At 36.7% G+C, this 144,179-nt stretch overlaps 11 protein-coding genes across 16 annotated transcripts; 5 read left to right on the top strand and 6 right to left on the bottom strand.

Annotated features, from left to right (window-relative positions):
• The first annotated feature begins 39,852 nt into the window (after positions 1–39,852).
• LOC109073494 (soluble guanylate cyclase 88E-like) lies at positions 39,853–50,265 on the top strand. Its single transcript, XM_042741171.1, has 17 exons — positions 39,853–40,081; positions 40,623–40,800; positions 40,888–41,020; positions 41,683–41,857; positions 42,245–42,336; positions 42,440–42,697; positions 42,856–42,997; positions 43,271–43,396; positions 43,587–43,707; positions 44,409–44,538; positions 44,774–44,920; positions 45,113–45,259; positions 46,197–46,353; positions 46,476–46,585; positions 46,759–46,848; positions 47,731–47,849; positions 48,292–50,265. The coding sequence occupies exons 2-17, from the start codon at positions 40,673–40,675 to the stop codon at positions 48,653–48,655; spliced, it is 2,439 nt and encodes an 812-aa protein (XP_042597105.1). The 5' UTR covers positions 39,853–40,081; positions 40,623–40,672; the 3' UTR covers positions 48,656–50,265.
• A 3,498-nt stretch (positions 50,266–53,763) lies between these two features.
• On the top strand, positions 53,764–61,421 carry tnfaip8l2b (tumor necrosis factor, alpha-induced protein 8-like 2b). Its single transcript, XM_019119696.2, has 3 exons — positions 53,764–53,958; positions 59,505–59,824; positions 60,552–61,421. The coding sequence occupies exons 2-3, from the start codon at positions 59,507–59,509 to the stop codon at positions 60,792–60,794; spliced, it is 561 nt and encodes a 186-aa protein (XP_018975241.2). The 5' UTR covers positions 53,764–53,958; positions 59,505–59,506; the 3' UTR covers positions 60,795–61,421.
• A 333-nt stretch (positions 61,422–61,754) lies between these two features.
• Positions 61,755–66,169, bottom strand: lysmd1 (LysM, putative peptidoglycan-binding, domain containing 1). Of its 2 annotated transcripts, none has more exons than XM_019119306.2 (4): positions 66,022–66,169; positions 65,409–65,653; positions 64,991–65,295; positions 61,755–62,970 (listed from the first exon to the last, which is right to left on the bottom strand). In XM_019119306.2, the coding sequence occupies exons 2-4, from the start codon at positions 65,586–65,588 to the stop codon at positions 62,823–62,825; spliced, it is 633 nt and encodes a 210-aa protein (XP_018974851.1). In that variant the 5' UTR covers positions 65,589–65,653; positions 66,022–66,169; the 3' UTR covers positions 61,755–62,822. The 2 variants fall into 2 exon arrangements, with proteins under 2 accessions (XP_018974851.1, XP_018974852.1); XM_019119307.2 differs by having other exon boundaries at positions 66,035–66,140.
• A 192-nt stretch (positions 66,170–66,361) lies between these two features.
• Positions 66,362–68,740, top strand: scnm1 (sodium channel modifier 1). Its single transcript, XM_042741170.1, has 8 exons — positions 66,362–66,532; positions 66,620–66,690; positions 66,789–66,877; positions 66,962–67,056; positions 67,465–67,565; positions 67,713–67,837; positions 67,931–68,054; positions 68,325–68,740. The coding sequence occupies exons 1-8, from the start codon at positions 66,482–66,484 to the stop codon at positions 68,434–68,436; spliced, it is 768 nt and encodes a 255-aa protein (XP_042597104.1). The 5' UTR covers positions 66,362–66,481; the 3' UTR covers positions 68,437–68,740.
• Positions 68,741–70,180: 1,440 nt separating this feature from the next.
• On the bottom strand, positions 70,181–79,569 carry LOC109105985 (tropomodulin-4-like). 2 transcript variants are annotated; one of them, XM_019119294.2, is made up of 10 exons: positions 79,448–79,569; positions 75,800–75,962; positions 74,417–74,573; positions 74,052–74,174; positions 72,134–72,226; positions 71,851–71,981; positions 71,526–71,633; positions 70,912–71,055; positions 70,676–70,820; positions 70,181–70,535 (listed from the first exon to the last, which is right to left on the bottom strand). In XM_019119294.2, the coding sequence occupies exons 2-10, from the start codon at positions 75,905–75,907 to the stop codon at positions 70,513–70,515; spliced, it is 1,032 nt and encodes a 343-aa protein (XP_018974839.1). In that variant the 5' UTR covers positions 75,908–75,962; positions 79,448–79,569; the 3' UTR covers positions 70,181–70,512. The 2 variants fall into 2 exon arrangements, with proteins under 2 accessions (XP_018974839.1, XP_018974840.1); XM_019119295.2 differs by lacking the exon at positions 79,448–79,569 and adding an exon at positions 77,751–77,782.
• Positions 79,570–79,980: 411 nt separating this feature from the next.
• On the bottom strand, positions 79,981–87,016 carry vps72b (vacuolar protein sorting 72 homolog b). Its single transcript, XM_019119290.2, has 6 exons — positions 86,418–87,016; positions 85,065–85,217; positions 84,422–84,545; positions 81,601–81,777; positions 81,373–81,517; positions 79,981–80,736 (listed from the first exon to the last, which is right to left on the bottom strand). The coding sequence occupies exons 1-6, from the start codon at positions 86,532–86,534 to the stop codon at positions 80,295–80,297; spliced, it is 1,158 nt and encodes a 385-aa protein (XP_018974835.1). The 5' UTR covers positions 86,535–87,016; the 3' UTR covers positions 79,981–80,294.
• A 13,702-nt stretch (positions 87,017–100,718) lies between these two features.
• On the bottom strand, positions 100,719–103,114 carry LOC109105991 (induced myeloid leukemia cell differentiation protein Mcl-1 homolog). Its single transcript, XM_019119302.2, has 3 exons — positions 102,614–103,114; positions 102,144–102,394; positions 100,719–102,037 (listed from the first exon to the last, which is right to left on the bottom strand). Exons 1-3 carry the CDS (start codon positions 102,987–102,989, stop codon positions 101,921–101,923), a joined length of 744 nt encoding a protein of 247 aa, XP_018974847.1. The 5' UTR covers positions 102,990–103,114; the 3' UTR covers positions 100,719–101,920.
• Positions 103,115–103,796: 682 nt separating this feature from the next.
• On the bottom strand, positions 103,797–109,357 carry LOC109106005 (alpha-endosulfine-like). The gene is made up of 3 exons (XM_019119321.2): positions 109,181–109,357; positions 106,660–106,782; positions 103,797–106,529 (listed from the first exon to the last, which is right to left on the bottom strand). The coding sequence occupies exons 1-3, from the start codon at positions 109,235–109,237 to the stop codon at positions 106,356–106,358; spliced, it is 354 nt and encodes a 117-aa protein (XP_018974866.1). The 5' UTR covers positions 109,238–109,357; the 3' UTR covers positions 103,797–106,355.
• Positions 109,358–110,131: 774 nt separating this feature from the next.
• LOC109056409 (HORMA domain-containing protein 1-like) lies at positions 110,132–118,833 on the top strand. Of its 4 annotated transcripts, none has more exons than XM_042741164.1 (17): positions 110,132–110,197; positions 110,440–110,490; positions 110,657–110,801; positions 110,876–110,936; positions 111,021–111,057; positions 111,207–111,227; positions 111,344–111,370; positions 111,499–111,566; positions 111,733–111,884; positions 112,367–112,524; positions 112,623–112,712; positions 112,819–112,870; positions 112,982–113,052; positions 113,156–113,236; positions 113,490–113,552; positions 116,183–116,219; positions 117,839–118,833. In XM_042741164.1, the coding sequence occupies exons 2-17, from the start codon at positions 110,458–110,460 to the stop codon at positions 118,057–118,059; spliced, it is 1,317 nt and encodes a 438-aa protein (XP_042597098.1). In that variant the 5' UTR covers positions 110,132–110,197; positions 110,440–110,457; the 3' UTR covers positions 118,060–118,833. The 4 variants fall into 4 exon arrangements, with proteins under 4 accessions (XP_042597098.1, XP_042597096.1, XP_042597099.1 ...); XM_042741162.1 differs by having other exon boundaries at positions 110,153–110,305; XM_042741163.1 differs by having other exon boundaries at positions 110,157–110,305; positions 110,453–110,490.
• Positions 118,834–129,267: 10,434 nt separating this feature from the next.
• Positions 129,268–138,387, top strand: LOC109056408 (hepatocyte nuclear factor 6-like). Its single transcript, XM_042741161.1, has 3 exons — positions 129,268–130,126; positions 130,388–131,667; positions 135,066–138,387. Exons 2-3 carry the CDS (start codon positions 130,623–130,625, stop codon positions 135,374–135,376), a joined length of 1,356 nt encoding a protein of 451 aa, XP_042597095.1. The 5' UTR covers positions 129,268–130,126; positions 130,388–130,622; the 3' UTR covers positions 135,377–138,387.
• Positions 138,300–141,984, bottom strand: LOC109051923 (cathepsin S-like). The gene is made up of 8 exons (XM_019069406.2): positions 141,695–141,984; positions 140,789–140,914; positions 140,432–140,554; positions 139,901–140,053; positions 139,432–139,656; positions 139,065–139,230; positions 138,833–138,935; positions 138,300–138,680 (listed from the first exon to the last, which is right to left on the bottom strand). Exons 2-8 carry the CDS (start codon positions 140,909–140,911, stop codon positions 138,581–138,583), a joined length of 993 nt encoding a protein of 330 aa, XP_018924951.1. The 5' UTR covers positions 140,912–140,914; positions 141,695–141,984; the 3' UTR covers positions 138,300–138,580.
• Between the last annotated feature and the right edge of the window lie 2,195 nt (positions 141,985–144,179).

Genomic DNA, 144,179 nt, shown 5'->3' with positions numbered 1-144,179 from the left:
ACTACAGACAGTTACACCACTGAGTTTAATAAGAGAATCAATATTCAGGAGAGTGGTTGTGTGGATTCAGGAGGTGAGTGTTTTTAATTGATTTGCAATGACCACAGATAGACTTCGGGGAACAGAATCTGCTAGACGGCCAAAAACTCACCCCGAGTTCTTCATCCCGGCCCGCATTAATCTCTAAGAAGAGAGTAATGGAGTGATCATTTAATATGAGTCCCGACAGCCTCTCTGTCTCCAGTGCCAAATTGCCTCTCTCTCGGCTTTATTGTGTCGATGAAAAATGACTGGTAAACATGTTTGTTCAAAAACATTAACCTTAATGCAAAACAATGCATTTGGCAGCAATTTGGACAGGAGTACTAAAGTGTCATGAGTTTAATACAAACACTTGTCTATTTGCCAGTGCTGCGAGTGCTCATAAGTCCTTGTTTTTATTTTTTTATTTATCGTTCTTGTGAGAAAGAGTGCCATTTTCCTCATATTAATCCAAGTGCCTACCTCTAGCTGACGGAATGGCAATCTATCACCACCCTCCTCCGCTACCGTGTCCTCTCCCTTGACTTTGAGAAAGCACTCCATCATGTTTGTTTGTGTCTTGACAGACAAATCCACATTGTTTAACCAAACCTGGAAGTTGCATGGTTCCTTTCCCAACTCCTGAATAATGCAGATGCAATAAGGTATGCATGTGATAATTGCTACTCTCAATCTTAGCATATGGAGTACTGAAGTATCAAAATAATTTGAAAAGAGGGTGTGCGGCTCCCTAACTCTTTATATTGAACGAGAGGCAATTATCCCCCCTGTGCATCAACCCAAAAGAGAAATCAACGGAAAAGAACTGTACTAATGATTTACAACACAAGCAGTAATGATGTACAGACACAGAAATGTTATCTGCCACCTTGATTCATGTCAGCATCTCCAAGATCAATAAATTCCAGCCTTAATTATCATTTCTATTATTATTTCTCAGAAGTTGCGTTATCGTCAGGCCGGCTCCAGACGCCACTAATCTACACTGTAAAAAATGAATTGTTAAACTTGATGCATTCATATTTTTTGGTTCTCTCAACTATTAATCCTAAATAACACTGCTTTGTTTCAGTCTGAATTAGTTTGTTACTAAATGAAAAATGCCTCATTCAGCCAATAAATGCAACAAGGCTACTAGATTAGATTAGATTCAACTTTATTGTCATTGCACATGTAAGGTACAAGGCAACGAAATGCAGTTAACATCTAACCAGAGGTGCAATAAGCAGTAAGTACAGAATATACAGTGTCTACTAGATTTCTTATTTAGCAAATTTTCAATTAGTAATGCAATAAGCTATCATTTTAGTAACCATACTGTAATTGTCTGACAAGTAGTTTTTATGACACTTAATATATCAAGTGAACTATTTTATCTTTTGTCTGAAGGCACAATCACCTTACAAAGCAAAGATATCTGGAAAATTATTTTGAAAGGTTTCAACACTTCATAGCGACAGTAAACAAATGCAAAAAGAGGAGATCTCAACATCACAACACAACAAATAACTAACAATAAGGACAAAACAACAACAAAAGTTCAGTCAAATTTGTTTCACTAGTTGGGACAAAATTTGGGTGATTCTGTTGATCTAACATGGGTTTTTATGTACTTTCCAGTTATTTACATTTCTTTGTATCTGTGCCTCAAAAGGTGCCATAAACTGGAAAATATGTTGTGTTTTTTGGAGAGAATGCACTCATTAATTAATTAATTAATTAATTAATTAATTATTAAAAAATGTGTAATTTATTTTCTTGGAGCTTCTTTATACAGTATATATCTCTCCACGGGTCGTCCCGCTGTCTGCCCATGAAGAATGTAAAATAAATGTAATATTATAAAGACACAATCTCAAAATTACCAAAATGGTCATCTATAAAAGCTAAAAATAAATATCAATATCTTGAAAATATCCGAAAGCTTGATCCAGAACATATTAAATAGCTACATACTATTAAGCCACATACCTTTTTAACCACTAATATAGTTTTTTTCCCAAAATTGTATCCACTTTTAAAACATAAGAGAAAAAAATATATATCTAATTCAATTATTATCTTTTTATTATCATTATTATTATTCAAAGTGGTAATAATAATTTAATAGAATTTTTTAATTGTGAAAATTGTTTTGCTAATTTTTCACAGACCCCCTAACACCCCATCCACAGCTTCCCACTTTGAAAATATCTGAGCTAGATAATGCAGTAGATTATTATTATCATTTTAATGCATATATACTGCATAGTGGGGTATTATTTGCCATAAGCTGTGATGGACTGATAGGCTATAATGTCTGGGTTGTTTTTGTCCATCCCTGACTACACCTGACTGTTCTCCACCAGCAGCACAGTGGCGCCAGACTCCAACCCTGTAAAACGTGACTCCATGCATCTCCCCCTCTCTGCCCTTCAGTGATTCCGAATGGGATAATGCACTGTAAATGTCATAAATGTTTAGGCGGGAGACAGAGCTGCACTGGGGTTAGTCTGTCTGGGTGGAGGTGGATCGAGCTCTGTAGGGGAAACATATCTCCATTGGATATTAGATGACATTTATTGCAATGCACCTGCCGTCATGGGAACAGTCAATCAGTTGCGAAGCACTCCTCTTTCCTAAGCTGTTTACTTGTAGCCACAGACACAAATCAATTCAGTGTTCAAACATGCACACAGACTCAGAGACAAACTCATAATGTGAGATGGAAGGTTGGTGTATCTCAGTATGGAAAGTAATGTACTCGCAAGGCGTCTCAATATGTAATCTCATTGCGTTAGTGTATAAGGCGCTCTTCAAGATAGTAGCTTTGCCAAGTCAGTTTTAAAAAGCACAAGCTAGCTAAGCAAACAATTTGTTAGTTTAAAGTGATAGTTCACCCAAAAATGATAATTCTGTCATAATTTACTCATTCTCAAGTTGTTCCAAATCTGTATCAGTTTCTTTCTTCTGCTCAATGCAAAAGAAGATATTTTAAAGTAAGAAGGTAACTAAACAGTTGCTGGTCCCCATTCACTTTCACAGTATGTAAATACTATGGTATTGGTATACAGTATATGGTAATTGGGACCAGAAAATGTTTGGTTACCAACATTATACAAAACATCTTCTTTTTAGGTTCAGCAGAAGAAAAGAAGCTGGGTGAGTAAATGATGACAGAATTTTCATTTTTGAGTAAACTATCCCTTTAACTACCAACTAAAATATTTAGCATTCATATTTATTTGGTTTAATTATATGTGTTTTTTTTTTTTTTTTTTTTTTTTTATTAGACTGAACAATTTCCTGTTTCCCTTGGCCTCGTCCACCCTCTTGGATCAATCATTTTCACTGAACAACTTGCAGTGTTTTATGGGATTGCTTTATCTGGACAATATATACAATATCTTAAATTCTGGCCAAGATGAATCATCATAGACAGCAGGGTAACTGTGATACTCAATTTAAGACCAAAAGCACAAGCCTACATTCTATGTTAACAGCTCGCTAGGTTTTGAAACACATAAGTGTCTCATTATTTTTTCCCAAAATCATCCTCATACTGTCTCAGACCCTGATCATATAGTCTTTAATGCATTTTGCTATTCTGGTCTGATATCAAAGTGGCTTACCAAAAAACAAGGATTTTTCCTTAGCCCTGGGCTATGGAAAAAAATATGTAAAATTGATATCCTGATAGTTCCTGAATTTCAGACTATATTTATTCTATCAGGCTCTTTATAATGGCATTTTAAAGATGGTGAGTGCCCACATTAATCCTGTCTACACTGTATAACTTTAGAAGTAATTGGTCCAGTTAAAGGCAGATTAACATTTTGCATTAATCTCTTCACTCCAACTATATTTTGGTAATATATGCTGCATTTATAATGCACACTTACTTAAAGATATGTATATTTAATTCTTAAAACGTCCCAAGTTCACTTTTCAAAATGGCATATTTTACTTTGACCTTCTTTTAATGAGTGAGGAAAAATTGAAAGCTCTGTGTCAATGCATGTTTAACAGGACTGGGCTCTCATTTTGTTCTATTTAGATGTGATTTTACAGACTTGATTAATCTGACCTTAAAGCAGTAGTGAACTTGTCAGATCCATAGCCTTGTGAACAGCGGTCAGATTCATCTCCCTCCTCTCCCAAACTTTCATGTCTCTTCTCCTACTGTCCTGTAAAAGTGAAAAACCAAATAATACAAACACATTCATATAAAACAAACCCAAAAAGCTGAATACTGTGGTGAAAAGTCTGTTTACTTGACTTGAATTTAAATAGTAATGTTAATAATAAAACATTTAAAGTGTATGGACAATCACTAATATATATATATATATATATATATATATATATATGTGTGTGTGTGTGTGTGTGTGTGTGTGTGTGTGTGTGTGTGTGTACCGTGCCGTGAAAAGGTTTTTGCCTCCTTCCTGTTTTTTTATTTTTTTGCATATTTGTCGCACTTAAAAAATTCAGATCATCAAACAAATTTTAATATTACACAAAGACAATGCAAGTAAATACAAAATGCAGTTTTTAAATGATAATTTCATTTATGAAGGGAGAAGAGCTGTCAAAACCTACCAGGCCCTACGTGAAAAATTAATTGTTAAATGTTGAAAGAACTGTGATTAACCACATTATTTTAGAAAGCTGATTTAAATTTCAATAGCCAAAACCCAGGCCTGATTACTGCCAGACCTGTTGAATCAAGACATAGAACCTGTCTGATAAAGTGAAGCATGCTTAAAGAGCAACACATCATGCTGTGATCTAAAGAAATTCACAAACAGATGAGAAACAAAATAGTTGACATGTATCAGTCTGGAAAGGGTTATAAAGCCATTTCTAAGGCTTTGGGACTCCAGTGAACCATGGTCAGAGCCATTATCCACAAATGGAGAGAATTTGGAACAGTGGAGAACCTTCCCAGGAGTGGCCGGCTTACCAAAATTACTCCAAGAGCACAACAACGACTCATCCAGGAGGTCATGAAAGAACCCAGACCAACATCTAAAGAACTACAGGCCTCACATGATTCAACAATAAGTAGGAGACTGGGCTAAAACTGCATCCATGGGAGAGTTCCAAGGCAAAATCAATTGCTGACCAAAAAGAACACAAAGGCTTGTCTCACATTTGCCAAAAAATATCTTGATTATCCCCAAGACTTTTGGGCAAATATTCTGTGGACTGATACAACAAAAGTTGAACTTTTTGTCCCATTACATCTGGTGTAAAACCAACACAGCATTTCATAAAAAGAACATCATACCAACAGTCAAACATGGTGCTGGTAGTGTGATGGTCTGGGGCTGCTTTGCGGCTTCAGGACCTGGACGACTCGCCATAATTGATGGAACCATGAATTCTGCACTCTACCAGAAAATCCTGAAAGAGAATGTCCGGCCTTCAGTTTGTGACCTCAAGTTCAAGCACACTTGGGTTATGCAGCAGGATGATCAATGATCCCAAACACAGCAGCAAGTCCAACTCTGAATGGCTCAAGAAAAGCTAAATTAAGGTTTTGGAGTAGCCAAATCAAAGTCCGGACTTAAATCCGATTGAGATGCTGTGGCATGACTTTAAACTGTGGCTGAATTAAAACAATTCTACAAAGAAGAGTGGGCCAAAATTCCTCCACAGCGATGTGAAAGACTCATTGCCAGTTATCACTAACGCTTGACTGCAGTTGTTGCTGCAAAGGGTTGAACAACCAGTTATTAGATTTAGGGGGCAAATACTTTTTCACATAGGGCTAGGCAGGTTTGGACAGCTTTTTGCCCTTAATAAATGAAATCATTATTTCAAAACTGCATTTTGTATTTACTCGGGTTATCTTTGTGTAATATTAAACCTTTTTTGATGATCAGAATCTTTTAAGTGTGACAAATATGCAAAAGAATAAAAAAAAAAACAGGAAGGGGGCAAAAACCTTTTCACACCACTGTATATATATATATATATTGAAGTGACGATTCTACAAAAAATGTCAGAAAATCAGGTCACTAAATTATCAGTAATACGCATCATATTTCTGGGATAAACATATAATTTTGAATTCTGGAAGTCTCTGACCCATTTATTTAATTGGTTTAATTGGTTTAATCTGTGCAAAGCAACTCAACCCACACAATTTGAGAGCTGAATCTCCCATTTCAGTTCCTCAGGTCAATCTATGAGTTTCTTTTATATTTTATGATCACATGAAATCTTTGCTATGACAAAAAGTTACATTCAACCCATTGTGTATGTACAGTATATACACACACATATACAAAATATAAAAATGATAGACATATAATTAAATACATATAAATATAATAATTACACAAACACCACTCCTGCTCAAACTGACTTGATCTGCTCTCTTATGGCACATTCATTATTATGAATGCACAGTTATAAATCCTGTGCAAGCCTGCCATCGACCCCCTGCAGACTCTCTGGTGTAAAGCCTTAATGTTGTAACATCAACTTGAAGAAGCCTGCAGCTCAGAATAGCCCCTGCATCTCGCATTCTCCCAAATTTACAGTGTTTATCTGACAGCCAGTCATCCTGGGAGGCAAACAAAAATAGAGCCACAAGGCTGAAATGGCTTATGAAACAGAGAAACAGTGGGTTGTTATTTATGACGGAGTATCACCATGTTGCCATGCAGCCCCTGCATTCTGTGAAGAGGCCTGATCTGTTCTCTCTTCATGCTGATAAAGAGTGATTAATGAAAGAGAAAGAGTCCGCATGCGGCAGTGTGTCACTGTCCTGTCATGATCGACCAAACACCCCCTCCATCAGACAGTCTGAGTCTGCCACATAATGCTACTGTATTAATGAACAATTCAAATTCAAACAATTCTTATCGTGAATAATAATAGTAGTTGACACATAATGTCTCCATAACTTTTTTTTGTAATCAACATCAAGGTTTTGAGATGTAAATGGAGAATGATTTCCCATTGGGAAGAATGCTTTAGCGCTGTAGTTTACACTCTCAATGGAGATAACATAAAACTGATCAATTTATACAAAATGCTACTAAAATTATACACCCTTATTAAACACCCTTTTCTTTTTTTAACTAATTATTCTGAAATGACAGCACAAATAAAACATAACTTTAACATGTCACATTTTCACATTCATTTTTACTGCGAACAATGCACTGTCACTTTAATTCAGGGCGTGCAGCACAGCAAAAAAAAAAAAAAAAAAAGACTCAGTGTGTAAACGATCGCTGCACTGCTGCGGACTCGCTGCTCCTGGAACACACTGATGGACCGCAACTGCGTGCAGTGTGAACGCTCTAATCCGTTAACGTGTGCGTAAATTTTAAAAATTAGCGCATTCAGGCTAACATTTTTTTTTTACCTAACATGTGTTCCCTGGGAATCAAACCCACAACCTTTTGTGCTGCTAACATAATGCTTTACAACTGAGCCACATCTTATCATGCTGATGTATGTCCAAGTGTTTGTTTTTCTTAACAAGTTGGCTTTTAACTAGTTATCTGACGCTATAAAAACGGGGTGTTGTATCATGAAATGAGCTTGCGATTGGGTCTGCAGGAGTTCAGGCAGGACTTTGAAACCGCGGCTCCACCTCAAGACACTGTGCAGACTCTGGCTTCAAATGACGTCATTTTCACAAGATGACAGCGGCCATACTGAGAATAACTGTGTCTCATTTAGAAGGCTACGCCTCAGGGGGTGGAGACAGGTATGTTTAGGTATATGTAAGGTGGGAGGAGTTGGATCTGAATCCAACCACGCCCCCTGGATCTTATGTTCTGCAATGAGGACCATCTCCGGGAGGTCGCATTCGAAGGTTGCATACGACATCGAGGCGGTCTCATTTCAGAAAAGCAAGTAGGACACTCCGAATGTGACCTTCGAATGCAACCTTCTTTCACAGGAATTCGGAGGATCCATGAGGTGCATCCTTAACATGAAAAATGCCAGGGCCGGCAGATGTACAAACAAGCGCAGATGTGGTGTTTACAACTAACCTTAAATCGCCTCCGGTAAAAACTGATAAATTTTGTTCTTAATATCCTCCTCTAACAGATGTCTGCTGTACATACGCTGAAGCTCCTCAAACATTGAACAAAATAAAACAAGTAAAAGCATGTTTTTTTTCTAATCACTTTCCAAATTTAGAAACAATTTTCCTTCAAGTAGTGTGAGAGCGCAATGTTGCTCTAAATGTGTTGGCATAGCAATGTAATACTTCCTGTTTCCTTTTCTGCCCGTCCTACAAAGGCCGTCTCGTTTAATTCTAGGTTAAGGACACTTCGTATACGCATCCTACAGAGGATTCGACCTCCGGAGGGCGCAGCCTTCTTAAAGACACACAGTTAATGTTTTCGCTTCATTTTTCTCGAGTGGATGGATGTGTAGACGCGTCGTCCATCTTTTTTTTCAGTCTATGGTTTGTACCGTCAGAACCTCATCTGAACCAAGGTTTGCCAGCCATATCAAATGCCCGCTCTCCAAACTAACTTGTGAGGGAGGTCCTCATTCGTTTCCCTTACAACGTGCAGAAAAATTGCAGTAATCTTGTTTTGTCCCCAATTTTAATTGTTCATAAGTTCATTTTTTTTAATTCCTGCCATTCTAAATCCATACAGTTTTTCGTTGTGCTCTGTCTCGCGCTCTCTTTGAAAGGTCTTTAATGTAAGTTAGCACTGAGCTGAAATAATGCATGCCAAACTGTATGTTCTCCAGATTAATTCAGCTCAGTATCACATGGGAGAATATTTAGTATAATATTTATATGGAAAATATTGTGTAACCACGTGTATCAAGAGTGTTGTGAAACTAACACAGGAATACATTTAACTAGAAAATACGACGCTTTAACCCATATTTGTTCTCTTAGACAACATACGTGATTGTACATATTAAACCAATAAATACAAATATTTACTTAGCAAATGTGTTCGTATGAGAACATTTTCAAGCTTTGTGGAGTAGCTAATAATGTGATATCGTTATTCAACACATTTTTTAAGTTGAGGGGGCAAATTGCTAATTTTGTGAACTTACAAACTAGTTGAGACAGTAAAAAATTTAAATATTAAGTTGAATGAACAAATTCATAAACTGCAAGTTGAGTCAACTTTTAGAAATTTAATCGAAACAACTAAACTGTGAAATATTTTTTACAGTATAGCGTTAGCTGAATTAGACTGTTACAAATGATGTCCTTAAACATGACATTTTGCTTCCCTTGTGACCCCTGGGAGCAAATATAGAGTAAATATTTGATCAGAACAGACAGCTATGAGTTTGTCTAAAAGTGAGACCTGCAGTAACAGCATCTCTAAATTTAAAAACTGCAACTTCTCAGCGACGAAACAAGTCTTAAAGCTGCTCCTCAAGCAAGTTTTTCATGCATTTTTAATACAGCTAAACAAAAACGGCTGAAAATACCTTCGAAAAATGCAGTCCTCAATCCCAGCATGCCCTAGTCCATCTATTTGTAAACCTGCTGAGGTGTAAATCACTCAGTGTATGGTTTATGTCAGGGCCATAATATGGAACTGCAGTTTCTCAATTCCTCATTCCAGATTGACATCTTCATGTTTAATGAATAAGGTATTATGTGATCTTATAAATAACTCATAACCATAACGTTAACATTCACCCCAGTCCCACTGGTACGTATGGATCGGACGTTCAGTTTTGTGCAAATGTTGACTCACAGAGGTTCTTTATGGGGTGAGAAATGTTGCTTTGTTGATTCTGAGTTCTGCTGGAAGAATGCCTGGAATTTCTCTCCGCGGTGGCCTGCTTCCTCTCCTCCATTCAGGAAGAGGCTGGCAGACATGCGAGCTCGACACTTCAGAGAAATTCTTTCATTTGGAGGCAGTTTGTAGCTGGCAGTTGGGCTGTCAGTTGGGGATCGGTGGCCTTGCTGAACGGATTTGCAGGCGAAAAGGAGGGACAATGTTTCCTGGCTTCTGCTGTGGCCTGTCAGACTGTTATCAATGCAATTGAGCAATGGACTGCAGGGAAACGGGCCTGAATAACCCAGGAGGTGCCGAGATGAGCCATGGGGGAGGGACGGGGGTCTGCAGGTGATCATACCAGGCTGTGTTTTGTTGACTTTCTGGCTGTCAGCCACTGTAATGAAGTTAAATGAGCAAAACATGCCCGCAGAGAAAGAGAGAGAGGGAAAGGATGATCACTAGGACCGAACAAAAAGGAAGTGGACAACAGAAGCGAGATGGAGGCGAATGCAGTCAATCAATATTCTCTCTCCGGCCTCTCTGTGCGCTTTTGCGTGTCAATTTTGTGAAAAGAAAAGTCACCTTAGATGCTTAATGGGATATTTTAACAATAGAGATTCGCAGTGCAGGCAAAGACTCCCTTTTGTTGTGCATTTATGTGACTTCAACCAGAAAATGTAGTCATCCATTAGAAGAAAGGTTGTAGAAGCCATTAAAACAATTGCTTTCGACAATTACCTTAACATAAAAACCAGACTGTACGCTTTTTTAAACTCGCAATTTTGAGCGTCGGATTATTGGATAACTGCAGACTCCTTCAACATTTTAAAAGCAGCCCACAATGGGGAAAAAAAAAGTAAAAATGAATCAAAATGGCATTAAATTAACATCTATTTTAAGGTTTCATTATTTAGCGATTCAAGACAGAACGTTTCAAAGCTGAAGAGCTTTGACCAAATGGATGTGAAGTGATCTTGAGACACTTTAATTGTGACATGTGGGTTGTGAATACATACTCATTTGTGGCAAACCTGAACAGAGAGCATTCAATTATTGTCCATCACATGTCTGCAGTTGGTGTGAATGAATCAACTCCTCATAACAGAAAACAACCTTAACTTTGTGACCACCGCAAAAGTCTTTCTTTGATCATTTCGGTCCCAGGGGTTACTGGCCAATTATCGATGTCAATATAAAGTACAAACAGCTCCATGGTACAAGCACACATCTACACCTTTCTCTGGCTCTTTCTTGGTGGTAAGTGAAATTGACAGCTGCAAGAAGGAGGCGGCAGGAGGCTATAGGTTTTTTGCGATCTGATTGGCATTATTCCTCCCTCTCTCTTGCTCTGTCTGCATCACTCACACCTCAACTTTGCTCCTCTGTCAGTTCTGCCTTAGATTCATGAGACATCTTGGAACAGCTCGTTTCGTTTTGATGAATCCAGATTTCATGCTTCCAGGGGAAAACAAGCCTTTCATTAAGATTTCCTGAAGCCCTATGAAGTTCACATATCAAAAATATTAGAGAAACTGGACATGAATCTAAAACTGAAATCTGTGTAGATACTATATTTAATTTCTAAATGTACAGTCTGTTCAAAGGGTTGTACCTGGGACTAGTTCTCAGTGTCCAAAACAAAAATTATTTTTAAAATTAGTCCTGAATGAAAATATTGTTATTCTTTACTCACCCCCATGTCGTTCCAAACCTGTATGAGTTATGAAGATATTTTGAAGAATGCTGGTAATCAAACATTTGATGGTCCCCATTGACTTCCATAGTATCTCTTTCCCTACTATAAAAGTCAATAGAAACCAACATCTGTTTGGTTATTCAAAATTCTTTGCATATATTTTTTTTGTGTTCAACATAAGACAGAAACTTATACAGGTTCGGAACGACATGAGGGTGAGTAAACGATGACAAAATTTTCATTTTTGGGTTAACTATTCCTTTAAGACAGTACAAAATATTAAAAAGAATGTACACGTGTCTCACACAGGAAAAAAAAATTATATATAAAATTGATAAATAATAAATTTTAAAAAGAAAAGAAAAAAGGAAAAAAGATTCTCAACTTTTAAATGTATGTATGTTTATGATGCAAAAGAACAGAAAATGCAAATAAAAAGCAATGTTTTTTTCTTATTGATTTATTCTACAAATGAGACTGAGACTTCTAATGTGTTTAGAAAAAACATGTTCTGAAAAAAAAAAATGGTATGTTGAGTGAGATCACAATTAAACTGAAATCACCATACCTGCCAAAAAAAAAAAAGTTTTATAATCATACTTTTGTTTTTCAAGTTCATTATTCACCTCTTTTTAATTAGATGCCTTGCTTGACTACCCTTATTGATTTTGGTGCCATTAACATCTTTTTGACTATGGACATCATTAAACATGAGTGCAAAGTTTTTTATGATAATTTGTCCATACTGGCTAATTCACTTAATGAATGCTGTGGCCGTGATTGAAAACAAGGCTGAATTAGCATACAGTAATTAAATGCCACGCCCCTTTCTGTGTTTCACAGACTGGGGTGATGAACTCTGAAGGACAGCTGAAGTATGACTGACAAGTTGAGATGAAAGAACCCACATCCACATCCTGACATGACCCCCCATGGCGGAGAGAAGCGAGTGTGTGCTTACACTCAAAGGTTGAATGTAGCCAGCGGTCTCCCTGGTCCTGCAGTCTTAATAATGTTATTGTATGGTTACCTTTCAAAGAGATTCCTCTTCCTCTCTCTCTCTCTCTCTCTCCATCTCCATCTCCATCTTTTGTTGGCAGGAGTAAGTGTTCTCCTCATGGGTCTCTTTGATGCTGGACCCCTTTTGGCAGATGGATTCATCCTGCCTGGCATGATCGCTGCCATATCTTATCCCTCTCTTTCCATCCTAGTATTTTTTCAGATGAGAGGGTTTTTGGCGACGGAAGGGGTGAAGAGCAGAGGGAGTGTGAAGTAGCTTCACCCTCCCTTTAATGAGGCTTGGAGAAAAAAAATAGGATTCTCGAATCAGATTCCTTCCTCCTGTGTGATGAGAATGAGGCCTGCCCTGGCCGATAACGAAACAAAAAAATGAAGCTGTTCACTGTGGAAGAGGAGCTACGAGCTCAGGTGGAGATGAGATGAAGAGTTCTGAAATAGCACAGGCTTGATCATGCACCCTAGAACAAATACAGCCCTCTTTCTGACTCACGTCTACCTTCTGTCTCGATGCAAACTTTTTCTTCTTTCACTCTTTTCAGACTCTTTAACCTGTATTTCATACCGCTTTGCTTTAAGTCTTTAAATGGAAATGTAATATATTATATATAACTTTTTATACAACACTTCTTTTTGGTCCTCGATTCTGACTGGTTGAGATGTCTTCCCACCCTTGAGATATTAACCCAGTATTAACCCAGTATCACACAACATTTCACTGTTTGTATCACTTCACTTGTGGTATTTCTCACAGTGAGTGTCATGGCAGATGATATCATTTTAAAAAATAATCTTGTTTTTGTGTCACGGAATGTAGTTTTAAGAGTTTTTGAGGTGGGAATGCACTTGTTTAGACTTCAAATATTCGTTTTATTATTAAAGATAACATCTATTTGAAAATTTGATTTCAGCTCCAGGGCGTCAGTGGCTTTTCAGCACTCATAAACCCACTGAGAGCAGCCTCACCTTGGCCAGTTCTTCTGGAATTTGCCACTGACTCTGATGTCTCTATTGTGGTTAAACATGAGATATAATTCCTTTTGGATATATCTAACGGGCAGTCTTTGGTCTTATTAATCTATTATTTGTTCCAGAGCAAATAGTATTGGCTGAGAGCGAAGTCTCATAAAATAATATTTTATATAACTTTAATGTTGTATATCAGAGCGCTGGCATTGTATATTGCATTTATACAACAGTTCGACAGCACAAGTGTAAATAAATAAGAAACAACCACGGAGTGTCTTAAAAAATATTCTGAATGCAGAACTACTTCTTTCCACCACAGTTTCAAATACTGATCTAGAAAGGTACTTACAAAGTAAGGTTGTCAATTGAACATGTTAATTTGCTACTTCCATTTGGTAGTCCACCCAAAATTCTGTGATCATTTACTCACCAAGTCATGTTGGTAAATAAACAGTTTGGGTCCCACATGGACATCGAAGGGAACCAAAACTATTTGTTACCAGCATTATTCATAATATCCCTATCCCTTTAAATTTTACATTTCCACTAGCAAAGCACAGTTCCTCCCACTCAAAGTATTCTATAGGCCAATCACTCTGGATTTCTGACTATCCTCTCCAACTACTATTTTGCACCGTTCATATACTACATTCTGATATTGCATATGCCAATGCATCTGCAACACAGTTTGTTCTCCATTTTATGCTATTAAAATGTTTACACAGTATTAATGCCTGGTACAGTAAACTGGATGTTAATGTTTAGACAGTCAACATGATATATAACTAAATATACTAAATTACCACTAAATGTAATTCTGTGAAGTGTCTGAAAGCCACCAGTGCACAGATTTAAACATTGTGACAAGAGAGGCAAACATTTCTAATAAAACACAGCAGAATTCTGCTTAGAGTTACACACTCTGTCCGCACAGTTGAGTTTCAGCTTATAAACCATCAGAGTATTTTCTACGGGTGGTAAACATCTGTTCTCTCAAAGCAAAAAGGTGCTTTGAGGGGAACAATCTATGATTTACTGTCCATTCCAGGCAATTAGGCATCAGAGAGAATAAAGAGGGATTCTCATTAGCTACATGAGCTGCAGCAGAAGCGATTAAAGACTGCGTGGAGCTCTCTATAACCTCTTCATTATTGTACAATACGTGCTTTTCACTTCATCAGCCTTACCAAACATTAAGTGAATATTTTAAGACAAAAGCGCAGTGCAAATCCTGTCAAAAAAATGCTCAACACAGACCCTGTTAGACGCTTTGGTGCTAACAGTGGTTTAAAGCAAATACAGTGGTTGTTTGAACTGTGTGCTAAACATGCCTAAATATCCGTGAGTGCTGTTTGCCTCCTCTAATTAAATGCAAGCAAACACAGGTGCACAGGGGTAGACAGGGAGTCCTCACAACATTAGCCTTGGGTCAAATATCACTGAAGTTCAAAGAATCATAAGTATGTCTGAAGAAAATGCAGACTGAAGCAGACGAAACCCTGACAGATAAACCAAAACTAACAACATACAGCAAATGTACTTCCCAAAAATGGTGCATAATAAAACACCTAAATGTAGAATATGATCGTTTATATAAAATATTAACCTCATTTACTGCAATATAAAATAATTCAAGGAAAACCTTACAACATAATTAGTACTGGGTAAAAAAATATATAACTTTTTCTGATTACTCTCAATTTAAATAAACTAGATACTGATTCTTAAAAACCAAATATCAATGGCAGTCACTCACAAACATTTATTTTATTTTTATCTCATAAAATTGTATATATATACACACACGCCAATAATATATACCAATCTGAAATTATCCAATAAAACAACAACCATTAAACCAAATAAGCCATCATAATATTGACAACCATTTTTATGCTATAAGTGAGTACCCAAATATTCAGCACTAATTGCAGGTCTACATATTTGACTTATCAAATTTGAGTGAATAATGGCAAGCTTATAATAACACTGTGTCTGAAATGTTTATTTATTTAAATCTATTAGCCAGCCTTGTTGTTAACATTGGCTCCAACCTTGGTGAACATTGTCAGTTTATGACATTTCATCAATGGCTAATGGAATTTTGTCGGTGTGTGTGTCTTTGCAATGCATTATCAATGATCACATGACAAAATAAAAATGTAAAAATTCAAAGGATACACATTAGGTTGAAATTGCAAGAGGGTTTAGGTCTGGACACTTCAGTTACTGTCTACACCTGTCTGAGCTCTACTCAAAAAAGACATGTGATGTTTTGTTATTGAAACCAAAGTTATTATTGAAGGTTCACCAGGGGACTTTATTCATCTCAAACACAAAATGAAATGTTAAAAAAGGTCATGTTTTTTTCACAGTGAAAGGTTCTGCACATCTAAGCTGTCAGAGGAAATCAGTTCCTCAATAATGCAGCATCCTGAGTCCCTCTCTTTTTGTCACTTCACAGAAGGGTATTTCTCTATGTGGCAAGCAGATAGAGAGGCAGAGAAATAGAAAAAGCAAATTAATACAGAGAAAGGGACAATAAGAAACAGCAAGCATGTACTCTAACTCTGATCATTTTAGTGTATTCCACCTCTTGGCAGTGACACAACATACAACCCTTGATTCAAGACTAGCAAACTCGCACCCTAATTTAAACTTTCCCCGCAGAGAGAGAGAAAATGCAGGTGTCAGACAGGCAGTGAAAAAGGGCAAAGCCAATTATTATGTTGTCCTTGTAGTGTACCAAAGTAGCACAGAGACGGCAAGAATTGATTTGGTTGAGGTTTGAGGTTAACAGTCTGATATGCCTGGCCCTTATCGTATGCCTCATCAGTGACAGAATAAATAGTGAACTCACACTGAAGTCACAAAAACCACTTACTTTTAATTCATTATTTTAATATATTTTCAATGGAGAAAATAAAAAAAATATATATTTACCATAAATGGGATTGGGACGTCTAGATTTATTCATTTAGCAGGAACTTTTAGTCAAAAGCACTTCCGAACAATTCAAGCAGAATTGAGGTAGAAAATTATTAAAGTCAATTTTCAATTACATGAAAAAGTGCCTGACAAAAGCCAGACTGAACCCTGGGTCCCCAAAAAGTTCTTTATGTCACAAATGTGTGCTACCCACTATGCTCAAGTCTCTGAATACTGGTTCTTTTGACAAGTTCAACTCACTAACAGTTTAAGCCTAAATAAAGAAGAAGAATGTTCAATTCAGTGTCTCATTTCAAAGCTTGCGCCCTCTATAGGCTGCATTTGTTGAGGTTCTCATTTTGGAAAAGTAGGCCCAAAAATTATAAATCTGACTGTTAATCCTTGTGAGGTGTAAATTACCGTATTTTCTGTTACTTAAGAATGCAATGGTTACTTTTCTTGAGGCACAGCTAGCATATAACATATACAACAATGAGCTTTACTAAAATATGGAGTACAATGCAAAAAAAATTGCTTTTTTTTTCAAGCAAAGTAAGTATGCATTACCAGCACATTGGCCTACTACCAAATCATACAAATTATGACTGCTTGCTCTGAAGCTGTAAACATGTATACTTTACATAAATAAACCACTTCTGAAAATAAATCTTCAAACAATATGATCTTCTGGTTGGCTATAGAGTTATAGCCCAATAAACCTCTATTATTCATTTTTTCAATTGAAATAACTATCTGGCAACATGTGAAATCATGACGGCGATGGACTCTAGCTAATGGAATGTTGCTCGCTATTGATGGCAAGTCAAAATTTCTGTCCTCAGGTGCTTACAGTTAGTGCTCCATATTGATCTCGTTCATCTTTAAGATTCAGAGGAGCAGCTGGGCTAACAGCAGCATGGTGACAGGTGTGTACTGAAAGGTCAGTGAGGAATCTCCTACCTGAGGGAAGCAGGAAAGGTTGGTGCTCCATCAAATATTAATCTCAGTACTGCTTTCCCATCAGATTCAACCCCAACAAACAAATAGAGCAGCTTTCGATTACGAATCCAATCACAATGGGAAAAAAAGAGGACTCCAAGATGGATTTAAAAGTCCTTGATGGTGCTTTCGATTTGATGGTCAACTGGGGTTTGAAGAGTCGCTTTTGTGACAGCAAAATGGTTTAGAAGTTCAAAGCAGTGTTATATATGTGTGTGTGTGTGTGTGTGTGTTGTCAATGATAACATGAAACAATGCATTATGATGATAATATCATTTTAATTAAAATGTAAATACATTTTTTTTAAATGAACACTGCAAGACCAACTTGTTTTTAGAAAAAGAAAACGCAGAGAGAATTGATTCAGATACTGGAATCAAGGGGGTTTCAACAGGGGTTCTGAGGTGGTACTGCAGGGGTCCACCAACTATTTTTGTAGATTAAGAAAAAACAAATGGTGTTAAAGCAAAAACACAAATGTTAACTTTAATGCAGGCTATATTAAGAATATGAGCTAAATGCTAAATTAAAATGTAAAGTCTATTAATATCTCTTCTTGTACTGTGTAATATCGCATTTGGTGCATAAATCTTTTTTAATTAGGCTACTTCAAAATTCTGCTGTGATTTGCACTCAAAATTCAGAAATGTTTGTTATTATTATTTATTGTAATTTAATATTTAATTTTCTACATGGAGAAAATTTTAATGGGTTTGCAATGCTACCATCATAAAGTATATACAACACTACTATTAAGAATTGGTGTCAATTTGGGGAAAATGTTACAACTAGTTCCCCGGCCATTTTTTATGTGCCCAAATTATACATCTTAGTTGAGGTAACATATAAAACACATGGAGTAAATGGTTACATTTTAACTGACATAACTTGCTGTAGTTCTCTAAATGTTTGACCAATTAAAACATTTTAGCTGAATGGACTATAAAACTAGTTCAGTAAAGGTTGAGCCATCTAAACTTTGACGTCAGAAATTCACTGAATGTAAAATTTCTGTGGAACTAGTTACTAAATAATAATTTGTTGAAACAGCTTGAATTTTTTTTTTTTTTTTTACAGTGTAGGCTTAAAATGTACCACTCAATTTAGGGTGTCCACCTGTCTAATACACCTAAGAGTCCTGAAAAAGGTTTAAAAGCCAAAGTCTAATGATAGAATGTACTATAAATATTAGATATTATGTAATATTTATGTAATATGACATACACAAACACATAAGCATAAACACAAACAATGAAGCAATAGCATAGGTGATGTACAAGTAATGTGCTCAGAGTCAGCACTGAACTGAAAACATCAAGCAATCGTCTCCTGAAAGAGTACATGTGTCTGAGTTACAGCTGAAGTGTTTTTCCATTTGTAACCATTTGGGACAGCACGATTTGTTTGACACGTAACATCCCGTAGCCTGAGCCACTGACCTCCTCAAGCCAAAACATAAATAAATAAATAAATAAAAATAATTCTGTGCAATAGAGAGTTTGATTTTTCATTTTGCGAGGGTAGCACACTTGCTGTTCATTTCACTGTTGTGGTTTCATCCTTGCAGCTGTCTGTTAAAGGTCAGAGTCATAAAGGCCCAGGCTTGGTGCCCTTACCATTCAGCACAAGCAGAGGCACCTATCGTCTCAATGACTCACACAGGACTCTTGGAAAGGTTACAACCAGATGCTAAGGAAGAAAAAGGAGGCAGACTCTGGGCTCTCACTGAGAGAATCACAGAATTGCTCACTGTAATGTCAGTCGCCTTAATAACATACCTTTGCTCCATTTGCCACATTCTCTAAATATATTCATTCCGCTCTGTGCAACCCAGATTTATGTTGTTTACATGACAGAGAACAAGGATTACTGTGTCATTTTTGTGCCACTAGCATCACCAAATGGATTCTAACAATCCCTGAGTCTGAATATGCTTACTTCCCTATATGCAAAAACAAACGAGTAGTGATGTTCACATCTGGCAATTTCTAATGAAAATGTTTTTTTTAAGGTTTTTTTTTTTTTTTTTTTTTTTTTTTTTTACTTATTCACTATAAGTAATTGAGGGGAAAAGAGAGACATTTTTGTGTTCCATAGAAGAAAACCAGCCATACAGGTTAAAAAAAAAAAGTAAGTAAATTATAAATGATATTCAATTTTCATCCTCTCAATTAATATATTTAAAATGGCAATAACAGTTATATAATACTATATGATTAGAATTTAAATCAAATACAGCATGTCCTACTGTATCCTCATTTACATAATATAATACTCAGGGTGGTGTTGTGGTTGTGGAAGGCAACTTCTTTTTTTAGTGGAGAAAATATTTTGCTTGTATAAAATCTCTCTGTTGCATATGGAGCTGCCAGTGAACCTTTCAAAACCTTTAATCACCAACTGTATATTTTAGAGCTCTAACCAATGAAGAGGAAATGTCCCACATAAGCATAAAAAAAAAATATTGATGTTCTGCTGAAAAGACGCTGTTCCAAAGGCCATTAAAGCTGAATGTAGAGTATCCCTGCCATATACAAGATTCAAAAATAGAAAATGATACAACTGCCCATTGCAGTTTAATATGGCAATTTGCAAAGCTCTCTCCGCCAAAGTTAGTCGCGGGGTGCCCGGGCTTGTTGTGTTTATAAAGTATAATATAACAATATGGTGCTCAGAGTGGATATGATACAGTCTGATTTCCGCTCGCACATGAATTTTTCTCTTCTCGCTAAGCGAGGAAAGAGCCAAGTATAACATGCTTAACAAATGTTGTTGCAAAATATCTTATTTCATCCTTGAAAAACCTGCATAAACAAAAACAAGGATTAGCATCCCTGTAGTAGAACTTGAAGGACTGTGTCTCTGAGAAAAAAAAAAAATCCCACTTACAGCCATTCTGGCACTAAGATGGCCGCCTGTCTCCTTCTCTCTCCTCTGCACATTGAAAACAGCTGAATGATGCATACGATCCAGTCAAATATAACCTTAGAATAAATGCAATACCAATTCAGGGCTTTCTTATAACATGAGCAGAGGGAAGACAGAAGCCTGGTTCCATCTCGCCTGCCTTTCTCCAGCACTAAATAATGGATTGTGGGTAGGTAAATGTCGGCAAATCCTACATTTCTTCCAGGAGGCAGATAAAGAGGTCATTGCACATGCCCCTCTGGGTTTAAATTGGAGAAAGGATTTCAGGATGCGCTCTGCCCTTTTCGTCTACCTCACTCTCTTTCCTTCTTTATGCCCCTGCAATCCAGATGTAAGAGCGAGGAGACATCAATATCATGGATTTACAGATCATGCGCTACTGATAAGGATCAATTCGGTATTAAACATTCAGTCCTGTATAGGAATCATGCAATTCTTTCTAGCATACAACGTGAGCAAGTCTAAGAGAGTTCATACAAATGTAGAGGTCATGAAAAGGACATTCACAGTCTCGGTCTTAGACAGCACATCCAGAGACCATCCACAGACCAGTCACGGACTGTCTGATGCAAACTGCACACAATCCGATTGGCTGGCTGCTACACAGTGTTCTCAGTCAGGTTGTTTTCAGCACAGTGAGAAATAAAAACTGAAAGAAAAAAGCTTCAGAAAAAAAAAAAAACATACCCCAGCAATCAGAAAAAGACAGGTCACTTTAGATGTCCATCAGGTGCCTAATTCTAGATTAAATTGCAATGCAGTTTATACACAACAGATTTCTGTATTCTGTAAAACAGGTTGTATTGCTTCAGGTTCAAATAAAAACCTCAATCAAATAAATCAAATAAAATTACAACAGCTGATTAAAAGTCCATAGCTATGGCTGTCAGTTGATGTTAACGCAAACTGAGACCAGCTTTATTGGAGTGGGGATCACCTTTGCAATCTTTGTCAACAGTTTTAAATGTGATGTTTTCATATTTCCAATATGCCCCGTCAGCTGGGAGATACAGCATTCAGAGGTGGTTTATAGAGGTGTGTGGCCAATGAACGTTAAACCAGGGGAGGTAACAGCTCAAGGACTTCCAATGACAGAGCTTAAAAAGAAGGCCTTAACACACAAACACACATACGCTCAGACATCAGCGCTCTCACAGGATAATGCCTATCTAAAAGAAGGCTGTGTAGGTTGCAAAGGGAAGGACTCTGAGGCGGACCCCTGAGATGATAAGTGGGATGCAGCCGGTCATTTGCAGCATGTTGGAGCTCAGATGGCAAAGCGTCTCTGAGCTCCCACAAGAGACACACGCGGTATATTAATGTAGCCTACCAGTTAAGCTTGCTCTGTTTACTACAAAATCAATGCCTTTATGGTTCAACCATGTCGAGAGATGTAGGGTTACACTGAGGTGAGGAAATAATGGAACAAGAGAGACAGAAAAACAAAGTGAAAGACCATTTATACTGCATTTATCTCTCTAGATACCAATGGGAGCATGAAATACATAGATTGTGCCTTAACGGATTGTTCACCCAAAAATGAAAAGTCTATCATCATTTGCTCAAGCTCATATTTCTAGAGTATTTTTTATTGGTATAGTTTATGTTAACTAATGTAATTAACTTATGTTAACAAATGGAGCCTTATTGTAAAGTGTTACCAGATGGTTTTCTTATACTTAGTATTGTTGTCTTGTTTTTATTAAAAATAATTGTACAAAATGAAATCAAGACACATAATTCAGATGCAAAATAACTTTAGATTTTATGTTTTAAGTTAAAAAAAAAAAAAAAAACTTCAGTATCAGGAGAGGGTATGCTTAAAAGAAGAAAAAGTATCATTGCATTAATATTTTGACCAAGCCCACAGAGACATCATACAATTTGCCTATTCAACACAATACAATTATCAGAGCGTTGTAAATGAAGACTGTATTTTATAATTTCTTTGTATTTGTATCTTTCCCTGTATGACACAGCTTCATTATCTCCACTGTTAAAACAGTTATGTAGTCAATTACTCAGGAATTTGCATGAACAAAACATCTAAGCTATTTTAAGGCCACTGGTTAAAAATGCGTGTCGCAGCAAGCAATTTTTTTTTTTTTTTTCTGAATTATTCAGAGCCTTGAAATTCGATTTGAGTGGTGGAGGTGAACATTGTTTCTTTTTCATATTGTGTAAATAATATTAGTGTCAAAAGGTTTCATACATATCCAACATTCCCTGTGATTAAAATGGCATCAAGGGAAATGTTTTTTATGTGCATGTGTGTGTGTGTGTTTTGTTCTTTAAGCTGGGTCGGCCCCAAGCATTAAATAATGTCAAAACAGTCTTGTGTAATGAGCCCCATATCTGCGGATGAAATATTTAATATGTTTCCCCCTTGGGCAGCTCATCTTTAATAAAAGAAAATGGTTTGTATCTGTATTTACATAAAGACAAAGAGAGAATATCTAATCTGTATCAGAATTACAATAAAGCAGAACTTAATTATTCCTCTCACATTGTAAGATTGCTTTTTGAACACTTGCTAGCTATGATTACAATTCAATTGGAACTTATTACTGGTGAGTAATAATCCTGAAATCTTGAGCAAAAACTTGATTGTGGAAAATGAGAAAAATATATTATGCATATAATTATGCGTGACATTTGCAGTTTGTACATCTGCAATGGTATAGGAATTACAATGTATGATAATGCCGGCTGGCTCATTTAACGTCTCAGAAATGTTTAATTCATTAAGCCATGAAGGAAATTCAGATTTAGAAGGTTGACATTTATGCATCATCATAGCCTCATCATCATATAGAAACACATTCAAGTACATATGACTAAATACTACATATACAAACATACATTTATTTTTATATGTAGCCTACAGTATATTGTGTATGTCTCCCTCATGCTGTCAAATCAGCTCCGATGCATTGAGGCATGGACTCCACAAGACCTCTGAATGTGTCTAGTGGTATCTGGCACCAAGACATTAGCAGCAGATCCTTTAAGCCTCCATGGATCAGATTTGTTGGTTCAGCACATCCCATGGATGCTCAATTGGACTGAGATCTAGGGAATTTGGAGGCCAAGGAAGCACCTTGAACTCTGTGTTGTTCCTTAACCCATTCCTGAACAATTTTTGCCATGTGGCAGGGTGTATTATACTGCTAAAAGAGGCCACTGCCATCAGGGAACACCACTGCTTCGAAGAGGTTTACATGATTCATCACACCAGACTCCCTTTTTCCATTGCAGATGCCCATTGCAAAAACTCAGTGATGGACCGGGGTCATCATAGGCACTCTGACTGATCAGCGGCTACGGAGCCCCATTCACAACAATCTTGACTGGGTTGGCCTTCACTCCACATTAGCCTTGGGTGCCCATGACACTGACACCAAATCACCGCTTGTCCTTCCTTGCACTAGGTACTAACCACAGCATACTGGGAACATACAGTACAACAAGACTTGTCGTTTTGGAGATGCTCTGACCCAGTAGACTAGCCATTGCATCTGGCCCTTGTCAAAGTCACTCAGATCTTTTCACTTGGCCATTTTTCCTGCTTCCAACACATGAAATTCTTTATTGTTCTGAACTGCCTAAAATATCTCACCTTTTGAAAGAGGCCATTGAAATGATGTAAAAAAAAATGTTATTTACCTCAACCGTCAGTGGTTTTAATGTTATGCCTAAACAGTGTATAAATATATATACACACACAAAATCAAACTAAAACCTTCATAACCACATAAAGCTGAATAATAAATGAATGCCATAACATTATTTTACTTGAAGGAAAATATCACTTTTCTGTCAAAACATTTCATAAAAAATTTATATCCCTGATGAATCTTAAATCCATCTGAGCCAGTTTAATGATCTTACTTGGTCCTCCGACTTGGTCAGGCTGGTCTTTTTTATTATTATAATTTAAAAAAAAAAAATTTTTTGACAATTTTTCAGCTAGTCAGTATGAGAGATCACCCAGCTGAAAACAAGTAAAATATTTTAGGCTGGTCTAAGTTTTTTTTTTTTTTTTTTTTTTTGCAGGCAAAAAAAGGCAATAAAACGTTCTGGCTGTTACACATTATTAGTGGATCATGTTAATAGGTAATGTGATGAACTACACCAGTGGTTACTCTAGAAAACCTGTATGAGGTACATACATCCAATAAACATTATTTTGAGTTAAAAGCAAGCTAAAAAGCATGGCTTGGGTCTAGCATCTTTTGTTTGCATAAGCCACTTGCTTGATATTATGTTATCTGATGCAAAGGCATTCAGACACTTTCAAGTGCAGCATAAGCATTCAGATACTTTTTGAGGACACTGTATGGTGTAAACTCCGTCACAGGCCATGCCGATGATTCGGAAAGAGCTGTAAATCTCCCTTTTAATGTTCGCTTTCCCACACAGCCCAGCAGTATCATAAACTGATTGGTTTCCCTGCATATCCAGCTGAAGAGAATTAGATTTGATCCCTTTTTCCCGCTCTGAATGACTGAGTGTCTGCCCCAGAATAATGTGCCATAAAAGAGCTCAGCAATGAAGAAAATGGTTTCCTTTCCTTTCCTTTCCTTTCGAACCACACAAACGTTAAACACCTTGACAGCATCCTACAGTAGAAAGAAATGGGCTGGAAAATGGGAGTGTGACATCCAGACAGATGGTGTCAGAGTCCTGGCACTAGCTGGGGGAAGAGGGCATATGCCCACATTTGGACTGGCACAACTAGATCTACTGGCACAAACAAGCACAGTCGAACATGCAGCAGTCAAGCAGGATTTATCACACCACCCAGTGTTTCAGCAGACAAAGACCCCCAAACACCGGAATCTGCATGTGTGTGCGTCCTGTTTCCCTGTCGGAGGAGATTTTGAGCTAGTCTTAATCCAAGTGTGACAGAATTATACAGATTTGTGCGGCAGCAACAAAGCGAACAGGATCTTCACAAAGTAAATGAGTGTCACTCTTGTCTTCCGAACGTCTGAGAAACGGCTCAGCTGATCGCCAGGGATGATCACAAACACACTTACCAGTGACTAAAACACTGTGATCACACAGTACGCAGCAGGATTCAGTCCCCAGAGGGCTATCTCTAGGACACTTTCATCTTTACAGAGTGCAGAATAACAGTACATTTTACACGAAATGGCGACAACAGAAACTACATTCAGGAAATTCAAAGAGTTTACAAAAAGAGATTAAGAGCAATGGTAAATACGCATGCATTCACAGTAACAAAGTTTTAAATCTTGTCGATTACAGTATATATCTAACGTTTCTGTTTGTCATATAAAATAACCTCAAGTTAGAGATTTGAGTAGAGAATTTTCCACCCATCATTTGCTCATTCAATTTTCATTTGAGTTCATATTCTGAAGACTCAATATCCACAAGAACATCGGGGTGCTTTCACACATGACTGCTTCCAGGAACATACTGTGATTTCTTCCTAAATATGCAAACAGAAGAGATTGATTCAGCAATATACTCTGCGGTACAAATTACATAAACCGTTCAAAATCATAAATCTCACACATTATTCAACATCTAAAATAGACATCGCAATAATTTTAATTAGACTTTATAATCATTTTCTTAATCAGTATTTGTGCCTTTTTTCCTCTAAAAATCTAAGCATGCTTTAATCTTCATAAATAAGACTTGAGAAAAACATTTGCATAGGATTTTATAATCTTATATCTTAAATTAAGTTTATTTGTCTTAACCCATTTTATTTCTTCTTTCATCACAAACTTTGCCAGAAAGAAAAAAAATGCCAATTGGGTAAGAAAAATAAACTTATTTCAAGATGTATTTTCCAAAAACATGTATTTATATCCAATGCAATTTTGGTTCTAAAGTAAATACATATATCTTGTTTTAGGGATATTTATGGGGAAACTTATTTTTGTCTTGTTTTCCAGTACAAATGTTCCTAATCAAGATAAATTTACTTAAGATGTTATATAAAAAGTCATGACATAAGATATCATAAGACATAAGTTTTGTTTTCTGAAAAATATATCAAGATTATGCTTAAAACAAGAAGAAAAAAAAATCTTCTCCCAATGGAATATGAAAATTCAAAGGGAAAACAAGTTTATTTTTCTTACCCCGGTGGCAAATATTTTTCCAGTTTTAAGCCTAAACGCACAACTTTGATCAAGTGTTACATAAAACCTAATATCTTTTTAATATCTAATATCTATACCTAATATCATTTTACTTCAAGTAAACATATCTTGATTTAAAAATATTTGCATTAGTAAGTTAGTTGAAAATATATTTACAAAAGTTGAAGGTAAAATGGTCATCATCCTAGGGCTATTTTCAACAATAGTCTATTCACTAAACAGCCTCTGCATTTATTTAGATGACACCTGCACAAAAGTAATCAGGTGCTCATTGTAATCATTCAGCAGCTGAATTCAGCCATACAAACGGTGAAGTGTAGGCCTGCTGTGAGCAGGGAAATTAGAGGCCTCCACATCGCATTAATGCTCCTTGCCAGGAGGAGAGATCAGCCGAGAAGAGCCCCTCAGATGATGAGTGGGGTCCAGATTCCTCCAGGGCTGCTGTAATGTGTGCCCGAATCCAGATTAGGAGCATCATTGACTCAGCGTGCTTGGCCGTGGACCAGAGCTTTTACCACGCAACCAAAATGCACTGATGAAGAAAGATTCAACTTTGATGACTCCCTCCAAATGTTACCATCCCTCTCTCTAGCTGCGTTTTTCTCTTTCTGTTACCCACTTTGACCTTTATCTTTCTTCATCTCACTCTTTATCTTTCCACTTCATTATGTCTTTCTCTCTGGGTTGCTTTCTTTGAGCAGGGGAATGAAGGCAGGAGATCTATTGGGTGCCAGACTCACAGAAGGAGAAGAGGCAAATGCCTGTGGAGAGAGAAAGAGAGAGAGGCAGACATTGCTGCAGGAAGAATACAAGCACATTAGTTCACAGCAGACAGCGTTTCACAGGCCCCGCTCCTCTACACTACATCACGCAGGCCTACAGGCGAAACAATGGTAGGAACCCGAACCACAGACGGAAGGTGCAGGAGAAATCATCAGTCTGTCTCTGGTTCTTCCCTCCCCAGAGCACTGCAGGCTTCTGGGGAAAAAGCAGACATGCGTGTCCAAACATTGGTGATTTTGGTTGGCGGGCGGAAGACCAGAGATTGAGCCCTTTAACCAAAGACTCGATCATGACTTGTCACACATGACCAGCCATAAAGACCTATTGTCAGAGTGAGCAATGCTGTGAAGATGCAAATCTCCAGGAAGAAAATAAGAATGTATAACATAAGAATTTAATGAAAAATATAACATATGACATTCATACGGTATATACCATTTTATTATATATACATACATACATGAACCAACCCAAACAGTTATAGATGAACACAGGACAGACTCGATGGCCGAGTAGAACTGTTTCAGCAGCTCCTGTGGCAGGTTGAACTTCCTCAGCTGGTGGAGGAAATATAGCCTCTGCTGGGCCTTTTTCACAATAGAGTCAATGTGATTGTCCCACTTCAGGTCCTGGGAGATGGTTTTGCCCAGGAACCTGAATGATTCCACTGCAGTCCCGGTGTTGTTCATGATTGTGTGTGGGGAGAGTGCAGGGGGGTTCCTCCTGAAGTCCACCATCATCTCCACAGTTTTAAGAGTGTTTATTATAAACAACAACACTTTACATGCATACAAATAACATTAGTTGTAATTATATAATTACATAAATAATTATCTAATTAAATATTATTATTATTGAATTATTAAATATTTAATTATAAATATGCTAATATAAATTTAAAGCAAAACAATATAAATTTTGCTTACAACATTACATGCTTATTATTATTATTATAAATACAATAATTCTAAAAATAACAATAATAATCCACTCATTGTATGAAGGGGTCACTGGAAAGCTATTATTTAGATTAATAATAACTATTTCATCTTCTTGTGGCAAAAATGTAAAACATATGTGAATATACTTTAAGAACTTGAAAAGACAAGCCCCTAAGTGACCCACTCAGAGCTCTTTCGGCAAATTAGGACAGACATGATCATGAAGACACAGGGCAGAATATATGCAAATAAATTCACACATTCATGAGCGCAACACCCTGCAAACTATTCTGCGAAACAGTGTGATGTTATTAATTTTCTATTTCACTGATGGCCATTCCACCGATTAAAATGCAGTTTCCAAACTCTTAGTACACAGAATAATAAACTAGTCTGAATAACTACAGCGGAATCTTTGATGTACGCTATAAAAGTGTTGAAAGTGAAAATCTCTCTCACTCTCTCTTTCAGTTTACATTTGTATTGCCGAAGCAGTTGCAGCTTAGCAGGGGACAATTCCTCCTCCCTCTCTCTCTCTGTCTGCGCCTGAGGGGTAAAAGATGACAGCACAGCCCATTTTTTCCATTATACTACAAAAGTCTACCTAAGCAAACACTCTTGGGAGCCCTTCATTTCCAAAGTAAGCAACCCCACACTCTTGCACACTGACACACACAGACACAAGTGAGCATTTCATCTCAGGAGTTCGGTGTCAAACTCAGCTTTTTATCGCAGTGCTTAATTTATACATTCATATAAAGAAGCTTAGGGCGCTCTAACATAAACATGAGATTCACAGTTTTTGTTTCTTTAGGTTCAAAAGAGCAGCTGACACTTAGCGCAGCCACCGTTAAAAGCTCAAAAGCTTTAACTTCGGCTAATTAGCTGTTGATGAACTTCTCACACAACCATTCCATAACAAACAGAAACAGAAGTGATTGCCAGTGTTTTGTGGAACACTATCTTTGGTTTCTTGATTTTTTGTTGTGTTTAATGCAGTGTTAACTAGCTTTTACAAACACAAAATTTACCATGTAACATGCACATTTAAGTAGCACCAAATAGGGACAACAATTCCAACATCTAAACTATCAAACGTTTCATTAAAGGAATATTCTGTTCAATACAAGTTAGCTCAGTCCACAGCAAGTGTGGGACAATGTTGATTATCATAAAAATAATCCTGACTCATTGTCTTATTTTCTTTCTAATACAGCAAAAGGTTACAGTCAATTGGGTCAATTCTGAAGAGTTAAAAAGCAGAAATGCGAAGCTTATAATTTAATAAAAGCACTTACATTAATTATCTTTTTTTAAGTTGTATTATTCAAGCTGTAAAACTTTTTCAATTGTCATTTTTACAATTTTATGTTTTTAGGGTTTGTGGTGCTATTTGTTCATAGCAAAAAAAATAAAAAATAATATATTGTATATACATACATGCATACATACATACATACATACATATATACACTGTATACACTCACCAGCCACTTTATTAGGTACACCTATTCAATTGCTTGGTAACGCAATTTGCTAATCAGCCAATCACAAGTGACTTTGAATGTGGAATGGTTGTTGGTGCCAGACGGGCTGGTCTGAGTATTTCAAAAACTCCTGATCTACTAGGATTTTCCCTCACAACCATCTCTAGGGTTTATAGAGAATGGTCCGAAAAAGAGAAAATATTCAGTGAGCGGCAGTTGTGTGGACGAAAATGTCTTGTTGATGTCAGAGGTCAGAGGAGAATGGGCAGGCAGGTTAGAGATGATAGAAAGGCAACAGTAACTCAAATAACCACTCGTTACAACCAAGGTATGCAGAAAACCATCTCTGAACACACAACAAATCGATCCCTGAAGCAGATGGGCTACAGCAGCAGAAGACCATGCCGGGTGCCGCTCCTGTCAGCTAAGAACAGGAAACGGAGGGCCCCTTAGTACCAATTGAGCATTGTTTAAATGCCACGGCCTACCTGAGTATTGTTGCTGACCATGTCCATCCCTTTATGACTACAGTGTACCCATCTTCTGAGTACTTCCAGCAGGAAAATGCACCATGTCACAAAGCTCAAATCATCTCAGACTGATTTCTGGAACATGACAATGAGTCAAATGAGTCACTTTACTCAAATGGCCTCCACAGTCACCAGATCTCAATCCAATAGAGCAGCTTTGGGATGTGGTGGAACGAGAGATTCTTGTTGAAGACACCTTGTTGAATCTCTCACTAGCCACTTTATTAGGTACACCTTGCTAGTACAGAGTTGGACCCCCTTTTGCCTTCAGAACTGCCTTATTTCTTCGTGGCATAGATTCAACAAGGTGTTGGAAACATTCCTCAGAGATTTTGGTCCATATTGACATGATAACATCACACAGTTGCTGCAGATCAACACTGCATTAAAATCCCAGTAGATCAGCAGTTTTTAAAATATTCAGACCAGCCCGTCTGGCACCAACAACCTTTCCATGTTCAAAGTCACTTAAATCCTCTTTCTTCCCCATTCGGATGCTTGGTTTGAACTTCAGCAAGTTGTCTTCAACACATCTAGATGCCTAAATGCAGTCAGTTGCTGCCATGTGATTGGCTTATTAGCAATTTGTGTTACCAAGCAATTGAATAGGTGTACCTAATAAAGTGTCCGATGAGTGTATACACACACACACTATATATATATATAAAAAAAAACACACACACACACACATATAAACATACATACACACATATAGCCGACGGTAATCAACATTTGTCCTAAATCCAAAATGTGTTCTTGTCTTAGGAAAACTTTGAATAGCTTTTTTAAACCACAGTTCAAATGTGGACTACTGTATTTACATAACATTATACATTTTGTAATGTTACAAAAGATTTATATTTTAGATAAATGCTGTTCTTCTGAACTTTCTATTCATCAAAAAAACCTTAATAAATTCTACTCAGCTGTTTTCAACAGCATAATATTAATAATAATAATAATAATAGTAATAATAATAATAATAGTAATAATAATAATAATATTATTATTATTATTATTATTATTATTATTATAAATGTTTTAAGCAGCAAATCTGAATATTGATTTCTGAAAGATCATGTGACTGGAGTAATGATGTTGAAAATTGAGCTTTGATCACAGGAATAAATTACATTTTAAAATATATTCAAATATAAAGCAATTATTTTAAATAGTAACAATATTACTGCTTTTGCTGTATTTTGGATCAAATAAATGCAGGCTTGATGAGCAGAAGAGAACTCTTTAAAAACCATTAAAAATGTTACTGTTCAAAAACTTTTGACTCTTGATTGGATCTCATTTGCATGTTTTACCCCAGCTACTGTATGTTTAGGGGTGGACCTCTTAAAATGTATTTTTTTAATACGATTTACAATGTAAGAATAAATACAAAATCATCACCTTGTAAAATTTTACTAACTGGCCCCATTCACTTCAATTGTAAGCACCACACTATAACTGAGATTTCTGCATTTATAGAAAATATTTTTATTAGATTGATATAGATTAGATATATTTTTAATCAACATTATGCAACAAATGCTGTCAATGGAGCTTAACTTGCACTCAATCTGGACTTTTCCTTATTTGTTGCTGTTTAATAGAAACACACCCAAATGCATTCCCAGCAGCTCTGACGTGAGCCTGTTGCTGGTGTGATTTGAATCTGGCCTTTGTTTCAGCCTGTGATTTGCATGTGCAGCTAATCTAATATACCTGTTCACACTCCCTGGAGTCGCTCTGCAAGGACTGGCTGACCTTCCTCCACCTACCATTACTCAGCACTCACAAACATACACACACACACTCAGGCACACTATCTGTTGTGGGTGACAGCAGCAGGAATAATAGGGACACAATGATTGCTCCTCAGAGCAATGGATTTAAAGAGCTGTTTTTTGGGGGGGGAAAGATTTCACCTCTTTCCCATTTACCAAGCCTGGTCAAGGGCATTTCAGATGGGTTACATTTTATACATGGTAAACATATTCAACAGCTTTACCTGATGAACTGATAGAGGATTTCTGAGGCGCACTCAGTCATTTCAGAGACCATATAAGAGGAGACAGGCCACTTGTACATTCCCCAACCACGTAGATCGAGCTTTACTTGTGTGCCTATTACCTACTATTACCTACTAGATGACCTACTATTTGCCAAAATGCACAGAATGCAACAATGGCTACTGCGTTAAAATATTGTATTCTACAATTAATGCAATGTGCTCGATTAGACCTTACATTTTCAATTCTAAACATCTTTTTCTTGACTCATTGTTTGATCAGACTGCTGAATTTTAACATAAATTGAAAAAAAATGTAAAGAACTATTTTTATTTGCACTGATCTTTCAGCTATTTATAATACAGTCCTAAACCTGTGATACATAACAAATAGTAAATATTTTAATACTAAATAAATACATATTTGATATACATACAGACATATAAACACGTGTGTGTGTGTGTGTGTGTGTGTGTGTGTGTGTGTGTGTGTGTGTGTTTAGATAGATAGATGGATGGATGGATGGATGCATGGATGGATGGATGGATGGATGGATGGATAGATTACGCACTACGCAATAAACACCACTTGGAGAAACTGTCAAACTGCACATCTAGAAACAGCTGCAGAAAAATTAGACCACAATGCTTTGCAGAACAGTGAGAAGAAAAAAAAAAGGCTCTTATGATTGATTAATCCCTCCCTCCAGTGCTGCACAGGTGATTATGGAGGGGATTGTGTTTTCACATGGCAGTTTGCTTCAGATTTAAAGGCATTAAAAATGGCCATTAAAAATGTGAGGCTGATTGCGTGTGTTGGGGGACTGAATATGTGAGTGTTTGTGTGTCCACGTGCATTTTAAAGGCAGATGTGCTGGAATCGGTATGTGTATTAAGCCCACCTTGCTCATCCAGTCCACAACAGCTGCGGCCAAATGAACTTCACTAATGCAATTACAGAGCAGCTGTTGCATCCAGATAACACAAAGGTGCATACGAGCAACTGAGTGTGTGTAAGACTGTGTACGTGTGTGTGTGTGTGTGTGTGTGTGTACCGGCGGAGGCATCAGTATACATAACCGCGCAAGCTGTGGCCCCAGCAGGGCTGAAATTGGATTAGTGTCAGCCTTGATAAGACGAAGGACAGTAAAGGGAAGAGTGAGAAATTGAAGAAAAGAGCATCGGCTGTAGTAATTTCATTTCCAGATCAGGTGGCTGAAGGTATAAAGGCACTGCTATGCTGCTCCAGTGCATTAAATGGAATATTCATGCACTGATTGCCTCCTCTCTCTCCTTCCGTCTGTCTTTGTCTGTATTTCTTTCTTTGCACTTCTTATCCTTTCTGCATTGTGCTAGCTGTCATTCAGACACTGTAATCTTATTGTGCTCCTGCCTATGGCTCAGAGCTCCGAGATCTGCTGTATAGCAGGCCCAAAGGGAGGTGCTAGCCAACACTGTAGTAATGGCTTTTGGTTAGGCTGAGGACTTACGGGTTTCTCCTTGGTGTTTAAGGCCTTGCTTAGCAAGCATCATGTATTCTCAGATGGCTCCCTGCTAGAAAGTCCAGGTTTTACAAATCACTACCAAATGAATAAATAAAATTATTTTACTTTACTTCCAAACATTCATTCATGGATTTGAGCTGCGCTGCTGCCTGCAGCGTCTTCACACACGGACAAGTGTGACATCATATACCTCTGTAAATAAATACAATTTAAATTCATGTCTCACACACTTCAATGCACTTTGAATGGAACATATGCGTTCGTTCGAACTGAAATCATGGCAGAATATCCTGCAATATCCACTTCGCAGGGCACTTACGTTCGAATAGAACAAAGGTCTGAAGCAATAAGAGAAACATACAAAATGTGCAGAGCAGTGGGGCACGAGGACTGGAACTGAGAACCGCTGACCCACCCCAACCCTAAACCTACCCTTACAGTAGGATAAATACAGTGTTGGTAGCATAATCTGATAGGTAGCATTATTTGTTAGAACTCTGGGAGATGGCATCACAGTATAGTAAGGAGCGTAACATTTCTGTCACACGCTTGAGGTATTCAGCCAATCAAAATGGGCTGAATAGCTGGCCAATCAGAGCACACCTCGCTTTTAAGCCCGATGAGCTTCGTAAAAATTGACACGTTTCAGAAACGCGGGGCATAGAGGAGAAACAATAATGTTCAGTATGTAGAAAATAATGTGTTTTTTAAACCTTAAACCTCATAAACACATTTAATTACACCAAATACAAATAATAATGTTCTTTTTAGCAACATCTTATGACCCCTTTAAAATGTGATTTTGCAAACATTTCAATAAAATAAGTTAATATTTAACAACTTACATATTATACACAATGTTCCCAGTTACTAACTATTTTTCTACTTACCAACAAAATAATTTCCACAAAGTCTCCAAGCAACATACAGTAGGAGTATTTCTTAAACAATTGTGAACGTATGGAATGGTTGTGAACAAATCGTTTGAGTTAATGATTCAATGATTCCATCTTTATGAGTCTCTCATTTATCAAATTAATTCATATAATACACTAATTTACACAGGAACAAAATGGACTGTGTTTTTACAAATGGTTAAATGAATCATTCAATGACTTTAAGTCGCCACCTAATCCATGACACTGAAAAAAAAAAATCACCACCACTATTGTTCTACACTATACAATCAGAACTTAAGAAAGTATTTTTCTGCAGGTTCTCTGCATCACCTACAGCAATATAGCACTTGCAAATAAATACAAACCAATAATACGTTTTTAATTTGCAGCTCAAAATGCTGACAAAGGTACAAGACTCTCTCTCCTGAAAATCTATATCTCTCAAATAATTATTATGGAAAGCCGATTATGTGGATTTATGAAAGTCTCTCCCTGTGAAGTGCACTTTAGGCTGGAGGGAGAGATACAGGGCAAATGACTTCAGTGCATCAAAGATTCATCACACTGCTCACAGCTGATTGGCCCAGTGTCTGTAGGAGAACTGTAATCGAAAACATTACCTGAACCCTGGTAAAAAAAATAAAATAAAAATAAAATGTAGAAATGAAAATCATTGGTTGATAGACTAAACTCAAATATACCTGACCAACTAATCCACAGTAAAAGTGATTGATGTGACTTGTTACATCACACATCACTTCTTTGATCTTATTTGATTTTACAGTGAGTTTTGTTTCCTAAACTATATGTTCTTGAATTCTGTGATGAGCTTTGCTTTGCTTTTTAGTTTGAGAAATACATTACCAGTAGGGCCTAAATAATTCACTAAGTGCCTGAAGTTAGAGCTCTTGCACATTCATTCAGTTTTGGGGGGTCTAACAGCCTGAATGCAAATTATAGAATTTGGTATTCCAGAACAACTGTAAAGATTTCTCAAAATATGAATCAATCTTCTCTAATATAATCCAATCATTTAAATCTAAATCATCAACAGATCTAACCCGTTAATCTTACAAGTAAAAACCAAACTTCAACGAAGAAGTCATTGCAGAATCTGAACTTTTAACATTATAAGTAGGTCTAAAATAATGCTGCTTACTCACATGAGCCTTTCGCATTGAAATTAATCAAAAATATATTAAATTACAAAATTAATCTTTAAATATCAATCTTTTAATAAAGAAGATTTCTCTCCTGTACAACTGAAAGTGCAATTGAAAGCACAGAACATATTGAATATTGATATTTTTAACCTGCCTCCTACAAGTCCATGTCATCAATCTCATATCCACCAACCTAATAAAAACAAACTGACTTGATGTGTTATGGCGATATAAATCAAAACAATGTCTGGTTCACATCCTTCTAAAAGCCTACCAAGTAAATGTCAAGGTCACACCAATCTCTCGGAATCAATACTGTTATCAATAATTTCATTAAAAGCACAAAATGAAACGTCTGTGCTTCACTGGGGCATTGTATTATCAATAAATTGGTTAGAGATTTGGACTTGTAACCAGAAGGTCGCAGGTTCGAGTCTCGGTGCTGGCAGGAGTTATAGGTGGGAGGGAGTGAATGAACAGTGCTCTCTTCCACCCTCAATACCCATGGCTGAAGTGCCCTTGAGCAAGTCACTGAACCCCCAGTTGCTCCCCGGGCGCTGGATATATAGCTGCCCACTGCTCCGGGTGTGTGTTCACTTCTCACTGCTGTGTGTGTGCGCACTTGGATGGGTTAAATGCAGAGCACCAATTTCGAGTATGGGTCACCATACTTGACAAATGTCACGACTTTCACTTTCAGTCACATACTTAAACGGTAAAAATACTCACTGGAAGATCAACGCATGAATATGAAACAGGCATTTGGCTTCAGAGCTAGAAGTGAAGTGATCATAGATGTTTTAACTGCTCGTGTGGTTAGACATGAACCCTTGTGGCCATAGATAAAATTATGCCATTGAAAGACAAGAACGTTAAGGTCTCAGTGAGAATTGTGGACTGAGAGGGGGGGAAAAGGAAGAGAAGAAATAGGAAACAGACGCAGACAGGTATTCAAGATTCAACTATGGGGCATAATGGCTTCGGGCTCGTCTGCCAAGAAATTTCCATTTTCACAACGTGTGAATTATCCACATTGCCTTTGTATGGTCACGTTCCTATTAAATAAGCTACAGACTCAATCCTATCTACAGGGACCACACAAATGATTTGCCAAATAGTGAGTTCATATTTGAAAATGTGGCAATATTTCCGTGAAGTCATTCTGGTGGTAAATACGCACACTCATTAAATTAACATTTATGAGTGAATACATATTAGATATGATGGGGACATTTGCATTCTTCCCTCCAACTACTGGTCCTGAAAGAGTCTGGCCTTATTATGCATGAAATCCATCAGTGTCAGACCACAGGATGTGCTGCCATGTATATGCATTAGTAATATTTTTGACTGTAATGTAAACACGACTCATCCATCATTCAGCAGTGAAGTAGCAACACAGATGCAGGCCGACAAACATAAAAGTGTGTCATTATACAAGCACACAAGTTCACAGTTCCAGTTGTATGCCGGAGATATCTGAAGGAGATGTACTGTACATCTTTAAATTATTCCATCTTTCTTACTTCATTACTTACGAAACAACAAATCAATAAGATGTCTTATGTAATTCCTTAACCCGCCATAAGAATAAAACAGAAATTCTGCAGAGGTTTTCAGAGCATTGGCTTTGGAACCATAAGCATGCTGTCCTCCCACACATCCATGCACACGCATTCAACCTCCATACACACATACGGCTTCATAACTCCTCTGAGAGTTCCTGATTTGCCTCACAGATAGACTGACATGGGATTTTCGAAAGATTTCAGCACCAAGCTGAAATGCTAATGCAAACAAATGATCGAGGTATTTGTTATGCATAATCCTCAGAGGCAAGAGTAAAAGTACCTCACTGGATGAAAACAAGGGAAGGTTCTGGAGACAAAATCTCAAAAGGAATCATTTGAATATAAGTTGGCATATAGGAGAGATCGGGGCTAGTTGTCACACATTTTACTGAATATTTGTCATAGGAAGGTTTATGTTTAAAAGGTATTTCAGTATAGCTACCTTAAAGTCATGGCTACAAAAAAAAAAAAAAAAATACTAATAATACTAACTAGCTATTTTTTAAAATAGCTCATTATTATCATAAAATCAAATGGAGTAGAAGAGTACCTTGAACAATTTAATATTGACTTTAAAAGGTATTAGTACAAATTAAATGCAAAATATGTAAATAGTTTAACTTTTTTCTATTTAGCCTACCCATTAAATTTTTGTGTAAAACAAGACAAATAAAAGTAATTTCCTAGAAAAAAGATTTTTTTTATTTTATTTTTAAATCATGATGTAGTTGATTATTGTCTAAGTGTTTGTCAGTGTAGATTTATTGTGTTCTCTTGTTTACTCAACGGCTGCTACAAAAAAAGGAAAAAAAGGAAAGTTTTGAGGGCATAATTCACAAACCTATTCTAATTTGAGAGAGTTTTGAGCAATGTATTTAAAACCAGCATCTAATAGATACTGAGATAACGTCCTTGTGACTACCGTGTTTATCACAAGATGGTCCTCACTGCAGAACACAAGATCCAGGGGGCGTGCTTGGATCCAGATCCAACTCCTCCCACATTACGTGTACCTTAACCTACCCGTCTTCACCCCCTGATACCTAAACCCACCCTTCTCCACCCCTAAACCTACCAATCTTCATGGATCTGGATCCAACCACGCCCCCTGGATCTTGTGTTCTGCAGTGAGGGGCTGCTGTTTATCACAGGTTTGTGACCTACTGTAACTTACACTGTACACTCATGAAGAGAGAGAAAAAATGCAGTAAATAAACAAGAAAGAGACAGTAAGGCGGACTTGGATATGACCCTTTATTATTCAAATAGACCATAGAGAGAGAGAGAATAGGTGTGTGAGAGACAGGCTGATAGGTGCTGAGAGGGCTTACTTGGGTGACTGGAAACATGCTAATTATTGGCTTGTGAAGAAGCTATACAGGAACACAGTTCTCTCTATACAGGAACACAGTTCTTGCTTCACCGGTCCTTTTCGCATACACCACTAATTGCTCTGTCAAGTGCTCAGAGTTTCTTATAGGATGCACATGTAAGTCACACGCACGCACACCTTGACACACACATATAAATATAATATACAGGATAAATATTATGTAAGCCATTTATTTGCGTTGCAAAGCAACTATAATGAGTCGTCTGATAGTAAAGGGCAACAACAACCGAGACGTTTTGCTGCTTTCAGCGTGGAGTCAATAGCGTAAAGACGATGTGTCAACAGTGGCCCCTAGCGGCTAATCAGAGTAATACACAGAGAGACAACACAACAATCGGCTTTCATTGACCATTTTAACATTGTAAGTAGAGAGAGAAGTTAATAATATGTAAGATTTTATTTTAACGTTAAAATTATTTAAAACTATCTACTCAAATTTTGACATATCTGTCTGTGCAATATTCAATATGTTAAAAATCCTACGTAAATTCAGAACATATGCATGAAGTTCCTGTACTTATATTAGGTTAGGTTAAGCACAGTTTTTCTTTCAATGCAGGCAATTTAGATTGAAGTCGTTAAAGGGTAAGAGCCATTTGCGTATAGTCAAAAGACTATAAAGGCACTTTAGCCTAATAATAATAATAAAAATACACTCTTTATTCATCTCCTTCTAATTCTCTTATCCAATATGTTGTCAAGGTTCTAGAGACAGAAATGCATAATATTAATTATCCTTTAATCATTAGCTATCTCAATGAATGACAGTAGTTTTATAAACATAATAAAACATCTTAATGACAATATAAAGGATTTCACAATGGATAGATTTCATAGCTCAGTAACAAAAACAACTTGCATCAACAGCAAGTAATCTATAATAGAAAACAGACGTATTGTGTGTGTGTGTGTGTGTGTGTGTGTGTGTGTGTGTGTGTGTGTGTGTGTGTGTGTGTGTGTGTGTGTGTGTGTGTGTGTGTGTGTGTGTGTGTTTCTGTTTTTTTAAAGCAGGTTCATCACAGGATTTTAAAAAATCTATTTTTTTCTCACATAAAAATGGCATAACTTTAGGATTACACTTCATTTATAGCAATAAATGTCAATGAGAAGGAGAAAGGGGACTATGCATGACGACTGTCCATGCAAATGTGTTGTTTAGCACCTGCCACAAACACACTCCGGCTCTCCTGTTTTAGCCTGTGTGGCCATTGTCCTGACAGAAAGGAGTATGAAGTGCTTCAGGTGCCAAAAACAGGTGTTTAAAGAGAGAGAGACTAAGACAGAGAAAGAGGGAGAGAGAAGGTTCTGCTTTAGCCAAATTCAGACTCATTACACAGGACTAAGATTCTGCAGGTAAGCCACATACATACTCTTACTTCTCTATCATCTACTGATCTATTAGTTTAATCAAATTTGGTGTTCATTAGTAGAGTAGATTGTATTATCTGCTATTATTTTGTATTTTTTTTTTTACACAAATATAGGGGTTATAGAGGATGTTGGCTATTAAATAGCCTGTCACAGGAGAGATGGTTTATAACAGCACAGCATATTATACAGTAGCCTACTCATCGATCAAACAAAATGGCATTTTACACAAATAGACAAAAAAAGGATGGATAAGCAACACAGAGGCTCTCAGACTCTCAAAGATTACACAAAATTGTCTGCAACAACATAATATCTAGTGAACATCTATTTATTTTAAACTGGACAGTTTAATCATATCAGAGATGAGTTATATGTTTGCATCTTCAAGTCCTCTATAAATCTCAGCTTGTTTATGCACCTTGTCTATTTGGGCATTATATTGATTTTTGCCATCTAAAAGCCTAACTAAAAGCCTCTTGATGTCACTGAAGCGTCTCAGATCCAGGTATTGTGCTCTCTGCAGGCTGATCAGATTTCTGGGGCAGTGTAGTGGAGGTTCCAAACCCCCTGAAGATGTATGGCCTGTATTTGGAAGCAGTCAATGACTACATCAATGAATCATATGGAGAGGACGTATGGAGGCTAATTGAGGCCAGAGCGGAGATCCCGCACCTCAAATTTGTTCGACACCAGATGTACAAGTAAGTCCTAAGAGTCGCATTTCTGACAAATGAACTGTCATAGATTGCATCTGTCTAAGTTAACATTGCTGATGTTTGTTATTCCAGTGATAATCTGATTTTAAGATTGGCAAAGGCAGCTGGAGAGGTTTTGGGGAAAACTCACGATGAGCTGATGTATGCTTTCGGGGTCTACATGGTCAAGCGGATAGGAAACTATGGCTATGAGAGGATCTTAAAGGTGATTTTCAAACATGGTAGACTCTGTATTTGACAGGTACTCATATAGGATTTTTTATTATTATTATCTTTTTTTTTTTTTTTTTTTGGAGAAATTAATATTTTCATTCAGTAAGGTTGCTTTAAATTGATCAAACGTCACAGTAAAGACTTTTACACTAAAAATCTATTTCAAATAAATGCTGTTTAACTTCCTATTCATCAAGGAATCCTTAAATAAAAAGTATCAGTTGACAGTTGACACAAACAATAAGCAGCTCAACTGTTTCAGACATTAATAACAAGAAATGTCAAGCAGCAAATCAGCATATCAGAATGATTTCTGAAGGATCATGTGACACCGAAGACTGGTATAATGGCTTCTGAAAACTCAGCTTTGTCATCACAGGAATAACATTTTAAAGTATATTAAAACAGTTATTTTAAACTGTAAAAATATTTTATAATATTACTGTTTTTTATCAAATAAATGCAGCCATGGTGAACATAAGAGACTTCTTTTGCAAATATTTTCAAAAATTCTCACACATCCAAACTTTTGAACGGTAGCGTGTTTAACATTTTGCTTTTAATTTTCTTTATTGGGCTTTCTCAGTGGTTAACTGTACAGTTGTATACACATTTTACATAGCTTTTAAATATCTTCTAATATCTATATCTCAGGTACTGGGGCGCAATGTACGAGATTTCATCAATGAGCTAGATAACCTGCATGAGTACTTCCGTTTCTCCTTCCCAAAAGTCCAGCCACCCAGTTTCTGTGTAGAGGAAGAATGTGAGACGAGTCTTACCCTGCATTACCGTTCAACCAGGAAAGGATTCACACAGTTCGTCAAAGGTAATAGTGCCAAATTATGTTCTTAGATGCATATTGTGGAGAGTGTGTTCAGACCAGCAGCAGGTTTGATAGTGTGATGATGCTTTTATACAACAGTTCAATGTTCAATTAAGTTTATGTTATTAGTTTAGGCTATGCAAATGTTTACATTTAAGAATAAGCAAAGTTAACTACTGAGCATCTCGGAGCAACATGTACGAATAAATTGACTGGATGAATGATTCATTGATTCACGTATTAGTCACTTGCTTTATTTCTGAATGAATCAATGCTTTGAACAAATCTGTTGAATGAATGATTCAGTGAGTCGCTGACACTCATTTATTTAAACAGTGTTGCCTCAGCCTTTTTAAAATTCAAATAGCGTCTGTTGTGACTTCTCTGTAGGGCAGCTCTCTCAGGTGGGCCGACAGTTTTACAACACAGACATTGAGGTGGAGATTCTGTCTAAAGAGGAAACAGAGAAAATGACATATGTGGTAGGAGTCCAAACAGACAGACATTTACCTTCCTCTGTTTACACAAACCCAGCTCTGTTATTCTTTATTTCTCACGTTTCTGATCTTCTCACTCTCTCTAAAGGTGTACAAGATGAATTTTGACAATGCAGCGTTTAAGCACCGTATGCCCCAGCAGAAAACAGCTCCAGGCTATGAGAAACTGCCCATGAAGCGAGGAATCTTTTTTGACATGTTCCCCTTCAGCGTGATATTCCGTAGGGACATGACCATGTATCGGATTGGAGATGGTTTGAAAGAGGTGTTTTCTGATCTGCAGGGCAAAAAGGTCAATGAGGAGTTTACCCTGGTGCGACCCATGCTGGAATTCAGCTGGGATAATGTGAGTGAACAGAAGGGTAGGAGGACAGATCCATAGCCAAAGCAGCATGAAAGTAACCGAGTTTCAGACGAGCCATCTAAAAAAATGTTTATGCTTTCTTTTCTTGTTCTTGGCATTTATGTCCTGAAAAAGTGTTTTGTTGGTGTGTGCTCTTTCAGATCTACACCCACCTAAACAATGTGTTTGAACTGCTGTCTAAGGCTGTGGTAGAGAGCAAACAGAAGGTCAACATCCCTAAACTCAGCAAAGAAGAACCAGAGGAGAAAGAGGAAAGTGAAAAACCCAGAAAGGAAGAGAGAGGTATAGTGCTTAGACTAGTATTAGTTTGTGATTAGTAATAAATTAGTATTAGATTGTGCCACAAAGCAGAATGTTTTCACTATTTTTAAGCTGGTTTTGGGGAAAATCTGAAGAATGACAGCCAAAACCACACTGACCAATCAGAACCTCAGACATCAGAAACCAGATATGTGACAGTTCACACCCAAATGCCTTGCCTCTACACAGATTAAAGCAGATAATATTATTAAACATCCCCTGCTGACTTCTGTCACTGCCTCTGCTGTTCTCTAGATATTAAAGTGATGGAGGAAATGAAGGGGACGGATCAGGAATACAGCAGTGCTCTAACTCAGTACAACAGCTCGGCTAATTCTGGAGGAGAGGACATCGAGCTGCTGGCTTTTCAGACTGTCACCGGTTAGACACATTACAGTAAAGTGATGCTCTAAATGAGCAACAATGAGAAATTTGATCAAGTCAATAAAATGACAATCAGTATTCTGTGATTTGGGATTTAAAATTGACTCAGAAAGCACTTCAAGATTATCCATATGAATGCAAATCTTCTGTCTGTGCAGTGAAAAATGAAACGTCCTCTCTCGTGTAGGCAAGTGCAGTGAAACCATATTTGAAGACATGCGGGAGCCCCCTAAAAAGCCTCTCCACCTCAAGGGCCAGATGAAGTATGTCCCTCAATGGGACTCCCTCATCTTTCTCGGAACTCCCATGTAAGCCCTCATAATCTCACGTTTACAACATTGAGCTAATGGAAAACAGTAGCTTAGTTACTGCCACATAAACCTGACAATCAAGTCATTCCAAAGGGACCATATCCTGCACTCAAACCATTTCAGTTTAATCCCAAAATCGACTTACAATATTAAAATTTCCTTACCCCCCAAAATGTCATTATTTAATTTTAAAAGACCATTTTCCACTTTCTCTCTCTCTCTCTGACTTCCCTGGTTTTGTTTAATGATCCATATTTTACATTGGACATAATCCAATACTGCAGCAAAAATGTTCAGTGCCCAAAGGCAAACAAATATGTCCTTAAAATAAACAAATTTCAGCAAAAATATGTATTTTCTACTCTCTTTAAAGTTACTAAGCCCATTTAATTTCTCAACTATGAACAATTACATGGTTAGTTGGCTTTTTATCATTTGCATTAGCATATTTTTTTCCCCTATTGTCCATGAGCCAATAAGAAAAGGCCTGTTACTCGCCATTTGAAAACTACTAGTCTATATAAACACATCTAACACAATACAATGCTATTTTCCATGATATGGCCCTTTTAAAATGTGTAATTATGAGTCTACAATTGTCAGACTGTCTCTATATACAGTTTAACCACAAAAAAAGGCTATAAGATTATAGCTAAAAATGCTGAAGACTGTCTTAAACCGTATTCTCCTTTGTACAGTATTGAGACAGTGGAGGACATGATAAAAATGGGTGTTTACGTCAATGATTTAAATCTGCACGACTCCAGCAGAGAGCTCATCCTGGCAGGAACACAGCAATCAGCCGAGCTGCAACTGGCACTTGACCAGGTATGATTGCTGCACTGATGCCACCGAACTCAAAATCTAGACTTACAAATACCGTAATCCACCACCATCCTTAAAGAGACACATTTTATATAAAAGGAGTTATGTAGCAGAATTTCTGGCACGGACTGACTCAAGTCTATTAAGCTGTTTAATAAGCACAGAGTTTCTGGCTGTGGCGATGCATCTAGAAATAATATGCAAATGACAGGCCGAACTCTTACTGTGCCACCTGCAGGAGCAGCAGAAGTATGCACAGCTGCAGGAGATCATTAAAAAGCTGGATGAGGAGAAGAAGAGAGGAGACTCCCTGCTGTACGCCATGATCCCCAAAGCAGTGGCAGACCGACTGCGCAAGGGAATCACAGCACTGGAGACATGTCAGGTACACACTCTACTGGCACAATAAAGCACATGATTCATATGAATTTTATTTTTGCATTGAGTGACCATTGTGATTTTGCCTATATCAAGATCTCAAGAGAGATAATGAATTACAATGAAAAGTTGTCTGTTTTTCTTCTAGTGCTGTCCTGCTGTTTTTAAGTGGCGTTCTTGATCTGTTATCTCCCTCCAGGTGTTCCCAGATGTGACCATCCTGTTCAGCGATGTGGTGAAGTTTAATGAGATCTGTATCCACATCACCCCCATGCAGGTGGTGGACATGCTAAATGAGATCTACATCGTTTTTGACACACTCAGCGAAAAGCACAATGTTTATAAGGTAACATAAGAAACTCAAACGAAACCCACATGACACAACAGAATAGCTTCTCATGCATGTTCTTTGACCTAAAAGACCTTCAAGGCAATGGTCTGCTATTTCTTTAAAATGGAGGCACAATATATCAGCCCCATTTCAGGCATTTATCTGCCTATTTTAGAGATTTTTTAATGTATACATATCAGTCAATAATGTATAAACAACTGTTCGAAAGTTTGGGGTGGTAATATATTTTTTGTTTGTTTTTTAAATAAGTCTCTTCTGCCCACTAAGGATGCATTTATTTAATCAAAAATGCAATACAGAGAGTAATACAATTTTTCTCTTTTTTAAAAAAAACTGTTACAGTTTACAGTTACATTACTGTGATGGCAAAACTGAATTTTCAGTAGCCATTACTCCAATATTCAGTGTCGCTGAACCTTCAGAAATCATACTAATATGCTAATTTGGTTATTGGTTGATACATTTTTTTGAAATAGAAATCTTTTGTAAAAAAAATTTTTTCACTTTACTGTCACTTTTGATCAACTTAATGCATCCTTGATGAAATAAAAGTTTATTAATTTAATAAATTAATTAAATTTAATAACCTTATAGATCCCACTGAACTTTTGAAAAGTAGTATATGTAATATTTAGCCAGTTTCAAAATGAATATCCATTTATTATACATTATAAATTTCTTTAATAATTTTTAATATCTAACATGACATGAAAATAATTTTGGATGTATACGTTGGTTGAAAAACCAGAGCATTCTCAATATAAAACTGGAAAATATTGGCTTAGTGGTATCTGCAAAAATGTTTATATCAATGCATCCCTATTTTCTACCATTAAATATTTCTAATTAAAGTTTTTGAATCTTTACTGTCATTATTAAAGCCTTCAAAATTGATTGAAATGGCATGCAACAAATGCTCTTGCCCCCTCAGGTGGAGACCATTAGGGATGCCTACATGGTTGTGGCAGGTGTGCCCAATAAGACCACATTCCATGCCCACCACATCTGTGACATGGCTCTAGACATGCTAAGCTCCATCGATCACCTAAAAGACCCCTCAACCGGGGACAACATCCAGATCCGTGTCGGTGGGTGCACCCGGACTCACACATCCCCTTTAACCCTTTCATCTGATATTTTCTCTACATGCCACACAATGTGAGAAAGTGATTTAGACTTTTTGAACTCTTTTGTGGTGGTCTTCACACAGGTATTCACTCTGGAATGGTGGTTGCAGGTGTGGTGGGTCTGAAGATGCCCAGGTATTGTCTGTTTGGAGACACAGTAAACACAGCTTCTCGGATGGAGTCTAATGGCGTGGTGAGCCACTTTCTTATGCTGTACTGAGAAAAAAATGAAAAATGCCTCTAATAACTAAACAAAGCTGTCTCATCATGCAATAGAAAATATTAATGAGTCATTTTAAATTCATTTAAAAGAAAATGCAGTTAATTAAAAAGCTAATTATGATCTCTCTCTTTCTGTGTGACTAGGGCATGCAAATCCACATCAGTCAGACCACCAAAGACCATCTGGAGCATGAACCATACATCATCGAGGAACGAGGAAAGATTTTTGTTAAGGTACTACAATATATAATCAACCTCATCATCTTCACTGCCAATATCAACAGTTATGCACATTAAAACTTTGTACTGTGTATACCATTTAAAAGTGTGTGGCTGGTTTAAATGTTTTTTTTAGATCTCTTATGCTTACCAAGGCTGTGGTAAAAACCGAAATATAGTGAAATAAAATAATTTATTTTTAAAATGTAATTTATTCATTTGATGGCAACACTAAATTTTCAGTAGCCATTACTCCAGTCTTCAGTGTCACATGATCCTTAAGAAATAATTCTAATAGGCTCATGAAACATTTATTATTACTGTCAGTGTTGAAAAGAGTTGTGCTGCTTCATATTGTGGTGGAACACGACACATTTGTTTCAGGATGAATTTTTGATGAATAGAAATGTTAAAAGAACAGCATGTATCTGAAACCGGTTTTTACCAAAGTAGTAGGCCTACTTGTCATATTTGATACATTTAATGCACCCTTGCTGAATAAAAGTATTAAATTCAAAATAAAATGTAAAAAAATCTTACTTATCCCACACTTTCAAATGGTAGTGTACATATTAGGTTCTCAGACAAAATAAGCACAGTACAGAACTAAAAAGTGTATTGCAAGTCTTTCATGTAAACCAAAACTTGCCCCCCAAAAAGTGCACTCAGTAATGTAAATTTCCAGTCCACTAAATGTAAAATAAAACATTTCTTTGCCATTTCCCATTTAAATTCCTTAATTTCATGTGGGTGTATATGATTTAAAGCATATTTTCAGAAGTACTCTTCTCTGTAAAAAAAAATAAAAAAATAATGAGTGTTACTTTATATGACTCATACTGAAAGCAAATAATGTCTTAAATTAGTGTAAAATCATCTCTAATCTTTCTTGATTAAGGTAAAGGTTACATGAAGACGTACTGGCTAAAGGGGAAGAAAGATCTCTCATTTAAGACTCCAGCAGAGCTCAGATACAGCAATGAGCAGAAAGACTCAGAAGACAGAAGCTCAAATGGGTGAGTTTGGAAAAACACAACACTATGGGCTCTATCCTGCTGAAATGACCCAAATTCTAACAGGCGGACAAAACTTAACTGGTTAAACTGGTTGACAAGCATAATAGTTGACTAAGGAACTTTTGCAAGTCCAAAAGGCCTTGTGGGAACACTAACATACCAACAAACACAAAACACAACATATGCAGGCAGCTGGTCTTCTTAGCAAGCATTTAATATATGATGGCCTAACATAAAATGCTCATTTAATAGTCTCTGCAGTTTAGAAAGAATCATTTTGATGCACGAAACATAATATGACTTACCTGTCAATCAATTGAGCTTGCACAGGTCAATCCATAATGTTGTTTTTTTTTTTTTTTATGTTCTCCAGTAAAATATACTCACAAAATGTCAGTTGTGTTTCTGTCTTCTTCCATCTTCAATGTGTTTTTTCCTTTAGCTCCACTTGCACCAACAGCAAACATTCCCCATCAAACATGAACACACCCAATGAGGAGCAGGCTGAGGGCAAACCCACTCCCCCTGACCTGCCCCCTGACACCCTGCCAGCACAAGAGGGCGCTCCAGACCCAAACACATTCACCAATGAGTCCCAGGACAAAGAAAAGGTTAAAAAGACAAAGAATAACAAAGGAGGGAGGGCAGAGAACGCTTCTGGTAATGTGCCGGAAAGCACTCCCCCTGCTGGCAGCCAGGAGAATGCCGTTCCAGAGCTAAACGACAAAAAGCAGAGCTTCAGAAGCCAGTACTCACGATTACCTGCTAACCTCCCCATGCGAAGCACAGCCTGCAATCTGCTGTGAATAGCCAGGAGAGATTGATAAAATAGTATTTATTATATCACAGATAGATCAGATCAGTTCTAGAATGGTCAGAAAACTGCATTTGTGGCAGCAAATTCTGGGATTAAATCTGGTGAATACATGTGAATGAATGAACACAAGCACAAATCATGTTTTAATGCAGACTTCATTTAGCTGTGCCATAAAACACAGGTAGTAAATTATATGAATCACAATAAAAGAGGTCGTCCAATGCCTGGGTATCAAAAAGAAAGCGCAGTTGGGCTGCTAATAGTACTTCCTCTTTAAAGAGTTTGAATAATTGTATTTGAATGTTTTATTAATATCAACACATGTGATATGTTAATATCTATCTGAATTGCGTATATTAGCATGTACAGTTACAGCATTTATGTTAAACTGTGATACATGTGCTGAATACCTGTATTCATTGTTACTGACAACAAAGAGTTTGTTGTACATATTATATGTTAAATGTGATTGTTTACAACTTACGTTTGATTTTATTGTTTGATGAGCACTGTAATAATGCTGTAAAACACATACTTTGCTCAAGTAAGGCAGAACACATCAGATAAAACCAAGTGACCTAAATAAATCATATGAACACACGCTCACCCGAAGACATTCACCTACATTTAGACAGGCCTACACACACACACACACACACACACACACACACACACGTAAACACACTGAGATACAAGATAAACAAAGAAACAAACACTAGCATGTCATACTTACCACTTAAACTATTTCTGTCTCTTAAGTCACAAATACAATTCGTTAATATTACTTCAAACTCTGCTTATAGACACATGTAACAAAAATCTAGAAATATAAGAGGGGCTCTTTTTACCAGATTAACATTTACATCATCACAAATATAACAAAATACATTAAACTGTAGCTAACTAGATTTTCATTGCTCGCACTTGCACACACACAACATGTCAGATATCATTCAGCGATAAAGAGGAAGCCATCAGGAAACCACTTAAGCGATACTTCCTGTCTGTTGTCATGGAGACGAGCTTAATTCTTACTTTGCCTGAACCCTCTTAGCTTTGCAGAAAAAAAAAAATAATGTCATGTTTTCAATTTCAATCTCATACAAACGGAGGAGAAAACTATTGTAACTTGAGATTTCAGCGGAGGTGATGGATCTAAGTGATACTACAGATTGTAAACATGACTTTCACAAATCAAGCCAGATGCATCCATTCCTTTTGTAGTCTTTATGCATTAGGGCTTAAGTCCAGATGGTTTCCATTCAGATAGCAGACAGATAAGCAAGCTTTTTTACTATAGACATTACTAATGCACAGACATTAGCCCTGAGGGTGACTTTCTATTACACAGGACCAATTCATTGTACAGCAATTTCTAATGTTAGTGACTAAACAATGAAGTTTACAAAAGAAATAGGCAAATAAAGTGCTGTCATCACCAAGCTTTCCATCAATGGCAGACTTTACTTTTCTGTTTGTGTTTACAGTCTGTGTTTGCATTATGTTTGGAGGTTAGGCCACTAAAATGTAATGGAATATATAACATAATTGGCTGCCTAAGAATATAATATGTTCAGTTATCAAAGCATGTTTGCGTACAAGGATGTTCCCTTCATTAAGAGCATTTTTAGCCTTGTGGCCTTTTAGAAATAAACTTTATTATACAATTTTCACAGTTTTAATTTGTCTACTAGCAATATATTAAGATATATGCATCACTGGAGAATTTTAGGAAGACAATCTTCTGAAAAAAAAACTTTATTAGGAGGAGGGAAAAAAAACATCCAGTGAACAAGCCAAAGGCTATTATCAAAGCTTTAAAATGTAACATTTTAGGGGGCATTTTTATATGTTAAATAACTGTCAAACCATTAAAACCACAAAGATAAATAATAAAATAAATGATGATGGCACTGAAAAGTTCATAAAACTTCATAATATAAAATATATTTTTATAACTTGCTCAAAATAAAAATAAACTGCTGACACATAAATGAAAAACAAAAATCTGTGAACTATGCAGCTGTAAGCGAAGCAATTCAGCAACCCCATTTGCATAAAATCAATGAAACGTCTGTATGGTTTTGATGGGTAAACAAACAACTGTCCTAGCCATGCAAAGTGAGAATATTATTCAGTTGAAAATGAATTCATGGTTTTGTAGGCAGGAAAAGATGGAAACACTGATCAGAAAGCAGCAGCAGCAACAACGAGACTGTCTAATGGAGAACACACAGATCACAGTTTATGGAGGTGACACCTAGTGCTTTCAGACATATTTGCATTACACTGACTGGCCCTTTTACTAGTGGTGTGTAATGTAAGGTATGTAAGATATTATGTTCACATCAGGCAGGTGGCCGCATGATAAGAGGGAAGATTAAGCAGTGAAGTCTTTATCCAGTTATAAAAACAGAATTCACAGTTTAACGTGGAATGTCACGGAATTTCTCAAATTTTGAATTAATTAACCAAAAGTAGGTCATTACACAAATCAAATCACGCTATGGCCTAGTATATGTAAATATAATGCCGCAAAAGTTGATTTAAACATGAATCCTGCATGTTCTGCCCGTCTCTGTTAATGAATGGCGCGTGATGCTCGCGGTGATTTCAGCGTCTGCCGTCTCACTAAATGAGGACATAAATACATGACCAGCATCTCCAACTTCATGAGTATTTTACCGTTTGATTTGCGTAAAACTAGCGTCAGATCACATACACAGAACTGTAAAGGTATTCACGGCAACACAGCCTACTACTACTACTACTACTACTACTACTACTACTACTACTACTACGCTAAATGATGAAATTAATGTTTTATGCCTTAATTTGATAACCAGAAAAATGTAAATACACAAAACAGAATTGCTGACGGAAAAAAAATCATAACGCTACTTTAAGAAAAAATAAAATGAATAAATTAAGTTGTTTTATGCATTCAAATAGTTAGACATGCTAAAACATAATTTGGTAACAATAAAAAATATAAATAATATGGTTAGAAAAAATAAAACATTACATAGGGCCCTAAACATGTAATTTTTGTTAAACTTTTAATAAATTGATGTGAAAAGGTATATACTAAAAAGGAGTCGAGAAAAATTAAACGGAAAAAAACTTTTTTTTTTTATTAAAGTGGAAATCAGTTTACTAAATAAACTTGACTGACTGCTTCTTTAAAGGAATATTATTTGTGTTGTTTATTATTTATTTTTATGTATACTATATAATTTTGTGCTATTACTTGCCTGTCAGTTTGTGGCAAAACCTTTTACAGTTTACATGTTGTTTATACCTGCATAAAATTTATTAAAATAGATATTTAATTTCATAAAGTACAATTTGATTTCAAAATGCACCTACTAGTTTTTTTGCATTTTGTGTCTTTCGGTTGAATAAAAGACAATTTTCGCTATATATTTCATAACTGAAGATTTCTTTAAAAAAGTCTAAAAATTTCGTCTCGTCTCGTTCTTGTGAACCCAGTCTCATGTCTCGTCTCGTCTCGTGGGATAAGTGTCTCGTCACACCCCTAATATATATATATATATATTGGAATATGTGTATATATATATTTTTTTTTTTATATATAAGTACAAGTCAAAAGTTTGGAAACATTACTATTTTTAATGTTTTTGAAAGAAGTTTCTTCTGCTCACCAAGCCTGCATTTATTTGATCAAAAATACAGAAAAAAAATTAATATTGTGATATATTATTACAATTTAAAATAATTGTTTTTGAATTTATTATACTTTAAATTATCATTTATTTCTGTGATGCAAAGCTGAATTTTTAGGATCATTATCACATGATCCTTTAGAAATCATTCTAATATGATGATTCATTATCAAAGTTGGAAACAGTTCTGCTGCTTAATATTTTTTCAGAACATGTGATACTTTTTTAGGATACTTTGATGAATAAAAAGTAAAAAAAAAAAAGAAGAAGCTATGTTTTTAAAATATAAATATTTTGTAATAACAATATACACTACTGGTCAGTAATTTGGGGTCAGTCATTTTTTTTTCTTTCTTTTTTTTAAATAAAATCAATACTTTTATTCAGCAAGGATGTGTTAAATTGATAAAAAGTGATAGTAAAGAAAATATATTATTAGAATATATATTATTAGAATTTTTTTTTTTTTTTTTTTTGAATAAATGCAGTTCTTTTTAACCTTTTATTCATCAAATATATTAGACAGCAGAACGGTTTCCAACACTCATGATAAATCAGAATATTAGAATGATTTCTAAATGATCATGTGATAGACTGGATGTTACATGTGACAATGAAGGCTGGAGTAATGATGCTGAAAATTCAGCTTTGCATCACAGGAATAAATTATTTTTTTAAAGTATATTCAAATAGAATTATTTGAATTATTATTTTAAGTTGTAATAATATTTCACAATATTACTGTTTTTTCTGTATTTTTGATCAAATAAATGCAGGCTTGATGAGCAGAAGAGACTTCTTTCAAAAACATTAAAAATAGTAATGTTTCCAAACTTTTGAACAGTTGTGTGTGTGTATATATATATATATATATATATATATATATATATATATATATATATATATATATATATATATATATATATATACATACATACACTTGTTTGAGTAAATACATTTTGTGTGTGTGTGTGTGTGTGTGTGTGTGTGTGTGTAGTATCCTGTCCTTAAATCTACAATTCCAGACCAGAAAATATAACTATTACAGTTTGGACCATTAATGATTTTGTTAAATGAGAAACACAGTTAAGTGAGAAATATAGCAGTGTCAGTGATGACAGTGGCTGCATACCAGATCACAAAGAGACTAAAACCTCCCCTTTCACTGGGCCGCATCCAGGATTACTGCTGAATTCTTTACAAGGGTTGCACTTGTTAGGGCAAGCAGACACACCATGTCAGCAGCTAACACTGACAGGGTGGAGAGAGAGAGAGAGACAGAGAGAGAGAGAGAGAGAGAGAGAGAGAGAGAGAGAGAGAGAGAGAGAGAGAGAGAGAGAGAGAGAGAGAGAGAGAGAGAGAGAGAGAGAAAGCACACTCAGGGGTGTGTCTTATACATTTAGTTCCTCAAGGAAGTACAAGTCAGATTAACTTGTTACAGTGGTGTGAACACAAGACAGAGTTTGTAGAGGAGTTTTCTTTGATTTCCCCTGTCTGAGGAGATTACTTCATCACTCGCGCGCTGGATTTCAACCACCTAATCTGAGCACAGAGGGAGGACAGAGCGTTTGAACAGAAGAGAGAGAGTGAACGAGAGAAAAGCCAGGTGAGTTTGTCTTGGTCTTGACCTCTGCCCTCTCCTCCATCATCTCAGAAAGCGCTGTGATAATGTACACATGAGATGATGTTACTTTAGTGGATTAAACTCATAGCAATCTCTCCCAGGTGTTGTTAATAGATACAAGTATGTCAGAATTCTGTTTTAAAAGCAAGAGAAACTTGAATTTTACAGTTTTGTTTTGGTTAAAAGTGTGTGCTAAGGAAATCTGGAGGTTTGTAGTCAATAATGTCAAGTTGAAACTTGTTTTTCTGTTCAACCACTCCCATGTTAAACATCTAAAACACACTGAGATAGTTGATGTTCCATCCGGTGGACCTTTTATAAACAAAACAATGCCCAGTCTTCCTTTATAAGCCAGCAATATGAAGAAAACACACCTTATACTGAAATAAAAGGTCATATTCAGGGTCCTAACCTCTGTGAAGTCAGGCTATGGATAGTTTCTGAGCTTTTATTGTAGCAGCATGTGTCAGGAGAATTTAGCTGTTGTGGGTTTAACTGACAAGTTGGGGTAAAAGCTGTGCTAATACCCCAGAGTTTCACTTCCTCTATGAACAGATATTTAAAACAACTGTGAAAGAGTCACACACATTGATATGAGTGCTAACTCTACAAAGAAAAAGAACAATGCAAAGAAGGAAAATGCAGGTAAATAAACAGTGAAGAAAAAAACTGATGGTTTTGGGTAGTGAGGAAATTTTGCTCAATACGTTACATCATCACATGTTCAGATCTCACTGTTCAGGTGCTGTGGGGAGATACACTGAGAACAAGCACCAAATGCACGTTTTTACACGTATGTCTGTGTAGATGGGCGTAGGAATGATTTAAAACTTGGGTGGACACATGATTCTTTAATGATTTTCTTTAAGTAATGATGACTAAAAGCCTGTTATTAGAGAATACCATGTTTTGAATGCTGTCCTATGGGGTCTGCTGTCCTATCAGGCTTCTTAACTAGCTTAACCAGTTGGTCTACCTCAGTCAACAAGTTGAATTAGAAATTAGAAATTCTATTTTTCTTTTCATCATCATAAACCAGCTTGCAAATTCATTGGCGTCTAAAATAGTCTAGGCATCTAAGACTATCTAAAATAGTTTAACACCAGTAAACCTGGATTCTTTTTATTTTATTTTTATTTATTTTTTCTCAGCAGGGCTGTCTTTATCTTCATCTATCACTTTAATTCAGCCTAGCCATTCAGAAACAAACTGCTCCCACTCACACACTTCAAACCAGTACTTTCCACACTCTCACTTTTAATATATTTATCGTAAAATTGACCCTTCTGAATAAAAAAACCCAAACAGTGGGCTGCCAAATCCTGTGCAACTCTGTGCTGTCACTCGGGCTTGTGCTATGAGTTGCTGCTTTGTAATGACTGGGTGACTACTGTGGTCTTTAGGATGGAGGAACAACATGATTCCTTGCATCCTGTAAATCCCCTGGGCTTTACACACACGTGAACACACACACACACAGGCTCTGTGCTGAAGTCATCTGAGGAATGCTAAGTATTTACCTTGTCTGTGACAAACCTTTCAATCAGGAGAGTAGATATAGCCATTCTAAGTGAAGATGTTTAAAATTAATGAATTTGCTTGACCTTAGTTTGCCTCAGATGTTTTTTTTTAGCTAAAAGTCTAAAACTAAAAGTCAATTGTAATCAAATTAAGGTAAAGTTGCTCATATTTTATCTTGTCATGTATGAATGAGCTCAGTATGGGCCTTAAAAAATCCATGAGCACAACAATTTATCTTAAAATTATTTAGAGTTTTATTTAACAAATTAAAAATAACATTTATTTATTAAATAATATTATTTAATGTTATTAAATAATGCATTATAAAATTTAAAATTATTCATATTCATTAAAATTATTAATATATATTTTATTAAATAATGTTTTTTAAAAACTAAAATGTACTTACTTTTTTTTAAAAGTAACTATTACCATTATTATTTAAATATTTTATTAAATAAAATGGATCATATTAACTCTATACCTAAAGTACATGATTGTACACCAATGTGCTTTCATATTATATATATATATATATATATATATATATATATATATATATATATATATATATATATATATATATATTAGATATTGTATTTGAGTATGTATTGAGGTACTGAAAAAAATTAAAAGAAAACCTTCAAAAAATTAATTATCAAGCCCAGTATAAGCCTGATCTGATCAGATGTTTAAGAACAGATTTTGTAAGTCCAGAGTAGAACCAACTTTCAAACAAATTTCATATTTATTTTCTTAAAAAAAAGAAATAAAGTTGCATCTAAACAGCCAAATAGGGAAACATTATCAGATGGGTTTTGCTTTAATTAGATTAATTAGAGTAAATGAGAAGTAGTGAGTGTTAAACCGTAGGATTATGTTGCTTTCACAGTTCAGCTGAAGTGTACAACATGCTGATTTGTTCAAATGAGTATTTATATAGTTGTTTTGATGTCCCATGTCGCAGAACGTAAAGTAATCGCTGTTCTAATGCACTCAGTGCTTCTAATTAAATAGAGTTCATTAGGAAGTGAAACTCTAACTGCATTAAAATTTAATCAGGTTGGTTCGCCATGAACAGAATTGGATTTAAAAAGCAAAACACAACTGATTGCGGCACTGAGACATGACATCACTTTTTACATGATTCATTTAAAAGAACACAGTGCCGGTCATTTGTACATTAATATACTTTGCAGTTATTGCATTTATTACAGACTCACTGCGCAGATGAGTACATCCGTAATCTGTGATGTAGTACAGGATTTTTAATAAACGCTGCACAAAAACATCATCACCAATGACAAGAACATCTAATGAAGGAAATATGCAAGACCTCAAAAATTGCACCAATACACTGAAGACATTTCTAAGCACATAGATGCCTGTATCATGATAGAGTCTTCAGATTCATGTAGGAACTTGTGAGTACTATGCAGTGAGTCTTTCTCTCATACATGTCTTTGCACGTTCTCCTGACTACACGATCTGTGAAGCAATGCTAAACTATGTTGTATTGGACATCAGAGACTACAGCCTAAATGCATAAAGGATGTGCATGCAAATGATAGTTCAACTAATATTATTGCAATTTATTACACACACAAACACACAAAACAAATCTAAATTCAAAGGAATAGTTCTCCCAAAGATTACTTAACATTTATTCACCCTCGGGCTATTAAAGTTGTAGAGTTTGTTTCTTTATCGGAACAGATTTGGAGAAATTTAACATAATATGACTTGCTAATCAATAAATCAAAAAGTTCTAAAGCAAAAAGTTCTCTGTTTGAAACAAATCCCTCAAGACATTTTTTACTTTAAAACATTGCTTCTATCTAAAATCTGAGTTCTCTATATAGCTTTCTCCAGTTAAAAAGTTGTCTTGTCTGAATTATGAGAGAAATGTGCACAAACCAAACAATGTTTACAAGCGAAAAGAGTCCAAAACAAATATGACAGTGGATTTTGTGTGTGTGTGTGTGTGTGCAGACAAGGTTTTTTACTAAGGGTTGGGAACCGAGAATCGGTTCTTATTCAGAACCGGTTCTGTTTTTTGAAAAGAACCGGAACCGTGAGTAATTTCTAAGTTTCGGTTCCGACAACGGTTCTGGTGCGACACGTGACCAAGCGCTGTGAGCAGCCTTGTGCCGGTGTTCTGATGATTCGGCATTTCCTGTAAAGTATCTCACAAACCAAATAACAGAAACGCCGTCTTGCCTCTTTAATTACTGAGCACATTGTTTTCAATTACGCGCACACCACAGACTCGCCGCGCCGCATCGTGTCTTTATCTGCAGAAATTTTCGAACACGTTTCCCACGACTGTACGTGCACTCGCGGCTTTGATAACTGTACACGTCGTTTTGTCTGACTGTACATATACCGGCAGCGCACAGCACCTGCCGCCACTAAATTACATTATATTTGTCCCATATCGTCATTAATACCCTGGACCACTAAATAAATAGACTGCTATTGTTATGTAAGTATGAGGGGTTATATTATTTAGTGCAGATCATTTCAAGAGTGATAAACAAAGTGATAGAAAGTATTTATTTTCATGCATTTTAAATGTTTACAAATGTGGAAACCACTCATTGCATCACACCATCTCCTGACTGCATTATTATTTGTAAAACAGGGGCTTTAAGGAGTGTGTGTATACATGGTTATAAGTATAACAGTTTATATTTCATTAATTTAGGGAAATTAACAAGTTTGTTAGTTTTCAAGGGACTATTTGGCCAACCAGCTTATTCCAGTTTGAAAAGCAAAATGTTATTGATAGTGTAAAAAACATCAAAACTTTGAAGCACATGCTGATTGATGGACTAGCATTACTCAACATTACTTACTACCTTCCAGCAACACTACATTCAATGAAGGTAAAATATAAATAAATAAATAAATAAACATAATAATAGTTCATTTAAATGGAACCGGAATCAGAATCTGATTTGTATACTGTAATATATGTTGAATTTTGACATTGCCAACCTTTAAATTAAGCTGACAGTAAGTAATAAACAGTATTGAGCACGGAGTAGTTGAGTATTGTGCATTTTTCCTTACCACAATATTTTTACTAGTTGTTTAATGATTTTAATGGAACCGGAATCGGAACCCGAACCGTTAGGCAGAACCAGAACCTGTAAATTTCTAACGATTCCCAACCCTACTTTTTACGTTCCAAAACAATAATTGAAGAATTGGAGTCGTGTGGATTACTGTAATGTTTTTATCAGTTGTTTGAACTCTCATTCTGATGGCACCCATTCAAAAGTTCTCCAAATCTGTAGGATGAAGAAACAAAGGTACATTATATATGTGTGTGTATATATGTATATACATGAGGGTGATTAAATTGTAAGTAAAATTTAAATTTTTTGGTGAAGTATTCCATTAAACTTCATAAAATACTGAATGTTACATAGACACACTGATCACAGATGTTTGGATGTCACTTAACAGCACTGAGAGTACTGGATATGATGACACATCATCTTGAGAACAATTAGTGTTGTTTATGAGATGTGTGGGCAATGATGAGGTCCTAAATGGCATGAGCTTTCCCCTGATGAACAACACGTTAAAGTAAGACTGTAAGGGGACTTCCCCATGGTGGGAGTTCTCCCAGCGCTGACAGTCTTAACAATACACAACCAGAAGTAAAATACAGGGGAAAATGCACATTTAGTCATAAGAATATTTCATAAACATAACGTGATATATCATATGCAAATGCAATTTTAAATGACATATTTTTAGATTATTTCACAAAATTAATCTTTATTATTCTAGTTTCTTAAATAAAACATCTATTTAGCATTTCATATATATATATATATATAATTTTTTTCTAGATATTTATATATTGTGGGGTTACAAAAAAATTACTGTTTATATATAACTGAGGGTTTACACTAACTTCAAACACACTGAAGTAACAAACCAAAAATATCACCATCTTGAATTACTATTAATCTCTCCTCTTTCTTTTTAAGACATGGAGACGTTCAGCTCCAAGGACATGGCGCTCAAGGTCCAGAAAAAGATCCTGAGCCAAATGGCCAGCAAGTCTATGGCGCAGATGTTCATCGATGATACAAGTGGCGAGATTCTAGATGAGCTTTACCGTGTGTCAAAAGAGTACACTAAGAACCGCTCAGAGGCCCAGAAAGTGGTGAAGGACCTCATTAAAGTGGTGCTGAAGATAGGTGTCCTTTTCAGGCACAATAAATTCAGTGAGGAAGAGCTAAAGCTGGCCCAGAATTTCCAAAAGAAATTGCACCAGGGAGCCATGACAGCCATCAGCTTCCACGAGGTACACAACACAGGCATCTAACACCTTTAAACAGTATTTTCTGAATTTATGCTCTCTGTTTCATGAAATTCAGGTAAGGTTGATTTATAACACTATGAACTATGGGGATATTTGATATTTGTGACACTGCATAAGGTAAAGGCATCTAAAGTTTTGACAGTGTGCTGCTTTACAGTTTTACCAAGAAAAATATTTAATATTTTATTGAAACAAAAAAGTTAGTGACCTCTGACTGTATATTGTTAACATGGACATCTGGGAAATTACTAAAGTAAAGTAAGAAAATAAAATAAAAAATTGTGTGTGTGTGGGGGGGGTATTTTATGAATATTCATAAAATAAAATAAAAGTAAAATGGAAAAAAAAATCTAAATATAATGGAAAAATTACACTTTTTCACAAAACCTTTTTTTTTGCCCATTTTTAATCACATTATTTAAAACAATTCTTCCATTTATTTTATTAATATAAATTAATTTTTTTCTAATTATTTTATTTTTATCGTTTAATTAACAGATGTAGTTATCTAAGTATTTTTAAGCATTTATGTAAGCATTTCTTTGACACTTTGATTCTTTACCTTTACAAAATCACAATGTATTTGTTATATCAATTGATCATTAACTGCATTCAACTTTCAACAAAGCAAGTGATGTGGTTCCAAACACAGCCTTATTTGTAACCACATTTGTACTTTATCCCAAAAGTCTCTTCTTTTCCTTTACAGGTAGATTTCACATTTGACAAAGCGGTTATGTCAGAGATCCTCAATGATAGCAGGGACATGCTTCTGAAGCTTGTAAACACTCACCTCACACCAAAATCCCACGGACGCATCAACCACGTCTTCAACCATTATGCTGACCCTGAGCTCCTCACCCAGCTTTACAACCCATCCGGGCCTCTCAAACCCCACCTCACCAAAATCTGCAACGGGCTTAACAAACTGCTGGAGGACGGGACATTATGAGGACGGCGAAGCTCTGAAAGACTTTTAAAGGACTGGAATGGAGGACCACTCGTTATCTCAGACTGCATACAATGCAACCAAAGACACAGAAAGTGACTGACCGAAAGCATCGCACTTCAATTCAACCTTTGAAATAGTGTTGCTGGGCTGTTAATGAATATTAGATCAATCAGTGGCCTGATATTGTTAACACAGCCCCTGTTACTCCCAGAGTGAGCTCAGATCAAATATTAAAATATCATCGGAACAATTTTTTAAAGCTTTGGGACTCCAGCTGCGTTGGATAGCAGTTTTCTAGACTACTTATTTTTTAATAATGATGTTTAAACCACTGGGGTTCAGCTACCCTGCTGTAAATCAGAGCACATTGTATTGTTCAGAACTGTTAACATTTTTGAGCTGATTATTTACCTCCCAGGACAACAAAATAACAAACCAGAAAAACACAAACTCATTTACTAAAGGCATTCTTTTTATACTGCCATCTAGTGTTACCCTGTGGTTATGGCTATGATACAAATCTAAGCTTGGCACTACACAGTCAACAACTATATTTTGACATGAACAGCCCTGAGGGGAATCTGCTGTTCTAAAAGGGAACAACCACTAAATAAATATTTCTTTACAGCCCTTATGTAAATTGCTTACAGTGTTGCAACACACTAATGTTCAAAAATTGGGATCAGTAAGATTGGCATGTTAAATTGATCAGTGAGAAAAAAAATCAATGTTACAAAAGATTTATATTTCAAATAAATGCTGTTTTGTTAAGCTCGGTGTTAAAAATCCTGAAAAATTTATCATGGTTTCCATAAGAATTTAAGGTTTTCAACATTGATATTAATACGAAATGAAAATGCACTAAATCAGCCTATTAGAATGATTTCTGAAAAATCATGTGACACTGAAGACTGCTGAAAATTCCGATTTGTCATCACAGAAATTAATTACATTTTAAAATATATTTAAATAGAAAACATTTATTTTACATTTGTAATATTACACCATATTACTGTTTTCACTATAAGCCATGTGTTTGCATTAGGCTAATTTGACATAGCATTTTATGTCTATAAATAATTTGTATTTATTACAAGAAACAGCTTACAAAAGCAAAAAGATAAAATTTTGTCGTCTGGAGAACTTTCATATTCATAATACACACCCTAATGCTTTGTATGAACATGCAATTCATTTATTCCAGGTTAGAAATGCACATGATTGAAGGAACATATTAGTGCAATTCAGTTGTGCTGAACACAATACATGTTTTAGGTACATGTTGCAACTTAGTTCATCTCTTTGCCACTGATTATCACTCAAGATTTCAAAGATCTGTATGTGTTTATGGCATTTAATTTGTGCATTGGATGCTGCATTCATATCACTGATGCAAAACACGAACCAGTCCAGGAAACGAGACTTCTTTATCAAAGTCTTTATCATGTTTTGGTAACCACAAAGGCCATTAGACACTATAGCACTATGTAAACCAAACAGAAAAACACCAAACCAAGTATGTGCCTGCAGTGCAAAACCATGCATTGTGTTCACAAGTTTGACAAGTCACTATCTAAAAGATGTCCAGTGGCACATTCCCAAAGCATATACTTTTCAGTTTTCTAAAACTATAAAAGTATTTCTATCAAGTATTTGTGAGGTAGTATTAAAATCGATATTAATTAGCAAGCGCATTATTTTTTCAAGCTAGATTCCTAATTAGTTCTTCCATTTAAATGCAGTCATCTATGTCACACACGAAACTGTCTTGCATTACTTTGGTTATGCTCATATGAAATACAGCAGAATTATAATTCACATTATTACGTTTAGGCATCAAGCGACAGTGCTTTTACAGTGCTAATATGTGTCTAAACCTGGAAGTAGTTTTATGAAAAAACTCTTGCAAATCACACCAGCAATCTCCACATTATAAAGGCATGAAACCCAATTAAGGAGCCCTCTAAAACAATCAACTTGTACAAATGAGACAGAAAACAGTCAGAGGAGTCCTAATAAATGCCTACATCAGAGCTGGAAGATCTCATCCTCCCTATCCCTCAAATTCCTGGTCCGTCTGGTGATTGTTATGGGAACTGCTCCCAAAATGGCCTGCTGGGAGGATGCTCTGTCAGACGTCAGATTGCTGGGATGGAGGTGCTCCATAGATGAAAACCTTTAAACGCAAAAATGAATGTTTTAAGTGATTTCATTACTGGACAAGTTATGCTATTCGAACGAAAATGAGCTTTTGTAATTGATTCATTACAGGTGGATAATATATTTCCAAATATGTTTGATACATATGATACACCGTATCAAATTAATTTTCGAAGTTGTGAATAAAACAAAGATTATTGGAGTCTGTTTTACAAGAAAATAATTTGTTAGTTTTTTCTACTTCAAAATTACATGTTTAATTCAATGTGTAACTTGCCATTTCTTTGTAAATATTTGTAAGCTACATTAGCAATTTCTGTTTATAAATTGCTTTAACGGAAAGGGGCATTCACACCAAAAACGATAGCTATGAAGCAGCGGTATCCAAGGGACAGATTCAATCTTGTGGACACACCTGGGGGCGGACACTATATATAATATTTGAGACTAACCTTTGAGACCAGAGGCACCAGCAATATTAATAATATTACATGTTTTGTCTCTTGGACAGTAGCTTGAGTTGGGATGCAGATTTAGGTTTTTTTTTTTTTTTTCTCTCTCTCCATTAACACAATCAGTAACATAAAAATCAGTAACATAATAAATAAATAAATAAATAAATAAATAAATAAATAAATAAATAAATAAATAAATAAATAAAGTAACCTCTTTTTTAAAGGGGTAAAATATGAATATTCTTACTGAGGCAGAACTCTAATCTCATAAAGGGGTCATGAACTGTCTTTGTTTTTTATTTTGTACTGTTCTCTGGGATCCACTTATAATGTTATCAAGATTTTTACATAAAAAAACATCATTTAGAAGTAATAAGCTATCTTCTGTCCTGTTTTTAACCCCCCTCATCAGAACGCTCTGATTGAATAGGTGTGGCAGATTGTAGACTCGGAAGTAAATGCTCACTGCTATGACTGGCTAACAGTTGTGTAAGTTTGACAGCGTACATCCCTCATAGATGAATGCTGCTGTGATTTAGGTAAAAAACACATAACTCAAAACATATCAAACAATCTGTAATAACAGACTAAGCAAAAGTGACCACCTTATAAAAACAGTTACACTTGTGTATTGCAATATTACTGTCTGATCCAATATATTCAGCACAGCATCGCTCTTTTAGTAACGCTCTTATTTTTAAAAAAATTTAGTGTCAAACTGTGCCTTGTTTGTAAATAAATCCGCTTTAAAATGAAGTGAATGAAGGACGAATTCTTGCTGGCACAGTCTGGATCTTCATTAAAAATAAAGTTCATTCCCTCTTTCCCAAAGTTGGGAGCAGAAGGAAAGCAAAGCAAAGACTATTTTTTCACAACTTTGCAGTGCACAGCGTCTTCTTGTCTTCAGAGCCATCTTCATCATTTGGCTTCTGTGTAGACCTGTGTTCGCCTCTCTCTTTATTTACACTACATGCGCAAATTGCTGGGCGGGGCTAAACAGACAGCAATGTAGAAGCAGATGTTGATCTTCTTCTGTGGAAGCGGTGTTTACCAACATTATTACATCATAAAGTGGTACATTCCAAAGCCTATCATTTTGGCAGACTAGCTTCAATATAAGACTAACAAGAAAGTTTTGAAACTTACAGGACGTTTTATAGTACAAGGACCTCAAGGCAAGATCAAGGCAATTTCGTTTTCTCAGTTCATGTCCCCTTTAAAATTAACCTTTGGTCTTCCACAGTATCATACACTTAGATCATGCTAACCACAGGTAAAACCACACATGGCACCACCATGGTAAGAATGCCAAAGCTGTTTCATCTTAACTCCCCATGACATTTGTGCATTTGTGCTCTTTTCAATTTAGGACTAACTATATCTAAATCGTTGTAGTACCATCCTTGGTATGAATGGGCCTTCTAAACACTACACAATTTCATCATATGACTCATGGTTCTTCCATCGAACTGAAACTTGCTGAACAACTCAGCTGACAGCAAACAAAACGACTGCAATAAGTGAACTCTGCAACACCCTAACAATAATGACAGCAGTCATAATTTTATTCTGACAACTTACTGTTTCCCTCCCTCCTGGCAGGTCTTCACAGCTGCTTGTTTGGACTGACTGATCAAGCTGTCCATCTTTTTCAGGTATTCCACTGGTGACAGATCAGCATTCCCTTCACATCTAGAGTCTGTTTGGCTTTTGGGGATCTCATTAGAAAACTCAGTGTGTATTTGTGTTGGACTTGTCTCGTCCTCGGTCAATTCCACTCCATTTGTGAAAGACACAGACTCTGTCAGCACGGGGATGAAGAGGGACTCCTTCAGGAATATTGAATCATTTGTGTACAGTCTGTTTGCCCTTTTGATTTGCTCCATCTGTAAAGACAGAAAAACAAACTTAACGTTCATTATGTAATAATTAAGTAATTACCTCCAACTAAAGGTTTAAAAGGTCAAATTCCTCAAATACCTGCTTTCTGTTTACTTACAGACACGCCATATTTCAGTGATAGTCCTTGCAAGGTCTCACCGGGCTGGACTTTATGCTCAATTCGTCTTTGTCTAACGGGTGATAATGAAGAGGACACCAGACTGCCGTAGGACCGGGTGCGCTGGCCGCGAAGGAGGCCGTGAGTCCCGGCCAGTGAGGCTGAGTGATCCGCAGACATGACCCGAGCTCCAGCGTTTATCTAATAACGACTTAAGATGAACTTCAGCTGACCATCTGCGGCTGCTAAATGCATGACGGCAGGATAAAACATAACAGCTTCTGTTATGAGTCAAATTAACGGGGGAAATAAAGTCTGCAGCAAAAAGCAAACAATCTCTGGTTTAATTATTATCACGTTCTTAGAATAATCTGCTCAGCGAACGACATTACAAACTGAAATAAACGTTTTAACACCATTTACCGGTAACGTTAGATAAATCACACTGTGAGAAAATAATACGTTAATTCGGTTTTACGGAGACACACTGCGGTTTTAAAATGTTGTACTTGTTAACTTCTCGAACATCGCTAAAATAACAGTGACGCCCCAAAAATGAACAATTCAGATATGAAATAATATATCAATCATATAAATAGTAGAGAAATATTACCGGTGCCCTTTACATTTTAAGTGCAGACAGTCTTAAAACTTATTTGTCCCAAGACCTTAACAGATTAGCTTAGCCTCTGTTGCCATGGCGTCAGCTAATGTAAGATCCGCCCATGCCCGACTCATTTCAGCGAATCGATTCTTTCGGACAATGAATTGGTTAAACATTATTCATCAGTTATTTTACATCATTATGTGTTTTCTGCGGTTTTACATGCTTTGAACACGAATAAAGCTTATTTCAAGCGAAAAATTACAAAAAATGAGATAAAAAGAGTTAGCTTTAAATGGATCAGTCCGATCGTCAGACTCGATTCGTTCATGAATCAGACATCACTAACTTACCCATAATTCCAGAGACCAAAACAGGAAGAAGGGATGTCTTTAAACCCGCTTATGAGAGTGAAATAAGAAATTAGTTGCGTTAAAACCTGAAATAATAAGACTGCAGGTGGCCAACCATGTCTTTTAAAAGGGAGGGTGATGATCAAAGTCAGCTTAATGTACTGAAGGTATGATAAAACAGCAAGCAGACTATGTGTTATTTGTACACATGAACCAGTCCATTTTCTCACTGTTTTTCTCTCGTTCTCTTACAAAAACGACGTGTTGCAGATCTTCTGTCTAACTTCATCCCAGATGATGAAGCCACTCTGATGAAAAACGGAAGGTGATTATTTAATTCCTGGTTGTTTGGATTGCAGAAAGAAGTCCGTGTCCCACCCATTTCCCATTCACTAAGAACCATGTGTTACCCCCCCACTGTAGATACAGCTGCCTGGTGTGTTCTCACCGTCCTGTGTTTGACACTGTTGATATGCTCGTGGTGCACAGGAAGGGGAAGCGACACCTCGAAGGTGAGATTCTTCCTATGCATTTACTCAGCTTCTCTATAAACCAGCATTCAGTTTTTAAGTCCTCTTTGGTCTATTCATTTGTAGGAATGAAATGGTTCTATGGCAAAAAGAATCAACTTAAACATGAAATAGATAAAAGGCGACACCAAGATTATGTTTTAGAGGAGGATGTGAGAGAGGTGTATGTGTTTTTTTTTTTTAACCAGTTTATTAATCAGTAAAATTCAGAAGTCCATCTAACTTTTTTCATTACACCATTTTATCATCATATCATATTATTATTTATATAACAATGAAAGTGAAATGTTTACACAAATTTTTAATTGTCTTTAAATTGTAACGTATTTGGCCAAAAAAAAGTGCAGCATCTTAAATATTACTTCATTTTGCATCATAATATTTATTTTTCATTTTACATCATAATTGCATCTCTTACATAATTTTACATTACAAGGATTTATTTTTGTTTTTAAATCAGATTTTTAGTGTGGTCTCACACTTTAAGACCCCACAGTACATACATATATATATTAAGGTCATATTCTTTTTTTACATTATTACAATATTACATTGTCACTTGTCCTCAGGAACCCTCCAGTTCAGCTCCTCTACTGAGTCAAACACGTAAAATTACCCATCATGCCCTACTCAGAACTGCTCCGTACAGTAGCTGCCACAGAAAGGCCAGGTACCATCTACCATCTACTCTCATATGTCTGATGTTTTTTTTTTTTTTTTAGTAAAGTCCTCGCTAGGCTGTTTGTGTCTTTTTAGTTTCATTGATTGATTAATTAATTAATTTTTTGCACATTTATTTAATCTATTTTGCATAAAGTGAACGATTGGAATCGTCAGGATGTGGCCAAGAAGACAAAAAAGATCAAATCAGCAATATCAATTCAACTCATTTGTCCATTAGGACAGGAAGCATTGACTCCATGTCAACAAGTAGCACAACAGGTACAACAAACATCTATTATTTGAAGGCAGTAGACATTTTGTGCTTATATTCTTTTAATTTTCTATCTGCAATGTGTTAATTGTCATTTGTAGAGCAACAGGGACAGACTCAAGGGAAAGAAAAGACAAAGAAGGGGAAGAAGGGATCCAGCACTGAGTGTGAGCCTATAACAGAGCAGAGACGCAAAGAACTGGAACACTACCTCGAATTAAAAAGGTATGATAACACTTGACACAGTGACTCACATTTATCTCACATTCTGACTATAGATCTGATGCTAACATCCAAATCAGTATTAAATGAATAGTTCACACAAAAATGAACATTTGCTGAAAATGACTTGCCCTCTCAGGCCATCCAAGTAGATGAGATTTGGAGAAATTTGGCATTAAATCACTTGCTCACAAATGGTTAAATAAATGTGTGCTTCTCATAGATTATCTCTCAATTAATTTTACTCCTTTTTTTATCACTTGTCTGTTCCAGTTCGGGATGGCTGCAGGACAGAAGTGGTAAATGGGTTAAAGATGAGAATGTTGAGTTTGACTCGGATGAAGAAGAACCGGATCAGTTACCTCCTAGCAGTGAATCTTCATAGCAGACTCGATACTGTTCAGCAACTGCCAAAAATGCTTCAGGATGCATTTAAACCGAACTGCATAGGAGATGATGATATTGTCTCGATAGGCACAACTCTCATATGACATCTTTTACATCCATGCCTCTGTGACCTACTTTATATACAATAAGGTCGAAACTTCAAGACATCCTTTCTGGAAAAGAGTTTGCAAATTGTATTAGTACCATGTACTACTTGCCATCTTGTTGAAACAGTTTCTGAACTAACAATGTCATATTTCTATGTGAATAAAGTGAGGAGGTTATGACCTCATTGTGTTGAATCGCATGTGGAATATTTTCACAGATATCTTTATAGTGACGTGACATACAGCCAAGTATAGTGACCCATACTCAGAATTCGTGCTCTGCATTTAACCCATCCAAAGAGCGCACACACACACCGTGAACACACACCCGAAGCAGTGGGCAGCCATTTATGCTGCGGCACCCGTGGAGCAGCTGGGGGTTCAGTGCCTTGCTCAAGGGCACCTCAGTCGTGGTATTGCCGGCCCGAGATTCGAACCCACAACTCAAACCCACAACCTTAGGGTTAGGAGTCAAACTCTCTAACCACTAGGCCACAACTTCCCCAAATCATTCTACTTTTATCATTTTACTTTTAATGTCAGAATGTTAGTCATATGATGAATATCTGTTCCAAATAGAGAACAGAATGTGGAACGGATGCTTCATTCTGTGGATCCTTTGCCAAATGCCATTAGTTTTTCACATTCTGAAGCAGGCATGTAAAGTTTAGACAGCCACCAATATCAAAACCCCATTTTAACTTATACGCCTGAAGTCACACATCTGTCAAATTTAAAGAAAAAAAGCTTTGTGTATATATTTGTCTTTATTTGAGCATAAACCTCCTCGAGGAAGGTGGTATATTTGGAGCTTTGTAACTCAAACCCATGAGACTAGGTTTCATGACTGGGTGGTTTGCGTGTAAAAATAGGTTAGTGAAGGGAGGGCAGGAAGCCCTGCCATGTGATATTGATTAGTTCCATTTGTTTTGTGCCTCTGGGTTTGGGTTATCATATAATCAAAGTTGATGAATGACATGAATCATATATTATTTCATATCTCAGTCCTCTATTAATTTAATAATGCATCATCTAAATCTAATCTAAATTGTTACAGAATCCAGATCTACAAATGATAATGAAGCTGTTTTGTACTGTGAGTCTGCTGAGAGCATCTGCTTTCAAATTACAGTATTTTCACTACTGTTCAAAAATATGGGGTCGGTAAGACTTTTTAAAAGTTGCTGAAAGAAGCCCTCAGCAAAGCTGTATTTATTTGATTAAGAAATACAGTAAAAAATGGTAATATTGTGTGTGGTATTGTTTCAGTAATCATTCTGTGTCACATGACCCTTCAGTAAACATTTTATTAAGCAAATTTGGATTTTAAGAAAACATTTATTCTTTTTATAAAGGTTGAACATTAGCACTGCTTACTATTTTGTGGAAACTGTGATGAGTTTTTCTATTTGATGAACAGAATGTTCAAAAGAACAGAACTTATTTGCAACATTAGTTTTCTGTACCTATTAAAAATGTATTTGCTGTTGTTTTTGATCAGTATAATGCATCCTTGCTGAATAAAATTACTTAAAAAAAAAAAAAACATTTGAATGGTAGTGTATGTCAGTGTTTTGATAGTACAAACCTGTATTAAATGATGGTATTGAAATTTAATGAAACTTTGAAGTCTGATTAGACAATATAGAATGTAATATTTTATTTCAAATATTTACAAAAAACCTTTGCAGAAGCACCATATTACCAGAAAATGAACTGAGCAACTGGTGTCTTTTTCAAGTTTGCAAACTGAGGTACTAAGGAGCAGGTCAATTTTATTAGATCAGAGCTTTTGATTTGATGAAATCCACAGAAAGTAATGAAGTCTTATCAAGCTGGCAATAATGATATCCATAAAAGCATATCTGTAGGGGTTGTCCTGGCTGTTACTGGAGCATCTGTAGGACTCCAAGAGTGCACATGGAGAACTTTGATATCTCCTAAATGAACTAAACTCCATCCTCTTTTCAGCTTACTCTCTGCTGACGAACTGGAGATGGGATAAATACAAAAAATATCAAGTTCAATGTAGAAACACAAACTCCAAAATTAATGAAAAAATGTTCCTGTTTCAGCTACAGACAAGCACAAGCTGCAATATTTGACAAAATAATATGAGAATACACTCACGGATATCATTGTTTCTGGTGATGGCCATTGCGGCTCTTGCACGTGGGCCTTGCTGAGTGAAGTGATAACCAATTTTTATGATGCTGGGGTTGTTCTCCAACATGGTTGCAATCTCCATCTCAACCGAGTCGCCCAGTGTCTGTCTCTGTGAGAAGAGAACACACACAAACAATTTCATTTTTAGTTTTAAACACATACCATCCGATGTTTCTAGCAGGAGTGTTTTAGTCTCTTACTTGGTTGTCGATCTTAATCTCAGTCAGAGTGGAGTTTTCTTGCAGTGCCTTGACGATGGCCATCATGCCTTGTGCAGTAATGAAGTTGGACTCAATGTTGAGGCTCTCCAGGGTAGTGTTGGACTGTAACATCTCAGCTATAGCCTGACTCACAGGAACAGAGCAAGAGAAACAACTGACATCAGCTCTCCATCATTTCCACAATACATACATAGTTAAAAAATTATTTTATGAACAATATTAAGAATAACTATTGATTAGTCAAAAATTTGGGGTCGGTAAGATTTTTTTGTGTGTGTTTCTGTCTCTTATGCTCACCAAGCTTGCATCATTCAAAAATACAGTAAAACTTATGAAATTTAGTATATATAACTAAACAGAAAGTTTTGATAAAATCCAACAAAATCAAGCTCCATGGTTTGAATCTATAAAATATATTTGTACTATTATTTACTAAACTTGACATAGGATAAGATTATTGATTTCATTTTATCAAGACACACTTTTACACATTAAGCAAATATATCTTCAGACTTTTATGTAGAAAAATATGAGATTGAAGCAAAGAAGCAATGAATGAATGAAACATCAAAAACACAGGCTTCAGGACATACATAGGCCACGGGGTCATTACTGCGTGTCCCAGCGATGCTGAGGCTTAACACGTGTGTATTACTCTTCATAGCTTCAAAAATCTCTTTCAGGGTTGGGATGGGAATGTCCTACAGCAACACAAACAGTCATTACTACCCCATTCTGCTCATGCACAGAAATGCATCAATTCTTATGATTAAATTTGATGTTTAATCAGATGCTTGCAAGAAAACATACACTAGAAAGTGTAATTAAGTCATCTGTTTAGAATATTAATATTATGTTTGGTCTGTAATGTGATCATAATTACGCTTATTGAGGTGTGAGTACAGTTGTCATGTTTACCGGGATGTTGTTGAGGTTGACCTCTGTCAGCCTATTGTCATTTTTCTGGATGCAGCGGAGAGTGTCCTCCACATCTGTGTCATTAGGAGGCTCATCGGGATAGATCTTATACACATCTGGTTTCACCACACCTAAAAGAGTATAGAGCAGATTATGATATGGAACAATTGTATATGCTGAAGTGACATTAAGTAAATTCAACAAAAATGGAAAAATCTCATTATATAAAACTTTCGTTTGAAATTTTGTGGATCAGTGTTAAATGTGCTGTATGTATACATACTGTTGATGCCTTCTGTGTTGGCAATCTTGCCAGTGGTGTTCAGGGCATCATAATATTGCTTGTTGCTCATGAGTGTGTACATTCCCAGGATGGCTGTGAGGATACAAGAACCTCATTAATTAACAACATAACAATTATTACTTTTGGACTAATCTTATGCGATGCCAGTGTATTAATAAAAACATATAAATAACTATACAAATATAAAAAACCTTTATTCATTTTTATTAATGAATAAATTATTCAAATAACAACAACAACAATAAATATGAAACGGCAATAAAATAATTAATATTAATGCATTTTAATTTAACAAATAAAAGTAATAATTATTAATGTAAATAAATGTATAGATATTTAAATATCTAAAAGACATAAACAAAATATTATTTTATAATTTATATTAATAATATTACTAATAGTTTAATATAAAAAAATCATAATAATGACTATAATATGTTGACAAATGTATCATTAATAAGTTAATAATAATTAAGTTAATACATTTTTAATACTGATACATTTCTACTTATACATAGTAATATATTACTATGTAATATATACAATTAACTTATTAATTATTAAGTAAATTATTAATTAATAATTTAAAATGATATAATAATACATTTGAATGACTCATTTTAAATTATTATTTAAATTAATAATGATAAAATAATAAACAAATGTATATAAGTATAATGTTTTTAATTAATCATTGTTTAATTAGTGAGAAATGCTTGCACAAATCACTTAAGCTGCAATGTAGAGTACTGACTAGATTTGTGTCAGTTAAACTGTAAATTTGCATTTGAACAGCAGGTGGTGATGACTAACCAGTAAATCCACTATAAACTCCCCCTTCAAGTTTCAATTAACAGTGGCTGGACTTGTGAAAAAATATGGTAGGGCAACAGTAGATAAATTTGGTATTGGGATAGACCAGTTCCTACCTTTGTACTACAGCGTGAATTCCATATACAGACACAATAACCAGATTAAAACCCCCAGCACCATTTAGAAATCCATTTAGCTACCCTGCATCTCAGCAAAAGCGGACCCATCCATTAAATCACCAACGGCAAACCCCTATTGACAGTTTAATCCAGAACTGGACGTGTTCCAGAGTTAAAACTGTGTTCTGAATGAGGGGCTCTGCTGGGAAATCTGCAGCCAGTGACACACTCCAAAACTCTACAGCTTTAAATGTCCTTAAGGGCAAAGGCTTGCTATTAAGTGCTCAAGGACAATTAGACTATTGACCGGTTTCCATCACTTTAGTGTGCTAAATCAAGAATAATGTGAATTCTTTGTCTTATGTTGCATTTTTAATTGAAGCCGTAAGATAAGTGATATTTATGTTTGGCTAAATGCTGCCAACATACAATCATAGAGTGTTTCTAGCACACAGATGACTTACAGACAACTTAACACACAAGCACAAATATTTTCACTCCATCTCTGCTCATGTTGACTAGTTGGCTGTTGCTCATTTTATTTTGGTGAGCTGCTGAGCTTGGGGAAATAGAAACTGTGTGGTATAATTCTGTGCATGACCTACACCGTTCATAGTTCCACATATAAGTCAGCTACAGTAAGCTGCTTCTTTTATATATATATATTAAAAAAGTTGTCATATGAGACACTGATTGAACAAAGCAAATAAAGCAGATGAAATTAGAAAGGGTTTGATTGACAATTGTTATGCACAAGGTATTGTGATCAGCTGTTAACAATAGCAAACAGAGGATTAGTCCTTAGTCAAGGATCAAAATTTGGATCACAGTCAGAGCCGGCTACAGGACGATACATGTTTAAAGTGAGGATTAGTTTTAGAATTGTAATGCAACCCGGATATAAGAAGTTCCTTTATACCATGTGAAAAGAAACAACAGGAACTGAGCAGAAATGTGATGCCCACCTGCAATGTCACACATTTCAGCATCTGTTGCGTTCTTCAGTGCTTCCTCCAGCTCAGGTTCCAGAGTGATCTGTTCATCCACAGGGATTTGTCCTGATCCTGGTTTAGGGACAAAGGTCTTTCCTACAGACAGTGGAGGGAAAGAGAAATGTTCACTTTCCTCACAGCTATTATACAAACACAGGAAAGAAACAAATGAACAAATTATACAATTATAATTAGAAAATTATATATAATAAAATAATTAATGAATCATTTTAAATTCTATAAAAGTTCAGAATAATGACTAATAAGAGGCAAATCTGACTTTTCAGATTTTCGATATTAGAAGTGTTATGTTAAAAAGAATCCAGTGTTGGTCGTACCTCTCTTCTCCCCTGTAAAGGGCACCAGGTCTTCTCTGTCCTTGTGTTCTATGGCCTGCTTCTCCAGGAAATCCATCAGGGCGAAGCGATCAAAGGGGCCTGTGGGACTTTTCTTGGTCTGGTCACGCTGACGGAACCCGGCTGGAAGGATGGCATTCTGAAAGGTCATGAAAATCATTATGCTTAAAATTATTTCTGCAATCAGAAATCTCCCATTCACACACGCACACACATTTGATCGGGTCATCCTGACAAAATCACGTTTTAAACAAAAAAATCTGTAGGTCTTTTTTCCCAGTGGGACACAAGAGTTACAATGTCAAAACTGTGAAAACAAATGCATTCTGAGCACTGCCAAGTACAGCAGCAATGATGTTTATTTATAACACAGCTCTCTGGAATAGTTGGTCAATCATATATGGTCATATATTTTCAAATATTTGCTGTCGCCCATGGCTATGGTTTATATCAGATCACTGATATAAATACCACTACTTTCATGTCTCTGGCATCACATCCTGGACTCATTCATATAAATGCAACTGATGCCACCGTCTCGATTGTAGTGAAAATGGCTTCAGAGGGACTTTTATTTTGCGATAATGACCGGCTGACTGTACATTATCCCATTATTTTTTGTTTGTTTGTCAACTGTCTCAAAACAACTGGATGGAATCATAATCTGAAGCTGGAAAGTCTTAGACTGTAACCAAGTCTTAGACTGTAATCATTCACTACATGATTTTCAACTAAATCTGTGAACTCAGGTCCGAAGACAGACCAAGTCCACCCAAAAATTAAAAGTACCCCATGATTTACTCACCCTCAAGCCATTCTAGGTGTAAAATACTTTCTTCTTTGAGATGAATACAATCAGAGTTATATTAAAAAATGTCCTGGCTTTTTATAATGTCAGTGAATGGCGGTTAAGATTTTGAAGGCCAAAAAAGTGCATCCATCTATCTTACAAAGTTCTTCATATAATATAATATAATATTTAAAGATATTTTTCTTACTCAAACACATCGCTTCACTTTAGAAGGCTTTATTAACCCCCCTGAGCCATGTAGATTACTTTTCATGATGGATGGATTCACTTTTTTGGGGTTCGAAATCTCAACTATCATTCAGTGCCATTACAAAGCTTCAGAGATCTAGGATGGCTTGAAGGTGAGTAAATCATGGGGTAATTTTCATTTTTGGTTGAACTATCCCTTTAAGCAACTAAGGGCAAAAAAAGTTGTGTAGTGTATTCCAGCCTTAAATGGCCTACTACTGGTGTCTCCTCAAAAATAAGTCCATGTGGCAAAACATTTCAAAGTCTACTCAAGTGTTACCTACAGTATCCATGCTTTAGTTTCAAACAGTTGTACGGCATAGTACCTCAGGGTCCATCTCCTGTAGTTCATACTCCAGCTGGTCCAGCTCTTCGGCGCTGAGGCCCCTGAGGATGGCATCCTCGTCAATGTCTCGGGGATCGCTCTTAGACATGTTTGCTGCTCGGTGGTACTCTCAGTTCACACAGCTCGCCCAGAGACAGCGGGCCCTGAGAGAGAGATAACGTTTAAGCCAGTAACTTGTACAAAAAATCTTGTTTTACTATATTTAACTTGCAAATAAGGCAAAATAATGGCTGCTTGCTTTATTCGGTCGCTCAATGCTTTCTGTAGAAGTTGAGAATGAATGGGAAAACCTTTCAAGCTTTCCAGTCCAAGTCACTTTCAGCCTGGCCAAAAGAGCCAGCCACTGAAAGGGCATGATAGAGAACTGCTTACATTGTTAAATGCCACAAAGCCCAGTTGAATTAAAAGGACAAGGCTAGCATTTGTGTATAGGAAGAGCTTTTGGGGGTCTGAAGGTACAAAGTACTTGGGAACAGAGATAGGACTTTCTGACAACACGATGTAATTACAGTAGACTCGCCGATTATATGGGACTTCTTTCATTCCAAGGCACAGAGACAGAGAGAATCTTGTCTATTTTTAGTCTCTGAACAGTAACGCTTGGGTTTTGGGTTTCAGTAAGGAGGAGAAGGTTAGAACTGTGAGGAGTTATCACTGGCTCACACTCATGTGAAGGTGGCCCATGCTGCCGCCCGACCGCCTTGTGAGACAGACTGATAGAGTCATGGGCTAGTCACCAGTTTCACATCACCACACCCAAACCTGATCTACTTGAGTCACAAACTTCAGACAATACAGCCTAACATGTTGTGTAAGTGACCTGAACTCATCCGTCTGTAACTACATGTTGGAATATATTATCTTGTGTAAACTGATCTTAGATATTTTTACAGAGAAAAAAAGACTACTGATACTGAAAGATTTTTGTATGTTTGCACATATAACTTTAAAGAGCTTGAATTGCATCTACATCTGCTTGTTATCAAAATGAGATGGCTTTGCATAACACAAAGCTACAGCTCTCCAAAAATGTCTGATTGTAATCTTTCAGATGCTTTTGATGTGTAAATATTTCTAATCAAACTACTTTTCAAATTTGAGTCAAACTGTAGTTCTGTAAGTTGGGCGATCAATGTTTATAATCATGTGGTAAAACCATTTGGAGACCAGTGAGGTAATGATCTATACATGGTCTGCTCACACAATGAATCACAAGGGTCTGTTATGCTCTGCATTCTTCATACATTCCTGATGCTTGCAAAATAAATAATTAAAATAAATAAAATCTAATGTAATTAAATAATGCTGATTATTAGAGTTAGCGCTGGCTGGTTTTACATTATGTGTGTTTGTTTTGGGTGTGTATTTGTGGTTGTCTGTCTATCAGAGGTGTTAGACCAGAGTAGTGTGGCACTAATTTGTAAAGCCAGTGACACAAATACAGGATCACAGAGCTAAGAACAGAAAACAAAAACTAAACATCAACCAATCAACATCAATCAACCCACCATAAGTTTATTGATTCCAGAAGCAGCTGAACTCAGTCCTGACCTTATTTTCAGAAGTCATGGCCTAATGGTTAGAGAGTTGGACTATTAATATATGGGTTGTGTTTTGGAGTATTGTTTATTGATGAATTGTAGGTGGGGGGAGTGAATGTACAGCGCTCTCTCCACCTTCAATACCATGACTGAGATGCCCTTGAGCAAGGCACCGAACCGCAACTGCTCCCCGGGCGCCGCAGCATAAATGGCTGCCCACTGCTCCGGGTGTGTGTTCATAGTGTGTGTGTGCACTTTGAATGGGTTAAATGCAGAGCACGAATTCCGAGTATGGGTCACCCTACTTGGCTGTATGTCACGTCACTTTCATTTCAATAATAATTATGAATCATTTGCAGAAAATTATGTTGTTTATTCAGATTTACTTACTTCAGTTGCCTTTCGCTGGACTAACGGTAAAGCTAGAAATGCAAAAAAAGAGGACTGAATGAAGTGGAGAAAGGCTAAATTGCTTTGAATGAAACATTTTTTAAATGAAAAAGTAATTAAACTTGTGGAAAAAAAAGAAAAACAATACTGACAGAACTAGGCAGAAATTCCACACTCTTAAAAATAAAGGTTCCAAAGAAGAACCTTCATCAGTAAACTGTATTTAAAAGAAGAACAATATTTTCTTAGTGTGAAGAACATCCAAAGAACCTTACTCTACCATAAAGTGGAAAAGATCCATAGATGTTAAAGGTTCTTTATGGACCCAAAGATGCCAGTAAAGAACCTTTATTTTTAAGAGTGTAATGGAGTCTATGATTCCATGGAAACTTTCCATAAAGGTTCTTTACAGTGGAAAAAGATTCATCTGATTCTTAAAACATTCTTTACTCTAAGCAAAAGAATTGTTCATTAAAAGGTGAACCCAACATGGTTCCTCTATGGCATTTGGAAACATTTGGAACCTTTATTTTTAGCCCTTTCTGATATCTGTTTTTTTTTTTTTTTTTTTCTTGTAAAACATGGCAATTTCAAACTGCAAACTTACTAAACATCTCAAAAAGATGTTAAACCAATGTCCAACCTGACTCTGCTGACTGCTTTCCTTCTAGAAGCTATTAAGTTATTATCGTCCATATGACAAAAACTTTGGTTGGATCTCAGAAACCCAATTCCCCCTCTGGTACTTTAGAAGGACGTTGAACAAATATTGGGCAACAACACATCAGATACCATATCATCCACCAGAAACACCACAAGTGACTTTTCCAAGCATCCAGAACTCTCCTGATGTGCAGCAAGAGCCTAAAAACAACCTTCTTATTCAGATCCATAGTTCAGTTATGGAGTTTGATCATTGGGAGCATTTTCCAGCTGACACACAGCTCATAAGACTTCACACTATTTGTAGGTTGACTTCACCAAGTCTAACCAACCATGTGTAAAATTCCAAATCAACCTTCAGATTAATTTTAGCTTCACAAGTCAGCTACTTCCAGCTGCGTAAATCCTCTCTGCTTGCAAAGCTGCAGTGTGCAGCACTATTGCAAGCAAGGCTGGCTGGGAAAATAAGGGCTGTTTTGAAAACAAAAATATGTCTAAGAATATTATGCCCAAAAAAAAGAGGATGGCAATCAGCAGGTATTAAAAAAAAAAAAAAAAAAAAACTTTCATTTGAAATAAAAGAAAGATTATTTAAAGATTGTTGTTTTGACATGCACTCATATCAACAGGTGAGTCTGCAAAACAATGTTCTCCATAAAGCCTTACTCTTAATATATATATATATATATATATATATATATATATATATATATATCCAACTAATTTTACAAGATCTAGTCTCTAACTATCTACTAACTTGACCTTTAACCTTTTACTATACACTCTATATATATACTATACACAAACCAGCCTCTATCCATAAACTACACTGACAAAAATACCCCAAACAATAATTCATGCAATTATAGCAGCTGAATGCAACCATTTTAAATTTCAAATATATGAAATAGTCAATAAAAAAGTATATACTATAAAAACTATATACACTGTCCAAAAAATGCATACAAATGTGGTCCTGGTGCTAAAAGAGACACACAGACAGATTACAGAAAGAGAGTGAGTGTGTTACCTACCCTCACTAGGACTCAGAGCTGCTGGGATCTTCTGTACAGCAACTCTATGTTTGAAATCAGAGAATAGCCCCTTGCTCGCCCCCCTCCCCGGTAGTTGTTCCCCCCTTAAGCCCTCCCTTCTCCGCTTGCTATCTAGGTTGAGCTGAGACAGGGATACAAGCTACTCTTTAGGTCAGCATTTCATTATTTTGGCTTTGAGAGATTAATGACTATGAAACACAGGGACTGAGAGAGTAGGCTGACACTGACACTGCAGAGAAGGTTCATGTAGTCATCTGTTTGAGTAACTCAGGTTTACTCGTTAAACACGTAACATTTTAGTAGAGAGGAGTGACCTCTTGTGTATAGAGGCGGTATTGCAAGTCAGAGAGACCCCCTGAACGAAGCTCTGTTTCGAATTTCATGTTTAAAGTTTATACATTGACTGCACTGAGTACTAGATGTGGGTTCTTTCCAACACAAACAAATTTTATAGATGGCCACATTTTTTACAAATTATTATAACCAAATAATGACATCTAAAAAGGCTTACACAACAGCAATCTTTAATGCTGTTTTAAACAATATGGACACATTATAAATACACATCACTACATAATCAATTAAATGAAACAGTGCATTTAAAAAACCAATAAATAAAGTTACATTAAGCATTTATGCAAAAATCACATTCAACTATGCAGCTTATTGCACTTACAAATACACTGGACATAGATTTGGCAGCAAACATTTTTATGCAGTTGTACTGTATGTCACCAGATAGATAGATAGATAGATAGATAGATAGATAGATAGATAGATAGATAGATAGATAGATAGATAGATAGATTCCATCTTGTGTATTGTTCTACATGCCTTGTTTAATAATGATCTTCTGGCGCAGATTCTTTGCAGTAGTGTCGGCTGGAGTCGCTGTGCCAGTGGAGGGCAGGCCGTGGGCCGCCACATACTTTTTATAAGCTTCCCGGATGATCCTAAAAGCTTGAACATTAGCGTAGGGAATGTCTGTGATGGGGTCTCGGTAGAGCGCTGGCTTATGGGTAACAGGGCAGATCTCCTGGACAGGAATTCGAGGAGGTGGGGACTGGGGAAAGAAACGCTGCAAGGATTCATCATCACTGAATGTGATGTAGGTGCGGGAGCATTTGGCAGGCCCTGATGACAGGGAAGGGTTTACAGCAGCTGTGTTAGAAGAGAAGACACTAGGAGGCGCAGTAAGGGTTGATTCTGACTGGGAAAGAGCTTGTGAAGGGTGAGGGCCTGGATTCTGTTGGGCATCTTGGTCCAAACTGTTAATGAGATGTGAAGATGAAATATATATATAAAGATAAGAATATACAGGTACACAAATATTTTTCTCATTTAACCTCTTTAACCAAGTTCTTAGATATTATAAATAAAATAAATTAAAGTAATTAATAAATAAAAGTTTAATTTATTTTTGAACAAACTGCAATGGTACCCTAAGATGTTAAACAGTGAAGCCAAAAGAATTATTATAATTTTTCATTTGTGTAAAATTAAAGGTTTTGAATAATATTTCTTTTCTTTTGAAATTTGTGTGTTTTTTTAATCGTTTATTCTATTTATATTATACTTAAAGAATGCTTAACATGTTTGTTTAAATAAATAAAAAGAATGTTGTTTTGAAAAATGTTTAAAATGATGTCGTACGCATAAGATTACTCAAAACAAAATTACTCAGTTCACCTCTAAATAGAAAAGAAAATCACATTTAATTTTGTATTTTTAGGTCAAATTAATGAATGGAGGAGTATTTGTAAACATGAGAACACTTTATCTACATATTTGTAAGTGCCAAGAAATATAAAAGTTAGATAAAAGCACCCACTCAAAGACAATAAAAGTCTAAAGTCGAAAAAGTAGTAAACATTCAGTAAGAGATGAGGAACCAGGTGAAATACCCCTCTACATCCACGTTTTCCTCTTTAAGAGTGACGTCAGACACCAGTGGCATGAGCACGGAGTGATATCGGATAACAGATCCCACACACTGACGCTTCATATGAACCTGACGTTTCTTATCTGCCTCCAAACGCTCATAGTTTTCTGTCAAAAAAATCCCAAACAGCTATTAGCATTCAAGTTTTATAGACAAAACAATTTGCAGTTATCAGTTATCAATTCCTCACCCAGTGATCGAAGGTTAATCTGTGCTGTGACCTTGGCCTCTGCTAAAAGTTCAGCTTGGGTCAAAGGTCGCTCATGTCTTGTACCCTTCCTTCGACGCGGAGCAACCTGCCTCTCCTGCAGCCTCAGGTACGTCAACCTTGTGTGTTCTGTTGTTGACTGACGCACCGACTTCCTGTCTAAGACAAAAACAATTTCAAAGTTCACTAACTTTTACTATAACACTCTCCACAGTTTATGATGTGGTCACCACTTGCTTAAATAGTTGCCGTTCAAGGAAAAGAGGTAAACTTGACTCACTGACAGCTTCCCCATTTTATTGCACTGGAAATCATCTAATTCACGTGAAGAAGAAACAATGACTTCAGACCCTGATGTTATTTTGGTTGTGGTTTATGATAACATTGTAAATGTGTAATCAGAGGTTCATAGAAAGGATTTGTTTTGTAAATCTCTGTTATCATTAACATCTACTCACTTCATGTTGATAATGTTGTTGATACATACTGTTTGCTTTTTTCATAGAAACTATTTTTATGGCAGTCAATTCCTTGGAATGAGGAAGGGTAAAAATAGAAAAAAGAAAGAAAATAATACTGTTTGTGTGTCATTGCATAAAAATAATAAGGAAAAATAGTCAGATTTTAAGAAACTAAAAATCACATAAAACTAAAAAAAGATGATAAACCAGAATAACTGAATCTCATTTTCCATCCACCATGTTGCCATGATTTTAACAAGATATCCAACTGTTCTTATCAGTAAACACTTTATTTCTGATATACCAAAACATATATTTTCATATATGATGTGTAACAATGCAAACAATAAAGTGAGACAAAAGTTCATGAATATATTAAGCTTTATGTACACCTATGTGTTAACTCATGAAAGAAAAATGAATAAATTGAGTGTTTCAATTAAGATATTACATGTATTAAAAATGTAGTGCCTTATATTTTTTATATGTATCAATATATAGCAATACACGGTCCATGCGTATATTGTGGTATAAGCACTAGTTTCCCATGTATGGAAATGTATTATTTCATATATTGCATTATATTTGTCAGAAAGAACAAGAGAAGAAAGGCACCAGGCCCAGACAGTGTGACACCAGCCTGTCTGAAAACCTGTGCTGACCAGCTGGTCCCTATCTTCACACAGATCTTCAACAGATCACTGGAGCTATGCGAAGTCCCCTCATGCTTTAAACACTCCACCATCATCCCCGTCCCAAAGAAACCCCAAATTACTGGACTTAATGACTACAGACCTGTGGCTCTAACGTCTGTGGCCATGAAATCATTTGAAAGACTTGTTTTGGCTTATCTGAAGGACATCACTGGACTCTTACTGGACCCCTGCAGTTTGCCTACAGAGCAAACAGGTCTGTAGATGATACAGTCAACATGGGACTGCATTACATCCTGCAACATCTAGACAGACCAGGGACTTATGTTCGAGGATCCTTTTTTTGGACTTCAGCTCAGTTTTTAACACTATCATTCCAAACCTCCTCCTGCCCAAATTAACTCATCTCTCCATACCCACCTCCGTCTGTCAGTGAATCAACAGCTTCCTGACAGACAGGCAGCCGCTAGTAAAGCTGGGAAATTTCTCATCTCATCCCGTACGATCAGCACTGGCGCCCCCCAGGGTTGCGTCCTCTCCCCACTGCTCTTCTCTCTCTACACCAATAACTGCACCTCTAAAGACCCCTCTGTCGAGCTCCTGACGTTTGCAGACGACACCACACTCATCGGCCTCATTCAGGATGGTGACGAGTCTGCTTACAGACAGGAGGTTAAAGAGATGGCTGTCTGGTGCAGTCTTAACAACATGGAGCTTAACACGCTTAAAACTGTGGAGATGATCGTGGACTTCAGGAGGAACCCCGCTGCTCTCCCTCCCCTTACCATCATGAACAGCACTATGGCTGCAGTGGAGTCATTCAGGTTCCTGGGCACCACTATCTCTTAGGATCTGAAGTGGGACAATCACATTGAGTCCATTGTTAAAAAGGCCCAGCAGAGGTTGTACTTCCTTCATCAGCTGAGGAAGTTCAACCTGCCACAAGAGCTGCTGAAACAGTTCTACTCCGCCGTCACTGAATCCGTCCTCTACACCTCTATAACTGTCTGGTTCAGCTCAGTTACCAAATCTGACCTCAGAGGATAGTCTGGACTGCTGAGCCAATCACTGGTACAACCCTCCCTACTCTTCAAGAACTGTACTCATCCAGAGTGAGGAAAAGCACTGGCAAAATCACTCTGGACCCCTCACATCCAGCACACTCCCTCTTTGAACTGTTGCCATCTGGTCGACTCTACATAGCACTGAGCACCAGAACGACCAGACACAGGAACAGTTTCTTCCCTCAGGCACTCCATCTCATGAACACTTAACAATAAAACCCTAGTATACATTATTTATTTAACACACATACTTACTTACGTTTCAAATTTGCACATATAATACCTGTACATCATAATTGTCTATATTATATTTTGTGTTTTTGCTTTTTTTGTACATTGTCTATTTTGCATATTTTTATATTATTATTTTTATTATCTGTGTCCTGTCTTGTCACTGTCATTCTGTTGCACTGTGGAGCTTCTGTCACTAAAACAAATTCCTTGTATGTGTAAACATACCTGCCAATAAAGCTCATTCTGATTCTCTGATTCTGATTCTGATATTTTCCAGTGTATTCCCACATACTTTTGCTTCTTACACTAATGACAAAACTTCAAAACTCAAACTTTATGTAAGCCTGGTTATGTCACATGTGCATGTGTAAATAAAGTGCAAAAGTCTCACTCTTGTTGATGTCCTCCTGTAGTTCAGGGGGGTTGTATTTGTTGATCTTTGTCTTGACTGTCCTCCTGGGCAGTTCAGCCAGTTTCCGTTGTTTTGGTTTTTGCCTCACCACTTTAACTGGCTCCTACACAAACACAAGGTTCTTGGATTACAAGTAGCATAGATATGAAAATTCTGTCATTATTCACTTTCTGTACAGAATGTACTGGTCACTATTTTATATACAATTCCAAAGAATAATTCAGTTCAGTTCAATTCAAGTTTATTTGTATAGCGCTTTTCACAATACAAATCGTTGCCAAGCAAATTTACAGAAAATTAAGTTTCTACAATCTATTAAGTAGCAGTTTATCAGTGGCGACTATGTCAGTTAATTTACATATGGCAGAAATGTACGAAAAAATCTATTAAAGACATAATCAAACAGACGATGTACACTATTAACAGCAATTATTATAATAATTAGAATATATTATAATAAATAGAATAAGGACTGAAACTTCAAAAAGGATGCAAAAGTACCATAAATGAATCATAAAACTAGCCCATATGACTTATGCACTATATTACCAGTCATTTGAAGCTATTTATGGTAGCTTTTTATGATGTTTTATGGTCCTTATACTTAGTAACTCTCCTGTACCTTGTAGGCTTTGGTCACCACTCTGCTCTTGCGACGTGGCCCATCCTCCTCCTGCTCGCTGTCGGGTTCATCCCCTTCATCAATGTCAAAGTCACTGTCCACCTCATCTTCCGTTTCAGACAAGTCACCCTTATATTCTTCATCACCTGATTCCTGTAGAAATAACGTTTTCAGGACTCAAAGTCACAGAGGAGACACTAGACAAGTGCATATTATTTGCATAATGCATGGATTACATTCAATTAGATTATATAATGTATACAATATGTGACCATGGACCACAAAACCAGTCTAATGTAGCACAGGTATATTTGTAGCAATAGCCAAAAATACATTGTATGGATCAAAATTATTGATTTTTTTATGCCAAAAATCATTAAGGTATTAAGTAAAGACCATGTTCCGTGCAGATATTTTGTAAATTTTGTACCGTAAATATATCAAAACATTATTTTTAATTAGTAATATGCATTAGAATAATGCATGTATTAAATTAACTGTTAATATAATAAACATCTGATCACCCTTTTGTATAAATCTATTAATACTTTGTATACATTAAATGTCTGCCCTATTATTGTGTTCTTTATAGAGAGAGAGAGACAGAGATTCAAATACAACATAAGGATATTTCCAAAAAATAGAAGAACAAATGAACACATACAGTATACTTAACCTTACACAAAAATACATTTTCATGAATTTTCCTTATGTATTTATGTATATAATAACTATGTATTGAATATATTAAATATTAACAAAAATATACAGAACAATATATTGTTAATATATTACAACATATTGAATAATACATTATTCAATTATGTATTGAATTGCAGCTTAACATGTATAGAAAATGTGACTATATTTATATTGTAATGTACATTCAGTTCGAATATATAATTTATACAGTTAGTATGTACTATATCTAATTTATTAGAATAATAGATTTTTCATAAATTGTGAAAATCTCTATACAATACATTGAGTTTAGCTGAATTAAAATAAATTGAAAGTGTAGCACATAACCACACATACAGAATAACTAAATGTGAAATAATCAAAATGTAAAATTATACACAAAAACACATAAATATTATATACTGTGTATAAAATCATTATTGTTTAATGAACCTGTTTTTTTTTTTTTTACTAAATAAAAGCACAATGACTCCATAAAATCATGTGACAGAGATCTCCTGACAGTCTCAAGACGATCAAATCAGAGTGACGGGGCATATTCTTACAGGTTCAAGTCCAAACGTTCATGACGATGTATAAATGTATTACAGCTGCGGAAATGTGTCAACACAAGCCCACGACAAGCTGCACAGGTGATAATTCATCACTCACGTCGTGAAATCCTCCATATGTGGTCTTGTAGAACTCATCCTCCTCTTCTGCATCCAGCAGTCTGGACATGCGGTTTCCCGCAGTCTTTCGAGGAGCCCTGCTGAAAGCTAAACTCATCCTGACTCCTAAATCTATTTCACAGATATGTAAAGACGATAAGATGGATATTTATAATTTAAATGAATGACATGACAAGTTAAAATAGAGCAGGGGACCAGATTTCAGGATAGGACTCAAATCTGTTACGTAAAACAAAATATCACTGCGTCATCGGGAACGCATCTGAAGGTTTTTTAACATTTTATCATATCATACCAGCTTAACAGCTGAATACATGTCAGACTCACTAGCCTAATGTGGTATTAAGAGAGTAATCGATGTAGATATCTTGCTCCAGACCAAACTAATAGAACGAGGATATTCATCCGCAGCCGCCAGGAGGAGACAGAGGTACAGTCTACAGTAAGGACGACTGCACTCAAGTACCCTCGTGTCCGGAAGTGATTATTCAAGTTCATCTTCTGAACTCTGGCATAACACCAGCTGTAACATAGCCAATTAAAATGACAGCGAGTTTATTATACGAGTCATTCTATGACACAGGTCTTCTCATTGTCACAGATTAGTAGGCTACTGGATAGAGAGTTTAAACTTAATTTGATAAAATGTCCACTTAAAAAAAAGCAGCATTTACCTAATTAAATTATTTAATAGTGGACATAAACATATAAACTAAAATTGATTTTAAAATAATCTTTTGGTTTATTCTTAAGTAACCTGTGACAGAATGTGGCTGCTGTTCTCACTACTGTTATTAAAGTTGTAGTCATGGATCATTAGCATCCAAGTGTCAGCAATACGATGTTTCTATATATATTAGAAAAATAAACAAACACTATTTTAACTGTTTATGTTATACTAGATGAATCTTGTGGAGCATAAAAAACAAATTATGACTGCTAAATGAGAGTAGAACGTGGCAACTTTTGAACTTGGCTCTTCTGAAAACTGTTTAGGGCACTTCATCAAATGTTATAAACTCCTGTCATAGAATTACTCATGTATATTTTTAGAAAATATCATTAATTTGATCTTTTTAATGATTGGCAATGACATTTGTGCATAGCATTTGGTCAAAAAAAAAAAACAAAAAAAAACAATGAAACCCTAAAAAATTTCAGATACTGTATTAATCAGAAATGAAAGCAACATTCCATGGTCATTGTTTTGCACGTTGGCATGTCGTGACGTCCAAAAATGCATGCAGACCATTTTTTCCAGGGCAGTCACACTGAAAGAGACTGATTCTTGTGGAGATGGCTCACTTATCAATCCCTACAGAGTAAATGAGAGACATACTTCAGATTAGCCAAGTAGCTTTGATTATTATTTAATACACAAGGATTTGCTGCCAGTCAAATATTAAAGGCATGAGGCATTTTGAAGACCAGTATTTAAAGTAGAATGAATGTGAAAATTGGCTGTTGGCCATTGGTCGTTCGAATGCCTGGGGACTTACCTTTGTGGGTTTGAGGGGGGAAAAGCCAAGCCCAAACCAATTCAGCGGTTTTAAAAAACTTAGCAAAAGTCCATGGGAAAAACCTCGAGACAGAGAACCACCACTCATTTTACAGGAAAGTCGAATTTAAAACAAAACAACAACACTGTGTCAAACTGTTATTCTTTAAATGAGACAGGTACTCATTACAGGACTAGAAAGTTAAAATCTACCTTAATTAATTGTATCTTGTCAATGATTAAAATATACCATTCTTTGGTTGTGAGAAGAATTCCCCAAGTGGTGAATTCCATGGTTCCGTATTTGCTTTTCCTTTCCTGCTCTGGGAAAGGTTAGCGTACACATCTATTGCCACCCATGCAGATCTCTCTTGTTCATCCAGCCACACATGAGAATATCCAAATTTCCTTTGATGACCATTATGCAGGGATTTTTAAACAATAAAGTGTAATTTACCAAAATGGTGCTCATTGTATTTTTAATCTCTGAATTTACCATAGACAATATGCTTTTGCTAGTCTTTTCTGGGAAAGTAGTGCATGCAGCACTGACAGAACCCAATTGTCCTTGGAACAAAGCTGCAGTGTGTGTTTTAAGCAAACATGTCATTCATTCAATGTCATTCCTTCTCAACCCATTTACATTCATTTGAAAACCAAAGGTAAAACGTGCACACCCACAAACCCCATCCTAACTACAAACTTTACATACTTTAAATGTATGCTTGCTGTGTTACCCAAAAAGTGAGCAGATTTGATTTGAAGGTTGTTAAAATGTTCTAAATTCCTACTCTGTTATGCATTCACTTCCTCCCACGCCAAAGGTTATTTACAACAGAGGTGTGCTATAGCATTTAAAGTAAGGAATAAAGAAGATTGTTGTTTCTAAGATATGGAAATGTAATGCAGATGTAATGCTTCCCTCTGCCAGATTAAAACCATTTTTTATTCCGAACTTGAAGTTCTAGAACAACCCTAGAATCATGTGAACCAGCTGATTGTCTGTGGAGATTGAGTGGGTTTCGGCTTTTAAAATAATGCTTATGTCCTCAGTGAGCACTTTGGCATTTGGTTCCTTTTTTCTTTGATGTCTGGCTTTCGTGTCCTTTTCTCTCTCTCTCTATCTCTCTCTCTCTCTCTCTCTCTGTGTGTGTGTCTCTCTTTCCCTCCTGCTGTCTCTTTAGAGTACAAAAACATTGGTGAAACTGAGAAGGGTCATTCTCTTCATTCACAGAAGAAATCGAAGCTCCCCCTAACTTGAATTCTACTGCACTGTTTACAGACTGGAGTCTGTTTGTTGTTGTTGTTGTGCGGTACAGAGCTCAAAGGCTCTATCGTGGGCAGTGTGATTGGTACCATATGAAGGATGGCATTGTTTGGGCCTCTGAACACAGATATCATTCAGGAGAGAGCTGCATTGGAACATGATCTCACAACTCTGGAATGTGAAAACACACTGCTGCCGGGAAACAAGCTTTGTGGGGGTGTTAAATATCCCCCTTTTAGGCCAGTCTTGTACACGGACCACACACCGCTAAAATAAGAGGCTAGATTGGATCAGAGGAAATGATAGATGAATCACAGGAATGATAGACATCGGAAAGAAATGGTGGATAAATGTTTCCTTATAAAGGTTTGTTGTCCAGTGTTATAATTAGTATGTGCAGAGAAACACAGTGTACTGAGAACACAAACTAGTCCAGTTTGACAGTTCTTGACCCAGTTAGCAGTAATTGGTAGAGCAAATCTCAAAGAGACACGTATGTTTAAAGGTATTTCTGTTGTATAATGTTGTTGAGTCGATAAATTAGGTTTAGTTTGCTTTTGTTTGGGCTGTCATTCCCTTCTGCATCATTGTCCATGTCAAAAGCATTACAGCGTGACATTACATAAGGCCACTGGTTCTGTTTGGGCATGTTCAGAGACCAAACTTATGTTTTGACCTGTTTTGTCTGACGTGATGTCTCAGATGTCCAGCCCACCGCTCACTCACATCATGACTTCTTTTTTCCTGAAGCAGAGAGAAGAATATACCAGATCAAGACTAAAGCATCCTTTATCATGAGCATGCTTTTGAAACTTAATTTATCTGGCATTTTTTTCACAAATAAGTAACAAAATAAGGCGGAAACTCTCAAAAATTAAAAATATTTCCACAAATGGTTTGCAGAAGGAATTGTGCTCAACCCTCAGAGGGTAAACTACCGAAATTATTTTAGCTTTGCCATTTTTGCAAAACTGTTACCAATTTAGGGCATCTAAATACAGCTTAAAACCCATTCAGCATTGATGTACTGTTACGTAATAGTTATTTCTAGCAATAAATATTAAATAAATAAAATTAAATAGAAAAATTCAGCAGGTAGCAGGGTTGAAAATTTCGCCTAACTAAGCTGTCACTCAACAGAAGCTATAGTTAGTTCACTGGTTAGTTTTTTTTTTCAATGTTTTTGCTCACCAAGGCTGTGATAGTTTATTCAGAAATACAGTAAGTAGAGTAATATTGTGAAATATTATACTTCAAAATAGCTGTTTTCAATTTTAATATATATTTAATTCATAAATTCCTGTGATAGCAAAGTTTAATTTTCAATAGCCATTACTCCAATCTCCAGTTCTCCAATTCTAATATGCTGATCTGGTGCTCAGGAAAAAAATTTTTTAATCATTATCAGTGTTGAAAACTGTGATTTTTGTGGAACTGTAGCACATTTCTTTCAGGAATCTTTAATGAATAGAAAGTTTAAAACAGCATTTATGTGAAATAACAGTCTTTACTGTCACTTTTGATCATTTTGATGAATCCTGTCAGGCATAAACCAAAAACTAAAGCTAAATGGCAGATACACGCTAACTATTTATTATTAGTTATGTTGACAATTATTAAAGGCCACTCTAAACTGGAATGATTTGCACACTTATATATAACATCTCTGAAAAAGTTTATCAATGCAGACATTTGAAACTGCCAAGCAGGCAGTAAACCCATTTACCAACAGCATCACCGTTCTTGTATAAATCTACATTTAATGATATACCAAAGTGTGAAAATATGCCATAAATCAGTTTAAAAGTGTCCAGTATCAGAGTGCATACAGAAGTAAACACCACAGCAGGCACAAGTGACTGAAAGGTGGGCAGTTAAAATGACAAGACATATCTCATCCAAACATACACTGATATACACACCCCTTACTGACAATACAGCTGCTGCATGTGTCAAGCACATTATGTTCTGAAATACACAACCTGCCATAGGCTACGTGTGAGGAAGAATAAAAGTTGCAAAGTTGATTGCGCAAAGACATAAGCCAAAACCAACAGTGCAAATTTAACTTTTCACAGTGTACAAAAATGATAAACTGACTCATTAATATTAAGATATGATTTTATTGTTTATTTTGGTTTAAAATGTGCTTTTGGTCTTTGAACAGAAAGAAGTCAAGGTGTATTCTCCTTCTGGCACGTAACCATCAAATCCAGATTCGTTTGAAGGGTGTGACACATACCAGTCATAGTACCTGGCTGAACACTCATAGTTAGAAACATGTTGTAACTAACCTCATCAAACAACATCAAACAAGTATCCTTCATCACCCACAGAACTAAACTATGAAAGGCATTAACAAGATAATCTTTATACAGGCCTCTGCATCCACTTATGAATCAGTTTGTGGTGTCCGTCACCTTTTGACATAAACAAACTCTGATATTCCTTTAAAGCTTTGTGGTTGCCATTTGTCATGTCTAGTGAAGATGCAGTTTGTCTTCAGATAACATTGTAAATGAATGTGAATCAGAATAAGAAAACACAGAAGTGAAACGAACAGGCTTTTCTTTTCCTCTATAATGAATAATGCCAAAATCTGTAATTAATTGAAAAAAATATATATATGTAGGCCTATCCTAAAAATAAATTACGCAAAAGACACTGACAAAGTATTCGCAAGACTATGCAAACAATGACTATGACAAAAAACGAGACAAAAGACAGAATGAAGGGAATGTTGCAAGTCACACAGGAAGTACATTCAGAAACTGTAAAAATGCTGTGTAAAAAAAAAAAAAAAAAAAAACTTTCTTGATAGTTAAGTACATTTAGGTTTTGTGTTACATCTTATGTTGTTAAATGAATGTTTGCTGGATCATTTTAGTGTTGTGTGTTACCATGATAGTGTTTTGTATTTGTTTGTATGAAATTCATATATTTACCTCAACTTGTGGGAAAGCAGTATATGTGATGTACTTTGATTCTACATGTGACTTTCTTATTATACAACCTGTGTTTTTAGGTAGTTTCAGTGTAAAGGTACAAAACAGATTTTAGTACTTCAGTAGGTTGGTATTTAACATTATATTAATTAATAAAATATACTTTTTTTGTACATTTAAGTTAAATCCTTAAAATCTAAAAATTTTACCACAACGTTCTGGCAACCACAGCTAAAGCAAAATTAAGCAATGAAACTCTAATATGAAATCAAAGGTTTAACATTTGAGATTTCCGGTAGTTTTATCTTTGAAATGCCAAGTTGTTGCTGTTTGAAAAACTCCCAGGCTGAAGCAGCCAGCTTTCATTTCCAAGAAAGGCGTGGGAAGAAGACCAATGAATCCCAGATTACAGGGACTTCAAAACATCAGGCCATCATTGCCAAAGAGATCAGACTAGGCCAACCTGGTATCTTCAAGCAAAACAGGACAAGTTGTGTCATGCTGCAGATGACATCACAAGAACTGTACAGTGACAGACGTGTAGCTCCACTGTGTACATGGTACATTTCTGTGGGGTTAAAGCAGCATTTGAAACTGCAGGCCTATATACTACCAATGAATGTACTGAGATATTGAGCTGCTTAAGGTGAAAATGACAACAAAGCCCTGCTGGAAATGTGTTTCTAAGTACATGGGAAAAAGAAAAGAGATCAACTGAAATAAGAGTCGGTCGTGGGAACAGAGCAGTGACAAGCTCTCACGTGTTTACAGTTACTGTCAAGTTCTCTCTCAAGGTCAGTGTCCTATTAGTGTATAAATAACATGAGCTCAATGTTGTTGGGCTTAATTCTTGCAACATGCTGAAGTATTTAAGCTTGATTATTTTGCAGAATGTAAAACATGAGAAATCCACCTTTGTAAAGGAACTATGCAACCTGATCTTATTCGTATTATTAGTACATAAACCCACACATTTTTGTGGATTTGGATACACCAGTTTAAATTGAGGAATACATAGACATAAAGCAGTCTATTAATTTGGAGTGAAATTATTATATAATATTGCCTGTGTATTATCTTTGGGTCTGCATGAATTAGTTTACTTTGTTAGTGCACTTTACTACATTACTAGTCTTGTGGTAAACAATTAATCTATGCAAGTGAAACCACACACACAGACACACACACACAAACACACACACACTCAATCAAAATCTGAAAATTTGCTTATACCTTCTTGAATGTTGTTTCTTTTCTGATGACATCAGCTTGAGCAGAACATCCTTAACCACTCGTTTCCAACCGTCTGGCTGTTTCATTTGGAAATATGTCACAGTATTGAAGCTGGTCACAACTTCTGATTCACACTAAGAAAGCATTTTTTAACAATGTATAAAATAATTGTTTGTGCAACACAGACATTGCAACAAAGTTATTAGTAATTTTCATGACAGTCAAATGACATTTGATGGAGTTTCTTCATCTGAAAATTTTGGAGAAATTTGCCATCTCATCACTGGATCCTCTTTAGTGAATGGGTGCCACCATCAGAATGAAAGTTCAAACAGCTGAATAAATATAAACAGCTGATAAAAACATCACAATAACCCACAAGTAATCCACAGGACTCCAGTCTATCAATTAACATTTTGTGAAGCAAAAAGCTGCATGGTTGTAAGAAATAAATCCAAAATTAGGGCATTTTTAACTTCAAACCATTGCTAAAATATGAGTCCTCTATCCATAATATTGCTTTCTCTTGTGATAAGGGCATCTCAGCTGTATCAGGAGAGAAATATGCACAGATCAAGCAAAGTCTGTGGGGTGTTGCAACTGACCAATCAGAATCAAATAATCCAGAGAGCTGTGTAATCAATTTTTTATAGTTACATTTACTATTAAACTGGTATATTTAAGTCTGTAATCCTAACCTAAACCTAACCACTCCTCAACAATACAAGAACAACAACAAAAAAAAGCAATAGGCAGATAATTTTACAATGATGACCATGTTAATTGGAATATACTATAGAGTTACCACCACACTTTACATACTGTAAATAATAATGAGATCACGCTGCAGGATGAACATTCAACCTTTTTAATCCAGCAATGCATCTGAGACTGTAAGGTTATCGGTCACCCCACTCAAGTTGATAAAGTGGATAATAAGGAAAAAACTGTTTAAACATGGCAAAAAGACTATATGGAATATATTTTTTCTATATACATTGAATATACAGCGTCTGACAGCATCTGATAATTCTCTTGAACACTGTTCTCTCATGAAACAGATAAGAATTTACATAAGTATCCGAACCTGTAATAGCAAGTTTTTTTTTAAAGTAAAAAAACACCCACACGTTTGATGGCAGTACTTTTGCAACAGCAAAAAAAAATTCAATACTCTAAAAATCTTGCATAGTAACAAGCTTTATATTGATTATATGCTCATATGTTTGAGTAAAGAAACAAAGGCACCTGCAAGCTGCTGACAACCTTTGGCCTATTTACAATATTGTGCAGCACATGCAAAACAGCTGACAGGTGAAAAATGATCCCTTTATATTTATCGTGCCTTGCATGTGTTTACATTTTATCATCTGCAACATAAAACTTCTGAGGATTTATTAGTCAGAGTGAAATGTTTCCTCATTTACATTTCTTTTCAGGCAGAGTTATCTTACACGCCCTAGAACAAACATGCTGCAGCAAGACATCCCTTGTCAACACCTTTTCCAGATGCGACACTTTGCATTTAGGCTGCTTTTCCAGACATGCATTTTGACATTGGGAAAAAAAAATGCAGAACACAACCAACATAAAACTTTGCATCATGCAAAATAATGACAAATAATAAGTAAAGGGGAATCCTGGTTTTCTGAGACCTTCCTGGATGTAAATAGGTGTGGTTTTGGCAGTTTCCTTGTACACATTCCCAAAGAAGAGCTCAACAATCTCTGTTTGTGTAGACTTGTATAGATTAGATTTAATAGTGGGATATATGCTTTTAAAAGGAAGAAAGAAAGAAAGAAAGAAAGAAAGAAAGAAAGAAAGAAAGAAAGAAAGAAAGAAAGAAAGAAAGAAAGAAAGAATTTGTACCTAGTCCTAATGCAAAGAAAGTGTACCTAGTTTCCCACAAAAAAAATATCACAACATCTATTTCTCGAATTTTATTTGACAGCATGTGACAAAACATCCAGACATTACCATGATTATCAGCTTTTAAAATAGCAGAAAGGAGAACTCAGCTGAAAGAAGAAAAATTCCATAGGACTGTATTTGCAATTTCCCCTTGTAACATTATCTCAAAACAATAAAAATCCATTATATCATGATTACCAAATTTTAACTGGATGACTTGTAATAACTGAAGAGTTTCACTTTTAAACACCTCATTCCAGTAGGCAGGGTAGACAGATAAATCTTACATTGATCAAAGTACAAGCCACATACAGTGTGTGTTCAGTCTATGGACTGTTCTTGAACGTCATCCTTGACACGTGTGTCGAATTCCAGTCCTGGAGGGCCACTGTCCATAGCTCCACCCAGCTCCAAAATACCTGCCTGCAAGTTTCTAGTAATCCTGAAGACACTGATTAGCTGCAGGTTTGTTTAATTAGGGTTGGAACTAAACTCTGCAGGACAGTGGCCCTATACAGAAACTGACAACAGCTGGCAATTACAGTCTATCTGTATTTTAGGGGCATTCAATATATGATTTTCTTCATTTGTCTGGAAGACCTTTTGTATATAATATTTGAAAATTGTTTAAATATTATAGTTAGTTATATTATAGTTATTTTATTGTATTATAATGCATAGACTACAAGACTATGTCCTTTCTTTGAGCATTTGCAGGTTTGGAATGTTGTTAAAGTACCGAGAAGCTAATCTTACCAGAATCTTAAGCAAAAGTAAAAGTAAATCCTTCCTGAAATAATTTACCAACATGCATTTCGGAAAAAAAGAGGATGGGACACTAGTATTACTGGCATTGGTTTTTATTTCTCAGAAAAGACAGGATGAAGAAATATACATTGGCAGCAGACTAAGCCTATATGTGACCCTGGACCACAAAACCAGTCTTAAGTGTCAATTTTTTTAAACTGAGATTTATATATCACCCGAAAGTTGTATAAATAGCTTTTCATTGATGTATGATTTGTTAGGATAGGACAATACTTGGCTGAGATACGACTATTTGAAAATCTGGAATCTGAGGGTGCAAGAAAATCACCTTTAAAGTTGTCCAAATGAAGTTCTTAGCAATGCATATTACTAATCAAAAATTAAGTTTTGATATATTTACAGTAGAAAATTTACAAAATATCTTTATGGAACATGATCTTCTCTTAATATCCTAATGATTTTTGGCATGAAAGAAAAATTGATAATTTTGACCCATACAATGTATTTTTGGATATTGCCGCAAATATACCCCAGCGACTTAAGATTAGTTTTGTGGTCCAGGGTCACATATGATATATATATGATATAGAGATATGAAAGTGCTTGATTTAATACAAATTTTTTTTTTTTTTTTTTATCTCATAAGTTACGGTAATGCATCACCAAAAAGCTGAGGTTTTAAGGGGGAAAAAAAAGTTAATTTTTTTTCCTCAAAATAACTGAAATATATATGGTTAAAAGTTAGGCTACATAATACACAGACTACATTGAATCATTAAGTGTTTGAATTAATACAAAAACGATGTTTGTAAATCTCATAAATAAAGTGAAAAGTGACATTCAGCCAAGTATGGTGTACCATACTCAGAATTCGTGCTCTGCATTTAACCCATCCAAAGTGCACACACACACACACACACAACGGGAACACACACCCGAAGCAGTGGGCAGCCATTTATGCTGTGGCACCCAGGGAGCAGTTGGGGGTTCGGTGCCTTGCTCAAGGGCACCTCAGTCGTGGTATTGCCGGCCAGAGACTCGAACCCAAAACCTTAGGGTTAGGAGTCAAACTCTCTAACCACTAGGCCACGACTTCCCCTTTAAATTACAGTAATGCATCAACAAAACCTGAAACTTTTTTTAAGAAAAAAAAAATTGGACACTTACTGTAAGTATTTAATTTCTTATGTCATGCTAATAAGCTCAAACCTGGTGGAAACCAAGTTGCTAGAGGTATATAATAAATCATAACAAATACACACATTTTGACCACTACTTTTTTCACAACATCAGTCAGTCTCATATGTTCTGAGTTTGAGTCAGTAAGTTATTTTGACAATGAATGTGTGTCATAGGTCAACAAACCTTTGTCCTTCTTCACCTCAAACATTTTACAGCCTAAACACAATCAGACCCGCCCAAACTAGACCAGACCAGACCACATTACCACTAAAGACTAGTATAGACCTGCTGCCTGTCAACCGCACATCATAGAATAAGTCAGCAGGTTTACAGTGATGATAAGGATTTAGAGTATAATCTCTCCACACACATGTTGGCGTCTAAATCTAAGAATTACTCTTCCATAATGGCTATACCTGGCACTTACTCAGTAATCTTCTATGTAAACAGTTCTTTTAACCACTTGCTCAGAGTTCTAGAACAGTCAAAACACTGTTACATGCAATAAGAACACAACATATTTTGCTCAAAGTCATACCAGATTGCATTTCAACAGTCATTGAAACATCAGCATTAATAGCACAGTACAAAATGTCCAGTCGCCTCACCAATGTAACATAGTTCAACATGTCAGACAACCAAGCACTTTCTTCTCAAAAATAATCACAATCTTGAGCAATATCTGTTGGTATAAGTATGGTATAAAAGCTCTCACAGTGGAAGGACATGATTTGTATGACATTTAAATGTGCTTGGAATACATGACCCAAGACGGAAGTCTCCATAAGAGGGAAAAACAAGAGCAAGGGTCAGAATAAGGGAAATCAGATGAGATAAGAGGAATTTATTTACACCATGTATGCTATTCGACAGCCTACCACATGTGCCTTGTGAGTTTTACCTCATGCATTTGTGTACACAGTAAATAAACCAAGGAACACTCAATCCAAGACACAAGTCAGGTGACTCCAAGGTAACAGTGAGTCAGAATAATATTTTTCTACCAGTGAGCTGACTATAGACCACTAGGAACTGTTTAACCATTTAATCAGAAGATTAACTATTAGAAATGTTTATTAAATACACAAATTATGCATAAAACCCATCCCCTGAGGGGTCAGAGGGCGGCAAACTTTTTCTGATTTTAGAGCGGTTATCTTTATGACAGCATGTGGAAATCCTTTTCCTTGTGGAATCATGCTGTAGAGGAAAGGTCACAAATCTGATGATCCAGCAGTGGCCTATCATGACTATGAATTCTTCTATCAGCAAGATTACCAGAACATGAAAGCTAAACACTAGGAACTACATACAAAAAAAGAGAATAACAAAAACTGTGATAAAGTTAAAGAGCTATGTAAATGAAGCGTGACTGTTCAAGCAGGCCAACCAACTTCCCTGCAAAAACATGTGATGAGATAGTTTGGCCAAAGTTGATAGTTTGATTTGATATTTAAAGATTAAAATAACTGTTCTTTAGGAAACACTGTGTTTCACATAATAAGCATAAATAAATAAAATGTATTTTCCTTAAGATAACACAAGCTAAATTTTTTAAACACCAAAGGTTTTCTATTAAGTGCTATTTAGGTCTTTTCTGCCTGCTTTCTTTTTATAACATAGTGCATGGTCCTCCTTCTATTGTTCCACATTCAGTGAAATCAATAGACAATACATCTAACAAAGTGGTTTCTAATATTACATGGAGTCCGGATATGCCCATTGTTTGTACATTCTTTACATTAGCAAACATTATGTTCCATTGGATTTTTTTCCCCACACTAATTAGTCCATTGTATAACACAGCCGTCTAGAATGCTTGATTCTTATTGGCTGAAGGGCGTTCTAATGTTTTTCAATAACTGCACGGTTGAAGTAGTTCCAGTTTTGACCACATTACAGTTCTATATTACTTCACAAATTTATTTAGAGTCTTTAGATTCACATACACACCGGGAACAACATAAAAAAGCAAATAAAGAAAACTTTGAAGAAGTTAAACAGCTCAATGAGGGGAAAATGATCAAGCAGGGACACCAGCGCCGTTTCATATCACTTTGCCAATTTATTTCAGTTTTTTTAAAAACTTTTAAACACCTGCAAAAACATTGGCCAAGCAAATAAATCTATCACAAATGGCTTTTAACCTCTCATTACAGATATCTGTTGTGTGATACTTAAAAAAAAAAAAAATTGAATGATCCATGAATTACCATAGAACAAGAATGTGCAGATTAGTACATGTGTTGTCACATGGCTTTACCTGTATTCCACTGAGTTTAACAGCCTGGCTCAGGTAACCACAGCAGGTGCTGCCACAGTGAGCTGGAGGATCAGGTGAGGCCCTGTGTGTGTCATTACCATAGTCCTCATTAGACCCCACGGATGGCCTGTAACCAGACACAAAGCCAATCTGAGCAAACAAGAACACTAGCACAAATATTGTCAAGCTTAGCCTGAAAAACCAATACAGACTTCTTCCTAATGAAGGACTAGACTGTGTTCTGTCAGGAGATTATTTTGCAAATCAGCTTAAAAAAAAAAAAAATTCCTGTACAAGATGTTTTGATAAGAAAATTCCTGGCTTCAAGAATTAAAGGGGTAGCCCACCCAAAATGTAAATTCTATCATTGCTTCTGTCATATTTGAAAGTCTTTCACAAAACAAGATTTTTGGGTGAACTGTCCCTTCAGGGCATTCATTTAGCTTTTTTTTAGCATTAAGTTGTCAAATCTCTTTCTATAAGCCTATACAGGCTGTATTCCTAATTAAATAGATTCTCTGGCAGATGTTCATAGACTGGACCATCGCTGGAGTCCCACTGCCTTGCTCATGGTTCATGACATTTCCTTCTTTAACTGGCCTTTCCTTAACAAGGGTATGAGATACACACATGCAAAGTATTTAAGATATCTCCAGAATGCCATTGCATTATGAATTGCCATTCTACTATGGAGATATTTCCTGTGACCTCTTATAGGCCGTGGATGTCATTCACTAAGGAAGTGGATATGTAAGCCACTAACATCTGATTTCATTCACAGCAATTTCAGCCAGACTTTTTTTAAAAAACAATATAAACCGCTGAGGTTTCTTCAAGCCTCATGTGATTTTAAAACTCTGGCCATTCAGCATTAAAAAGTGACTCACTGTACGAAAGCATAGAGTCACAAAGCAAAGTAAATCAGGCAAATCGTGTGACAGTCATGATGTTAACAAACATTATGTTATCAACTATTACTTCCACATTAGAAATCAAGCCAAACTGGCTACATCCAGTAGCTTCAGACTAAAAGTAGAGCAAACAAAGAGATTAAGAAATCAGTTGACGAACTTCCTCTGTATACGGATCAGAACACAATGACAAATACTGAGGTCATATTTACGTCATACTTCCTGCTACACATTGAGCAGCTGGAAAGGAATTCATATTTTCCACTATTATTTGTTTCTCCGAATAAAATAATTTAAGACAGATTACAGGTGACAAAATAAAATTATATTTTGAGCCAGGATTACAGTCAAGATACTCAGTCGTACAGATAATCATAAACATCAGTTGCAAGATGGCAAGGGGTTTGTATATTAAGTATTAATATGTTTTGGTTCTACAGTTAGTACAGTGTTATTCAACAACATGACTAAGCAAACAAAATCAACTCTTTGAAATAAGACCCCCCCCACCCAATGGTGTTCACATACATCAGTGAGTTTCTTTATGACTCTGACAAACTTCCTAAAATATATACTTTTTCACAAGGCCGCAATAACAGTGAATGAGAGCATACACAGAAGTTGTCATCATTTACACAAGTTACATAGCTACAATAACACGCAAGATGAAAAGCTACTAATTATTAGCTAAATAAAGCACATAAAGTTTGTACTTTACCTAGCCACACATTTAACGGTGGTGAGGGATTAAACTAAGAATATTTATATATATATATATATATAAAAAGGGTTTAATTTGCAGTTTAGAAAACAGTATTCACAGAAAAAGATCAATAACCATGACTTCTCAAGTGTATCCAAAATGTCAATCGGCAATGAAAACATTTAGCAGCCTTGTGGTTAGCTATCATAGTCCTAAGCTTATAGGACTCAAAAACAGAACCACCATAAGCTTTTAGAAAAAAGCTTTAAAGCTTACTTGAAGCTAAAGCCAGCACCTGAAATCATATGTGGATACATGTGCACTATATTGCAAAAGAATATTTCTGAAACAAAGTGAAATCGTGAAAATGTGAAGGTGTTAACCAATTACACAATTTTTAAAAAAAATGGGTTGCAACAAATAGTTGTGACTTTTAATGTGCAGCTTTTTCAAAATTCCCAATTTAGACAAGTATATATGTCTAGCATACAGAACACTGCTGAACGTGTAATGACAATTTAACATGTGATTCTTGTGTAAACCGCACACAAAAACTGGCATTGAACGTGTTACATGCACATCAGCAACTGAGATCTGAACAGCTGAACATTTTACATTTTAATAAAAAAATAGTTTTTGATTTGAACAAGTTTTTATATACACAATTGATATCCAAAAAAGACGAAATATTGAAACTAAAAAGCAAACTGATTTCTCTTAGATGTTTCCAAGAAGAAGACGAAAAAAAGTTCACTTAGAGTCCTTTTTGTTTTTCAATATCTGTCACAAAGTCCATTTGGATTCACCGTATCAAATAAGCAAGTGCAGCTCCGAATGTTGCAAAACTACCAATGGCCATCAATGCGTTTCTCACAGCTCCCTCTGTATCCGGGACATGGAAAAATTCCTCGAAGCCATCCTAAGGAGAAAAATATTCATACACAAGGTAAGTACAGGTTACAAACAAAGGAAAACTCAAAATAGGAGCATATGCAGTCCTGTCATGGGGGGAAAAAAATGCTCACCCATGCTTTGTTTTTGAGCAGCCAGTGCCGTTGGTCTGTGAGAAGATAGGAAGAGATCTCTTCCCCCACCAGACTCACACACTTGCTAAGTCCTCTATCATTTTGATGCTTGCATACAATGGCCCCAAAAGTCAGCAGGCTGGCAATGCGCCCCCAGTTTGTGATGCCATCGCTGAAGAGCTCTGTTGCCACAGTCTTGACAAAACTCACATCTTCTCCTTTCTCCTCCAGATTCAGCCGTGCAATCATACCTGAAAGAGTGAAATGTTAAAGGCTACTGCTGACTCACAAATGTAGCAATACGTGGCACAACCTGCCAGGCCAGGTGCGTGTGCTGAGGGTGAGGCTGCCGTAAGATTCTTCAACGATATTTGCCCTGCTCTTATCAACCCATAGCCTAAACATTACGAAACAAAGCGAAATGGAAGCCGTAGAGCGCTACTTGCTAAAGGAAGTACTTGTGAAATTACCTTTGTAAGCCAATTCGTGCTTCACCACGAGACTGTCCACAACCCGCTTCATCGTAGATAGGATCTGTTTTTTTCCACTTTTAGAATGAGGGAGTCCTGTGAAGCTTTTTAAGAAAATGTCAATAATCTCGCGCGTGTCCATTTCCAGAGCGGCGCAGACGGGGCTGTAATCAACTATTTCCTCGCAGTCCGACTCAGGCGAGGATGGTACCGAGCCCTGGAGACCGTTCCCTGCGAACTCGTTCTGGGCTTTCGGTTCTGGCATTACTAGTGGCTTGCGACCAAACCCGCTCGAGCTGTTGTTGACGTTAAGAGCTGCTATTCCAATGCATGGCCAAAGGCCGTTGTCGTTTGAAACTTTACTCCCAGGAAACATTTTCGCTAATTCACATTAATGCTTTAAATCCAATTTATCGACGATGTAACTTATTTGGTAGGAAACGACACTCAAACCTACTACATTTTACTTTTGCGAGGCGGAAGCGTTTGAGAGAAGCTTGCACTGTATATTTATATATAGGACTAAAGGGGCGGGATTTTTGTTTGTTGACCAATCATTGACGCAACACGTACTGAACGCTGCGCTTTCGTAACGTTAAGTTAGGTACGACTGGTTCTGCACGTAAAATGCGCCCCGCTCGTGCAAAGCCCCGAATCTGTCACAATGAGAATGTTTACATTCTCTTCGCAAAACGGCATCGGGTTTGCATCAGCAGATGCAATAATAGGCTATTTAAAATCATTTGATGTCAAAATGTTTCACAGCTAGGTGTTTGGTAGGATTAACGACCATCCAGTTTATGAACGACCGGAGGTGTTCATGAAAACAAGATCTGTATTCTTATGTTTGGGTTTAAAAATTCCACCCTATGTTTTTCTTATCTTGGTCCGCCCATTTCCGCTTTTAAAAAAAAGAGAGGCGCTCCCTCTAGTGAGAAATAGTTGTAGAACAGAAAAGCAAATTGCAAGCAGCCAAAGCTTCGGATTTCTCACGAATAAGTTTTTATTTTTTAAAGAGCCCTATTTAAATTTGATAAATTATAGAAGATAGAAATGGGCACATTGGAAATTAGTAGACACAATTTATTTGCTCTATAATAGAAATACGTCATAAAAGTATATATGTCATAAAAGTACACATATGGACATTTCGTTAGAAAAATTAAAAAGTACCACTCAGTGGTTTTGTTATTAATGTAAAACTTTATTTGAAGTTCAGACATAGCTCCAGTATTCATTTTAAACATCTATCTTTACTGTATGATTAGCCATCCTTCGATGTAAGTATAATTGTAAGAGACCAGATGACTCTGGAAAGTTCTGGAAATCAACTTTAAAACAAAGTAATTCAAGCATAAAACATCTGAATCAATATAGAATATATAAATGGGGCACAAAAATTAAATATTTAAACACTAAAAGCTCCATAAAGTATGCAAAGAATACATCTTTGTGTGTCTAATAGAGACAAGTTGTAGATTTAGAGTTAATATGTAGTTACCATGAATATTACACTGCAGTATAGTGGAAAGGTTTTCAGTTCAGATTTGTCTGAATTTAATCCAACCAATTAAAAGCTGTCTTTAATTACAATACAAGCATCCTAATCCCCGATATTTACATTTCTCACACTAGAATTGATGATATTTTCTTGTCAATATGTTGCATCAAAAAGCTCAGAGATTCAGACACACAATATTAACAAATAAAAGATAAAACACAAACTTGGTGTGTATTGGAAAGACAACTGAGACAGATAATGCAAGACAAAATGCACAAATATGACACCAGATGCACAGTTTAACTATTTACAATTTGGCTGCAGCACAAAAATAAGATTATCTCCTAGCATTGTGCAATAACGCATTCCTCAAAGGAAACCTTGTACATCCACACATACCATCAAGTGACAAAAATTAAGTCAAGACCTTCATATTTCCCTGATGTATTGCCAACTGCCACCAGCACCTCAACCATACATGAAAAAACACATTCAGTCCCTTACATGTAATTCACCTTTTAGTGAGATTTACATAGTGATAGCACAGTATTTAACTTTTACCAAGAATAACATGCATTAATATACATGTTTTTGTTAACTTCACATGGCTAAACACATTTTCTTTTAAATCTTCAGGCCACATGTAGGCGAGTTTGTGGTTTTAGAAGGGGCAACTTGATTAGACTATGCAAATCCTGACTTAGACACCTGGATTGACTGCCTAGGTTGAGTCTAGATCTGCTCTGTAAAGTATCTATCCTCATACTAGGACTCTGTAAGGAGTCTGTTAAGATCCACTACAAAGTTTCCAATGATTTACAACAGCCCTGCACAGACTTCTTCAAACTTTGAAGAAGCTACAGAGGTTAATCGATTCATGCCCTCTGAAGAAGGACACTTTGCTAAATGATAAGAAAATTGAGGAAACAAATGGGTTACAAGATATAATATTCCCTAAATTCATTTGTATAACTGCTGTTGATTTGAAACCTGATTATAAGCTGCATGTCAAAGCAATCTATGGGTAATGTTTTACTATACTTTTAATTTTTTTTAAACATGTAACATTGTCCTAGTTTAAGTAAAGAATTTTACTGTTTAGATCTAAAATATTTGACAAATATTGAACCAAAGGTGCTGCTTAATTCTGAAAATTTCCTTCCGCATCTCATTCCTCAAAACACAAAGATATTTAGGATCAAATCGGCTAATTTTGTTAAGATTGACAAGATGATTACGTCGTCATTATCTGAGATGATCAAAGGGGTCATGTGCATCACATATGCATTGAAATATCGCACATTATAATAAATACACTGCTGTTTTAGTGTACATAAAAGCTAAATGACTCCAGATGCCCTAATGATTTAACACATATAGCCACTACTTTCTATGAACATACTTTATCTTTTAACGCATGCTTTGTGCGATGACAAGATCATTTTCTTAAGCCCCTTTCGTTATCATGCCACATTTAAAGTCCATTTCTGCTCTTGGCTATTATCAGTGAATTACACCATTCTCTGTTTACACCCAAAAGCTGCGATTACAATAATCTAATCAGCCTGATTGGAACCGCTTGCTCAGATCCTACCATGGAAGGTGAAGGCTGAGAATAGTAAAACAATCCAGTAAGCAGCCGTTATTTGGTTCAACTGAGCCATATTTAGAGAGTGAGAGGTAGAAGAGCGGATGAAGGCTACACAGCTACCAGCCACTCTTTACCATAATTGACTTTTTCAAATAAATTCTCATAAAACATTCATTCATTTGTCATCATGAATGAAAAAGAGGGCTGCCGATGTACATCTGGGGCCAATGGCTGTCAAGTATTATCTATATAGAAAACAATGCCTTTTAAAACAATCTCAAATCATTTTCAAATTATTTGACACTTTTTAAAGCATCTTTTGAACAGCATTTTATGAAGTCTTCAGGGTTTTGTTCATAATATCACTGATGTACAGGGTACACGGAGTAAAGTGCATCATGCTCCACCGGGGCCTGAAGTACCGAGGGTTTCATTTATTTCTACTCTTTGTGGGACACTGAAGAGGGTAACAGAGCTGGGGTGGTTAGACCTACTGAATTGAAACAAAAATGACAGCAAAACTCTACACCCAAATGAAAACAAATAAAACAAATAGATTGATAACCAGTCCTGATGAAGCTGGTCTGGCGGGGCTGGGGAGGTTTTTGGAAGTTTGTTAAGAGGGTTTATTCAAAAACCTACGGGTGACGTTAGCCTGCCAGTTTACTTGTTACCAATGAGGACTTTCTCTGCGGAAGGTCTTGAGGGGTTGGAATGTGATCCCCGGTGACAATGTTCTTGTCCGGACCGGCTGCGGCAGGCAACTGTTTGTTCTTCATCTTTGCCTTGGCCATGTTGTAATCTCCTGAGTCAAAATACTTTTGCTGGAGACAAAAAAATGCATTGAAATTGGATGAAATAATAAAAAGGTCTTGTTTGTTTTGGCTATGTTGCAAGCACCTGGAACTTCAAAAATCTCTATGAATGAATGCCTTTAAAAACATGTAAACTTACCCCCTTCTGCAGTCTTTTCATCAGGAAGTCAGAGCCACCTGGCTTTTGACCCAAGCTGGGATACTTTGCTTTCAATTTGGCCTCCTCTGTCCTCACTGGGTTTGAGTTTGTGTCCTGGGATTCCTAAAAACATTTATTGCAATGTGTAGTTATTATTAGATATTAGTATAAATGCTTTAAAAATTCTTAGTGTAAAAAAAAAAAAACATGATAAATTTTAGATACATTTCAGGATTCTTTGATGAATGGAAAGTTCAAAAGGACAGCATTTACATGAAATTAATTTTTTGTAACAATGTAAAAGTGTTTACTGTCACTTGATCAGTTACTGAATCCTTGCCATTTAAAACTATTTTTTTAAAGAGGTCTGAGATGATTTTGAATTAGTTTTTGGAAACAATCTTTATAAAACAGAAAAAGTAGTTTGCTTTAATTTAGTCTTACTACCATGACTATAAAGAGGACGCAATGTCAGCATCAAGGATATATTCATGGCGATCTCTGAATAAATTATACAAGGTATACAATTAACAAAAGGTTATAAAAGACATCTCAGATGTACACTAGACAAAAATGTTAAACTACATTCAGGTGATACATTTTTAAATAAATCAGTTAGCCACACCTCTACATTAAAAACATTACAATCCAATAAAATGTGTTTTACAGTCATTTTTGTTTGGCAAGTAAGGCATGATGATGGTTCTTCACTTAATATCTACTATAAAGAGGAATAAGGAACAAACTAATAATCAACACTCAGCTAATAAATCTCACACCCACAATATAATAACACAAAAATAAAACAAAACCTCTTTCATCATGTTATTGCTCCTCCAGTAATTCCTAAAAGGTGTGGTCATAATCACATTTCAGGGCAAGGTACAGCAAGACTGTTTAGCTTGGCATTAAATTCCCAGGTGTTTTCTGACTTCACTTTTCGATAGGGAAACTACATTTTGGTTTCAATCTGAATGTCTGGAAATTCTGTCATTCGAGTTTAGACTATTTGTAAACACATTCACATTTCTGTCTGGTGCGGTAAGATGAGATTACTGTTTTGACCGGTAAAACAGCCAAACTGGTCTTCAGGTTTTGCATAGGGCAGCAAAACATAGCAAGATTACAGGGGCTTACAGAAAGACAAATATTTGAGGACCTCGGTTGTTCGGTTGCATTTTGAATCATCCTCTGTTTTGCCCTAAGCTGAGGAATCATGTGGGGGTGTGGTAAGACTGAGGCCTGGATAATTGTAAACAACAAAAAGCAGCCTTTAGAGAAGACTAATGATACAGACTGCAGTATAGATGTTTAAGCATGCCTCCATTATGACTGCATGACAAATACCATTTTTGCAAATGACTAGACCGTGTCAAGTGGGGCAGATCTTTAATTCTTGTTATGCTGGCTAAAAGACACATAAATTTGCATGCAATTTTTAGCAAAAAGAAGACTGCAGAAAAACAGGTTTGTAAATCATCTTGACACAGTAACTAATTCTACATGCTACACCCTATGAGTCGCTGTGAGTCAAAAACAACTCATAAAACAGCATTTTAATCTTAACAGTTTCCTATTTTTATTCAACTCTTCAAGGACCCAGGAGATAGCATTTTATTTTTTCCTCCATAATATTGATCAAAGGTTTTTGATCGGGTCTAGGGAACAAAAAAAAGTTGTTTCTTCTAAAAGGTTAAAACTGCAGTTTATCATGATGTTTCTTTTCCTCCACTGACAGCAATTTCCACACACAGTTTGGAATTAATAAACACAAAAGACCTGAAGAAGAAACATACTCTTCTGATAAAGTCCAAAATGCTGATTCACTAGGATCTATATAACAAGTAATTTATGAGCTGCTATATTCAGCACCACCTGGAAAAAGCGCAAACAAGGCTATTATGTTTAAAACTACTCTTAAAAACTTCAAGTACTTGGGAGTTGCGGTCGTGTCCCGAATCTCATTTTTTCATGTATGCATGCCATTTTAGCACAATATTGTCAATAAACACTGTGTTTCCTATTAAGGTTTTCTGATTTTTAAATAAACTGAAGATGGCTCGTTCAAATATATCAAGATTAGAACCTGGTTATCATAGTTGGGCTTTGACATTTTTGACAATTATGCGGAAACATGAAAAAAAGGGCGCACCAGTTATTTTCGTTCATACAACCCAATTGACACCATCAGGTTAAAGTAGGCGTGACAAAATCTAAAGTGACAGAATGAACCAATCAAACGCTGTAATTTCGTGACGTCTGAGCTCCCTGACCAATCAAAAGGAGGCTCATGCTTGTGAAACGCTCGTCTATCACCCTTGTTCAACTCATCCAGTTGACAGCTCAGAAATCAAATTTCACAGCGTCAGACAGAATTCTGTGTTAAAGGTGTCAATGAGCAAGAAGCAAGCAGCCATTTTAATATAACATTATTTAGGCATAAAGACATTATAGTGGATGAAACTGACAGACACCACAAGAGACTGCACCGAGCGAGGCGCAGCCCGAGTATAATCCCCACCTGAGTCTCGTCCATCTGCTCCGAATGCGTCTCCGTGTCCTGGTTATCTGATGACATGGTTGCTCAGCGTTTGCTGACCGATTAATCAACGCGTTTGAGTGTAAATTTCGCTATCTTTTCGTGTCCGATCTGTTCCACCCACGGTGTTCAGTATCAAAATCAAAATGGCGTTCGCTGCAGTGACGTCATTTTGGAGGGCGGTCCCGCAGCGGATGAGCCAATAGGAATCTGGATTGATGTTTGAGAGACAGGAGAATCAGCCCGTAGATTTCCAAGAGTCTCATCAAAATAAAAAAAAAGTGACCAATGGTAGGCTACAATGTCTTTGCGAGCTCATACAATAATAAACATTGTGGAGCAATTTAAACTATTAAACGGTATTTAAATCTTTAGGAGACGTTGATAAAAATTCTCAGTAAATGACAGGTTTTTAATATGGATCATGCCTGCGACAATACTGTTATACAGGAGAGACCTTTTAATTACTATTTTTGAAATAGTAATTATAAGGCCTAGGCCTAAGTTGACCATTTACCATTGTCCATTTACAATTTATCAGTCATGCAGTGACGTTTGAATAAGTAAATCTGCTATCTCCTACTCCAAATGTATTATATTTTCCCACTGTCTGGCACACCTTAGGTAAGAATGGCATTTATATAGATCAGAACATTTAGTAGTTTTAACAATGCGCTAATGATTAAAATACTGTATTTTTAAAAATGTTTTGTCTCCATTTCTAAGATTTTAGTTTTTTTATGCTTTCTTGTCACAAACACAACTTTATAACAATTTTGACAAACAAAAAAAAGAAAAGAAAAGAAAGAAAAATAAACGGTACCCGATGTTATGATTTTCTATATGAAAAATTGCATAATTTTATTTTTGTATAAACTTCTCATAAGCCGATGGTACCGACAGCTTTTCGGCATGACGTCACGTAGGAGTTTATGGCGAGACTCGCGTAATCGATCGGTGGACGGCGCGCGCGCGCGAGTGACTGACTGACGGTTAAAAGTCGGTTGAGACGGACCAACGTAATTATCGCTTATTAATATATCTGCCATTATATAGTTTAACCGTCCGACAGAATCACTGAAGATTTTTTACTGTCAGCTTTATCTGGTAAGAGATTTATATTTTTTACACATGTGTGTGATTTTGAGTGACTGAAAATCTGCCGCATTTGTTCAAATACTTACCAAAGGCAGTAACGTTAACTGAAAATCGCTCATTATATTTGCTGATGCTAATTTTAGGGGTTTGTTACAGTCATCATGGCTTGTGAACAGAAATTGCGCCCTGTTCAGGTAAGTTAAGTTAAAGATTTGTTTTTCACATCTAGCACAATACCACCTAACGTTACTGTGTGTCGTTAATTTACCTTTAGCTTGTCCAGGCTTTTGCTAGCCTCTCCATTTAGCTGTCCATTTAACAGTATGTTTCTTACTGAATGTGTTTTCATGTGTTTTTCAGAGCTGTCAGATGCTGCCTGATGTGGTGTCCACCGAACAACAGTCACTGGTGCTTGTGAAGAAGCTTTTAGCCATTGCGGTCTCAAGCATCACTTACCTCAGAGGTCTTTTCCCAGAAAAGGCCTATGGACACAAATATGTTGGAGGTAAAAGTGATACATCAGAGTGGTACAGGTAACAGAAATCCTGATCAACTTCATTTCTTTCTTTCTTTTCACAGAGCTGAAAGTCCTAATACTGCGAGAGCATAGCTGTCCTGGTGCTCAGCAGATTGTGCAGTGGTAGTATTCCCTTAATAAAGTACATATACATCATGTGGAAGTATAATATGCTGCTTTGAGAGTATCTTACCACTACTATTTCAGGTTGCAGGGATGTTTTGATGCACTTCAAAAAAGATACGTAAGTCTGTGCTTTTGCCATCTTCTGTATTTTTGTAGATTTTTTTTTTTTAATGGGAAATAACCAGTTTAGTAACCAGGTATATACTAGTCATCACTCTTAGTAACCTTTGAACCTTTTTACCTTTTGCATCTGCTTTACTTTATCAGCTGCGCATGGTTCTTCTATCAGTGAGTATTAACTAATGGTTTTGAAAACACACCATAATCAATTTAAAACTACACTTTGCATGCAGAAGTATAATAGTTTATATGCTGTAATGAAAATGTTACTTTTTTACTTGTAGATTTACTGTGATCCAGACAATCCACAGGTGACCAGACACCATACTTGAATGTTAATTACCGTTTGAATATAATACAATAATAATGAAATCAGTGCATAATGACCTTGTTTATTTAAGACTTTGAATTTCCATTTTTACTTTTCCATTTGTTGTAGAAAGTGACCGAATGCTACCAGTTTAAAATCAAGTACACAGAGAACGGACCTCAGATGGACTTTGAGAGGTGGTCTGTCTGTCTGAGCAGTTATCAAAACTAGCCCAAAATACATAACTTGTATTTGTATGGAGTGTCCTTATAACATTTTTACAGCATTATTATTTACTACCATGTGTTTGCACTTTGATTATATTAATGTTGCACTTTTGAAAATTATTGTCAATGTTTCCAGCAAAAATGGGCAGATTGAGAGTAAAATGGCCTGTGACAACACCCAGAAATCCAGTATTCTGCTTGTGCGCAAACTTTACATGCTGATGCAACATCTCGGCCCGCTGCCTGACAACATCTGCCTCAACATGAAACTCTTCTACTATGATGAGGGTACATTTACGCTTGCTATGTGACACAGACAATTTCATTTACTGTTTTTTTTTCTTTTTTTTCTAGTATGTGATAAGTTATTGTGGTTAACTTAATAGTTATTCAAGTTATTTAAAAGCATTTGATACTTTGCAGATCTTCACACAACATACAGATCAGAGATGCACAAACAAGGGCCTGTGGCTTAAATCTGGTGCATGATGACCTTTATTTGACCTGTCATATCATATCACAAGAGGAGGAAAAAATTACCATGAAAAATATTTTTACTTCTTATTTATGTTTTTAACATTTTTCATTTTTACATTCCAATATAGAGAATATAAGTTAATTTGATTAAATAAAATGAATATGAGACAGTTGTATATGATGCAGTATTTACTTTAGTACAACAACCCTCAATATAATTTGGTTTTCAGCTTTTCATCACAAAATGTTTGGTGACCTCTGGTATTCAGAGTCAGTGTGTATTTTTGTTTCAGTGACCCCTCAGGAGTATCAGCCACCTGGCTTCAAGGACGATGACAATGAGACGCTGTTGTTCAAGAGGGAACCAGTAAATCTGACCATGGGAGAGGTGGTCACACCTTTTCATAGCCTCAGAATGAATATCACCACTGAGCTAAAGAGACTTGAGACGGTGAGATAAAGAAGCTAGACATCTACTGATCTGTCTGGAAGAAAATATAAAATCAATGATGTAAAGCAGTGATCAATGTCTTTCATGTGCGTGAACAGTTTGATGAGGAGGAGGTAGTATGTGTGAGTACAAAATGGTCTTTGAATATGTTTGAGGATGGAGTGATGTCTGAGACCTCAGTTCAGCAGGTGGGCGCCTGTTTAATAATTAGCAGATATTTTCTAATTTCCTTTTCTGCCTTACCTTTACAAAATGTGAGGATTAATCTCAAAAGATGGATGTTTTTACTTGCAGGAGTGTACAACAAAAGAGAATGTCATCACTGATGCAGGCATTGAATACGCAGGTGAGTATTAGACTCTGCTTTGCCAGTTTAATGAGATCAGCATGAATCTAAATGACGGAAAAATGCAACCAACTCCCAACAACTGTTGCTCATGGTTTGTCACATTTACAGAAACTCAGGAAAACTCACAACAGGGTCACAGAAGTAGCAAGGAGGATCTAAAAAATCTAAAAAATGCAAAGGTAGCGCTACACAACTCACCACACACACAAGTAAATTTCCAGTCTGCTTTAATGGCCTGTAGATGAGAGGAAGATGTTTAAAATTATGTGATGCATATTTTAGATGGACAGTCTGGTAAAGAAAACTGCTGACCTTAAGGTGGATGCAAGGAAGACCAGGAGCGGACGCATCTTTGACCCTCACGTAAGAAATACACTACCATATCTGTATCTTGTCATGTTGGTTTGATTTTTATCACGTCTTTTGCCAGTATAATCACTGGAATTTAGTTTTAAACTACAAAAAACAATGTGTCATTCTGATGACTCTATCATGCAATCTGAGCCAGGAACAAATGTAAAGTAAACAAATGAGTCTCAAAAAAACAGGTTTTCAAGTGTTCTTGTTCTGATTACCTGTAATTTAAAACAACTAAACACTTCCTCTGTCTCTGCAGATCTCTCAGTTAGAGTTCCCGCTAAGCCAAGATCCCCAGCCATCAGCCCCGAAGAGGCGCAAAGTCAGTGTACCTAAAGAACATTGACTTGTACACTCACAGTATTTCTAATACAGCCACACAGCAAACATGCTGTTTATTTATTTATTTATATATTTTTTTGGATTAATTTAGTTGCATTGTTAAGTTTTATGGTTCAAGGGAATGTGATAACACAAGGAGTGCATAAAATGAATTTTGTATTTTGTTATTTATGTTAGTTTTCGATCATATTTCGCTTTCAGTGCCAGGAGATGTTAGTAGCGTTGCAAGATTTAGTCACTACAGCTACAGTACTGTGTGCAGATAAGTACTGAGTCCACTAGATGGCAGCATGCACTGGGCCTGACTTTTTGTATTAAAACAGTGATTCCATTAAAAAAAAAATAACGTGCAGTTTTCTGTAGTAAAGCAGACAGTTTTATGGATGTACTTGAACCTGAGTGATATAATTTAATGAATAATGAGTTTTAGAGTTTATGTCTAGAGAAGCGCAGATATTAGACTACAGATATTTGAACAGAAAACTAGATTTGGCTTTGTTTTCTAATGCTAATCTATAGCGCTAAGCAGCATAGCATTTACCAGTACGATTGGAGATGTCGGTGAGTTGTTTAAATGTATATAAAAATTAATCTACAAAAGCATTAGCAGCAAATGTAGGCTGTAAAGTCAAGGCCTGAATCTTCTTGTATATTTGCATCTGCTAACAGTCAACTGGCAACAATCAACTGTTTAAAATATGAGTTTTATTATTACTTGTAAATATTGTTTTGTTTTTAAAAATCTTATGTCTACTTGGGGAAAAAAATGCATAGCAATGGTTGTTTTGCAACCATATTCTAGAATTCCATTGTAACAGTAGTAGTCCCTGTTTACAGCAGCATTCACTTTATCTAGTTCCAAAATATTTGTTGGCTCATTGCCTGAGTGTTCTATGAAGTTGGCAAGAGACAAAAGCATCTCAAAAAAACAATTCCAGATATGCAGTTTCAGGCTTGGCTGTAAAACACTGTCTCTGGGACTTGATTTGTCACTGATCAGAAACCTCAGAAGCCCCTTTGCCCATTCACACAAGAGCTTTTGGTATTGACAGCGGAGTTTCGACCATTTAGCATCTTCTCTGCCTAGTTTACAGCAGTAGTCATGTTTACCTCACATTGATGACGCAAACATATCTCAGTTTGGACCTGAAAGTACAATGTAAAAAGAGACCTGTGGGGGGAGGGAGAGGGTAGTGGAGTTTGGACCAAGCAATCGAACTAGTTAGCTGCTGTCAGGCTGTGTATCTATGTGTGGGGGGTGTTATCACCCCTCAGGGCTTCAGAGAGGGGGGCTTCAGACATTTAGCAAGGGACTGTGATCCCCTGACCTTGCCAGAAGGGTAGAAAATGTTTTGCTGCTGATTAGCAATTCTTCAGCTTAGCAGCTTGGCTAAACTTTTAGTGCAATTTAATTTTTTTCTGTTGTAAAGAACGGCAACAAAAATGCTTAAATTAGTTTTCATTGTAATAAAAATACAGAAGAGTTTCAGTTCGATTCAACTTAATACACACATGTAGTCAGTGATATTGTATTGTTTTTCCTTTGTTCATTCTCTAATCTAAAGTGTTTAAAAGAGTGTCATTTAAATAACAAGACTGTCCAAATTGTTTAGACCACACTCTCTCAGAAAAAAGGTACAATGCTGTCACTGGGGCTGTCTCCTAAGGTGCATCTTTGTACCTTATTTACCCCTAAATAGTGCATATTAGTACTTTAAAAGTTCATAGTAGAACGTGTACATGTTAGTACCTTTTGAAATCTGAGAAACCACATATGAACTAAAATTGCACCTTTATCTATGACCAAACAAAAAACCATAGGATCTTTTCAAGTGCCTTCCAATTTTACCATATTGATTAGTATCCAAAACATGAAATAAAATGTGTCACGATCAAGCTGATTTCATGCTTGGCATCTCTCAACATGACAGAGTGTTTTACACGTGTGTTCCCTCTGAAATAGCAGTACCGTTCACTTGACCTTGGGCTGGATATATGTGCCTGTGAGCTGCGGACCATCACTCCTGTCAATGGAGTGTGTGTCTGACCTTGGGCTGTAGTTACAGACTTGGCACTGACTAATTTCAGCGCTGGACTTCATATTGACACTGCAATCGCTAATATGTTGGATGATAAATAACTATTGACTGTGAAGTGAATGGAGCTCCTGGACAGGACAGAGTGGCTCACTAAAGTGGACCTCGAATTGAATACAGAAACTGGCCATCCATAGATCCAGGACCAGTGCTATCTGTCTTACATTTGACTTCAAACAGCATTTAAAAAACAAAACTGATTTTGGGTCGGTATCTATTTTTCACCTTTTTTTTTTTTCTTTTTTTTTGCTGTGAAGGATTTCATCTGTAGTCTAGATATTTAGGTAGATAATAACTGCTGTTAGAAAAACGAAAAAAAATATTTTTAATAATTTATATGTTGATCATTTAATAATAGTAATTTAATAAATGATTAAAAATTATATTACGAAAATGAAAATTCTGCCTTTCAACCTCATGTTGGCTTTCTTTCAAACATCACTAGATCCCATTGACCTTCATTGTATGGACAAATAACACATTTTTTTAAAAATATCTTCTTTTGTGTCCACAGAAGAAAGAAAGTCATACAGGTTTGGATCGACCTGAGGGTGAGTAAATACTAGAATTTAAATCTCTTTAAATGTTAAAAGTGGTTATGTAAACATTTGGCACCTAAATTTAGACTGTTTACCCAAATGTGATCGACATCGACTATGATTAATCTGAGTGCTTTGAGAACAAAGCGAACCCAATGAGAAACCGCTCTTTAAACAAAATGTAGGCGAGCAAAATCTTATATCAGCGAGCCAAGAATTAAAAAAAAAAATTCAAGGCACAGCGTCTGACAAATCTCAAGAATCCCGAATCAAGACACAGCTCGTATTAGGATGCAGTGTGCATGTCTGCTCCATAAAGTTTTGAAGTGTGCTGCCAAGTTCACTGCAGGCTCTCACTCTCACAACATATGCAGAGCGCTTGAGGCAGAGAAAACTTTGCCTCCATCACTCCTCTCTCCCACATCCCTGGCCCCACCGCGCCTGACTTCTGGCCCGGTAGCCGCTGTGCCTCTCCGAGTGGATGGGTTTTCATCTCGCAGGGATGCGAGGGCAGCCACTCTGCTCCCCCTCACACTCCGTCCCCGCGGAGCACAGATTTACATTTGTACCGCTGCACAGAGCTCAGTACTGCAGGCGAGCAGCCAAATCCATGCAGCACTGATAGAAACACAAAACCAGCTTGAGCGACTTCAGTCGAGTCTCTAGAGATCAAGGACTTCTCAGCCTGGCATGACGGAAGTTTATGCATGTAAAAAAAAAAAAAAATACGGGGAAACATATGAAGCTGTTTTTTTCTTTAACGCACATAGTGCTAATGGTTTGAATGTAACCTACACAAAAACATTTATTTTTTTGTTGTTGTAATTTTAGTGATAGTATGCTCTCTTAGTCTATATATAAATAATAATATAAAAATAATTTTATACGTTCACTCAAGAATCAGCAGTAATGCTTCTTGAAGTCACACTAGGGTGTTGCTAGGGAGGACAGAGGCAAAAAGAAAGATGTAACCGACATCTCAATCATTTGAGTAATTTTTCTGAGCAGTGGCCATAAGCAAGGAAAGGGCCTTTGTCCTAGACCGGCTTTCATTTCCAGCACTGCAGGAATTGTGATGGCTGTGCCTCAGGGCAACAGAGGCACCTTAAGGAGCCCCACCTTTAAATCCAGTGCGCTGTGACTCCAACCGTGACCCCTAGCTGGAGGGATCCCTCAGGCCAGATTTAAACGAGCTCCCGCAGGTCCTTCTTCGTGCCTCACTCTCCTTCACAAGCTCTTTCTGAACTGGAGCAGCCTGGTCTTCCTGGCCGTTCTGATTTGTGTAACAGTCAAAGCAATGGCTGGACTAAACGGCCTCACATTAGGTAAATGGCGTGTGGCTGTTCGAATATGCAGACCGGGAGATGTGCGGAAAAATCGGATGTGACATTTTCTGTGCTGGGGAAACCTAATTCTGTGTGGGCCGCAGTAAAGCGCATAAGCAAAAAGCACAGGCAAAGTGTCATGATGGCTGTCTGTTGTTTATAAAAGCGTGCTTCTCGGTCCAAGAAGGGAGTGATTTTTTTCTTCGCATTTGTGACGAAATAGATCCAGCTTCTTTTTACTATTGTTTCAGGCTTCTTCCTTTTCTTTTTGCTTCCCTCTCACTATCATTACCACTATTATGGAAGCCATGAGAGACGCAAGGCAAAAGAGGCATACAATATCAGGTATTGATCCACACCCATCACCACACAGAGAAAAAACGTGGGTTCAGGGGCTGCACAATTCAGACTGGACAGTGCGATCGATAGGATGCTCTATCAGCCGTTGCCATGGAAACTCACAGAGCAAGGACAGAGCCCCGGCGTTTATTTACACCTGTCTTCTACTCCCTGCCACCTTGTGCTAGTCCCTGGCAGCTTGTGTTGGTTTAAGTGCCACCCAAAAATGTTATACAGTTACACCTATTATCTGTTGTATTTATGATTGTTTTTGTTTTTTTTGTCAGTTCAATTTGCATTTACTTCCCCTAAAAGCATATACGATTTTGTAGGTGTGCACAATATCTGTGTCTCAATTGCCACTGTTTGTCTGCATTCTTTGCACAAGTGTAGGGGTCTTTACTTTGCGTTGACCCCAATTTGCAGGTCAAAGAACAGAAAAAGAACAGGCTAAGGCTGTTTTCAATGAGCGCATGAGTGAGCAAAACACTGCAACAAAGAGCAGATCAGCAGACAACTTTACACTAGAAGCCAGCCAACTTAACACAAGAATCCTCTTAGACGCAATCTATGTGAATATGGATCGCATTTAAAGAAGTCAAATGGTTAAACAAGTCATTACATAGAATGTTAGTTCATTTTTATGGTAACGTGGAATAACGCGCTTAGTGAAGTTGATGTTTAATAACGTATCAGCCTACACTCTTGTTAATAAAAAAGGTTCCAAAAGAGAATGGATAGATGGAATAAAAATGGTTAAAATGATTATAAATAGGGATGCATGGCTATTTTTCTTAACAATTCTGACAAACTTTTACATTTTATGTCACTTATATATATCCAAAAAAAATCATTTTGTTAGAATAAATGAAAAATAAAACATTAAAGACTAAAATGTATGACTTTAAATGCTATGATTATAATTAAGGCATATTTACATTTCATATTATAATGAAAAATGGATTGTTCATTTGTACTTTTTTGGATTGTACTTTTAACAGTGTTATTAAATTATTATTGTTATTAAAGAATAAAAAGTAGGAAAAAAATTAAAAATAGGAGAAATAGTGATGACCAATTACATGTCCAATATCAACAACAAAGAGGAAAAAAAAAAAACTAAAATCAACCAAAAACAATATATTGTCTGAATAAATATAGTCCCTCTCTCTCTCCCACTTTGCTTCCTGTCTGCTATTCAGTGTCCTATCATAATAAAGGCAAAACATCCAAAAATTAACCAAAAAAAAAAAAAAGTATATATAGTCTGATAAACTATAGACTCAAAGGCTTTCACTCACTTAGAATGTGTGTTTTGAGTTGTGATAGAATGCTACCGGCACACCAAGATCTTTCGTCTCTGCTGTGTGCATGTGTGTGTGTTTAAGTGTGTAAGCATCACCGAGGCCATTTTGAACTCCCTATTGCAGTGTTAGGAATTGAGGTGAGCCCCATAACCTCACACACATACACAGCTCTGACTGTCAACGCTCTCCCTACCCCCTTCAATCAATGGTAGTTTCATGTGGCCTCTCAGCCCTGCAGTGACGTGTGTGTGTGTGTGTTCGTGAGTGACCTATTGATTTATTGACTGTCTGGCTCAGCCCGGCCCATGGTACTGGACAGCCTGGAGCTGTGGATCATTGGACCTGCGGTTGCTGGGGTACTTTAGCCAAAGTAGCCGCAATGCTAAATGACACAGGTTCGCCGCCAGGTGATAGATTCTGTCACAGTGCTTACAAGAAAATGAAATCCAAGGTGGAAATCAGGTGGCAAACTAAAGTGGGTCATTGCTAACTGGCTAATTGTCTCTCTGTGAGGTCTATGTGTGCCAGACCTGCTTTTTTTTTTCTTTTTGGTTCCAATTGCTCTCATCAACACCAGGCTATTAAGCTTTTCTCTTGCTCACGTGTACCCACACACACTAGGACACCCCCTGAGGAGGCAGGAGAGTGGTGAGTGTCCAGCTGTCCTCTACCCCACCCCATCCCTGCCTTTTCACTGGTCAGTGTAGGCAGATTGAGGGGGCCTAAGGTTGTGTGCGTATGTGTGTGTTTGGGGAGGTGCCATTAGCACAGGCCTAGTAGCAGCTGGCCTAAAAGTAGGGATTGAGTGTCACTGACCTGGCCATAGTGTCCAGCTGAGGGTCACTGCTCTGCCCTCCTTCGGGCACGTGCTGACCAACCATCTGTGTGTGTGTACAGAACCGCCATTTATTTTTGAATGGAGTGACAGTTGCCTAATCTCAAGCTTGTGTGTGAGCAGCTGGCCTGTTTGGCCTTCATAAAATGTCTGTGAAGCAATACTGGGGTCAGCATATAGAAGGAAACATTAAGGTCTGTTTACACCAGGAATGATAACTATAACAATAAATTTATTTGGGTCCACACCAGCAGATGATAACATTCTGTTTATTATAATCGCGTGCGTACTGCAATTACAGTATGTCGACTGCAACTTTGAATGCTCTTAAAAATTCTCATTGGCTGTCAATAGCTATGTTTTCAGCCACCTATTTTCATGCACATTTTGGACTATCACATAAAAAAAAAAAAACGCTGGATGGAAACGCCAAGGATGTGCATACATTCTAAAAATGTTTATTAAAAAAACGTATGTGCTCAACTAAGTAGGAATCATTTCTTATCCGGTAAAAAAACATATACATAAACTATGATTTATGAAACACTTTTACTGAATAAATTCTTTAAAGCGCTTCAAAAAAGACATGTGACTTTGTGATAGGACAGCGTAAAACTGGACCATCCAATGGACCAATCTCGTTGCACAGCATCTGAAATGCTCGTTTTGTCATTCTAAAATGCTTGAGCAAAGTCTCATCAAAGTGCTTCGTTATAATTAAATCCCAGAAACTGTATTCCCAAATAGCAGGCATCAAAAATAAGATAACATGATGACCGCATTTTATCTGCGTGCTCTGAAGCTTGTAATATATTGAATACAAAAAATATCATAGACAGTGCCTTCTTTTACTGCAGCAAATTGAATTTTTCTGCATGACATTTAGAGCAAGTTAATCAGGATGTGACAATTTATTGACTCGATGGAAAAGGTGCTTTATTCGCAAATGTTTTATGCAATATTCCAATTTTGCGTGCAAGTTTAATTCGTAACTTTGGATGTAAACATTTATCAGGTGGAAAAAATTACTCTGAAAGTGATAAATCCATTGTTCCTCTTTGTCATTATAGATGTGGTGTGACTTCCCTATTCTCTTAGAATTCTAAGTTGTAATTATTGTTATGTATCGTAATTTAACATGGAATAAATGGCATGCACTGTAAAAGGTCCTAGAGATCATGTAAATTTCACAACTTTCAGTGCAGTTTTATGGAATGTTTTTTAGAAAGATTTTACATGGCACGCCAATAGCCTCGTGGGCAGCACAACAACATGTAACGCCGTTGCGCTTTGGGTGTCCCGAGTTCGAGTCCTGGCATGCGGACCAAAATTCATTGAACACACTGTACTTCTATCCCTCACAGCCTGGTTTTTCCATTCCTGTCCAAAATCAAATATGATGTTACGCTGACTAAGGTCTATGGTTGTCCTTGTTGTAAACAGGACTTTAGTGATTAAAGTATTCTGCTTGTTAAGTCTGACGTCGCATGAATCCAAACGCTCTATGATTGGTAAAACCAAACAAGCAGTGCTAATATACACTCAAGGTGTGCTGTCATAATCCCAAAAAATGTGGACAGTAGTGTACACTGTGAGTTAATTAAAGATTTCTTTAGATCTGACAGTGGGAGAGAGAGGTGGGGACAGGATTCTCGAGTCGGGATTCAAACTTGGGACGCCCGTAGCACAATAAGGCTATTGGCGCCAACTCACTGTGAGTTTGTAAAAGCTTAGCTTAAATGTATGTAATAGTGTATAAACAGTTGTTGAGTTAGTATTCTCAATTAAAAATGCAGTCAAGCTTGGACCTGGTAACACTATTTCTTATGTCATGTCTTGACAAGCGGATTAGGTCATCAAGGTCATAAATTCTCATAGTGTCGGAAATGATGATTAAACTCCTCTCAGATGATATCAAGCTGAAGGTGCGGTAAGTGAATTTCGTCACATTTCACCATCAGATTAAAATACAGCACAGATGGATTCGAGGTGGATGTGCCTTTCATTCTTCTGGTCTTCTTCATCCCTCCATTCAAGGTGCTGCAGGCTCTGATCAAGGCAAAGATTAATGCTGCATCTGCACCCATCCATTCTTCTGTCCCTTTCTCCACCCCCCTCTTTTCATTACCTCCTTCCACCCTGGACGTGCTGCCTCGGACTGTTTAAGGTGATTGGATCGTGCCCATCCTCCTCTTGTGGTCAGCTGGGGTCAGAGGTCAGTGACCTTTTCTTGATTGGATGAAATGGAATGGTCATCGTTGCCCTTTGTTGATATTCAGTGGAAAACAAAGAGGTTTCCGTGTCAAAAGTGTGTGGGCACACTTTTTCCATCCCTAACATTTTTTATTTTCATGCTGAAAGGCATATTTTACTTCAGTGTTTCCTTTGCATGTGTGACATTTGATTTACAATGCTTTACTTGACAATGCTTAAATGGAGGCTTAATGTAAAGTATACAGTATGAAATGGTGCCATGACATAATTCTTAAAATGGATGACTGTAATTTTTGGGAATCTATATTAACGTTTCTTGGAGTATGTATAATATCTGCGATAGCCCCTGGTCTTTGACCTCTGACTACTAGGCCTCTGTTGCTAGGTGACTGGTGCATTTCTGATGGAGGTTTGGGTTGTGGGGTGACAGTACAAAGGGGGGGTCAGGGGGCAGTGGTCACTCTAAACCTCCCTAGGGACGCCCACACACACACGCCACATTCGGAGAGAGCCGTGAGCTGAAACACAAGCTCACATCAGTGCCAGAAATATGATAGGGCTTCTATCATGTCAGAGATTTCTGGAACATGGCACTTAAGCTTTTTCAATTAGTCATTAATAATTCCAACTATGTAAATAAGCCACATTTGATGGGTAAAGCTTAATGATACTGTATATGATACTGTATATTTTTAAATAAGAACGTTTGCCTTGTACCTCTTAATTAAATGGATAGTTGACACCAAAATGAAATTCTGTCATTTACTTGCCTTCAAAATATCTTATCTCACCTTTCTATTTTCTTTTGTGTTCCACAGAAGAAAGAAAGTCATACAAGTTTGGAATGACATGAGCATGAGTAAATGATGACAGAATTTATGGAAATATTCTGGGTTACACAAAATTGACATGTCCCCCTTGTCTTAAAAAAAAAGCTTTATTTTGAGTTACATAAAGCTGCAATATGTAAACAAAATGCATTACTAACTTTGCATTTAAAATTATATCCCCTTTTTTCCAACTTTTGTTGCAGTGACAACAAAATGCCTGTTAAAACATAATAATACATAAAAAATAATACCTTTTAACAGAAGAATCCATTTAAGTGCTTTTATAAAATGTAAGCTTCACATTTCTGCTTTAAATTGCTCCCATTCACTTGCATACCATAATCTTGAATTTTTTTTTTTAAAAGAAAATGAGGGATGTGTCAAATTTATGTGTTTATTTGTAATCCGCTATTGATTAAGCTAACTTGCACTGAACACAGAAAATTCCTTTTGCAAAATCCTTGACTTTTACCCTTTATCTAAAAAAGGCCTGCATGTTTAAAATGCAAAAAAAAAAAAAAAAAAAAAAAAAAAAAAAATGTATCTTTAGAAGAACGTACAATCTAGTTTCTCTGATCTGCCAGCTCAACATGCAAACAGTTAAGGTCAACCAACGGCAAACATAAGAGAACTTTGCAATGTACACACTGCAAAGAAACTAAACCATGACCGCAGGTCTGCACACTGTCAGCTCTAAATGCCATTCTTTTTGCATGTGTGTTTAATGTTTTTCTCCCCCAAACACTTTCTTCTGTAAGGGAATTCTCTTTATCCTCTGCCATTTTTCTCTTTCCATCCTGTTGGATTTGGCCATTTGTAGTAGAAGACCTTACCCTGGAGTGAAGAACACACATACTCACTAAGAGATATTTTTACTCTTGGTGTTGATGTTGAAAAAGACGTGTATCACCATTTGCTATATGATACAAGTGAAAAAATCATCCCTTTGTATTTGCGAATCCCGCACATTTAATAAAGCAAATGCTTAAATTCCCTCTGAAATATCCATTTCAAATCTTCTCCACACTTCAGATTCCTTAAAGATACTATCAGACAGATCACTGTTGAATGATCCAACTTAAATTAAAGTAATTATTCACTCAATGTTGTTATATATATTTCTGTTTACAATTTAGCCTTTGTGCTCATAGTGTGTGTGTCTACATGTGTGTGCGTTAAAGCGAGAGGGGAGGGAGGCTGAGATGGTATCAATCGCCAGGCCATTCAATGTATTGATTAGTTACCTTTCTTATTAACATGCTGATTAAAAAGAGCAGGAACAGAAACTGCATCTAGCCACACACACACTGAGACAGGGAAGACGCCACATCGCCGGGCAGGAAAGCAAAATGGATACAGGACAAATTGTGTGGAAACAGACGGATGCAGGACACAGAGGGGACTCACAAAATGGGGGATTTCTAGGGACAAGAGAACATTGTCTTATGGTAAAATTGAAGATGGGATGGAGGACGTGGATGCTAGCTCCCGTGAAGAAGAGAGACGGGCAGGGAAAAGGATGCTAACCGACTGCGAGGCAATCTCAGACCCTCCACCCACCCACAGAGCATCTATTAGAAGGGATGCAGAACACACACTCTTATAAACATAAACAATGTGAAGGTTCACTTCACACTCACAAGCTGAGTTCTACATGGACAAAAAGGCAGATTGTTGTGTTTGCAGACTTGTATTTTTATTGTGCAATGCATGTGGGTGTTTGAAGTGCTCATCCGTTGCTGTTGTTATTTTATGGAATGAATGTGCAATGGAAATGTAGGCAGAATCATGGTAAAAAAGTGTTTGTATGTTTAATAGCCCATTGTGAGGCTGAGGATTTTTTAGTATTGGAACTGAGTTCTGCTCTATTTAATGCTGCTATAGTTTTTATTTGGAGAAGGCCTTGCATCTTAAATTATTTTAGTGACAAAAATCTAATGCAATTTTATTATTTGAATTTTAAGTCTTAATTTAAATGTTGTTAAATATGATTCAACAGTGCTTTAATTCCAAACGGATTAATCTGAATTGCATCATCTTGTTTCATTGACGATTATGTCGCTAAAATTTGAACTAAAGCCTAAAATGCTGTACTTGTTTTACTGCGTAATTTAATCGGGTTCAGTCGAATTTAAACACTATGCAGTAGCATGTAAAACATTAGAAATCTTCTAGCAATATAAATTAAACATGCTGTATTATATATATATGTCCGGTTGTTAGACTCCGATTGCTAATAATTCACAATGGTAATAATAGATTGCCATCCTGCATGTTGGCAGCACGCCCACGTTTCCCAATCGATAAACAGAACCAAATACACGGGCGCGCGCCCATTTAAATGCGGCTGAACACTTGCTGTGGCTCAGAGGTTAAATCGTAAAATCATAGAAAATATTATCCTTTAACATTGTGGTTACGTTTGTGAATGTGACTAGTGAAACGTTACTGAAAGCTGAATATGAGCATGACCTTAGTAATTTAGCAGACTCCCCTAATACAGTCTTCATATTTGTGAAAATTATAAATCTCTTTCAGGGTTTGCCTGAAAAACGTTTTTATATAAAACCTTTATATTAAATACCTTTACACAAATAAAATGGGCTACCTACCTATATGTAGGCCCGTAGGTAGGCCTGTGATAGCCTATGTAATAGTAAAAAATATTTTTGGAATAATTCAATCTCCTGATCCGGTCCGGGGAAAAAAGCATTTAGTTGTATGTATGGCCTAAATGAACAAAATCAGAAATTATTTTTCAACCAAATAAAAAAGCCAGTACAAACAGCTGTACTGTATGAAGATGCTCTTAGACATAAGATCGTGTGTAATGTAAGATGTAGCCTATTTTAAATGAGCTTGTTATCTTTTTTTTTCTTACTGTTAGAAATATATGCTTTACACTTCAACCTAAGTATAAACTCTACAACGTAAAGAAAGTTAAATGTACCTTGAGGTTCATGAACACACTGAGGTTTATGAATGAATTCCTCTTTTTCTGATGCAGTCCGTTAAAACACCTACCCCAGAATATTAAATATTTAAAAAATTGTAAATTCTAAATGTAATTTTAAATATTTATACGCTATAGAACATTTATAGATGTATGTATTTTTAAACTTTTAGAATTGTTATTCCTCCGTTTAACTTTTGTATAATTGTAAAGTTACAGTCAGGCGCACAAAGTTTTATTTTCATGTGATTTTCCATGTTTCATGGGCCTGCTCTCCGTGAGGTTCGGGCATGCTAATTGAGTTATTGACTTTTTCATCGATCGAATTCTTTTTATTATTCACCATGCGTACTATTATTTTTGGACGAAATAAATTTGTTCTAGCCCTTTTATATTTCGCATTTGAATGCACGTTTTAGTTTGTAGTAGCCTACGTATCATTTTAATTCATTTATTTTTGTGCTTTTAGACACTTGTTAACGAAGCCAAAATATTAAGACTGATATTGACATAAAACATTAACATCAAAACCGGAGACAAAAACGCATGAAAACAAATATTGTTGAATATAACAACGTAAATAATCGCAGATTTAATAACCTACTTCAGGTGGATGAAATTTGTTAAATCTGAAAGGAGCAAGTGACAATTGTAGGTTAACAGTAGTAAAATATTTTTATTACAATTTAAGCTTGCTGCACAATTTCTTTTTTCATTGCATTAGCGGATTTGCGTTAGTTTTTTTTTATTTATTATTATTTTGTTATATTGCTTATGGTTTTTAATAAAGTCTTTAATTGTAATATTTTGTTTGGATAAAGCGCTGCAGTCAAAAGACAAACAGATAAACAGTGATGAACATGAACAGTTAGATTTAGGAAATTACAGGCTACTAGGCTACTGCACAAGTCATTTTTTAAAACAATATTATTTAAAAAATAAATAAATAAAATCCATCGTAACTCTTATGAGGCTACAAGTACAAACAGTGATTAGGCTACTATTAATTTTCTATTAGATGTTTCCATAAATAGTATTGGGCTGTATGAAACCTACCGTGTTTCAACAGAAATGTTTTTCGCTTTGAATGTCTCCTGACAAAATAAATGCACATAAATTCTATTCTGACACAAAGGTTTCAAGAAACCACACAAACAAGACTGTTTCCAAATGTGATCAATAACATTTATGTCTTTAAGATTTATCAGAAGGCCGAAAATACCAAGGGAAAACTAATTTGGCTATACCTCGTAATGCATATTACTTTTGAATTGCATTGAATTGTGAAGTTATTCCGTAAATAGGCTACCATAAACATATTTTAGGCTATATACAGAATTATCTGTAAACTTTGCACAGTCCGTTTAAACTAGAAATGTGCTTTCGTAGTATAAGTAGAAATGTCTTTCTGCAAAAACTGAGGATCTATCCGCATGTCCATCATTTTATTTATTAAGTTTTACGCATTTAGGCCACTACATAAAATAGCCTTTGTTATGTGCTGAGTAATATGAGCTATTTAACACCGTCTCTGCGGTCTCAAAGACAAGATAGTAACATTATTATATGAAAGAGTTAAACTCTTCAGTAAGTTTCAAAGAACACACACTGTTCTTATCAGTCTGCTTAGCTCTGCTCGTTTAGTCCCATGTAGGCCTACGTGTTAACCTGCAGGCCTCTTGATACACACCACTCGGGAGGAGGACGTGGCTCGACCAAAGGCTCAAAGAACTCTAATAGACAGGTATAAATAATTTACTAACTCGCTGGCCGCTGTTTTGATTTCCACGGTTTGTTTTGAACAATGTTTGATCATTGATACGTGTCCCAGATAGAAAAAGAGAATTGGTGAATAATATTCTGCAATGCCTTACATGGTGCCGAACTTGTAGCTCTCACATAAGCTCTCTCTAATTCGTGCAGACATCACAAGAGTACATGAAATTATTCTGAGATAACAATAATATTAATAATAAACCATCCTGATGCACCGGGGGGAAAATGCATGCGTGTCAGAAAGGAGACGTCATTGTTACGCAACCATCCATACTGATCATTATTGTTGTTTATCTATATATTTTAAAATAGTTTTTTTGGTGTTCAGCTAATGCTGAGTTAATATCGTGATTCACCTGAATTTACCGACACACAAAAATTCCCATTCAATCCACATGTTATTCTGTATTTTCTAGATGGCTTTAAAATGCACAAGAAAAGTATTAAAAGGTTAAATGGAAATTCTTTTGTTTTATTTATTAGAATTTTAAATTATAAAGGGTGTAAAGGGTTATCAATGCACTCTGAAACGGATTGTTCTCATTCGAGTGTTCTATCGTCTATCGAGCTCTCCAGCCGCAGCGAGTGAACTTTCACCTCGACCCTCAAACAGACCCTTTTTTTTTGCGGTAAGAGCTGACCATTTTACCTCCAGCCACAGACTCTCCGCACGCACACGCTCACACACACATGCACGCACACACACACACCCCTCCTCCCCTCCCTCCCTCGGCCCTGCTCTGCGCGGATCGATAGTGCAGCATCTGCTGCGGGAAGACAGCGGTCCCACATCGCACTGGAAAATTTTTCAAGCGCTAGAATTGCTCATCTCTAAAAATTAAACTGACAGACAGAGATGATTAATATTCCAAGTTTCAAACACCAACCCGCATCACCTCCCACCTCTCTCTCTCTCTCTCGTCACGTCGGCACACAAACTCGCGTCGCATAAATGCCTTTTTTAATGGAAACATGACAGAAGTGTAATTTTGTTGATTATTAGCGCGGTTTAGGAAAGGTCGCGTGTGCTCTTAGAAAGAGGGTCATAGGTGCGCATTGGATAGATCAAGTGCATTGATCTTGTTTAGCACTTCTGTGATTGAGGAGCAAACTCTCATGTTAACTGTCCACTACACTATAAGCTGACAGCTGATAAGAAGCGCTCTCTGTCACTATACGCTTTGTTGCTTCAGTTAATTGCCCTTAACTTGGGAAAATAATACTGTAGTTAATAGTACATAAACGCTTTGGCCTTCTAATTGGATTACGCAGTTGTTTTTTCACTCGTACATTTTATCATCACCTAAAATAAACCTAAACACAATTCTTGAAGGGCTGTAGATTGAACTAAATAATAAATATTACATAAACATCACATTTTATACTTAAACTCAATTTTAGCTAACAGAAATGCAAAATCGCGTTGGCGTAAGGAGGTAACCATAGCAACAATACGCTGAGCAATTACCGAAAACTAAAAAAAATTCATTACTTTATTTAAAGATTTACATATTACAAGCAGTATATAGTCTATGACAAAAGAATTGTGTTTTGTTTACAAAGTCTTTAAGATAGACTATGTGGTTAACTGATTAGGGCATCAAAAGACAATTGGGTTACGCGAGAACCTCAACAGATTGCGCCGTGAAAATTTTCTTATTGGATTATTATTTTTATTTTTTTGTTCAAGTCACCTTTTCTGAAACTGTATAATTCGAACACTGTCACGAGCCCCACCTAAGACAATGGCTTCTGGAGGTCCGCAGGAGGGAAGGAGTTAACGAGGGTTGTAAATTCACCCCACATCTGTCAGATTTTAAGAGTGTGACGTACTGAGGAGGGGGGCTGGGGGAAGAGAGAGAGAGGAGAGAAAGAGTTGGGGCCGAGATCGATGAGGATACAGAAGGGCAAAAACCACAGAGATAATGACAGCGACGGAGCGCGATGCTTAGACATACATCGGCGCTCATTTTTTGACACGGTTGCTATCAGCATAGTGAACTCCGGACATCGGACAAAATCGCACGGCCTTCGCGTCATTAGTGTTGCATCCTCGAGAGTCGTGGTCCAGCGAGAATCTAGCGGATAACGGGAGAGAAGGACCGGACCGTGCCGTTGCTTTTTTACTTTCTTTTCTTTTCTTTTTTTTTTTTTTTTTGAACACCGAGATGTGCTGATGACACACAAAAGTCGTTGTTACGTAAAACCGACTGATGTGTGATGGTAAACTCGGGATTTCTGCGGGTGTATAGAATAACCAATCCCATTATCGGCTTTTGATTGTGTTTTGGAGAGGCTGTTTCGCTTCTCTCCATCCTGTCGGATAAGCTACGTTGCGAGGTAAGCAATTCTTACTTAATTCTTCTCAACCTGTTTTTAAACCTCGATATGGTTGTTAAAGTTAATTTTGAATGTAATGAATTTTATAAATAAAAATAAACAAAATAATGTTGCTATTAATAAACAAAAAAAGTTACTTGTAACGGAATTAATCATCATGATGATTCAAGGAGTCTATTATAATATTTGCGACTAATCAATAAAGCTGAATAAGTCATCAATAACAAATCAGTGATCATGGTCCTCCTGTCTCTTTTTCAGTTTTGGTCAACAAGGCAAAAGCAAGACTCACATGGATAAATTCAGAAGCATTTATGGAACACAGAATTTGCTTGCATGACCCAAGATGGTGCCACTGTACACTGAAATCAGATTTTGAGATATAAACAGCATCAGGAACTGTTTTTAGATCATATTACAGAAACCACACTCCAGACTGCTAGAGAAACACATCAGCTGGAATTTAAAGAAGAAGTGAAGCAAGGAAGGTACAGATATGGATGGTAATATGGGTGAGATGTCTGTGCACTGCCACGTAGAGCTGGCACACAGTCAGGACAGCCGAGCCATGCTGCACTCTCGGGATCTCACGGCTGCTTTCCCTCGTCCCTCTCTGGGAGGCCCCGCCATGGGCCTGGAGTCTGACCACCAGAGCCCCGCGTATGACCACAGCATGGCAACTCTGGGGTACAGTAGGGACCCAACAACCAGCTGTGGGAGCACCTACACCACACTGACACCCCTCCAGCCCTTTGATGACAAATTCCACCATCATCATCACCATCCCTGCCTGCCTGTGAGCAACGTCATCGGCAGCTTCACTCTCATGCGAGAAGATCGAGGCCTGGGAGGAAACTACTATACCCCGTACGGAAAAGACTTTGGTTTGGGACAGGGTCTGTCTTCACCGTTGGGCAGTGCAGGCCTGGAGAACGCCATGCATGGCTATGGCAGCCTGGGAAGTCAGAATGGACACAGTAGCCAGATGCTTCCAGGTGGCCATGAGGTCCATATGGGCAGCAATGGGGGTAACATCTGTCGAACAGCACCAGACTTCGGGAGGGAGATGTCACCGCCCTCTCTGGGGGGCGAGCATGGGGTCAGCCACCAGCTAAACAAAATGGATGCCCATCAGCTCACTCCCACCTACCACCCCCATATATACAACCAAAGTTATCAGCACCACCTCCAGAGCCAACAGGCTTCCAAACTCGGGGATCTCCCCTCTTCTTCCCCTTCCTCCTCCAGCTCCAGCTTGGGAAGGGATGGAATGCTGACCAGCTCGCAGAACGGCGGTGGAGGGGAAGAGATCAACACCAAAGATGTGGCTCAGAGAATTATCACTGAACTGAAGAGGTACAGCATCCCACAGGCCATTTTTGCAGAGCGAGTTCTGTGCAGGTCTCAGGGCACTTTGTCAGACCTGCTTAGGAACCCCAAACCTTGGGGGAAACTCAAGTCTGGCCGCGAAACCTTCAAGAGGATGTCCCACTGGCTGCAGGAGCCAGAGTTTCAGAGGATGGCCTCATTACGTCTGGAAGGTAAAAAACCTGTGCTTGTTTAGTTGAATTTGAAATGGATTGTTGTTGTGAAACAGAACAAATCCCCCAAAATTAGTAGTAAATCTGGACAAGTATTGTTAAAAACAATGGCCAGTGGTAAATATATGATTAAAAACAAAGAAAATATTCAGTTAAAGTTATTCAGTCACAATACATTAAAAGTACCACAGATACAAGAGTGTCTTTGACCAACAATTGCTTAACGTAAAGTAAAATATCGGCACTTAAATGTTTTAATAATGCAAAATGAATATTGTGTGTATTATTGAGAAAGAAGTCATATTTCACTTAAAATCCAGTGAATCTTGCCGTGTTACAATGTTTTGACATTAAAGAGGCTGAAATTTTAACTGTTGTCCAAAGCACACAAAGAGATCCAGAGAAAAACAGTAACATGAGAATGGACGAAGGTGGGGGGGTGGGGTATTGATGCAGGGATGGGGCGGTTTTCAAAATGTCGGCTGGCGTGCTGCAGCAGCCACTGAGGATTGTGGGGTAGGAGACAAACACAGACACGCAGATTCTCCCGAAATCTTTCCGAATCCCAAGCGATCAGTCACCTAAGCATGAAATACGCTTCAGAATGAATTATTCTGCTTGCATTACCACTACAGATATTGATTGGTGACCACTGTGCCCTCAGTCATAGGGGTGTTCCATGCAACGAAATACATGGAATCAATCAATGCCCTGTTGGCCTGAGTGGTACCGTGTCCTGCTGTTGTTTTCTGTGGTATTCGCTAAACATGCCATTGTGGAAATTTTGGCAGTAAATGTTCATTTAGGATGATGAGCAGTTAGGGTGATAACATAAGCCCTGTTTATTTATGACCTTTATATTTATATATATATATATATATATATATATATATATATATATATATATATATATATATATATATATATATATATATATATATATATGCATAATGCATAATTTAGGCTTTGATTATTAGTTGGAATATTTTTCATACATTTTAATTGATATTGACCATGAATTTTCTGTTGGCCAATCACCATCTGATGGATTTTTCTTAAGGCTTTTTTCACAGCTTCTGTGCACAAAAGCATAAGTGGACACCTCCGTATTTCCCTATATAACCCACTTTCCATGAGTGTTGACTTTTCTCACCATGCCCTTTGTTTAATTACTAGCTAGTATTGATTTCCTTGGGAAAGCAACGCAGGAGGCTCCAGCACACACCTCCTGTGAATAAGACGGCGTGAGCAAACATTAGAATGCATGCGGCTACACGCTTCCTCTCTCGGAGACAGCAGGAGTTCAAATTACAGACACGTTTAATGATGATTCAGCTTAATGCAGTGATTTTTAACAAGCATTTATCCAACAAAAACCCATCCTTTAAAAATCCATCAGCACTTTTTAGATACTCACTATCATTATTGGGAGGAAAAATGATGACACTTTTTTTTTTATCCCAGTTCAAACAGGGCCTGAGATCACACTGCATTTATTGTACAACAAATGCATATTTTAATATTTATTGACCTAAAATTTGTATCCTGGTTTTCCTAGATATCCTGAATTGTTTCTCTCACTCACTTTTTCCTGAGGTCTTTTGTGTGGATGTGTTCTGTTGGTTGTGTCTGTGTGTTTTCACAAACTGGCTAAGCATTGATTGGGAGAGAGATGAACAGAGAGAAATTCAGTCGCAGGGCAGGGTAGAGATCATTACTCTAAAGCTCGGCATTCGGACAGCATTGGGATTTCACACACAAGCACTGAAGCCTAAAGCTCTTGTCTTAAGGAATCACAGAGATAAAATCGGCTTAAATAGCAGAGGCTTTTTCACTGATGCTGTTACTTTTATATTTTCAGCCCCAAATTATTTTTATAAAAATTTCATAGTTAAGTTTAGATCTCTGCCACTCTGCAGAGACTGACAATAAATGTGGTTTGGCACGTAGAAGCTCCCCTTTCATCCAGCACTAAAGGGGTTAAAGCTCCTCTATAGGTCGGGGAGTCTGAGCAGCACAGATTTAATCAATAATTTCTATCAGCCCCTGGCCGAAAAAAAAAAATCAGCAGGGGGTGGAGTAGGCAGGGGGAATTGGGGGGTGGGAGTGGTTTATGAAAAAGGCTTTCGATCACGTTTCAGCTACATGAGACAAGTGGTATACATCATGATTAGGGCCTGCTCCCACGATCATAAGAACTCTATGGGGGGATGTTTATGTCTGGGAGTGTGGTGCAGAGCGCAGGATTTATAGCATGGTAATTCCTACCTTTTACACATGATTACAACTTCAGGAAGCATTTAGTTAATGGTCGCCATAGTATTGGCAAAGCAAGTGGGCCCTATCGAAAGAATCAGAAGTTTGAATATGATACAGACATCAAGCATTTTAAGGACAATAGACTTTCTGAACGTTTTGTTTCTTCTGGTTTGTTGTATTTGATATAGATCATTATTGTTCAGCACGTTTACAGTCTTTCTCTTTATCACTTAATCTCCCTTATCCTGAATTTCCACTCGGGGATCAATAAAGTACATTTATCTATCTATCAAGTTGGCAGTTGTCTGATAGAGACTCTCTCTGGTTTTCAGGCAATAGTCTAGTCTACACCCAGTGCAGTATTTAATTAAGCTGTATATTATATAACATTAATAGTGATATATGATAAATACTGCGAAACAAAAATGCAGAGTATTGACAACATTGGCTCTGACTGATCTGTTGCATCCTTTTCTACTGCACAGGACTGCTCAGTTTCATTTTACATGCAGTGTTTTCTATTTTTCTTTTCTTTTCATTTTTTAGCTTTTGATCATAATTTTCTTATATTTTTCTGTAGTAGCAAAGGACTTATGATTTCACAAACTAGTTGCATTTTAGATGCAATGTTTAACATTTTAAAATGGTGAGATCTTTCTCCTTTTAGATTTCGACTATTTACCTGATCTTTTGCATATTTTTTCTACAACAGCAAAGGTCTTCTACAATAGCAAAGTACTTATTCATCATCCCTTAAACTACTTGTACTTCAGATTCAATGGTTAGCATTTTAAAATGTTGAGATCTTAAAAATCTGAGAATATTTCAGCCTTTGACTATAATTTCCTTGATGAAACTGTCAACCATTATTTGTGCATCCTTTTTTTTTTGCTGTTTACAGTTTGAGACTTTTTAAATTATATTACTTTTAATGATGCAAGTCACACGTTAGAAATCTACACTGAATAGACCTTTATCAAACACTATTTATGTTTTCCGCAATTAACTAAGTGTGGAGCCTATATTAGACAACAAAGATAAATTGCTTATAATAATGGAAAGACCGATTAAGATTTTCAGGTCTTATTTGTAGACTAATGATTTTTTTCTCTCTCTCTCTCTCTCTGTCTCTTTTTCAGCTTGTAAGCGTAAGGAGCAGGAGCAATCCAAGCTAGAGCGCAACCAGGGGCCCAAGCGTACCCGGTTAGTCTTCACAGACCTGCAGCGTCGCACTCTTTTGGCCATTTTCAGAGAGAACCACCGACCAACCAAAGACCTGCAGATCACCATTTCTCAGCAGCTTGGCCTTGAGCTTTCCACAGTAAGCAACTTCTTCATGAATGCTCGCCGCCGAAACCTCAACCGCTGGACCGAAGAGGGCCGCCCATCCTCAACTGGCTCATCGGGGTCCAGCACTGCGTCTCCAGCTGTGACCTGCTCCACGGCATGATGGGAAAATGAGCCGTTTTATGCTCTGCACAGCACAGGTTTACCTGTAGCTCCTAGAGATTTTGAATCAAGGGTGTTTTTGTATACAAATCAACAGCATATGAAACCAAAGATGAAGTCTGATGTTCGCAATGTCTAGATGAGACAAGATTTGATTGTAGTTTTAGCATTGATTATTTTAGATTTAATCGCAAAGGATGGGCCCAACACATCAGGGCTTATGAAATCACTCACAAATCAGCATATTGAGGGTTATGAAACGCTACTGAATAGATATTGAATCTATTAATTTTGTAATTCGTTACAGCGTCTAAAATCAGTGCAAATGTTTCTGGTTTTTTCTTTGTTGATCATGAGAGTCAAAATGATATTTTTAGAGTTCTCGAAAGAGAGAGAGATGATTTCACAACAAATGGAAAATTAATGACCAAAGAAAAAAAAAAGGATGCAAATGAATCTTTCAGAGATTCTTTTAAAGGGAAAAACTACTGGATAAAGAAGCTGAAACCAAAATATGAACATATTTGAGAGCTTGTTTTCTTTTTATACACCTTCGTTACAAAAAGCCAGTCCTCATAGTCCAAAAAAAGGCATCTGCTGTGGGACAACAACAGTCTCAGCACAGGACTGAAGTCGAATCCTCTCAATATGAAGAGGAACTCAGCCATGACTCTTTTTGCAACAGACTTTTAACTTGTTGGTGAGTTTTTGCTGACAGAATGGCGGCGAAGAGGAATCCAGGACGCTCTTGCATACTTTCCATCTGATTTCAAATGATTTCTTAGATGTCACACTGAGGATGGAGAAATCCATTAGTTTTTGTAAAAATTTCAAGCACACAATCTGGCCGATGGCTGTCGTACCGGAAAATCTCAAAGAACCTGATGAAAAATACTCACAAAAAGCTTGAATTGATCAAGAACTGAGAACCACTTTGTCTATTTATAATTATTTATGTATTTATTTCCAATCTTCTAGCTATTTATTTTATTTATTTGCTAGTTACCATCAGTATTTATTTCACAGAGCGTTGTTTGTGTGTGAAAAATGACCCTATCTATGATAGGAGTCCCAGTACCAAAGATGAATATTTGTCCTCCCTGAATGTCCTCATCTCCTGAACGCTGTGTTAGTATTTCGATAGCCAAGTTAGCGTACCCATCCATGTTCATTGTTCACATGTGCTGCATGTCTAGACCCTTTAGGCCACAGCCTGACCGAACAAATCGAGACTCAGCATGGTCGTAAAACAGCACACAAGTGGCTGTGAAGTCGAGATGATTCTATATTTAGGCTGTTGAACTGTGATCTCCTCACTGCAGTCCACATTTACTGTACGATGATTGTACGTGCTGTGCCGTGGTCTCTCGGGGTCGGCCGTAGAGGGAGAGATTTTTCAATGCTCTTTCACGTTCCCCTGTGTTTAACCTTTGCAGGGCATGTTGAGGCCCCTTCACAGCACACACTTGAAAGAGGGCCCATGAAAGAGGCCATCGACTTTTGCCGACTTCAAAGAGGCTCTTTTTATCTGTGTCCTCTCTGCGGCTGAGGCTGGTGCTCGGCACTCGGCAGGGCCCATGGGCTTAGGGCGTTCACGGGGAGGGGTGGCAGATCAGAGGCTAGCAGCATCACCGAATCACGGTGAGGAAGGGGAGGGTTGGTGCATGGGAGTTTGGGGATGTGAATTAAAGTTTAATGAGCGACAATTGTAAGCGTGCTGCGCAAGGGGCAAAGGGTGTCAGCGTGTGTGCGTCTCAACTCTCCAGGTCACCCTGTTGCAGCACTGGTGGTCAGCCGGGCCTCTCTTTTTGTAGAGATGTAATGATTTAGGTTATAATAATTTGCAAACTTACGCGGTAGATGGTTAGAGATCACTCGACGACCTGTAGCGTCCCGAAGATCACGTTTAGCAGATCACGGCAAACGCGTCTAACGTTATTTAGTATTTGGAGCCTCCTAGTGGACATTTTGTTCACACGCTTACTGAGAGGAACATATGTCACGTCATATTCTTGTAGTGTTAAACCTCTTCAGATACATATGAAAGAGTTAGTACAGTGTGTAAATCTTAAGTGATATTTCCATTTCGCCGTACCACTTAGGGGAACCCGTTTGGCCATTTTTGTTCTACCCGACAGCTCTAATTTCATCTACCTCAACTGTGTAATGTGTCGTGTAGCTGAGATGTAACTGTACCAAAGATCCCATTCATTCAGGGAGCGTCTGTGCGTTACTAAGTTTTATAGCCAAATGTGCTGGAATCAATCCGTGAACACAACAAAATCACAGCCCTACTTACAGGCAGAGAGAACATTGTGTGTGTGTGTGTGTGTGTGTGTGTGTGTGTGTGTGTGTGTGTGTGTGTGTGTGTGTGTGTGTGTGAGAGAGAGAGCGATTGAAGAACATTTATCAATATAAAGACCAAATGGGAATGACAATCGGAGCAAGAGAGGGGGTCTTGCTGATCTTATGATTGCTTATCCCTCCAAAAAAGAAAAAAAAAAAGGCCAAAAAAAGTGTTACCGTGTAAAAGTGAGGATAGAGACCAAAATAAATGTTAAATATGTTTGAATCTACAAATATGATGCAATTATGTTTTAGCTGTGTCATATGAATCACCCGAATAAAAATATGATTTTAGCAAACTTGATTGTTGGATCATAACATAGACTGACAGAATTCATCAAGGAATTTTTGGCATCTGGAGATCCACTTATTAATGGTTCAGATAAGCAGACTGAAAAGGTAGCAAGTGTTTTCTTTTTTCTTTTACCTATCACTCATTTAAAATCTATTTCTGCTGGTGTGAACATCTGTGTCATTTTATGCCATTCTCTCCCTTGTGTTACCTTATGAATGTGGCTAATCAACCAAAGGTGTAAAAATCACAGCAATTTAAATGTCAATCATAACTGGACATTGTGTGCTGATCTTGAAAAATCCTTTAATACCTCATGTGAAACTGTTCGTTGTGATGTTGCACTGAATAAAACCAAGTCATTTGTAAACATACTGAATAGAGTGAAAGCAATTTTTTTCTTTTAAAGCTACAAGAGAAAAATATTTATATTGTAAGACATTCTTAAAATACATATGGATTTTTTTTAAAAGAATGGAAATTGAAAAAAAAAAAGTAGTATATAGAACACTTTTACAGCCAAGAAATTAAAATATTTCTTATCTATATTCATACTGTAGATTTCAGTTACATAATCGGATAGGAGGCATATGAAGCGATGCCACACATGTTGTTCTGGTTTCTGGCCATACGGATGTAGCCACCATCTCCAAATCCTGTACCCCAACTGTTCAAGCAAAAGATAACAATTAGCATATGTATTTATCCATCTCAGTGTTTTGCTTGAAATAGATGTTCTCTTTTTACAAGACTACACTTGGTATATTTCGAAAAACAAAATCAGACCCAGTCAGTTCATAACAATCATTCTGATTGTACCTGTTTTTGACCAGCCAAAAGTCCTGTCCAGCAATCGCACCGTATCCCACAACCACCACTGCATGGTTTATGATTTTGCTGCAAGATGGATCATTGTAAACTCCTGTGGACAGATTTGAGATAACATTATAATAGCTACCAACAAAAATTACAAATAAATTTGACCTTCAGTTTGCAACCTGAAAACTTGGTAATCGGCCTGCCTAAAATGTGATGAGAAAGAAATACTCACCACTGCGGTACAGGATAAACTGAGGGCGGGTGGCATCAATGGCCACTGAGACGGGCCCGATGTTGGCAACAGCCTGCTTCAGGGCCTCCTCGTCTCCCTGACTGACAGAATAGTACTGGGTGCAGGTTGCCGCACGCTTGGATGGATCATATCTGCACGGCCCTTGCTGTAGGACACATTTTTTTATTATATTATATTCCTAATAATGGGTTGCAGCTTTTTAAAAATGAGCCACGCACTGACAAATCCAGCTGTCTGTATACAGCCTTGCAGTGACAGTTTCTGACACTTCTAATATGAATTGTTTCTACCATGTTTCTGTAATTATCACATGTTTCTCCTTCACTTGGACACATAAACAACTTACCACTCCTTCATAAGGGTAAGATGACTCTGAGTCTATTCCACCATTTTTAATAACATACTGGAAGGCATCATTCATCCAACCACCACTGCAGCCCTTGGTGCCATAACTGGAGGAACAGTCCACCAGATTCTGAGGACTGAGTTCGACCAGCTTTCCTGTGGTATTCATCAGCTGACCTTCAAGAGCCCCAACAGCGCTGAATGCCCAACACGAACCACATGCACCCTGAAAGAAGAGAGAGAAGTGTGATAAAACTACTAAAACGAGGAAACACAAGAACTGTGAAATATTTACACTTTTTGACTTTAAGCTACATTTAATAGCATTATAATGTGAACCTGAAATTCTTAAAAATGCTTTTGTCTCAGGTCTATCAAACGAAGCAAAAAGAGCTCTCCTGAGAAATAAAAAAACTGTTTTTGTATTAAAAAAATAAAATAAAATAAATAAATATATTGTATAATTATACCTGGTTCTTCACACTGGAGACATATCCCTTCTCTCTCCAGTCCAGAGAGTCTGGGACAGAAGCCCCAGAAGAGCCCACAAATTCTGGTGCTTGCCTCTTAAAGCCCGGAGGAACACGAGTTGTGGCAAACATTTGCAGGATCTCCTCTGTTGTCTGTGTATCAACAAAACAAAGAGGAAAATTTGAGTTTCAGATGATGAAATTGTCACTGCACCTGATATAGCCGATTTCTGCCAAAGTGTAAAACTTTATGGCTGTGCAATTTCTAGACACTATATTAACTTAAACATCTAGAAGCTTTTGTAAAAAATAAATAAATAAATTATATATAGGATGAAAAAAAAAGTTCCCTCACACAGAATATCTTCATGCTAAAAAATAGAAACAAGGAAATAAACCAGTATCGCGTGCCAGGAGTTTTTTAAGCAAACTGGAAACAAAAACAACAGAAAAAGGTGCAAACAAAAACAACAGACAAAGAAATGCAGTGGAAAAGGGGGAAAAAAAGAGACACTGGACTCATGTTCTCACCATGTCACCCATGTGGTTCATGCCCAGATCATATGAATGCAGGCCCATGGAGGCCTCCAGGTTGTGAAGGGTGATAAGTTCAAGGTTTCTCTCCCACAACTCCCTCCTGCCCAGTTCTTCAACCTGCCAATATAAACAACAAAAATTCCACAGATTAATACAGCAAAATATAAAACTATTGATAGAACTTGTCATAATATTTAAGTCTCAAATTAATACATTATTATTTCTATAAAAAATAAGCCCATGAATCAAGCTTTACCAGTTTGATAAGAAACAAGGAAGAAATGGAGTTTGCATTACTCACAGAACATTCTTTTGGATCATCTGACAGATTAATGAAATTCATATTCTCACCTTACTGGAGTAAAACTTGTTATGTGTTTTCTTCCACAACTCCCAGTGCTGGTCTAGATTTGTGCTGAAATGGGCCAGTGCTGTGCTACAACACACGACAAACAGCAAGCTCCCGAGCATCATGGCCTGACAAGAGCAAAACGACAAGTGATAATTACTGCCATCAATATTTTGTAATAACATAATCGCATTGCATTATGTTGACATCTGGCCAACATATAATCCAAAATATTAAGATATTATTTCAGTGAATGACTTTTGCAACTATACATAGTAGCCTACATGTCCATATATTCATATAAATGGAACGAAACCTGGGAAGTTGCTAGGGTTGGTTAGAATTTGGGGCTTTGAATTAATAATGATTTACTGAAAACGGGCTCTCAGTCCCACCTACTGGCCGGAACAGGTACTTTAACACTGAGGTGAGCTGAACAATCGCCATTCATACAGAACGCATTTGTGCTTTAAATATGCAAACAAAACGGAAGAACACAGACTGCCGAGACACATTTTAAAACTTGAAACAACATTTTAAAAACGTGGCGTGAGAAGCTGAAAAAGCAGAGAGGCGAGGCGCAAGGGTCAAAGACGACTTTTGCCGTATGAAGTTTACATTTAAAATCAACCTTTTCTCTTTTTCACCACTAATACAGAAGTAAGTGCAAGAATTTAATTTAAAATCTATATTATCTGACGTTATCTTAAAAAGATCAGGGGCTTTGGACAATAGACACTATCATTACAAATCACTGCTATTATAAACCCAGTCAATGGATTCATTAAAACAGAAAGTGAAAAGAAAATGAAAAGAGGAAGTGTTTTGATAGAAAACACCAACAAAAAAGACTTATTAAATAGATAGGAAGTGAGGGGAAAAACATGAATTGATGTATCTCTTCTCACCTATGTACTCCTGTTAAGCTGCACTTCTCGACTGTGTATAGGAGGTGATGATGAACGAGTTCCTGGTTGCTTTGCTTTTACTTTGTTCCATCACGTGCTAATATCTGCCTATTGTCATATGACACAGCTGCCTTCTTGCTTTTTAGGCTACATGAGTGAAGTTTTTTTTTTTTTTTTACTGAAATAAAATTAATAAATTATTGTTGGATCAAGCCTAACTCCTGCAGAAAACTTTCTGCAAGTCAGTGACCAAAAGCCCATTAACTAGCTTGTGCATGGAAGGATACAAACTCATCGGGGTGAAAAAAAGTGATGATGAAGGTATGAATCCCCTCCCCCATTTTCAATACCATTCAATCACCATGTTTAAGTGGAATATTTCTGCCACCTGGTAGAAAAACAAATACTATTAAAATGAAAGTCAAGATATTTTCACTATGACCACTGGATGGCAGAGGCTCTATTAGGAGAAATTATATTTAGACATTATGAAATCACAATTATAGCATTTAAAAATCACCGTTTGTCAAAGTTCAGCATTGTTTTGTATTGAACAATGAAGTTTTTTTTTTTTTTTTTTTTTTTTTTTTTAATGGCTTATTTTGAATTCAAAATGGCAATTTTCGGCGGAAGGTGACTGCATTATTGTTAACAATCTTCTCAGTTTCTCTTAAATGTAAATCAAATGCCCATTCACAAACATATTGTGACATTTTTAATTTTCTGAGCAAGAGATGCTCAGAAATGAACTTAACCTTAATCACTTTGCCCTTTTAGGTAACAACGTTAATGACTTCATAAATAAATAATTATAGGGTAAGCTTATAGGGTAGAGTGGAGGAAACGCCCCCTTAAAGTGGTTATATGATGCGATTTCAAGTTTTCCTTTCTCTTTGGAGTGTTACAAGATCTTGGTGCATAAAGAAGATCTGTAAAGTCTCAAACCCAAAGAGATATTCTTTATAAAAGTTAAGACTCGTCCACGCCCTCCTAAAACATTTTAACACTCCCCCACATGTCTACGTCACGATTTGGGAAGATTTGCATAACGTCGCACAAATGTTCAGCAAAGAAAGAAGGCTTAACCTTTGATTCTCAGCTGTTGCCGCCGCCGCCATGTTGTGGAGATGCTGTTTCATTTTGAAAGCGAAAACAGGCCAACTTTGTTTGGCCTTGCATAAGAGGACACGACTAGAAATCAGTAGTTAAGTTGTAATTAGAACACTGTTCCAGAATAGTTCAACCCAAATATTCAGATGTGTGCAGCACATTTCATGGAGGACTGTTTCCTGATCCTGGGAGAGAAGACTACAATGCCAGCTGTTCTGACTCACAGTCTGTTAGTACGTTTATATATGTAAAGGATTTGCCACTGATGATTCAAACGTAAGTTTTGAGCAGTGTAGAGCAGCGGTTCTCAGTTCCAGTCCTCGCACCCCCCTGCTCTGCACATTTTGTATGTTTCTCTTATGGCTTCATACGTTTGTTCTATTCGAACGTAAGTGCCCTGCGAAGTGGACATCAGGATATTCCCCCATGATTCCAGTTCGAAGCGAACGTATATGTTCCATTCAAAGTGCATTGAAATGTGCGAGACGTGATTTTAAATTGTATTTATTTACAGAGGTATATGATGTCACACTTGTCCATGTGTGAAGACGTTGCGCAGCGCAAATCCGTGAATGAATGTTCCGAAGTGAAGTAAACTTCAACAGATTTCCCCTGCTCAGGGAGTAGGGAGCCATGTACATTGTGTAGGGACCATGTCAATGGGAACACAGTTCTTGCACGGAGCTCACTTCTAACGAGCTGATTATCTGAATTAGGTGTGTTAACAAAGAGAGACATGCAAAATATGCAGAGCTGGGGGCCCGAGGACTGGAACTGAGATCTGCTGGTGTATAGTAGGCTTGTTTGTCGTTTCTCTGATCAAAAATGCAGACATGGTTTTATTTTTACGTGGTGCGAAGCAATGCAACACATAAAAACACAGTATACGTCATTATAATCCATAATTATGTACCCACTGGATGCAACAAATGGCTCGTTTTAATGGGTTTTTATAGTTTTTTTTTGTCTCGCTGGTGTTCTGACTGGGACATGCATCACAATAGTAATGGGCGTAACATTTTCGTCACACGCTTGAGGCATTCGGCCAATCACAATGCACTGGATAGCTGGCCTATCAGAGCACACCTCGCTTTTCAGACCGATAAGCTTTGTAAAAAACGACATGTTTCAGAAAGGCAGGGCATATTGGAGAAACAATAATGTACAGTATGTGGAAAATACGTTTTTTTTTTTTACTTTAAACCACATAAACATATTTCATTACACCAAATACACAAAATAATGTTCTTTTTAGTAATATCATATGACCCCTTTAAGGAATATGTCATTTATTTATGTGAAACAAAAGTTAAATGTGTCCAAAATAGTTTTAGTGACATTGACATAAATTTAAAATCAAGTATAAGAAAAATGT

Source organism: Cyprinus carpio, chromosome B16 (genome assembly GCF_018340385.1).
Source record: "Cyprinus carpio isolate SPL01 chromosome B16, ASM1834038v1, whole genome shotgun sequence".
NCBI lineage: Eukaryota > Metazoa > Chordata > Actinopteri > Cypriniformes > Cyprinidae > Cyprinus > Cyprinus carpio.
This window is presented reverse-complemented; position numbering and strand designations above follow the sequence as displayed.

Excerpts from the sequence above, each read along its gene's own strand:
- LOC109073494 (XM_042741171.1), top strand. The coding sequence starts at position 40,673 with ATGTATGGCCTGTATTTGGAAGCAGTCAATGACTACATCAATGAATCA. Across the intron at positions 42,998-43,270 it reads ACCCAGAAAGGAAGAGAGAG|ATATTAAAGTGATGGAGGAA; the intron begins GTATAGTGCTTA and ends GCTGTTCTCTAG. Across the intron at positions 46,586-46,758 it reads GGATGGAGTCTAATGGCGTG|GGCATGCAAATCCACATCAG; the intron begins GTGAGCCACTTT and ends CTGTGTGACTAG.
- tnfaip8l2b (XM_019119696.2), top strand. The coding sequence starts at position 59,507 with ATGGAGACGTTCAGCTCCAAGGACATGGCGCTCAAGGTCCAGAAAAAG. Across the intron at positions 59,825-60,551 it reads CAGCCATCAGCTTCCACGAG|GTAGATTTCACATTTGACAA; the intron begins GTACACAACACA and ends TTTCCTTTACAG.
- lysmd1 (XM_019119306.2), bottom strand. The coding sequence starts at position 65,588 with ATGTCTGCGGATCACTCAGCCTCACTGGCCGGGACTCACGGCCTCCTT. Across the intron at positions 65,296-65,408 it reads CACTGAAATATGGCGTGTCT|ATGGAGCAAATCAAAAGGGC; the intron begins GTAAGTAAACAG and ends CTGTCTTTACAG. Across the intron at positions 62,971-64,990 it reads TGCCAGGAGGGAGGGAAACA|GTTTTCATCTATGGAGCACC; the intron begins GTAAGTTGTCAG and ends TTGCGTTTAAAG.
- scnm1 (XM_042741170.1), top strand. The coding sequence starts at position 66,482 with ATGTCTTTTAAAAGGGAGGGTGATGATCAAAGTCAGCTTAATGTACTG. Across the intron at positions 66,691-66,788 it reads ACTCTGATGAAAAACGGAAG|ATACAGCTGCCTGGTGTGTT; the intron begins GTGATTATTTAA and ends CCCCCACTGTAG. Across the intron at positions 67,057-67,464 it reads TAGAGGAGGATGTGAGAGAG|GAACCCTCCAGTTCAGCTCC; the intron begins GTGTATGTGTTT and ends ACTTGTCCTCAG.
- LOC109105985 (XM_019119294.2), bottom strand. The coding sequence starts at position 75,907 with ATGTCTAAGAGCGATCCCCGAGACATTGACGAGGATGCCATCCTCAGG. Across the intron at positions 74,574-75,799 it reads TACAGGAGATGGACCCTGAG|AATGCCATCCTTCCAGCCGG; the intron begins GTACTATGCCGT and ends ATGACCTTTCAG. Across the intron at positions 70,536-70,675 it reads CACCAGAAACAATGATATCC|TTCGTCAGCAGAGAGTAAGC; the intron begins GTGAGTGTATTC and ends TCCCATCTCCAG.
- vps72b (XM_019119290.2), bottom strand. The coding sequence starts at position 86,534 with ATGAGTTTAGCTTTCAGCAGGGCTCCTCGAAAGACTGCGGGAAACCGC. Across the intron at positions 81,778-84,421 it reads ACAGGAGGACATCAACAAGA|ACAGGAAGTCGGTGCGTCAG; the intron begins GTGAGACTTTTG and ends TTTTTGTCTTAG. Across the intron at positions 80,737-81,372 it reads GAAAACGTGGATGTAGAGGG|TTTGGACCAAGATGCCCAAC; the intron begins GTATTTCACCTG and ends TCTCATTAACAG.
- LOC109105991 (XM_019119302.2), bottom strand. The coding sequence starts at position 102,989 with ATGTTTCCTGGGAGTAAAGTTTCAAACGACAACGGCCTTTGGCCATGC. Across the intron at positions 102,395-102,613 it reads GCACGAATTGGCTTACAAAG|GTATGATTGCACGGCTGAAT; the intron begins GTAATTTCACAA and ends TCACTCTTTCAG. Across the intron at positions 102,038-102,143 it reads TGCTCAAAAACAAAGCATGG|GATGGCTTCGAGGAATTTTT; the intron begins GTGAGCATTTTT and ends TTTTCTCCTTAG.
- LOC109106005 (XM_019119321.2), bottom strand. The coding sequence starts at position 109,237 with ATGTCATCAGATAACCAGGACACGGAGACGCATTCGGAGCAGATGGAC. Across the intron at positions 106,783-109,180 it reads AGCAGATGGACGAGACTCAG|GAATCCCAGGACACAAACTC; the intron begins GTGGGGATTATA and ends AAATGTTTTTAG. Across the intron at positions 106,530-106,659 it reads TGAAAAGACTGCAGAAGGGG|CAAAAGTATTTTGACTCAGG; the intron begins GTAAGTTTACAT and ends TTTTGTCTCCAG.
- LOC109056409 (XM_042741164.1), top strand. The coding sequence starts at position 110,458 with ATGGCTTGTGAACAGAAATTGCGCCCTGTTCAG. Across the intron at positions 111,371-111,498 it reads GTGATCCAGACAATCCACAG|AAAGTGACCGAATGCTACCA; the intron begins GTGACCAGACAC and ends CATTTGTTGTAG. Across the intron at positions 112,713-112,818 it reads CTGAGACCTCAGTTCAGCAG|GAGTGTACAACAAAAGAGAA; the intron begins GTGGGCGCCTGT and ends TTTTACTTGCAG.
- LOC109056408 (XM_042741161.1), top strand. The coding sequence starts at position 130,623 with ATGGATGGTAATATGGGTGAGATGTCTGTGCACTGCCACGTAGAGCTG. Across the intron at positions 131,668-135,065 it reads GGCCTCATTACGTCTGGAAG|CTTGTAAGCGTAAGGAGCAG; the intron begins GTAAAAAACCTG and ends TCTCTTTTTCAG.
- LOC109051923 (XM_019069406.2), bottom strand. The coding sequence starts at position 140,911 with ATGATGCTCGGGAGCTTGCTGTTTGTCGTGTGTTGTAGCACAGCACTG. Across the intron at positions 139,657-139,900 it reads TCTCCAGTGTGAAGAACCAG|GGTGCATGTGGTTCGTGTTG; the intron begins GTATAATTATAC and ends CTCTTCTTTCAG. Across the intron at positions 138,681-138,832 it reads TTTTGGCTGGTCAAAAACAG|TTGGGGTACAGGATTTGGAG; the intron begins GTACAATCAGAA and ends TTGCTTGAACAG.